The sequence below is a fragment of the Mauremys reevesii genome, linkage group 24 (genome assembly GCF_016161935.1).
Source record: "Mauremys reevesii isolate NIE-2019 linkage group 24, ASM1616193v1, whole genome shotgun sequence".
Lineage (NCBI taxonomy): Eukaryota > Metazoa > Chordata > Testudines > Geoemydidae > Mauremys > Mauremys reevesii.
The window spans coordinates 19,202,481-19,343,226 of record NC_052646.1 but is presented as its reverse complement, the minus strand read 5'-3'; the positions used below and the strand labels follow the sequence as shown (position 1 = coordinate 19,343,226).

Genomic DNA, 140,746 nt, shown 5'->3' with positions numbered 1-140,746 from the left:
CATTTTGTTGCCCAGTCACCCAGTTTTGTGAGGTCCCTTTGTAACTCTTCGCAGTCAGCTTTGGACTTAACTATCTTGAGTAGTTTTGTATCATCTGAAAATATTGCCCCTGCCCACTGTTTACCCCCTTTTCCAGATCATTTATGAACATGTTGATCAGCACTGGTCCAAGTACAGACCCCTGGGAGTCACCACTATTTACCTGTCTACATTCTGTAAACTGACCGTTTATTCCTACCCTTTGTTTCCTACCTTTTAACCAATTTCTGATCCATGGGAGGACCTTCCTGCTTATCTCGGGACAGTTTGCTTTGCTTAAGAGCCTTTGGTGAGGGACCTTGTCAAAGAGTTGCTGAAAATCTAAGTATGCTATATTGTCTAGATCACTCTTGTCCATGTGCTTGTTGACCCCCTCAAAGAATTCTAGTAGCTTAGTGAGGCATGATTTCCCTCTACAAAAAACATGTTGACTCTTTCCAAACCAATCACGTTCTTCTATGGGTCTGACAATTTTGTTCTTTACTATAGTTTCAACCAGTTTGCTTGGTACTGAAGTCAGGCTTACCACCCTGTAACTTCCAGGACCACCAGTGGATCCTTTTTTAAAAATGGGCGTCACATTAGCTATCCTCCAGTCATTTGGTACAGAAGCTTGTTGAAATGATAGGTTATATACGACAGTTAGTAGTTCTACAATTTCACATTTGAGTTACTTCAGAACTCTTGGGTGAATCCCATCTGGTCCTGCTCACTTATTACTGCTGAGTTTATTAATTTGTCCAAAACCCTCCTCTAATGACACCCCCATCTGGGACAGTTCCTCGGACAGTTCCTTTCACCTAAAAAGATTGGCTCAGCTCTGGGAATCTCCCTCATATGCTGAGCCATGAAGACTGATGCAAAAATTCTTTTGGTTTCTCCGCAATGGCCTTATAGTTCTTGAGTAATCCTTGAACATTTTGAATGTCCAGTGGCCCCTCTGGTTTTTTAGCAGGCTTTCTGCATCTGATGTACTTAATTTTTTGCTATTCCTTTTTCAGTCTTTGGTAGCTGTTCTTCAAATTCTTTTTTAGCCTTCCTAATTATATTTTAACTTACCAGAGTTTATGCTCCTTTCTATTTTCCTCAATAATATTTAACTTCCAGGTTTTAAAAGATGCCTTTTTGCCTCTCAAAGCTACTTTTACTTTGTTTAGCCACGGTGGCACTTGTTTGGTTTTCTTACTGTGTTTTTTGAATTTGGGGGTATACATTTGACCTTCTATTATGGTATCCTTAAAAAGTTTCAGTGCAGCTTACAGGGAATTCACGTATGGCACCTTAGCTTTTAACTTTCTGAAATTAAATGCTACCGTGGTGGGCTGCTGAGGTGTTTTCCCTGACAGAGAGATGTTAAATTTAATTATATTATGGTCACTATTACCAAGCGGTTCAGTTATGTTCACCTCCTGAACCAGATCCTGTGCTCTACTTAGCACCAACTCAGGAATTGCCTCTCCTCGTGTCAGTTCCAGGGCTGTCTCCTCCAGGAAGCTTTCGTTTCAGGTGTCAAACTTTATCTCTGCATCCTCTCCTGAAGTGACATATACCCAGTCAATATGGGGGTAGTTGAAATCCCCCACTATTATTGAGTTTTTTTATTTTTAGGTGCTTAACTCTTATTGACTTTCAATGGGAATTTGGCATCTTAGCCAAATTTAAAAACCAAAACCTAGTTCTGTATATTTATTGCCAATTCCATGCCTTCATACCTCACGAGCCGCCCCTTAAAACATCATGAGATTATTCTGAACAGAAAGACATTTGGGTTCATCTGTTTTGCCTCCTGATTTTTTTGGGGGGGCAATTTCAAGCTTTTCTATGCAACAACGGAGGCCAGAAACCTGCTTAAAAATATAAAATAAAACAGAAAGAAAAGCTGAAATTCCCACCTAATCATATGAGTACAGGGTCTGGGACTTGGAGGAAAATGAGAAGCATGGCAAATGCCGCAACCAAATTGAAAGGGTTGGTGACAGTACAAAACTTTGCCGAAAGTTTCAGAAAACCAGAACTATCCAGCTCTGTTTTGGAAGCCAATGGAGTGAGGAGCTGTTTAAAATATTGGGGACTTTAAAATAAAGTGTGTGTCTCTGTCACTGTGTACCTCAAAACAGCACCCTGGAACCACCATATTCATGACTGATATAAATATGAACAAAATCTGCCTTGTGAGGTATCATTAAAAAAAACTTGATCTGTTGATTATTAATATCCTGTTGAATTGTATGTGCTGTCATTGTATGGGGAGTTAGGAAGTTTTGCTATGTGTGTGTTATTGAAATAAGTTGTGATGTTGAGAACACCCACAACCAGCCTTTCAGGTACAATAACGGAGGAGCCAGACAGTGTTAATGGCTCATCAGCAACTATCCACTATCTCAGGCACTGTATAAAATGGAGACTGTTTGACCCACATCATAACAAAATATATTCCCAGGAAGTTGGAAGAAACTACAAAAGAGAGGAAGTGACATCACCATTTGGCCTCCCCGCACCCCAACTCAACACCTAGAAACATGTCTAGAGGACAAAGATTTTGAACTGTGGAAGTTTGGTACCTGGCTGGAAGACAAGTCCAGCCTGTGTATTGAGGATCTGTCACCTGCTTGTACCATCTGGCAGGGTGAGACCCAGCTTGATTCAAATCCTATCTAGTTTATAGAACTCAGACTGTGAATATACTTTTATTCTTAGGTAACCAAGTTTGATCTCTGTGCTCACTGCTTATAATCACTTAAAATCCATCTATCTGTAGTTAATAAACCTGTTTTTATATTCTACGGAAAACTGTGTTTGGTTGAAGTGCTTGGGACATCTCCACTCAGTTTACATAAGCTGGAGCATGTCCTCTCCACATTGAGGGAGGGGTGGACTGGGTAACGAACTTACAATGGCCAGGCTTCTGACCAATGCAGGAATGTACATTTCTGGGCTGCAAGGCCAGGGAGCTGATAGTTCATGAGTGGCTGGGAGAAGCATTCATGGAACTCAGGTGGGTGTGTCCGTACCAGGGGATGTCTGTGTAAGTGCAGGTCCTGCCAGAGATGTGTAGCTTGACACAGTATCACAGTGTGAGAGGAACATCCCAGGTTGGTGGAACAGAGGGCTCAGTGGTCCCACAGTCCGGCTTGCATTCCAGGAATCCCGTCACAGTGGCTTTTTAAAACCAATGTCTCAATGAATCCTGATATTCCCTGCCAAAATTCACTCAACTTTCGCCCTTCGCTACATCGCTGGCCATTCTCCAGCGTCAAACCAATCCAGTAGCCAGTCGTGGAGCAGACACTATGTCGTGTGGCTTACAGCCAACGAACTGAGAGATTCATGATCCACTTGACACCTGGCAATGTCTCTCCAGGACTTCTGAGGGTTGACCAGGGGTAAAGGGTGGCAGGACCTACCCACTAATCACTCCGACCCAGCATCACTTCAGGGGCCCAAGCTTGGTCTGGTGGGTCTCCAGATGTAAATGGGCTGAATTTTTGCAATGATGCAGCTGCCGCTCAGCTCCTGCTCTCGGGCTGTGGCTGCCCCGGATGTGGGCGACCGTCTCTGCAGATGGGATCTCAGAATCTTCATCACAATTGGCCCCAGACCGGATCCGAGTTGTTTGAGGCTTGCGCGGAGCTGGCTGCCTCGGAGGCTTTGCAGACTCAGCTTTGTGAGCATCTCCCAACCCAACTGAGCCGTCCACCACCCGTGGTCCCCTCCCCCACCCCCGAGAAGAGAGCTTCCTGCCCTCAGACAGAGTCTATGCAGGTGTGGGGTGGGAGCTGTGAGTATTGCAGGAGTCAATTCTGAGACGCCATGTGCGATTCCCTCAGGACATAGGTAAGAAAGTGAATGCTAGGGTGAAATCCACAATGCCCCCCTGCAGAGCAGTCTCTGCCCCCCATCCCCTGCCCCAGTTTCCTCCCTACCCCCCCACAGCAGCCCCCCAGATCCCATCCCACTCCCCATAGCAGACTCCCCACATCTCTCCCTTCCCCTCCGCACCATCTTGCTTAAAGTGGTTCCCATCATATGCAGGGTTTACAGTTTGATTCAGTAGCTCTCAGCACCCCCACTATACAAATTGTGACCCCACACCACTCCCCACAGCAGCCCCCCTGAATTCCTCCATCACTTGGATAAGCAGCCCCCATGTCCCACCCCAGTGGTGGCCACATCTCAGTGGGAAAAGACTCTGTAGACCAGTGGCTTTCAATCTTTCCAGATGACTGTACCCCTTTCAGGAGTCTCATTTGTCTTGTGTACCCCCAAGTTTCTCCTCCCTTAAAAACTACTTCTGTACAAAATCAGACACAAATATACCAGCGTCACAGCACACTAGTACTGAAGGATCGTTTACTTTCTCATTTTATCATATAATTATAAAATAAATAAACTGGGATAAAAATATCGTACTTACATATATAGAGCAGTAGAAAGAAGTCATTGCTTTTTAAGTACCCTGTTGTAAAACAAGTCAAATATTTAGATGAGCTGATGATGTACCCCTTGGAAGATCTCTGCGTACCCCCGGTGGTTCATGTACCCCTAGTTGAGAACCACTGCTATAGACTGTTATCCAAAGGCTTAGGGATGACTATGGAAGTGAAACCACCTGGCCAGTAGATGGCAGCACACACTGGACATTAGGACACACCCACACACACATCCACACACACACACTCCTATCCATCTCTGACTATACATGCAAATCAGTTGCTTGTCAGAAACTGGCAATCAAGTCACCCCGTCACCTTCCCTTTCGCTAGCAACTGATGATGTTATAACTACATCGCTCGGTGATGTGGAAAATCCACCGCCCTGGGTGACGCTGTTATACTGACATAACGCCTGCTGTACACATTGCTTCTCTGGTCAACAACACAGCTACCGCCTCTCAGGGGAGGTGAGGGGTGGATTAACTACGCCAATGGGAGAAGCTCTCGCTTCAGCCTAGACAGCGTCTTCACTGAGCCACTACAGCGACACAGCTGCTCCTGTGCACCCTTCCCGGTGTAGACGTGTCCTTTGATAAACTCAGCTGATTGAGCTCCTGGAGTCTCTCTCTGCCAAGCCTGGGGTCCAGTCCGTTAATCCTTCCCTTGGCTCGACTCTGATCCCTCTCCAGCTTCTCAACATCCTTCTGGAAGGGTGGGCGCTAGAACCAGACACAGGATCCCAACTGTGGTCGCACCAGGGCCAGATCCATAGGGAAAATTACCTCCCTGCTCATAATCAAGATTCCCTGTTGATGCATCCCAGGACGGCCGGTGCCCTGTTGGCTGTGGGAGCTCATGTTGAGCTGAAAAATGTCCCCACACCTGAGGCCTCCAGGCAAATGACAAGAGACAAAGGCAGGTTGCAGGCCGGGCTGTGGTTTGTGTGGTCTCCAGCACAGAGCGAGGGTTTCCTTAGCGTTGCCTGGCCTGTAACGTGACTGGGTCGAGGGGTGAGTTCCCTGCAGCAAAGGCAGCGCTGAGAATCTCATGCATCCATCTCTCAGAGGGACTCTGTTTGCTTTCCATAGCCAGAAGGGGCTGGAGGGGAAAGTCTCAGCCGGTGTCTCAGATCCTGGGACCTCACCCGGTGGAGTCAGCTTGATGTGCCTGTCTCAGCCCCTGCTCTTCACTGGGGGCCCTGCCCACCTGCCGCTGGATGTGGACAGCCAAATGCAGACACCTTGCTAGGGCCCAGCGAGGTGAGGGGAGCTTGTGGTTTGTGTGATGTCTGCATATAGCTGTGGTTGACAAAGACCTTGGAGGCTTTGCAGAAATGATCGGACCCAGCCACGTCCTGTGATCTCCCCACATTGTCGTCCTCCCCCCGCCAGATATACCCCGACATGAACGGCTTCCTGCTCTGGACTGAGCCACTCTGGGCGAGCTGCAGGCATTGCACTGCAGAACCTGGGATGGTGGTCGACTCTGAAACGGTGCGTTCCCCCCAAGACACAGGTAAGGAAATGAGGTAAACCCTCCAGCTGCCCCACTGGATCTGATTCTCCTCCCCCCATCACTGCCCCCTGGATCTCCTCTCTTCCAGCTGCCCCCATCCCCTCCCCTCATCCACTCCAGATAGAGCTGGTTGAATTTTTTTGTGGGTCCTCTTGTCAGAGGTCAGGTGTCCCCATCACACTGGGTGTTGCACAGACCGTGACCGAGCTCGAGGGTCCCATCGTGCCAGGCGCTGCACAGACCCATGGGGAGAAACAGGCCTGGCCACAGCGAACTCACATTTAAACAGAGAACCGTTTGGAGTGGAAACTGAGTCATGGGGCGATGACGTGAGTTATCCAATCTCCCCATATAATTCAGTGGCAGAGTCTGGGATGCAGCCCAGGAGTCCTGACTCCATGTCTGTCCACTAAAATAGACTCTTGCAAAATCCTCCCTTAAAAAAAAAAAACTTTTGGCTTGTTACTGGTCTCTTCTTCCTCTGGTGTTTTGTTGGCTTTTTTGTTGTCGTCGTCATTTCAGTCTTACTTTTCTCCTCCTGGGGAGTTGCTTTCCATTACCAGACGTTTCCATAGGATGGAATCTTTGGGTGGGGATTTTGCCTAATCCACTAACTCACCTCCCAAAATGGCCCAAACCAAACAAAAACTCCACTTCAAAATGAAGGCCGGTGGGAGAAGAATCACTTTCAAAATTTCCATTATTTTAAAAATGTGTGTGTGTGTGTGTGTGGCGGGGGCGGGGTGACAAGCATTCATTAACTTTTTTTTTTTAACAAAGATGGGAATAACCAGCTCATTTTGGGAAACTAAAAGCAAGAAGATTATTTGGGAATTTTAGTTAGATTATGGGGTGTCTCCCTCTCTGTGTCTGCATCCAGGACACCCCACTGTCCACTGTCCACTTCCCCTTGCCTAGAAATCTAACCTTTCAGCAAGAAGCAAATGTGGGTTTTTTAAATATTTGATTTAGTAAAAACAACTGATATTATGTAAAAACAAAAAAAATGTTTGGGCAGAGAATAGACACAACAAATCCTGTATCTTGAACATCAGAACGGCCATACTGGGTCAGACCAAAGGTCCATCCAGAGCAGTCTTCTGTCTGCCAACAGTGGCCAATGCCAGGTGCCCTAGAGGGAATGAACTTGATCAAGTGATCTCTCTCCTGCCATCCATCGCCACCCTCTGACAAACAGAGGCTAGGGACACTATTCCTTACCCAGCCTGGCTAATAGCCATTAATGGACTTAACCTCCATGAATTTATCCAGTTCTCTTTTAAACCCTGTTATAGTCCTAGCCTTCACAACCTCCTCAGGCAAGGAGTTCCACAGGTTGACTGTGCGCTGCATGAAAAAGAGCTTCCTTTTATTCGTTTTAAACCTGCTGCCCATTAATTTCATTTGGTGGCCCCTAGTTCTTGTATTATGGTAACAAGTAAATAACTTTTCCTTATTCACTTTCTCCACACCAATCATGATTTTATACACCTCTATCATATCCCCCCTTAGGGCAGGTCTACACTAAGGGCGGGGGTCGAACTAGGGTACGCAAGTTCAGCTACGTGAATAGCATAGCTGAACTCGAAGTACCCTAGTTCGAACTACTTACCCGTCCAGACGCCGCAGGATCGAAGTCCGCGGCTCCAAGGTCGACTCCGCCACCGCCTTTTGCAGTGGTGGAGTACCAGAGTCGACCGGAGCGCGCGGGGAGTTCGAACTATCGCGTCTAGATTAGACACGATAGTTCAAACTCCGAAAAGTTGAACTCACCGCGTCGACCCTGCAGGTAAGTGTCGACTAGCCCTTAGTCTCCTCTTTTCCAAGCTGAAGAGTCCTAGCCTCTTTAATCTCTCCTCATATGGGACCCAGTCCAAACCCCTAATTATTTTAGTTGCCCTTTACTGAACCTTTTCTAATGCCAGTATATCTTTTTTGAGATGAGGAGACCACAGCTGTATGCAGTATTTGAGATGTGGGCGCACCATGGATTTATATAAGGGCAATAAGATATTCTCCATCTTATTCTCTATCCCTTTTTTAATGATTCCTAATATCCTCTTTGCTTTTTTGACTGCTGCTGCACACTGCGTGGACATCTTCAGAGAACTATCCATGATGACTCCAAGATCTTTTTCCTGACTCGTTGTAGCTAAATTAGCCCCCACCATATTGTATGTATAGTTGGGGTTATTTTTTCCAATGTGCATTACTTTACATTTATCTACATTAAATTTCATTTGCCATTTTGTTGCCCAATCACTTAGTTTTGTGAGATCTTTTTGAAGTTTGGCACAGTCTGCTTTGGTCTTAACTATCTTGAGCAGTTTAGTATCATCGGCAAACTTTGCCACCTCACTTTTTACTCCTTTCTCCAGATCATTTATGAACAAGTTGAATAGGTTGGTCCGAGGACTGACCCTTGGGAAACACCACTAGTTACCCCTCTCCATTCTGAGAATTTATTCTTTATTCCTACCCTTTGTTCCCTGTCTTTTAACCAGTTCTCAATCCATGAAAGGACCTTCCCTCTTATCCCATGACAACTTAATTTACGTAAGAGCCTTTGGTGAGGGACCTTGTCAAAGGCTTTCTGGAAATCTAAGTACACTATGTCCACTGGATCCCCCTTGTCCACATGTTTGTTGACCCTTTCAAAGAACTTTAATAGATTAGTAAGACACTATTTCCCTTTACAGAAACCATGTTGACTTTTGCCCAACAATTTATGTTCTTCTATGTGTCTGGCAATTTTATTCTTTACTATTGTTTCAACTAATTTGCCCAGTACTGACATTAGACTTACCGGTCTGTAATTGCTGGGATCACCTCTAGAGCTCTTTTTAAATATTGGTGTTACATTAGCTATCTTCCAGTCATTGGGCACCGAAGCCAGTTTAAAGGACAGTTTACAAACCATTGTTAATAGTTCTGCAACTTCACATTTGAGTTCTTTCAGATCTCTTGGGTGAATGCCATCCGGTCCCGATGACTTGTTAATGTGAAGTTTATCAATTAATTCCAAAACCTTCTCTAGTGACACTTCAGTCTGTGACAGTTCCTTAGATTTGTCACCTACAAAGGACGACAGGTTTGGGAATCTCCCTCACATCCTCAGCCATGAAGACTGAAGCAAAGAATCCATTTAGTTTCTCCACGAAGACTTTATCATCTTTAAGCACTCCTTTTGTATTTCGATCATCAAGGGGCCCCACTGGTTGTTTAGCAGGCTTCCTGCTTCTGATGTACTTAAAAAACATTTTGTTATTACCTTTGGAGTTTTTGGCTAGCCGTTCTTCAAACTCCTCTTTGACTTTACTTATTACACTCTTGCACTTCATTTGGCAGTGTTTATGCTCCTTTCTATTTACCTCACTAGGATTTGACTTCCACTTTTTAAAGGAAGTCTTTTTATCTCTCACTGCTTCTTTTACATGGTTGTTAAGCCACGGCGGCTCTTTTTTAGTCCTTTTACTGTGTTTTTTAATTTGAGGTATACATTTAAATTGGGCGTCTCTTATGATGTCTTTGAAAAGTTTCCATGCAGCTTGCGGAGATTTCACTCTAGTCACTGTATTTTTTAATTTCTGTTTAACTAACCTCTTCATTTTTGCATAGTTCCCCTTTCTGAAATTAAATGCCACAGTGTTGGGCTGTTAAAGAGTTCTTCCCACCACAGGAATGTTAAATGTTATTATATTATGGTCACTAATTCCAAGCGGTCCTGTTATAGTTACCTCATGGACCAGCTCCTGCGCTTCACTCAGGACTAAATCAATAATTGCCTCTCCCCTTGTGGGTTCCCGTACCAGCTGCTCCATGAAGCAGTCATTTAAAGTATTGAGAAATTTTTGTCTATGCATTTCGTCCTGAGGTGATATGTACCCAGTCAATATGGGATAAATGAAATCCCCCAGCTCATTATTTTGATAGCCTTTCTCCCTTAGTATTTCATCGTCACTATCACTGTCCTGGTTAGGTGGTCGATAATAGATCCCTACTGTTATATTCTTCTTAGACTATGGAATTACTATACATAGAGATTCTATGGAACGTGGATTTATTTAAGATTTTTACTTCATTTGATTTTACATTTTCTTTCACATATAGTACCACTCCCCTCTCCCCCTGCATCACCTGTTCTATCCCATCGATATATTTTGTACCATTGATTGTGTCCCATTGATTGTCCTCACTCCACCAGGTTTTTGTGATGCCTATAAGGTGGGTGCATAACTGGCTCGATAACCGTACTCAGAGAGTAGTTGTTAATGGTTCCCAATCCTGCTGGAAAGGTGTAACTGACATATTTCAGCAGCTGCCTCAACCCCATCTTCTACCTCACCATGGAGGAAGAGTTTCTGAAGTACCAGCAATGTACACGCAACCCCCAAACCACCAACAACTTGGGGCCAGAGCTGGATGAATAGGGGAACAGATGGAATTGTCGATATTTGCATGGAGAAGGAATTCTGTTCACTGGATCTGTAACTTCCCCCTAATCTCAAAATTGTCTTTTTTAGCGAGCCATGAGAATGATTAAAAGTTAAAAAACCTGCCTTGGAGTGAGAGACACAAGGATCGCAATCTATTTAGCTTATCAAAGAGAAGGTGAAGAGGTGACTTGATTACAGTCTGTAAGTACCTATGTGGGGAACATATATTTAATAACAGGCTCTTCAGTCTAGCAGAGGAAGGTCTAACATGATCCAGTGAACACTAGTTGAATCTAGTTCAGACTGGAAATGAGGTATAGATTTTCAACGGTCAGAGTAACTGACCATTGGAGCAATTTCCTAAGGGTCATGGTGGATCCTCCATGAGTGGCAATTTTAAATCAAGCTGGGATATTTGTTTAAAAGCTCTGCTCTAGGAACTGTTTTGGGGGTAGTTCTCTGGCCCGTGTGATCCGGGAGGTCAGAGGAGATGATCACACTGGTCCCTTCCCGTCCTGAAATCTATGAATCTGTCATTATAAAGAAATATATGGATTCTTAAGGTTTTTTTTCATTTTTAGATTATTTTGGGGCATTTCATGCTTTATGGTCTGTCCTTTTCTGTGTCTTCATGTCATTGTTTTTGTCATCATGTCATCCTTGCATCTGGTGGAGCTCCAGCACTTCTTCTGTCCGGTGGTTCCTGAAAATCAATGGGTCTATGAAACATAGGGTAACATTTTCAAAAGTGTCTAAGTCCTATTTTTAAAAGTGTTTTGGCCTGTAGGAACCTTGCTGAGAGTCAATGAGAACATAACATAAGAATGGCCATACTGAGTCAGAGCAAAGGTCAATCTAGCCCAGTATCTTGTCTTCTGACAGTGGCCAGTGCCAGGTGCCCCAGAGGGAATGAACAGTACAGGGAATCATCAAGTGATCCATCCACTGTCGCCCATTCCCAGCTTCTGGCAAACAAAGGCTATGGACACCATCTCTGGCTAATACCCATTGATGGACTTATCCTCCATGAATTTGTTTAGTTCTTTTTTAAACCATTATAGTCTTGCCCTTCACAACATCCTCTGGGTTCACTGTGGATTGCGTGAAGCAATACTTCCTTTTTTTTTCTTTTAATCCAGCTATCTATTAATTTCATTGGGTGACTCCTAGTTCTTGTGTTATGAGAAGGAATAAATAACACTTCCTTATTTACTTGTTCCACACCAGTCAGGATTTTATAGACTTCTATGGTATCCCCCCTTAGTCATCTTGTTTCCAAACTGAAAAGTCCAAGTTTTATTAATCTCTTCTCATATGGAAGCTGTTCCATACCCCTAATAATTGTTGTAGCCCTTTTCTGTACCTTTTCCAATTCCAATATATCTTTTTTGAAATAGGGCAACCACATCTGCATGCAATATTCAAGATGTGGGTGTACTGTGGATTTATATAGAGACAATATGATATTTTCAGTCTTATTATCTGTCCCTTTCTTAAAGATTCCCAACATTCTGTTTGCTTTTTTGACTGCCGCTGAACATTGAGTGGATGTTTTTCACAATGACTCCAAGATCTCTTTCTTGAGTGGTAACAGCTAATTTAGACTCCACCATTTTTTATATATAGTTGGGATTATGGTTTCCAATGTGCATTACTTTGCATTTATCAACATTGAATTTAATCTGCCTTTTTGTTGCCCAGTCACCCAGTTTTGTGAGATCCCTTTGTAGCTCTTCGCAGTCAGCTTTGAACTTAACTATCTTGAGTAGTTTTGTATCATCTGCAAATTTTGCCACCTCTGTTTACCCTTTTTTCCAGATAATTTATTAATATGTTGACCAGCTCTCGTCCCAGTACAGACACCTGGTAGACATCGCTATTTACCTGTATCCATTCTGAAAACTGAGCATTTATTCCTTTCTTTCCTATCTTTTAACCAGTTATTGATCCATGTGAGGACCTTCCCTCTTATCTCACGACAGTTTACTTTGCCTTTGAGGAATCTTGTCAAAGGGTTTCTGAAATGTCAAGTACACTATATCCACTGGATCACCCTTGTCCATATCCTTTTTGACCCCCACAAAGAATTCTAATAGATTGTGGAGGCATAATTTCTCTTTACAAAAACCATGAGGACTCTTCCCAAACAAATTATGTGTGTGATAATTCTGTTCTTCGCTATAGTTTCAATCAGTTTTCTGATTACTGGGGTCAGATTTACTGGCCTGTAATTGCCGGGATCACCTCTGGAGCCCTTTTTAAAAATTGGTGTCACATTATCTATCCTCCAGTCATTTGGTACAGAAGCTAATTTAAATGATAGGTTGCATACCACAGCTAGTAGTTCTGCAATTTCACATTTGAGTTCCTTCAGAACTCTTAGCTGAATACCATCTGGTCCTGGTGACTTGTTACTGTTTATTTTATCAACTTGTTCTAAAACCTCCTCTATTGACACCTCAATCTGGGACAGTTTCTCAGATTTGTCACCTAAAAAGAATGGTTCAGGTTTGGGAATCTCCCTCACATGCTCAGCCATGAAGACCGATGCAAACAATTCATTTTGTTTCTCTGCAATGGCCTTATCAGCACTGAGTGCTCCTTTAGCATCTCGATCGTCCAGTGGCCCCTCTCGTTGCAGGCTTCCTATTACTTTTTCACTCTTTGGCTACCTGTTCTTCACATTCTCTTTTGGCTGTCTAATGATATGTTCACTTGCCAGAGTTTACGCTCCTTTCTATTTTCCTCAATAGGATTTAACTTTGACTTTTTAAAGGATGCCTTTTTGCCTCTCAGAGTCTCTTTGACTTTGTTGTTTAACCAGGTTTTCTTACTATATATTTTTTTAAAATTGGGATATATATTTGACCCTCTATTATAATGTCTTTAAAAAGTTTCCATGCAGCTTTCAGGGATATCACATTTGGTGTTGTGCCCTTTAATATCTGTTTAACTAACTTCCTCATTTTTGTGTTGTTCCCCTTTCCGAAAATAAATGCTACCATGGTGGGCTGCTGTAGTGTTTTCCCCGACACAGGGATGTTAACTTTATTTATATTATGGTCACTATTACCAAGCGGTTCCATTATATTCCCCTCTTAGACCAGATCCTGCGCGCCACTTAAGACTAAATCAAGAATTGCCTCTCCTCTTGTGGGTTCCAGGACTAGCTGCTCCAAGAAAGTCATTTATATTGTCCAGAAACTTTATTTTTGTGTCCTGTCCTGAATTGACGTGTACCCAGTGAATTTGGGGACAGTTGAAGTCCCCCATAATTATTGAGTTTTTTACTTTTATTGCCTCTCTAATCTCCCTGAGCATTTCACAGTCGCTATCACCGTGCGGGTCAGGTGGTTGATAGTATATCCCTACTGCTATATTCTTATTGTTTGGGTATAGAATTACTATCCAGAAAGATTCTATGGTACAGTTTGGTTCATTTAAGATTTTTACTTCATTTGACTCTATGCTTTCTTTCACATATAGTGCCAAGCCCCCACCAGCAGGACCTGTTCTGTCCTACCGATATATTTGATATATTATGTAACCTGGTATTACTGTGTCCCATTGATTATCCTCATGCCACCAACTTTCTGTGATGTCTGTTGTATCAATATCTTCATTTAATACGAGGCACTCTAGTTCACCCATCTTATTATTTAGACTTCTAGCATTTGTATATAAGAACTTAAATGTTACTTTTTCGCTGTCTGCCATTACGTGATGTAATTGAATAGACTTAAACTTCTATGGGTGAGATTTTAAAAAGCACATATAAGAGTTAAGTGCTTCATTCGTAATTTCAATGGCAAATTGGCACCTAACTCCCTTAGCCACTTTTAAAAATCTAGTCCTGTCTCTTCATTGCCAAGCCTGAGCCTTCAAACCTCATGAGGCATCCCCTAAAACATCATGAGATTGGTTTGAAAAGAAAGACATTTGGGTTCTTGTTTTTTGCCTTATGATTTTTTTTTCCGGCCATTTCAAGCTTTTATCTGCAACAACAAAGGCTAGAAACTTACCTAAAAAAAAAAAGAAAAGAAAGCTAAATTTTCCAGCTAACAATATCATTCCAGGATCTGGGACTAGGAGGAAAATGACAAGCATGGTGAATGCTGCAACCAAATTGTCATAATATTATGATATGTTCTATACAAAATCTGCCTTGTGAGGTGGGAGTCTTGATCTGTTGAACATTAATATCCCATTGGATTGTATGTGCTGTCGTTGTATGTGAGGTTGTGAAGTTTTGCTATATGTGTGTTACTGAAGTAAGTTTTGATGTTGGGGAACACACACAGCCAGCCTCTCAGGTATGACAATGGAGGAGCCAGACAGCGTTACTGGCTCATCAGCACCCATCCAAGAATCCACTATCTCAGGAACTTCATAAAATGCAGATTTCTGAGAGAGAGCATGTAGACAATGGAGACTGTTTGACCCACATCAGAGCAAAAGATCTTTCCTGAAGCTGGAAGAAACTATAAAAGAGGGGAAGTGACGTCACCACTTGGCCTCACTTCCCCCACAACTCAACACCTGGAAACACGTCTGGAGGACAAAGACTTTGAAATGGGGATGGGGACCGAGGCTGGAGGTGAGTCCCAGCCTGCTTACTGAGGATGTGTCACCTGCTTGTACCATCTATCAGGGTGAAACACGGCTTGATTCAAAGGCTGTTTAGTTTGTAGAACTCAGATTGGGAAATACATTTATTTCTTGGGTAACCAACTGTGATCTCTCTGCTCGATGCTTATAACCACTTTAAATCTCTCTGTCTGCAGTTAATAAACCTGTTTTATATTCTACCAAAAACTGTGTGTTTGGTTAAAGTCCTGGGAAATCTCAGCTCAGTTTACAAAGGCTGGTGCGTGTCCTCTCCACATCAGAGGAGGCACTGACTGGGTAAGGAACTTCAAGGTTGCCCAGAGGATTCAAGGGGCCTGGGGTTTTCCCACCGCCAAATTGCCGCCGAAGCCCTGGAGCGGAAGAAGCTCCGGGGGCCCGTGCCCCACGAGAGTTTTCCAGGCCCCCCCAGAGCGAGTGAAGGACCCTGCTCCAGGGCCCCTGAAAAAGTCTTGTGGGGGCCCCTATGTGACCTGGGGCAAATTGCCCCACTTGCCCCCCCTTGGCGGCCCTGAGGAACTAACACTGGCCGGGCTTCTGTCCAAGGCAGGACAGTACATTTCTGGGCTGCAAAGCCAGGGAGCTGGGGGGAATGGACTGGAGCCTCCCTATTCATGGTTCGTGAGTGGCTGGAAGGTCATTTATGGAACTCAGCGGGGTGTGTACCTGCCTGGGGATGGCTGTGTAAGTGCAGGACCTGCCAGAGGTTTGCACCTCGACACAGCATCACAGTGTGAGAGGGATGTCCCAATCCCAGAGTGTTGGGACAGAGAGCTCAGCGGTCCCATAGTCCAGGTTGCAGGCCGGGAACCCCGTCACAGTGGCTTTTTAAACTAATGTCTGAATGAATCTTGATATTCCTGGCCCAAATTCACACAGCTTTACGTTGCTGGCAGTTCTCCAGCGTCCAACGAATCCACCAGCCAGTCGTGGAGCAGACAGAATGTCTTGTGGCTCACAGCCAACAAGGCGAGAGATTCACGATCCATTCGTCACCTGGCAAGGTCTCTCCATGATGTTCGAGGGGTGACTGGGGGTGAAGGGCGGCAGCGCTCATGCATGAATCACTCCCGAACCAGCAGCACTTCAAGGGCCCAAGCTGGATCTGGTGCATTTCCAGTTGTGAATGGGCTGAATTTTTGCATTGATGCGGCTGCAGCTCAGCTCCTGCTCTTGGGTTGTGGCTGCCGCGGATGTGGGCGACCGTCTCTGCAAATGGGACCTCAGACCTCAGACCCTTCAACACGAGAGGCCCCAGAGGTGAGTTGAGCTGTTTGAGGCTTGCATGGAGCTGGCCTCCTCGGAGGTTTTGCAGACTCAGCTTTGTGAGCATCTCCCAACTCGACTGAGCAAACCCCCCTCCTTGTGTGCCCCCCCAAGAGGACAGCTTCCTGATCCCAGACAATGTCAGTGGGGGGGGGGTGAGCGGGGAGCTGCAGGTGGTGTGTGTGTTTGGGGGGAATCACTTCTAAGATGCCGTGTCTGAATCCTCCAGGACATAGGTCAGAAAGTGAGATTAAATCTTCCAGCTTCAATGCTAGGGTGAAATCCACAATGGTCCTCACTGCAGATATGTCTCTGCCCCCTTGACCGCCTACCCCAGGTTCCTCCCTGCCCCCACCCCACCCCCCAAAGCAGGCCCCCATTTCCCTACCTGCTCCCCATAGCAGCCTCCCCAGATCCCTCTGCCCCACGACTCCATTCCCTAAAGCAGCCTCCCCAGATCTCTCCCTGCCCCACCCATTGGTGCGACACCCCCAGAATTGAAGTGATTCCCATCGTATACAGGGTTTAAAGTCTGATTGAGTGGCTCTGAGCACCCCCATTGTACAAATTATTCCAGGAACTCTGACTCCACCTCACTCCCCGCAGCAGACCCCCGACATACACATTCCTCCCTGTCTTTTGTATAAACAGCCCCCATCCCCTACCCCAGGGGTGGCCACATCTCAGTGGGAAAAGGCCCTATAAACCAGGGGCTCTCAAGCTTTCCAGACTGCTGTACCCCTTCCAGGATTCTCATTTGTCTTGTGTACCCCCAGGTTTCACCTCACTTAAAACTGACTTGTTTACAAAATCAGACACAAAAATAAAAATGTCACAGTGCACTAGTACTTATCAATAGTTTACTTTCTCATTTTAGCATATAATTATACAATAAATCAACTGGAATATAAATATTCTACTTACATTTCAGTGGGCAGTATATAGAGCAGTAGAAAGAAGTCATTGTAGTTTGTACTGACTACGCTCGTGCTTTTTATGTAGCCTGTTGTAAAATTAGACAAATATTTAGATGAGCTGATGTACCCCCAGAAGACCTCTGCATACTCCCAGTGGTACACATACCCCTGGTTGGAAACCACTGCTGTAGACTTTTATGCAAAGGCTCAGGGCTGACGATGGCAGTAAAACCACCTAGCCAGTAGATGGCAGCACATGTGAAATTCAATTGTTTGTGAGAATCTGGCAATCAAGTCAAGCCGTCACCTTCCCTTTCCCTTGGTCGACACTAGCAAGTGATGTTGGTAGAACTACGTCGCTCGCGGGTGTGGAAAACCCACCCCCCTGTGTGACGCTGTTATACCGACCTAACGCCCGGTGTAGACAATGCTTCTCCCGTCAACAACACAGCTACCGCCTCTCGGGGGATGGGGGGTAGATTGACTACATCGATGGGAGAAGCTCTCACGTCAGCATAGACATCATCTTCACTGAGACGCTACAGCGACATAACTGCATCAGTGAAGCCTTCCCAGTGTAGACGTGTCCTTTGATAAACTGAACTGACTGAGCTCCTGGAGTCTCTGTCTGCCAAGCCTGGGGTCCAGTCCATTAATCCTTCTCATGGCTCTTCTCTGACCCCCTCCAGTTCATAGAATCACAGAATATCAGGGTTGGAAGGGACCTCAGGAGGTATCTAGTCCAACCCCCTGCTCAAAGCAAGACCAATCCCCAACTAAATCACCCCAGCCAGGGCTTTGTCAAGCCTGACCTTAAAAACCTCTAAGGAAGGAGATTCCACCATCTCCCTAGGGAACCCATTCCAGTGCTTCACCACCCTCCTAGTGAAATAGTGTTTCCTAATATCCAACCTAAACCTCCCCCACTGCAACTTGAGACCAATACCAGTTCCTCAACATCCTTCTTGAAGGGTGGACGCCAGAACTGGACACAGGATCCCAGCAGTGGTTGTACCAGGGCCGGATCCAAAGGGAAAATATCCTTCCTGCTCCTAATCGAGACTCCCCTATTTATGCACCCCAGGACGGCCTGAGCTCTGTTGGCCCCGGGAGCTCACGTTGAGCTCAAAAGTGTCCACACGCCTGAGGCCTCCAGGCAAATGACAAGAGACGAAGGCAGGTTGCAGGCCGGGCTGTGGTTTGTGTGGTCTCCAGCACAGAGCGAGGGTTTCCTTAACGTTGGTGGTCCTGTAACGTGCCCTGGGCTGATTGGTGGGTTCCCTGCAGCAAAGGCAGGGCTGAGAATCTAACATGTCCAACTCCCAGTGGGGCTCTTTTCCCTTTCCTCAGCCAGGATGAGCTGGAGGGCAAAGTCCCAGCTGGCGTCTCTGCTTCTGGGACTTCGCCTGGTGGACATGGCTATTTCAGCCCCTCCTCTACGATGGGGGCCCCGCCAGCCTGCCCCAGGATGTAGGCAGCTGAATGCAGACACCTTGTTTGGGTCCAGCTGGGGGGGCGGGCAGGAGCTTGTGGTTCACGTGATGTCTGCATGTAGCAGTGGGTGCCGAAGACCTATCAGGCTTTGCAGACATGATTGGACCCAGCCACGTCTTGTGTCCCCCCTCCCCCACCGATATACCCCCACATGATCAGCTTCCTGCTCTGAGCTGAGCCAGTCTGGGCGAGCTGCAGGTGTTGCACTGGGGACCTGGGACAGGAGTCGACTCTGAGACGCTGCGTCCCCCCAAGACACGGGTAAGGAAATGAGGTAAATCCCCCAGCTGCCCCACTGGGATTCATTCTGCCACTCCCATCACTTCCCCCTGGATCTCCCCGCTTCCAGCTGTTCCCATCCCCTACCCTCATCCACTCCGGATTGAACTGGTTGAAATTATTTGTGGGTCCTGTTGTCAGAAGTCAGGGGCCCCCCGTCATGATGGGTGTTGCACAGACCCTGACTGAGCTCGGGGGCCCCATCGTGTCAGGCACTGCACAGACCCACAGGGAGAAACAGGCCTGTCTACAGGGAGCTCACATTTAAACAGAGAAATGTTTGTAGGGGAAACTGAGGCACGGGGCCATGACGTGACTTTTCCAGGCTATCCAAACATTTCAGTGACAGAGTCAGAGATGGAACCTAGGAGTCCAGACTCCCTGTCTACCCACTTGTTAGTGGCCTCTTCTTCCCCTGTTTTTTTTGCAGGATGGCTTTTTTGTCATCGTCTTTTCAATTTTACTTTTCTCCTCTTGGGAAGTTGCACTCCGTTTCTGGCAGTTTACATGGTGGGTGGGTTTCAGTGGGGATTTTGCTCACTCGGCTCCACTAACTCCACTCCAGATAGGCCCCTCCACCCCAAATGGCCAAAACCGCACAAAAACTCATCTTCAAAATGAAGGAGGTGGGAGAAGAATCACTTAAAAAAATGCCATTAATTAAAAAAAAAAGGAGTGTGGGAATGATCATTCTTTTTTTTTCTAAATCAACATATGGGAATAACCAACTCCTTTGGGAAACTAACAGCAAGACGATTATTTGGGAATTTTAGTGAGGGCAGGGCGTCTCTCATATCTCTGTCTCTGCATCCTGGAGACACCTATTGTCCACCTCCACTTCCCTAGAAATCCAACTGTTCAGCAAGAAGCAAAGGGGTGTGTTTTTTAAACATTTAGTTTAGTAGAAACCAAACTCTGTCCTGGTCCTGTCCTGGAGCCTGTTTCATTACTCTTCCTTCCTTTGCTCAGCACAGCGTCTGCGCTGCCCCAGCCGAGGCCTGAGGTGAAGGAGGGGATATTGTGACTGCAACTCTTCCAAGAATGGTGGTCCTAATTCTCTTCCTGGTGCTGTGTGGCGTGGCCTTCCTCGCCGGGGTGCCATTGAACTGCTACGTCCTCTTTGTTGCCATCTGCCGTGTGGAGAGGACGGCCAGCGCCGTGTGGTTTTGGAGCCGGGCTGTGGCCGATTTCATCTTCATCGTCTTTCTGCCCCTCAGATTCACCTCAATCTTCATCAAGGAATTAGACACGGCCAAGGTGCTGAGCAGCACCATCACCTCCTTCCACATGTTCTTCAGCGCCTTCCTCCTCACGGTCCTCAGTGTCGATCGCTGCATCCTCGTGGCGCGCCCTGAGTGGGCCCAGAACCACCGCACGCCCCTTCTGGCTTTCAAGATTGTTATGGGCATGTGGGCCCTGTCTGTTGGTTTCAGCTTGCGGTACAGCTATCTCTGGGAATCCCTGCACTCATCTGCCAGCACCAGCATGAATGTCGGACTGGATGAAGGGAGGGTGAAGGCTGCTGTTGTGATTGAGTTCCTGGTTGGGTTTCTGATCCCATTAGCCTTGATCTTGATCCCAACCTTGTACATTGTTCTAGCTGCCAAGCTGAGAAGGAACAGACTTATCCAGTCCACCAAGCCACTCAAGATCCTTCTTGGCTTGATCCCGACCTTTTTCCTCTCCTGGCTACCATATCACATCTTCTCCTTCCTGCAGATCTCAGCTATGCACACTGGGTCTATTTGGAACACAGGAAGCGCTTTTGCTTGTGTCCTGACATATTTTAGTAGCTGCCTCAACCCCATCTTCTACCTCACCGTGGAGGAAGAGTTTCAGAGGTACCGGCAACGTGCACGCAACCTCCAAACCACCGACAACTTGGGGCCAGAGCCAGATGAGTAGGGGAACAGATGGAATTGTCAATATTTGCATGGAGAAAGAATTATGTTTGCTGGACCCATAACTTCCTCTTGATTTCAAAATTGTTTTTTTTAGCAAGTGAATTTTTGTCCTTAATCAAAGAAGAAACACGAGAATGATTACAGGGTTAGAAAACCTGCCTGCCTTAGAGTGAGAGTCACAAGGATCGCAATCTATTTAGCTTAACAAATGAAGGGGAAGACTTGCCTTGATCACAGTCTGTAAGTACCTGTGTGGGGAACAAATATTTAATAACGGGCTCTTCATTCTAGCAGAGGAAGGTCTAACACGATCCAGGGAACAGAAGTTGAACCTAGACAAATTCAGACGGGAAATGAGGTGTAAATTTTTAAGGGTCAGAGTAACTGACCATTGGAGCCATTTCCCAAGAGTTGTGGTGGATCCTTCATCACAGGCAACTTTAAATCCAGCTGGGATGTTTTTCTGAAAGCTCTTCTCTAGCAATTATTTGGGGTCAGTTCTCTGGCCTGTGTGCTCTGGCAGGTGAGGTGAGATGATCACACCCATCCCTTCCAGCCTTGGAATCTATGCATCATTTTAATGAAATATATTAGAGTTTTGGTTTTGTTCATTTTTAGATTATTTTGGAGTGGTTGGTTCTTTATGGTCTGTCCTTTTCTTCATCTTCGTTTCATTATTCTTCTCATCATCCCAGCGGAGCTTTCTTTCCTGTGTTTGTTGAAGATCAACTAGTCTATGAAATAAGGGTAACATAAGTCCTATTTTAAAAAATATTTATGCCCATAGGTGTGAAACCCTTTTGTAGCGCCTCGCAGATAGTAGTTCTGCAATTTCACATTTGAGATCCTTCAGAACTCTTGAGTGAATCCCATCTGGTCCTGTTGACTTATTAGTCTTTAGTTTATCAAAACTTCCTCTAATGACACCATGATCTGGGACAGTTCCTCAGATTTGTCACCTAAAAAGAATGGCTCAGGTTTGGGAATCTCCCTCACGTGCTCAGTTGTGAAGACCGATGCAAAGAATTTATTTTGTTTCTCCTCAATGGCCTTATCATCCTTGAGTGCTCCTTTAGCATCTCGATTGTCCAGTGGCCCCACTGGTTGTTTAGCAGGTTTCGTGCTTTTGATCTACTTAAATTTTTTTTTGCTATTACTTTTGGAGTCTTTGGCCAGCTGTTCTTTAAATTCTTTTTTTGGCTTTCTAATTATATTTTTTACACTTCATTTGCCAGAGTTTATTCTCCTTCCTATTTTCCTCACTAGGATTTAATTTTCACTTTTTAAAGGATGCCTTTTTGCCTCTCAAACCTTCTTTACTTAGTGGTTTACCCATGGTGGCACTTTTTTGGTTCTCTTACTATGTTTTTTAATTTGGGGTGTACATTTAAATTGATCCTCTATTATGGTGTCTTTAAAACATTTCCAGGAATTTGCAGGGATTTCACTTTTGTCGCTGTACCTTTTAATTTCTGTTTAACTAACTCCCTAATTTTTGTGTTGTTCCCCTTTCTGAAATTAAATGCTACCGTGGTGGGCTACTGTGGAGTTTTCCCTGTCACAGGGATGTTAAATTAATTATATTATGATCACTATTACCAAGCAGTTCAGTTATATTCACCCCTTGGACCAGATCCTGTGCTGTACTTAGGACTAAATCAAGAATTGCCTCTTCTCTGGTGGGTTCCAGGAGTAGCTGTTCCAAGAGGCAGATATTTAAGGTGTCAACAAACTTTATCTCTGCATCTTGTCCTGAAGTGACATCTATCTACTCAATATGGGGATAGTTGGTAATCCCACATTATTATAGAGTTGTTTTTATTTTAAGAGCCTCTCTAATCTTCCAGAACATTTCACCGTCGCTATCACCATCCTGCTCAGGTGGTCGGTAATATATCCCTACTGCTATATTCTTATTATTGGAGCATAGAATTCTATCCATCGAGATTCTATGGTACAGTTTCGTTCATTTAAGATTTTTACTTCATTTGACAGTATGCTTTCTTTCACATCTAGTGCCCAAACCCCACCAGCATGCCCTGCTCTGTCTTTCCGATATATTACTGGTATTACCGTGTTTCATTGATTATCCTCATTCCACAAAGTTACTGTGATGCCTGTTAAATCAATATCCTCATTTAACATGTGGCACTTTAGTTCACCCATCTTATTATTTAGATTTCTAGGATTTGTATATAAGAACTTTTGAGCTGTCTGCCATTACGTGATGTAATTGAATTGACTTAGGCTTCTACGGGTGAGATTTTCAAAAGCACCTGTGTGAATTAGGTGCTCAATGGCTAACGTCAATGGGATTTTTTCACCTAAATCCCTCAGCCACTTTTATAAGTCTAGTCCTGTATCTTCAGTGCCAAGCCAAAGCCTTCAGTCCTCACAGGCCACCTCCAAAACATCATGGATTGGTTTGAAAAGAAAAACATTTGGGTCCTTCTTTTTTGCCTTATGATTTTTTTCCAGCCATTTCAAGCTTTTCTCTGTGACTTACCTAAAAAAAAAAAAGAAAGGAAAGCTGAAATTCACACGTAACCATCTGATACTGGTATCTGAGGCATGGAGGAAAACGAGAAGCATGGTGAACGTCGCAACGAAATTGTAAGAGTTTGTAACCCTAATTTTGTGACCAAACATTTTGGAAAACCAGAAATATCCAGCTCTGTTTTGAAAGCCAATGGAGTTCAGGATGTGTTTAAAATATTGGAGACTTTAAATAAAATGTGGGTGGCCGTGGCACTCTGTACTTCAAAAAAGTACCCTGGAACCCCTATATTCACCACTGTCATATCAATATGAACAAAGTCTGCCTTGTGAGGTATCATTAAAATAGGCTTGATCTGTTGATTATTAATATCCTCTTGAATTGTATGTGCTGTCATTGTATGAGGAGTTAGGAAGTTTTGCTATGTGTGTGTTACTGCAATAAGTTGTGATGTTGGGAACACCCAGAATCACCCTTTCAGGTATGACAATGGAGGAGCCAGACAGCATTACTGGCTCATCAGCACCCATCCAAGAATTCACTATCTCAGGAACTGTATAAAATGCAGATTTCTCAGAGACAGCACGTAGACAATGGAGACTGTTTGACCCACATCATAGCAAAATATATTTCCATCAAGCTGGAAGAAACTACAAAAGAGGGGAAGTGACATCACCACTTGGCCTCACACCCCCCACCACTCAACACCTGGAAAAACGTCTGGAGGACAAAGACTTTGGCCTGGATAAGTTTGGTATCAGGCTGGAAGACAAGCCCAGCCTATGTATTGAGGAACTGTCACCTGCTTGTACCATCTGCCAAGGTGAAACCCGGCTTGATCCAAATTCTGTTTAGTTTGGAGAACTTACACTGCAAATTTACTTTTATTTCTGAGGTATCCAACTTTGATCTCTGTGCTCACTGCTTATAATCACTTAAAATCCAGCTGTCTGTAGTTAATAAACCTGGTTTATATTCTACCTGAAACAGTGTATTTGGTTGAAGTACTTGGAAACTCTGAGCTCAGTTTACAAAAGCTGGTGCGTGTCCTCTCCACATTGAGGGAGGCGTCAATAGAGTAATGAACTTACGCTGGCCAGGCTTCTGACCAAGGCAGGACGGTACATTTCTGCAAGGCCAGGGAGCCGGGGGAAAGTGACTGGAGCCTCCCTATTCATGGTTCATGAATGGCTCAGACAAACATTCATGGAGCTCAGCTGGGTGTGTCGCTGCCTGGGGATGGCTGTGTAAGTGCAGGGCCTGCTAGAGGTTTGCAGCTTGACACAGTATCACAGTGTGAGCGGGATACCTCAGGTTGGTAGGACAGAGGACTCAGCAGGTCCCACAGTCCGGGTTGCAGGCCGGGAACCCCATCACAGTGGCTTTTGAAACTAATGTCTCAATGAATCCTGATATTCTCAGCCAAAATCCATGCAGCTTTCACTACGTCACTGGCTGTTCTCCAGCATTCAAGCAATCAACCAGCCAGTCGTGGAGCAGACATAATGTTGTGTGGCTCACAGCCAACAAACCAAGTGATTTACAAACAACCCGCCACCTGGAAAGGTCTCTCCAGGATATTCGAGGAGTGACTGCGGGTGAAGGGCAGAAGGGCCCACCCAATCCAGCCCACCCGATCCAGCAGCATTTCAGGGGCCCAAGCTGGGTCTGGTGTGTCTTCAGATGTGAATGGGCTGAATTTTTGCAACGATGCGGCTACAGCTCAGCTCCTGCTCTCGGGCTGTGGCTGCTCCGGATGTGGGCGACCATCGCTGCAGACGGGATCTCAGAATCTTCGTCACGAGAGGCCCCAGAGCTGAGCTGAGCTGTTTGAGGCTTGCACGGAGTTGGCCAACTCAGAGGTTTTGCAGACTCAGCTTTGTGAACATCTTCCACACCCCGCTGAGCCACCCCCTTTCTCCCACTCCCTGAGAGGACAGATTCCTGCCCCCAGACGGAGTCCATGGGGGGTGGGAGCTGCAGGTGGTGTGTGTGTGTTGGGGGAATCAGTTCTGAGATGCCGTGTCTGATTCCCCCAGGACATAGGTAAGAAATGCTAGGGTGAAATCCACAATCCCCCACCTCCCGCAGACCTGTCTCTAGCCTCCCCCCCCATTACCCCAGGTTCCTCCCTGTCCCTATTCTCCCCCCACAGCAGCCCCCCATTTCCCTACCTGCTCTTGATAGCAGCCTCCACAGATCCCTCTGTCCCCCTGACCCCGATCCCCAAATCAGCCTCCCCAGATCTCTCCATCGGTTCCGCTCCCCCAGAAGTGAAGTGGTTCCCATCATCCAGAGTTTACATTTTGATTCAGTGACTCTCAACACCCCCCACTATACAAATTTTTCCAGGAACCCTGACTCCACCCCACTCCCCGCAGCAGCCCCTGCCCAAATTCTTCCCTGTCACCTGTATAAACAGCCCCCACGCCCCACCCCAGAGGTGGCCACATCTCAGTGGGAAAAGATCCTTTAGACCAGTGGCTCTCAAGCTTTCCAGACTATTGTACCCCTTCCAGGAGTCTCATTTGTCTTGGGTACCCCCGAGTTTCTCCTCACTTAAAAACTACAAGTGTCACAGCACACTAGTACTGATCAATAGTTTACTTTCTCCTTTTACCATATAATTATACAATAAATCAATCAGATTATAAATATTCTACTTCCATTTCAGTGGACAGTATATAAAGCAGTAGAAAGAAGTCATTGTATGAAATTGGAGTTTGTACTGACTAGGCTAGTGCTTTTTATGTAGCCTGTTGTAAAATTAGGCAAATATCTAGATGAGTTGATGTACCCCCTGGAAGATCTCTGCATACCCCCAGTGGTACACGTACCCCAGTTGGAAACCACTGCTATAGACTGTTATGCAAAGGCTCAGAGCTGACGATGGCAGTAAAACCACCTGGCCAGTAGATGGCAGCATACGTGAAATTCAGTTTTTTGTCAGAAAGTTGCAACCAAGTCATCCCGTCACCTGCCCTTTTGCTTGGTCAACACTAGCAACTAATGTTGGTATAACTACGTTACTCGTGGGTGTGGACCCCCCCGCCCCCCGGGTGACGCTGTTATACCGACCTAACACCCAGTGTAGACAATGCTTCCCTGGTCAACACAGCTACCGACTCTCGGGGGCGGGGGTGGATTAACGTCATCGATGGGAGAAGCTCTACCATCAGCATAGACCATGTCTTCACTGAGCCGCTTCAGCGGCGCGGCTGCACCCGTGCAGCCTTCCTGGTGTAGACGTGTCCTTTGATAAACTGAACTGACTGAGCTCCTGGAGTCTCTGTCTGCCAAGCCTGGGGTCCAATCCATTAATCCTTCTCATACCTCTTCTCTGACCCCCTCCAGTTGCTCAACATCCTTCTTGAAGGGTGGGTGCCAGAACCGGACACAGGATCCCAGCTGTGATCGCACCAGAGCCGGATCCAGAGGGAAAATCACCTCCTTGCTCCTAGTCGAGATTCCCCTGTTGATGCATCCCAGGACGGCCAGTGCCCTGTTGGACCTGGGAGCTCATGTTGAGCTGAAAAGTGCCCCACGCCTGAGGCCTCCAGGCAAATGACAAGAGATAAGGCAGGTTGCAGGCCGGGCTGTGGTTTATGTGGTTTCCTGCACACAGCAAGGGTTTCCTTAGCATTGGCAGGGTTGTAACATGCTCCGGACGAGAGTAGGTTCCCTGCAGCAAAGGCAGGGCTGAGAATCTCACGCGGCCGATTACCCGCAGGGCTCTGTTCACTTTCCCCAGCCAGGAGGGGCTGGAGGGCAGAGTCCCAGCTGGAGTCTCTGGTCCAGGGATCTCACCCGGGGGAGTCAGCTGGAAGTGGCTGTCTCAGCCCCGGCTCCCCACTGAGGCCCCCGCCCACCTGCCCACGGATGTGGACAGACGAATGCAGATGCCTGAAGAGGGCCCAGCGAGGGGGAGCTTGTGGTTTGCATAACATCTGCATGTAGCTATGGGTGCTGGAGCCCTTCCTGACCTTGCAGACGTATTTGGACCCAGCCACGTCCTGTGATCTCCACCCATTATTTCCCCCCCCTCCACCCCTCCCGCTCCCGATATACCACCACATGAACGGCTTCCTGCTCTGGGCTGAGCCAGTCTGGGCGAGCTGCAGACATTGGGTCGGAGACCTGGGACGGAGGTCGACTTTGTGATGCTGCGTCCCCCCAAGTCACAGGTAAGGAAATGAGGTAAATCCTCCAGCTGCCTCCACTGGATCTCATTTTGTCCCACTCCCCACACTGCTTCACTCTCTATCTTCCAGCTCCCACGTCCTCTCCCATCATCCACTCTGGTTAGAACCAGCTGAAATTATTTGTGTGTCCTCTTGTTGGTGGTCAGGGGCCCCCATCACGCTGGAGGCTGCAAAGGCTTTGACCAAGATCAGGGCCCACATCGTGCCAGGTGCTGCACAGACCCACAGGGAGAAACAGGCCTGGCCACAGCGAGCTCACTCTCTGAACAGAGAAATGTTTGGAGGGGAAACTGAGGCATGGGGCCATGACGTGACTTGTCCAGGCTCCCCAAGCAGTTCATTGGCAGAGTCTGGGATGGAACCCAGGAGTCTGGACTCCCTTTCTATCCACTAAAATAGACTCTTGCAATATCTTTCCTTTAAAAAAAAAAGTTTTTTACCTTGTAACTGGTCTCTTCTTCCTCTGGTGTTTTGTCGGCTTTTTCATTGTCGTCGTTGTTTTAATCCTACTTTTCTCCTCCTGGGGAGTTGCTCTCCATCACCGGAGGTTTTCACAGGAGGGTTCCTTCAGTGGGGATTGTGCCTGCTTCACTAACTGACCCCCTCTCCCCCAATTGGCGCAAACCACCCAAAAACTCCACTTCTATATGAAGGGGGGTTGGAGAAGACTCACTTTCAAAAATTCCATTATTTCAAAAAAAGCGGGGGAGTGGGGGAAACCAATCATCCATCAACTTTTTTGTTTAACCAAGAGGGGAATAACCAGCTCCTTTGAGAAACTAAAAGCAAGAAAGTTATTTGGGAATTTTGGTGAGGCTGCCGAGGGAGGGCGAGTTTCTCCTATATTTGTCTCTGCATCTTGGACCACCCTCCTCATCGCGAAACTTCCGTTGTCTATAAATCCAACTGTTCAGTAATAAGTATATGTGGGGTTATTTTTAATATTTGATTTAGTCGAAAAAATGATATTATGTAAAAACAAAAAAGTTTGGGCAGAGCATCAACATAGCACTCTGACATAGAATAGACAAAGCACTTTGAATCATTGGGGTATTGGCCTACAAGGGTTTGATCCTATCTGAGTTCAGCCCAGAATCTGGGGAGTTTGTAAACTCTGAGGATATTATAAATTCAGCGGCTGCCTGTCTCTGTCTGTGTCCTCTCCTGGAGCCCTTTTCATTGCTCTTCCTTCCTTTGCTAGGTACAACGTCTGTGCTGCCTCCGCTGAGCCCTGAGGAGGAGGAGGGGATATTGTGACTGCAACTCCTCTGAGAATGGTGATCCTCCCAATTCTCTTCCTGGTGCTGTGTGGCGTGGCCTTCCTTGCTGGGGTGCCATTGAACTGCTACGTCCTCTTCGTCGCCGGCTGCCGTGTGGAGAGGACGGCCAGCGCCATGTGGTTCTGGAACCGGGCCATGGCCGATTTAATCTTTATCATCGTCCTACCTCTCAGAATCACCTCCATATTCTTCCTGGACTTAGACTGGGCCAAGAGGCTGAGCAGCACCATCACCTCCCTACACATGTTCTCCAGCGCCTTCCTCCTCACGGCCCTCGGTGTCGATCGCTGCATCCTCGTGGCGCGCCCTGAGTGGGCCCAGAACCACCGCACGCCCCGCTTGGCTTTCATGATTGGTTTGGTCATATGGGCCCTGTCTGTTGGGTTCAGCTTGCGGTACAGTGATCTGTGGGAATCCCTCCTCTCACCTGTCAGCATGCGCGTGAATTTCACACTGGACGAAGGGAGGGTGAAGGCCGCCGTTGCGATCCAGTTCCTGGTCGGGTTTCTGATCCCATTAGCCTTGATCTTGATCCCAACCTTCTACATCGTTCTAGCTGCCAATCTGAGGAGGAACAGGCTGATCCAGTCCACCAAGCCACTCAAGATCCTTCTTGGCTTGATCCCGGCCTTTTTCCTCTGCTGGCTGCCGTATCACGTCATCTTCTTCCTGCAGATCTCAGCTAAATACCCTCTGCCTTTCCTGGTCATAGAAAGCACTTTTGCTTGTGTCCTGGAGTATTTCAACAGCTGCCTTAACCCGATCTTCTACCTCACCATGGAGGAAGAGTTTCTGAGGTACCGTCAACGTGCACGCAACTCCCAAACCACCGACAACTCAGGGCCGGAGCCGGCCTAATAGGGGAATGGATGGAATTGTCGATATGTGCATGAAGAAAGAATTCATTTTACTGGACCATAGGGTCCTCTTGACCCCAAAATTGTATTTTTTAGCAAGTGAATTATTTGACCTTTTTCAGAGAACAGCCACAAGAATGATTACAGGATTCGAAAACCTGCCTTAGAGTGAGAGAATCATGAAGTCCTATCTATTTAGCTTAACAAAGAGAAGGTGAAGGGGTGACTTGATCACCGTCTGTAAGTACCTACGTGGGGAATAAATATTTAATAATGGGCTCTTCAGTCCAATGGAGGAAGGTCTAACATGATCCGGTAAACAGAAGTTGAACCTAGACAAATTCAGACTGGAAATGAGGTGTAAATTTGTAACAATCAGAGTAACTGACAATTGGAGCAATGTCCCAAGGGTCATGGTGGATCCTCCATCACTGGAATTTTAAATCAAGCTGGGATGCATTTAAAAAAAAAAAACCCTCTACTCTAGAAATGGTTTGGGGGCAGTTTTCTGGCTGGTGTGACCTGGGATGTCAGATGAGATGATCACACTGGTCCCTTCCAGCCTTGGAATGTATGAATCTGTCATTTTAACAAAATATATAGATTTTTGCTTTTGTTCATTTTTAGATTATTTGGGGGCATTTGTTCTTTATGGTCTGTACTTTTCTACGTCTTTGTTTCATTGTTTTTGTCATCCTGTCATCTTTGCACCTGGTGGAGCTCCAGCTCTTTTTCTGTCCGGTGGTTCCTAAGATCAATGGGTCTATGAAACAAAGGACGACATTTTCAAAAGGGTCTAAGTCTTATTTTTAAAAGTGTTTTGGCCAGTAGGATCCTTGCTGAGAATCAATGAGAACATAAGGTAAGAACATAAGAACATCCATACTGAGTCAGAGCAAAGGTCCATCTAGCCCAGTGTCCTGTCTTCCGACAGTGGCCAGTGCCAGGTTCTCCAGAGGGAATTAACAGAACAGGGAATTATCACCCCCTGTCATCCATTCCCAGCTTTTGGCGAACAGAGGCTAGGGACACCATCCCTGCTCCTATTTCTTATGTTATGAGAAGGAGTAAATAACACTTCCCTATTTACTTGCTCAACACCAGTCAGGATTTTATAGATTTCTATCATATCCCCCCTTAGTCATCTCTTTTCCAAGCTGAACCGTCCCAGTTCTCCTGATACAGAACCTGTCCCATACCCCTAATCATTTTTGTAGCCCTTTTCCAATTCCAATATATCTTTTTTGAGATAGGGTAACCACATCTGCACGCAGTATTCAAGGTGTGAGCGTACCATGGATTTATATAGAAGAAATATGATATTTTCAGTCTTAATATCTATCTCTTTCTTAAAGATTCCCAACATTCTGTTCGCTTTTTTTGACGGCCGCTGCACATTGAGTGGATGTTTTCAGAGAACTATCCACAGTGGCTCCAAGATCTCTTTCTTGAATGGAAACTGCTAATTTATATATGTGTAGTTGGGATTATGTTTTCCAATGTGCATTACTTTGCATTTAGTAACACTGAATTTCATCTGCCATTTTGTTGCCCAGTCACCCAGTTTTGTGAAATATCTTTATAACTCCTCACAATCTGCTTTGAACTTAACTATAGTGAGTAGTTTGGGATCATCTGAAATTTTTGCCACCTCACTGTTTATCCCTTTTTCCAGATGATTTATGAATATGTTAAACAGCACTGGTCCCATTACAGACCCCTGGGGGACACCTCTATGTACGTGTTTCCATTCTGAAAACTGAGCATTTATTCCTACCCTTTGTTTCCTATCTTTTAACCAGTTACAGAAGCATGTGAGGACCTTCCCTCATCTCATGACAGCTTATTTTGCTTAAGAGTCTTTGGTGAGGGATCTTGCCACAGGCTTTCTGAAACTCCAAGTACACTATATCCACTGGGTCACCCTTGTCCATATACTTTTTGACCCCAAAAAAGAATTCTATTAGATTGCTGAGGCATGATTTCCCTTTACAAACATGTTGACTCTTCCCTAACAAATTATGTTCATATACCGGTATGTGTGTGATAATTCAATTCTTTACTATAGTTTCAACCAGGTTAGCCTCTTTGTTGCTTTTCCCAAAATTATTGCGTGTTTTATTTTTATAGCCTTTCTAATCTTCCAGAACATTTCACAGTCACTATCACCATCCTGGCCAGGTGGTTGGTAATATATCCCTACTGCTGTATTGTTATTATTCAAGCATGGAATTACTATCCAGAGAGATTCTATGGTACAGTTTGGTTCATTTAAGATTTTTACTTCATTTGATTCTACGCTTTCTTTCACACATTGTGCCACTCCCTCACCAGCACGGCCTGTTCTGTCCTTCCGATATATTTTGTAACCGGGTATTACTGTGATTATCCTCATTCCACCAAGTTTCTGTGGTGCCTGTTACATCAATATCCTCATTTCATACAACGCACTCGAGTTCACCCACCTTAGACTTGTAGTTTTTGTGTATAACAACTTAAATGTCACTTTTTAGCTGTCTGCCATTACGTGATGTAATTGAATTGACTTAGGCTTCTACTGGTGAGATTTTTCAAAAGCACCTGTGTGAATTAGGTGCTTAATGGCTAATGTCAATGGGATTTTTTCACCTAAATCCCTCAGCCACTTTTAAAAGTCTAGTCCTGTATCTTCAGTGCCAAGCCAAAGCCTTCAGTCCTCACAAGCCACCTCCAAAACATCATGGATTGGTTTGAAAAGAAAAACATTTGGGTCCTTCTTTTTTATCTTATGATTTTTTTTCCCAGCCATTTCAAGCTTTTCTCTGGGACTCACCTAAAAAAAAAAAAAAAAAAAAAAGAAAGCAAAGCTGAAATTCACACTTAAGCATCTGATTCAAGTATCTGTGGCTTGGAGGAAAATGAGAAGCATGGTGAACGTCGCAACGAAATTGTAAGAGTTTGTGACCCTACAAAACTCTGCCAAACATTCTGGAAAACCAGAAATATCCAGCTCTGTTTTGGAAGCCAATGGAGTTGAGGAGGTGTTTAAAATATTGGGGACTTTAAATAAAATATGTGGCTGTGTTACTCTGTACCTCAAAACAGCACCCTCAACCCCCATATTCACCACTGTCATATACATATGAACAAAGTCTGCCTTCTGAGGTATCATTTTAAAAATATTGATCTATTGAACATTAATATCCTGGTGGATTATACGTGCTGTCGTCGTATGTGAGGTTGTGAAGTTTTGCTATGTGTGTGTTATTGAAATAAGTTGTGATGTTCAGAATAACCAAAACCAGCCTTTCAGTGGAGGAGCCCATCCCAGAATCCACTATCTCTCAGGAACTGTATAAAATGGAGATTTCTCAGAGAGAACATGTAGACAATGGAGACTGTTTGACCCACATCATAGCAAAATATAGTGCCAGCAAATTGGACGAAACTACAAAAGAGGGGACGTGACATCACCACTTGGCCTCACGCCCCACACTACTCAACACCTGGAAACACGTCGGGAGGACAAAGACTTTGAAGTGGGGAGGGAGTCTCAGGCTGGAGGAGAGTCCCAGCCAGTTCACTGAGGATGTGTCACCTGCATGTACCATCTATCAGGGTGAAACACGGCTTGATTCAAACTCTGTTTAGTTTGTAGAACTCAGACTGCGAATTTCCTTTTATTTCTTGGGTAACCAACTGTGATCTCTACGCTCGCTGCTTATAATCACTTTACATCTGTCTGTGGTTAATAAACCTGTTTTATATTCTAGCTAAAACTGTGTGTTTGGTTGAAGTGCTGGGAAATCTCAGCTCAGTTTACAAAAGCCAGTAAGTGTCATCTCCACACCATGGAAGGGGTGGACTGGGCAATGAACCGGCCAGGCTTCTAACCAAGGTAGGATTGGTTAGATTCTGGGGTGCAAAGCTGGGGAGCTGGGAGAAATTGGCTGGAGCCTCCCTATTGATGGTTCATGAGTGGCTGGGAGAAGCATTCATGGAACTCAGCTGGGTGTGACCCTGCCTGGGGATGGCTGTGTCAGTGCAGAGCCTTCCAGAGGTTTGTCGCTTGATACACCATTGCAGTGTGAGAAGGACACCCAAGGTTGGTGGGACAGAGGGCTCAGAGGTCCCACAGCCCAGCTTGCACACTGGGTACCCCCTCACAGTGGCTTTTTAAACTAATCACTTAATGAATCCTGATATTCCCGGCCAAAATTTATGCAGCCTTCGCCCTTTGCAACGTCGCTGGCCATTCTCCAGCGTCCAACCAATCCACCAGCCAGTCGTGGAGCAGACACTATGGTGTGTGGCTCACAGCCAATGAAGCGAGAGATTCACGATCCACTCGCCACCTGGCAGGGTCTCTCCTGGATGTTCGAGGGGTGACCGGGACACACCCACGAATCATTCCTGACCCAGCGGCACTTCAGGGGCCCAAGCTGGGTCTGGTGCGTCTCCAGGTGTTATCGGGCTGAATTTTGGCAATGACGCGGTCGCTCCTGCTCTGGGGCTGGAGCTGCCCCGGATGTGGGCGATCATCTCTGCACACAGCGTCTCAGACCCTTCGTCACGAGAGGCCCCAGAGCTGAGCTGAGCTGTTTGAGGCTTGCACGGAGCTGGCCTCCTCGGAGGTTTTGAAGACTCAGCTTTGTGAGCATCTTCCACCCCTGCTGAGCCACCCCCTGTGCTCTCTCCCCCGAGGAGACAGTTTCCTGTCACCAGACAGAGTCCATGGGCAGGGCAGGGGGAGCCGCACGTGGTGTGTTTGTGTTGTGGGAATCAATTCTGAGGTGCCGTGTCTGATTCCCCCAGGACATAGGTAAGAAAGTGAGATTAAACCTTCCAGCATCAATGCTCGGGTGAAATCCACAATGGCCTCCCCAGATCTGTCTATTCCCCGAACCCAAGTTTGCTTCCTGCCCCCACCCCACCACCCACAGCAGTCCCCCCGATCTGTCCCTGCCTCCCAGCCTACTCCCCAAAGCAGCCTCTCCAGATCTCTCCCTGTCCCCACCACAGGTGCTGCACCCCCTGGCTTGAAGTGGTTTCCATCATATACAGGGTTTACAGTTTGGTTCAGTGGCTCTCAGCATCCTCACTGTACAAATTGTTCCAGCACCCCTGAACCCACCCTACGCCCCACAGCACATGTATAAACAGCCCCCATGCCCCACCCCAGAGGTGGCCACATCTCAGTGGGAAAAGACCCTACAGACCAGTGCTTCTCAACCTTTCCAGACTACTGTACCCCTTTCTGGATTCTCATTTGTCTTGTGTACCCCCAAGTTTCTTAAAAATGCCTTGTTTACAAAAGCAGACATAAAAAGACAAGTGTCACAGCACACTAGCACTGACAGACGGTTACTGCCTCATTTTGCCATGTAATTATAAAATAAATCGACTGGAATGTAAATGTTGTACTTTCATTTCAGTGTATAGGACATAGCAGTGCTTTTCAAACTTTTTTTCTGGGGACCTAGTTGAAGAACATTGTTGATGCCCACAACTCAGTGGAGCTGGGAATGAGGGGGTTGGGGTGTGGGAGGGGCTCAGGGCTGGGGGAGAGGGTTGGGGTGCAGGGGTGAGGGCTGCAGGGTGAGGCTGGGAATGGGGGGTTGGGGTGCGAGAGGGGGGTTAGGGTTCTGTGCTGCGGTGCAGGCTCTGGGGTGGGCCTAGGGATGAGGGGTTTGGAGTGCAGGATGGGGCTCCGGGTTTGGGGGGGGCTCAGGGCTGGAACAGGGAATTGGGGTGTGGGGTTGGGGGCGTGAGCTTCCCACAGGCAGCTCCCAGTCAGCAATGCAGCAGGGATGCTAAGGCAGGCTTCCTGCCTCTCCTGGCACCGTGGACTACGCTGCACCCTGGAAGCAGCCAGGAGCAGGCCTGGCTCCTAGGCGGAGGTGCGCAAGTGGCTCTGCGCGGCTCTTGCTGGCAAGCACCGCCCCACAGATCCCATTGGTCCTTTTCCAGCCAATGGGAGCGCGGAGCTGGTACTTGGGGCGAGGACAGAATGCAGAGCCCGTGGTTCCCTCGCCTAGAAGCTGGACCTGCTGGTGGCCGCTTCTGGGGCACAGCGCAGTGTCAGAACAGGTAGGGACCAGCCTGCCTTAGCCGGGACTTTTAACAGCCTGGTCGGTGCTGCTGACCAGAGCCGCCACGACCCAGTGCCTTCCATTCCGCAACCCAGAAATGGGTCGCAACCCACAGTTTGAAACCCACTGGCATATAGAGCAGATTAAACAAGTCACGGCCTGTTTTAAATTAGAGTTTCCACTGACTTTTCTCGTGCTTTTTATGTAGCCAGTTGTAAATCTTGGCAAATATCTAGATGGATTGAGGTACCCACAGGAAGACCTCTGGGTACCCCCAGTGGTACATGGACCTCTGGTTGAGACCCACTGCTATAGACTGTTGTCCAAAGGCCCAGGGCTGACGATGGCAGTAAAACCATCTGGCCAGTAGATGGCAGCATCCCTGCAATTCAGGTGCTGGTCCTACACCTGGTGTAACAGCTGGGTGGGCTGGTCCCAGACTGTACATCATTCCACTGACATTTACAGTGTAAGGGGCTATGGACGCAGGGCTGGGCTCGCAGGGGGCTGTGGGTCAGGAGTGAAAGGCACCGACAGAGCTGGGGGGAGCCCAGGGCTGGATTAGCACCTGAAGGGTGGAAATCAGGTTGAACAAAGGGGGCAGCTGAAGGTCATGCGGCGAGGAAGTGTCTGGAGCGTTTTCTGGTCGTGTGGCTTTAAAGCCGGCCACGGAGATGCTAAGACAACGACCTTTACCTGTTCAGTGCCTGTAACCCAACACCCGGCCGGCACCGACGGCGCTGAATGACTGAAACCCAGCTGGTCTCTGGCACCTGCAGATAGCAACAACCTGTTAATTTCTCACCGTCTGTCCTCGGTGCCCCAGGCTGGCTCAGGGGGGCAGGGAATGGGGCATGGGGCCGTTCCCCTCTAGGGAGCATTAGCTCCCACCAGGCCCCAGGGCGGGGACTGGCTGGCTCAGGGGGGCAGGGAATGGGGCATGGGGCCGTTCCCCGCTAGGGAGCATTAGCTCTCATCCAGCCCCAGGGCAGGGACTGGCTTGCTCGGGGGGGGGGGCAGGGAATGGGGCATGGGGCCGTTCCCCGCTAGGGAGCATTAGCTCTCATCCAGCCCCAGGGCAGGGACTGGCTGGCTTGGAGGGCGGACAGGGAATGGGGCATGGGGCCGTTCCCCTCTAGGGGGCACTGGCTCCCACCAGGCTCCAGGCCAGGGACTGGCTGGCTCACAATGGGAGTAATGGGACACGGGGTCTGTCCCCTCTAGCGGGCACTGGCTCTGATCCAGTCCCAGGGGTGGGGGCTGGATGGCTCAAGGGGGTGGTGAATGGGGCACAGGGCCTTGCCCCTCTAGGGGGCACAAGCTCTGATCTAACCCCGAGGCAAGGGACTGGCTGATATCAACATTGGTCCATTGGACTTAATGGGACCAGATCCCCACCTGGGGTCAATCGGCTGTATCTCCATTGGTGTCAATGGGCCAGATTCAGGTCAATGGAACTGGCCTGATTTGGTCTACCTGGGTCATGTAGCTTTGCGTGCCCTGTGCCACCAGCCATAACCCCTTCAGATGTTTACCACCTGCCCTTTAGCCCAACAAAACATTGGCAAAAAGTTGAGTCTGAGATTTCACTTGCAGACAAAACCACGTCTGTCACAAGTGGCTACTTATAATTCTTTTCCTGAGAGATTGTCTACTCTTTACAAGATCCAGCTACGTGAAGAAACCAGATCTCATATTTCATCTGAAATCCCCAGTTGCTGGAGGCATGTGACTGGGGAAAATCTCAGCCCTCACTACCACAAACAAACAGTTTCTAGCCCTCATACTTTGAGGCGAGGAGCTGTAAAACATGAATCCAAAAGAACTAGAAATTCAATAAAAGGACCTCAAACTGATCATCATTATTCAAACCTCATGATTTTTAAGGCAATTTTGTGATTTTTCCAGGGGGGGCTGAGCTCATGATTTTTCATCCTTTTGGGTTGGCAACAGGAGCTGGTTGGAATTTGTGTCCCATGGGAAATTCTGATGTCCGAGACAAATGCAGGTTCGAGTAAATATTTAATTGAGAGAGGAAAATCAAAACATGACAGATTGAAATTTCAAACCACGTGGCCGTTTATTAACAAGGGATAAGTTACAACTTGGGCTGGGGGGAGGTAATTTATCAACTAGAAATACTATCAAGATAAACCACACACAACTTGAAAACAGTCTATTTGCATCTAACAACAAGAACTAAATGACCTATGATTAGCCGCTTACTAAAATCCAAAATAGACACACAAACTGAGTAAACCGTGCACGCATTAACCGAATGTTGTGAAATACACCAACTAACACAACAGTAATCAATACAACAATTTGATTCTCCTATACTGTATACACAACTTTGCACCAAATAAGGGAGAAAGAAGAGAAGAAAAAAAAAAGGAAGAGGCTAAGCAAACAAAGTGTTTACAGAAATTAAAATGCACATACACACAGCTGACCAGCAGTATAGACACAGAGTGCATGACGAATTGAGGGGAAGTAATCCTAACACAACACGAGCAGCACCCCACGTAAAAGGGCACCGGGTCCAGGGAGGGACATGGGGGACAGAGGACAGGCAGATCACCGGCCTGGAGAGGGCGCTCCGGAGCTGAAATCGAGCTAATTCCCAGAAGTCACCAGCAGGAGGCGCTGCAGGGGTGAGTCTGCTCCTCTACAGTGCCCAAGAAACTCTGTCTCTCTGCTCCCTTTCTGGATCTCACACAGATCTCCTGTTCCACACTTCCTGCCTCCCATGCACATGGTCTGCAGCCACTCTCTTCACCACCGTGTTCACAACCAGGGAATAACCCACACAGCCCAGCTCTGACCGGACACATGCCTTGGATGGTAGCTTCTGTTATACCAATATAATAAAAACCAGCAGGATCTTATTAAGAGGGATAAGGCAAAGATGCCACATTTATTGTAAATACCATAATAAAACAAAAGATAACAGTAAACAACGTTGTTTTACTATTTTTTCTGTCACTACTTATTCCTTATACACACACCCATATATATTTATTCATTCACACAATCATTCATTCAGGTTCTGTATAGATGTTATAGTTACCAGCCTAGATGTTGCTCATGCCAAGTTACTGGCCAGGTATCTTGGTCATGAGGTTGGAGCCGAGTCTGTGTCAGATGCATCTGATGCTCCTGGAGGCTGGCAGCAGAACCATAGACTCAAAGTCCTCAGTCTTCAGAGTCCAGTTTTATAGGAATTTATTCCTATGTCAGTCCATGAGAGTTGCTTCATTCTGCTGTTGCTAAATCAATCAGCAGGTGGCTGGCTCCATATTATCAGATGTTTGTTTTTTCTTCCTTTGAGGTGTGGTGGGTGGATTCCAGTTTGCCCTTTGGGGGGTCATCTGGTTGATCCCACTTGACACCTTCTTCAGCCACACTGAATTCTTCAGGCTGGTAACTCCCTAACCATTCATTTATTATTTAAATAGGCACTCATTCACATACATTCTCTATCTTAATCACATCCGTTTCACTGTCTCTTTACCTTTCGGGGTGTTACCAATTTAGAGAACAGGCACTTAGAGTCAATTGATGCCAATTAACCAATTAACAGCTTACAGCTGCCGTTACAAAGTAAAGTAGTGACTACAAAGTTACACTTAGAGAACAGGCACTTAAAGTCAATTGACTTTTAACAAGTTTTATACAAGGTATCTCTTTGAGCAGGCTTCACACAGACACAACTGGTGGCTTGCAGGTTAGAGACTAAATGTCGGGAATCACAAGTTTACTTCTAACATAAACCTTCACTTATAAAGTATCAATTAACAATAAATCATTTCTAACAATAAATCATTTTTATATAAACCATGTCTAATATAAACTTTCTTTAATATCCCTACACTTCCGCTGTCTGTATCTCTCTCTACTCCATAAACTGTCTTCATTTCTCCTTCCACTGAGCCTGAAGCAGAGTGCTTAGGACACCCATTGGCTTTAATGCAACTTCTGACTGTCTCACACACACTCCCAACTCCACAGTAAGCCATTCTGAAATAATCTGTAGATCTGAGCAGGTATTTCCTGGCCTGCAACATTTTTGGGGGAGATTTTGAAAAATTTGCCAGTGTGAAATGGGGAGGAAACATTAAAAAAAATCTCAAAAATTTTCACAAACATGAAAATCGTTGGGGGTGGGGGATTTCAATTTGGGTTGATGAAAATATTTTGGTTTGATCATTTCAACATTTCATTTTAAATTTTGACCATCTGAAAACTTTTTAAAAACACAAGTGAACCTAAATTTAAAAAAAAAAAGGGGGGGGGAAGCATTTGGGGCCGGAAAGGTGGAATTTTCATTATGGACATTTCAAAACGTGAGCTGTTGACAGCTTTGAAAGTTTTCTTCCAAAACTTTTTTGAGTCAAGAAACTCCACAAAACTGAGCCATTCACACAAAGACCAACAGTTTTGATGAATCTGTCTCCTAATCCCTAACACAGACAGACCCCAAACGAAATCAAAGCCCTCCGTTGTGCCGGGCATTGCACAGAACCACAGTGAGTGACAGTCCATGCCCCATTGTGTTTACAGTCTAAATAGACAACGGAAGGATTACTACTCCTATCTTACAGATGAAGAAATTGAAGCAGAAGGCGAGAGACAGATTCAGAGATTGGTCTTAGCTCACACACATAACAAAATAACGGGAGACCTGAACAATAGAATCCAGGAGTCCTGACTCCTCGTTCACCCTGCCCTAACCCACTAGACTCTGTTCCCTTCCCAGAGCTGGGGATAGACCCCAGAAGTCCCAAGTCCTCCACTCTCAGCTAGTCCGTCTGGTGCTCTGTGACGCCTCCCTCCCACCCGATCCCTCCTCTTCCTCAGCCAGGGCCCTGCGGAAGATGCCCAGGAAGGAGCCCCTCCGGCGCCCTTTGCTCCGGATGAACCCCACCAGCCCATACAGCACGGGGTTGAGACAGCTATGGAGGTAGGCCAAGGCATTGGCCAGCTTGAGCGCCACACCCCAGATCTCTTTGTCCACCTGGTTCGTACTGAGCAGCACCAGGATGTGATGGGGTAACCAGCAAACAAAGAAGAGAGCCACCACGGCCAGCACCAAGGCGGAGGTCCGCTGGGAACCCACCCAGCTTCTTCTCCTCAGCTTCCAGATCAAGACCACGTAGGATGTGGCGATGATGGCAAAAGGGACCAGAAACCCACCCAGGAACCGGCTCAACCTCAGGGGCATCTCGACGAAATGCCGCAGGTCTTTCCGGTAGACGCAGAAGGACTCCCCCTGTTTGGTCTCCACATCCCTGACCACCAGGTAGGGGATGCTGAAGCAGATGGCCAGGATCCAGGCCCCAGCGATCAGCCAATACCCAAGCCGGGGCCTGTGGTGGTTCCGGACCCAGACGGGCTGAGCCACCAGCAGGCAACGGTGGAGGCTGATGAGGGTGAGCACGAAGACGCCGGCGAAGACGACCAAGTAGCGAGCGAAGGAGTGAAGCTTGCAGAGGGCTCGGCCGAAGGGCCAGCGGGACCTCAAGGCCTCCTGGACGATGGCGGGGATGCGCCCGGTGGAGAAGAGCAGGTCGGCCACAGCCAGGTGGAGGTAGCAGGCTGAGGGGAAGGTGAGCGGCCCGGTCCGGCCGGCCGTGGTGATCCAGACCACCAGTCCGTTGCCGACCAGGCCCAGGCCCAAAACCAGGGCATTGGTGCTGATGGCGATGAGCCGCATGGCGTCCTCCACAGCCCCCGTGGCGTTGTGGGGGGCCCGGGAGCCGTTCATGGCTAGGAGGTGAGGGAGGCTGCTGGGGGTGTGCGAAGGAGTCTCAATGAGACATTGGCCACAGGACCCGCCTCGTTCCCTCAAACTGCCACCTCTCCTGTGGCCCCAGCCTCCTCACACCTCCACCCATCCCCCACCTCCCCCAAATCCCCCCTTTCCCTGGACTCCCAGTCCCTCCTCCCAACCCCCCCACTGCTCCATGCCCCCGACCCCTCATTCCCCAGCTCCCCAAACTCCTGGCCCCCTCATTCCCCCATCATGCTGCTCCTCCCCCGCAAACTCTATCCCCATCCCCCAGCCTCCCCGTCCCGGAAAAAGTGTTGGGAAACCACACGGCTCTGTGATCTGAAAGTCACCACCACAACTTCCCTTCTTTTGGGCCTAGATTACCAGATTCCGACCCCAAGGGCACTGAGCCCACCCCTGCCCCCACCCCTCACAAGCAGGGGGAGGGACCACCACCCAGCTGTGCAAAGTGCACCTGCGCTCTTACGAAACCTGGGAACTGCCAGTTATGCAGGTGCTCTAACCACTAGGCTGGCCTCCCTCCCCTTCCCTCCCAGAGCTTGGGAGAGATCCCAGGGGTCCTGGCTCCAGCCAGCCCCTGCTCTAATCATTAGATCCCATTCCCCTCCCAGAGCCAGGGATAGAACCCAGGCGTTCAGACTCCCAGCTGCCTCCCCCATGCTCTAACCACTAGATACCACTTCCCTCCCTTCCCAGAGCCAGGGGTCCTGACTCGTAGCCCTCTTTTGCTCAAAGGGAATCCAAGCTTACCTCGCTATGTATTGGGTGGGCGTCAGGGGAAAGGCGCGACCTGTTCCCCTACCACCGCCGGAGCAGTCGAGGGCCCGGGGCAGCTCAGCTCCCTCATGGAGTTGGGTCCCACATCTGAAGGGTTCCTCTGAGCAACAGGCACTTCCCTTCCAGAGCTTGGCGGAAGGACCCAGGTCACATCTTGGTCCCACCACAGCAGTTTCCCAACCTGCGCTGCACAGGGCAGACGGCCTCTGCAGATCCCTGACCTGGCCTTGCCCTGCGCAGATCCCAGCTCCCCCTCGGCAGATCCCTCACCTAGTTTTACTCTTCACAGCTCCCAGCTTGTCCCTGAGCTGGATCCCAGCTCCTCTTCCCCTCACCCCATGCAGATCCCAGCACCCCCCCCCACCTCAGCAGACCCCAGTGGCTGATGTGGAACCAGCCCATTTCTGGAGCCCAGCGAGCAGGTGGCCAGCAGCTCCCCTTGCACATGGCTCTGCCTGCAGTGGGGAGGGGGTGGGGGAAAGTGTTCGGACACCTGCTTGCAAAAGAGACTTCCGGGCTCATCACACCGCTGCAGGGTGTTGCACAAAGACAGTGTTACAGGGAAGGGGGTGGGGGTGTTGTAGCAGAGGCTGCAAAGAATCCTGTGGCACCTTATAGACTAACAGACGTTTTGTAGCATGAGCTTTCGTGGGTGAACACCCACTTCTTCAGATGCAAGCAGTGGAAATTTCCAGGGGCAGGTGTGTATATATAAGCAAGCAAGAAGCAAGCTATAGATAACGAGGTTAGATCAATCAGGGAGGATGGGGCCCTGTTCCAGCAGCTGAGGTGTGAAAACCAAGGGAGGAGAAACTGGTTCTGTAATTGGCAAGCCATTCACAGTCTTTGTTTAGTCCTAAACTGATGGTGTTAAATTTGCAGATGAACTGGAGCTCAGCAGTTTCTCTCTGGAGTCTGGTCCTAAAGTTTTTTGCTGGAGGATGGCCACCTTAAAATCTGCTATTGTGTGGCCAGGGAGGTTGAAGTGTTCTCCTACAGGTTTTTGTATATTGCCATTCCTAATGTCTGATTTGTGTCCATTTATCCTTTTCCTTAGAGACTGTCCAGTTTGGCCGATGTACATAGCAGAGGGGCATTGCTGGTATATGATGGCATATATTACATTGGTGGACGTGCAGGTGAATGAACCGGTGATGGTGTGGCTGATCTGGTTAGGTCCTGTGATGGTGTTGCTGGTGTAGATATGTGGGCAGAGTTGGCATCGAGGTTTGTTGCATGGGTTGGTTCCTGAGCTAGAGTTACTATGGTGCGGTGTGCAGTTGCTGGTGAGAATATGCTTCAGGTTGGCAGGTTGTCTGTGGGCGAGGACTGGCCTGCCACCCAAGGCCTGTGAAAGTGTGGGATCATTCTCCAGGATGGGTTGTAGATCCCTGATGATGCGTTGGAGGGGTTTGAGCTGGGGACTGTATGTGATGGCCAGTGGAGTCCTGTTGGTTTCTTTCTTGGGCTTGTCTTGCAGTAGGAGGCTTCTGGGTACACATCTGGCTCTGTTGATCTGTTTCCTTATTTCCTCATGTGGGTACTGTAGTCTTGAGAATGCTTGGTGGAGATTTTCTAAGTGTTGGTCTCTGTCTGCGGGGTTAGAGCAGATACGGTTGTACCTCAGTGCTTGGCTGTAGACAATGGATCTTGTGGTGTGTCCAGGATGGAAGCTGGAGGCATGAAGGTAGGCATAGCGGTCGGTAGGTTTTCGGTATAGGGTGGTGTTAATGTGACCACCACTTATTTGCACCGTGGTGTCTAGGAAGTGGACCTCCCGTGTAGATAGGTCCAGGCTGAGGTTGATGGAGGGGTGGAAGCTGTTGAAATCATGGTGGAATTTTTCCAGAGTCTCCTTCCCATGGGACCAGATGATGAAGATGTCATCAATGTAGCATAGGTAGAGAAGGGGCGTGAGTGGACGGGAGCTGAGGAAGCGTTGTTCCAGGTCAGCCATAAAAATATTGGCATATTGTGGGGCCATGCGGGTGCCCATAGCGGTGCCACTGATCTGGAGATATATATTGTCATTAAATTTGAAATAGTTGTGTGTGAGGATAAAGGCACAGAGCTCAGCAATCGGTTGTGCTGTGGCATCATCAGGGATACTGTTCCTGACAGCTTGTATTCCATCAGTGTGTGGGATGTTTGTGTAGAGAGCCTCTACATCCATGGTGGCTAGGATGGTGTTCTCTGGAAGGTCACCAATGCATTGTAGTTTCCTCAGGAAATCAGTGGTGTCACGGAGATAGCTGGGTGTGCTGGTAACATAGGGTCTGAGTAGAGAGTCCACATATCCAGACAGTCCAGGGCAGAGGCTGGCCCTCAGTGTGTTGCTGAGAGCAATGAGCTGGAGAGGTCAAAGCATGGAATACATCACTCCCGTCTCAGAGCCAAAGATAGAACCCAGGAGTCCTGGCTCCCAGCCCCCCTTGCTCTAACCACTAGACCCTACAACCCTGCCAAAGCTGGGCAGGACCCAGGAGTCCTGGCTCCCAGCCCCCCTGCTCTAACCCACTAGACCCTATGACCCTCCCAAAGCTGGGGATGAAACCCAGGAGTCCTGCACCCCATCTCTGCCCCCAACCACTAAACCCCTCTCCCCTCACAGAGCTGGGAAAAGAATCCATGAGTTCTGAACTGAGGATAATTGAGCTATACTGATTTATATCAACACAAGATCTGGCTTGTTCACTCCATGCTCCCACTGGATTTCGGGATCAATTTTCCAAACTAGTGATTTTCAGTGTCTCCATGGTTGGGGGTGGGGTGTCCATCTTGACACCACTTACAGGGGCCAGGTTTTCAGAGAACAACGACTCAGCTCTTTCTGAAAAGGAGGGCTCTCTGAAGGAGTTGCATGTCAGGAACCTCCAGAATTTACGGGCAAGCAAAATGATGGACCACTTTAGAAAGCGGAGGTCTGTAGCCCTTGGTGTTTTTGTAAGAATCTCCTGTAATGAAGCCACAAAACTTGGACGTCTGAAAAAACACAGCTCTAGAAGGAGAGATCATTGGTCCATGCACTTCATCAGCAAAATGGAGAGTTTTCTCTATTTTAGATACAGCAGCAGGAGGGGGTTTCTTTTAATTAGATCACTGTTCTGGATATTTAAAACCATTGATAGACCTAGAACCATGAGGTTATACAACCAGACAGGAGCCTAGAACCCCACCATTACACCAGTTTTGCTATATTGACTGGCTTTAGAACTGATGACATTCTAGAACAAATGGTATCTGATCAGGTTTTAATATTTTGAGAGTACAGAAGTTTCTAGAAACAGACAGGATTCTGGAACCCACAAGACACCAGGGAGTTTTAAATCATTCCAAAATCATGATTTTAGTACTAGTCAGAAACCTAGAGCCCACAGACCCTACATGGCTTTGGCACATTGAGAGATCTGGAACTCATGGGATATTATGCTGTGCAAAACTATTTGGACATATAAAAAACTACAAAGGTTGTAGCGCCAGCCTGGACTCTAAAACCCATGGGAGCCTATCGAATTTTAAACCATTTGTAGACATGGCACCTCCTGGGTTCTAGAACCAAAGAGGGACCTGGAACCTTCTGGACCCTACTGGGTTTTTAAAACAAACACACATGATTATGAGGCTAGCTAGGAATCTAGAACCCAAGGGACTCTATTCAGTTTTAAAACATTGAGACACCTGGAACTCATGTCCAGAATATCCAAGTCTCTAGAACCCACAAGATTCCAAGTGTTTCTCCATTGCCATGGTGTCAGTTTCTAGCCCATATCTCCTACTATGAGGGATAGCTCAGTTGTTTGAGCATTGGCCTGCTAAACCCAGGGTTGTGAGTTCAATCCTTGAGGAGGCCACTTAGGGATCTGGGGCAAAAATTGGTCCTGCTAGTGAAGGCAGGGGGCTGGACTCGATGACCTTTCAAGGTCCCTTCCAGCTCTAGGAGAGTGGTATATCTCCAATTATTAACTTATCAGGGGGTTGGACTAGATAACCTCCTGAGGTCCCTTCCAACCCTGAGATTCTATGATTCTACTAGATTCTGGTCCAGACCCATCACTACTGAGATCCTCATCAAAAGGATGCTTTGACCAGAGCAAACAGAGACATCCTTGCTACCTGCTGGAACATCCCCCCTACAAAAAGTTAGAGGACTGGGGTGAAACACGTTGAAGCAGAACATGATGATGAAAATGACCTGTCACTGACTGCAGCACATTTCTGTAGAACATCAAGCCATAGTAGAGGTGGTAAGGCAGCCAGCAGAGGAAGAAGGACACCCCTGCAGTCACTGTCACTTTGAAGGGCTTCCCACTCTGAGCCAGGCCCTTCACCTTCATCTCCAGCCCCACGCAGATGTAGCAGCCCACGATGGTGCAAAACGGCAGCAGGAAGCCCAGCAGGAACCGGACTGTGAAGACGGCCAGGTGGACCTGTCTGCCCAGGTCCTGCGTTTCGGCTCCATTCCAGTCTCTGGAGACAGTGTAATTATTGATGCAGGTGATCCTGCCCGCATCCACATGGGTGTCCCGGAAAGCCAGGTAGGGAGTGCTGAGAGCAAAGGAGGCCAGCCACACACCTGTTGCTAGTTTCCGTGCCTGGGCCAGAGTGTGGTGATGCCGAGACCAGATGGGGTGGCAGATGAGCAATCCAGATTGATGAGCATGAGAAGGAAGACAGAGGAGAACATGTCCAGAGAGATGCAGGCATTCCGGAGCTTGCACACGGCCATGCCGAAGACCCAGTGGAAATCCAGGAAGAGGTAGACGGCGAAGAAGGGGATCAGCAAGGTGAAGAAAAGGTAGCAGGAAACCAGATGGAGGAAGAAGAGGATGGTCACCGTCCTCCTCATCTTCAGCCCGAGCACCCACAGGTACAGCCCGTTCCCCACCACACCCACTGGCAAAGTGGTGAAGAGCAGCCTGGCCGCAGGGGTCTGTCTGGAATTTGTCCCAGTGGTTGGTTGGAGAGTCATGTTGCCCTGGTCCATGGTGCCCTGGGGAGAGACAGAAGAGGGGCTGGAAGGGATGACAGAGGAGGGGGGAAGGAGGAGGGGGGGAGAAATAAGAGGAGGTTAGGAAGGCACCATTGGAGTGGGCCTCTCTGGGTACCCTCTGGTCCGCCAGAATATCCAGACTCGGTATTCTCAGCAACTGGGCCATGGCTGGTGGAACTCACTGCTACAAGATAGAGCTATGGGAGGTGGCTGGGGGAACAGAGTGATAGTGAAAATGGGAGGAGAGGAAGGAGTGGGGGAAGGGAAATAGTCTATGGGCTGAAACCCACAGCTACACAGACAATGCTTCGTGTCTTTGATCTGGGGGGACTGGCTGGCTCAGGAGCGTGGGGCACGTGTTCTCACTTACCATGTAGTCTGGAGGTTGTTTTCCCCAGAAAGTTGGGCTCCCCTCAGGTGGTTCGGGGTTCCAGGGCTGAGTAATGAAACTCTGAGGAGGGCTGAGCATTGCACCTAGAACAGGAAGTGGAAGCATTTCACCTAGGGATGCACCCACAACCTGTTGATAACACACAGGAGCCCTCGATTCTCTTTTCCTGGCTCCCAGCCCCCCACTGCTCTCATCCTGTAGACCCCACTTCCCTCATAGAGCTAGGGAAAGCACCCCGGAGTCCTGGCTCCCAGCCTCCCCCCCATTCCGCTCTAACCACTAGACCCCACTCCCCTCCTTGGGCAGGAGTTTTGTCCTGGTAATTCAGCCTTTGGTGAGAGTTTCTCTCAGTGCTCTTCTGTTCCCTTGGGAAAGGATTTTCTGGAATCATGGGCCCTTTCTCTTCATACAGGCATGTCTCAGAAGATGAGCTCCTGGCCAAGAATCTAGTGGTTAGAGCAGAGAAAGCTGGGAGGCAGGACTCCTGGGTTCTATCCTCAGCTCTGGGAAGGCACTGGGAGTTAGTGGTTAGAACAGGAGAGGCCGGGGGTCTGGAATCCTGGATTCTATTCCCAGCTGTGCAATCTCCCCCATAGTCCCTGTGGCACTCTCCCATCATCCAAGAGGTTGCCAGCCTCCATGTGGTTTTCGGAGCAGTCTGAAAAAATACAGAGAAGCACTTTGGGGTGGGGGCGAGGGAAGCTGTATTAAAGGGCCTCTTGACCAAATGGTCCCAGACGGTCCTAGCGTGCTGTCCCCCCAGTGCCGATGAGGCAATGCACGTTTCAAGACAATCCAACTGCACCCTTGGATTCAAGAGGCCTTTGAAACATCAGATCTTCGAGCAACCCTTTGTCCTTAGGAGAGGAGGAGTTTGCAGAGCAAAACCTGCCAGGGGCAGGACTCAAAAACTCACAGATCTGGGGCATTTCCGGGGTTTGAGGATGGTCGCAATTGCTCAGGGGATACAGCTGGGGCCCTGCATAATTATGCACTCCTCCCCTCCAGTTCAAAGACCCAGGCTCTGCTAAGCTGCAACCTCAGCCTGTTTTTTAAGCAGCTAAACTTTCTGCTGTGGGTTTTGCTGCTAAGACAGAGTCAGAGCTGTGGCTTCCATTTGTGGTTGGCGTTGTCCGGATCCAATATAGCAACTGGGGGCAGGTGTGTGGGTGTGTGCAAACAAGATCCAACCATAACAAAGTGTGTCCTGACCACACAGATGTGCGCTGGAGGGGACCACGGCTTTTCTTATAATAGCTGGTTGGCAGCAGTTGTTGCTGTGGTGTCAGAACAAAACGAAAAGTAAGAAAAGAGAACAAGCAAGAACTTGCCAACGAAAGTCTCCTGCAACGTCAGCGTGCGAGAAAATGGTGTTCCCGACTCTAATGGGTCTGTCGTGGGTCACATGATCCGTATTGTTTTCCTTAAAGCCCCAGCTCCTGGCATCAATGGATCTGTGACGATTTCAGCCTTCCCTCTTTAAAAAAAAAAAAAAAGGAAGTTTCTAACCCTCATGGCGGTGGAGAAAGCTTCCAAATGTGCCCCCAGTGCCCCCTAAAGGCTAAAAAAGCAGAAGGTAAATAAGTAAACCCCAAATCGAGTATGGTTATGTGATCTTGTGAGTTTTTGGGGTGCCCGACTCAGGATTTTTGGACATTTGGGGATGGCACTACGGAGAGAACCGGAGAAAGTGGAAGCCGTGATTTGAGCGGAGCAGTGTTCAGGCAAAGAGATGAGCGGCTGCAAACAGCTTGGTTTCCCCAGGTGGCAGGCGGGAGAGGAAATTGAACAGGTTTCAATTTGATAATGCGACAGAGAAAAATATACAAGGAATGAGTGGTGGCGCTGTGCAGGGGGGAGAAGCGTTCCCGGCCGAAAGGCAGGAATTTTGCCCTGGAAGCCAGCCAGGCTGGGAAAGTATTAATCAGTCCGACATCTGTCTACAACTGGCAGCGTGATCTTGTGACTGTGGAGACATGTGGGACTCCCGCATTAAGAACCGGGTGTGGCGTGGTGTGAGACTCGGCATGAGCTAGGGCGGTGACAGAGACTAACTGAACCCCTTGAACGTGCCGGGGGCCGCTGAAACCACGGCAAGGCACTTGAAAAGGCCCGGTGAGCCAGAAAACCACATGCGTAGGTTGCAATGTAAATCTGCCTTCCGTAAGCACCCACTCCTGCGGTCACAGGCTGGAGGGTGTCCTGATGCTCATAAAAGCCTGCCATCAAGAGCCATGAAAACAAGAGAAGCCAGAGGCAAGGAAGGGTTGTTATAAATGCCGTCGAAGCCAAATGGAACCATCCTGCGTGTGGGCACGAATGCCCAGGGTGTGGCAAACGCAATCATTTTGCCAGTGTGCAACTCCAGAAAGAAAAAGTCACAGGGCAAATAGATGTTTTTCTTCATGAAAGCAGATGCCCAATCACAAAATCTGTTCCTCAGTGTGGCTAACCCACAGGATCCCCCTGCCACTGGACACGATCAGGGTTAACCCACGGGACCTCCCACCACTGGACACAAGTGGCATTAACCCACGGGATCCCCCTGCCACTGGACACGATCAGGGTTAACCCACGGGACCCCCCACCAAAGGACACCAGTGGCATTTACCCGTGGGTCTCTGGTGCCTGCTACACGAGTGCCCCCTTGTGGCCAGAGGTGACTCTGCAGCACCCTGCCTCACTGCTGGAACTCACTGCTACAAGACGGGATGGCAGGTGGAGAGGGGAAAGGAGGACAGTGCGAGTGGGAGGAGCGGAGAAGGGGGAAATACTCTACAGGGTCAAACACAGAACCAAGCAGTGAACACGATGTGGCTCTGATCTGGCTGCTTGGCTGACTCAGGGAGGTGGGGAAAAGGACATGGAGTCTTTCCACTCGAGGGGGAGCTGGATCCAGCAGAACCGCAGCAAACACCGATATACAATAGGAGGAGAACAGGGGGCTGATAGCCAGGTAGAGGAACCACTGGCTGGTCACTGCTCCTCATCTTCAGGCCCAGCCCCTGCAGGTCCAGCCCCCCATGGCAGGATGATGGCAAAGAAGAAAACTCGCAGCTGTGAACTGATTTCCCCTCCCACTCACATGGGGGTGGCCAGAGATGGCTCCTGCACTGGCGTGAGGGTCGATAGCAGTGTCAGGGCAGGGGAGATCCTTGGCATAGGAGGGAGGGACCGAAAGAGATTGGAGAAAGGGGGGCAGACAGTGATACAGGGACTCTCGTGCCACAGCAGTGGAAGAACCGTATCTCCTTCACCACCCAGCCAAAGACAGTCCATCTTATCAACAGAATAGAACCCAGGAGATCGGGCTACCGGCCCCTCCCCCATGTTCTAACCACTAGACCCCACTCCTCTCCCAGAGCCAGGGAAAAACTGGGAGTCCTGACCCCTGAACCCTCTGCTCGGATCTAGACCACTAGGCCTGCTAGACCCCTGCTAGCATCCTGTTTCTCGTTCTGGTACCCACAGACCCAGGGGGATGGTGACCAATCAGGGAGGGGTCAGAGAAGAGCCAAGAGAAGGAAAACCTTGGAAAACCTCCCTGACACACTTACAGGAGCACATAGAGAGCGGACAGAAGAGGGGTTGGAGGGACAACGGAGGTGGGGAAGAGGGAGACTGGAAGAGGAGGAAGGGCAAATTAACAGAGGGGGTTAGGAAGTCACTATGGGATCAGACCTCTCTGGGCACCCTCTGGTCCTCCACAATGTCCAGGCTGGGTATTCTCAGCAATGGGCCATGGCCAGAGGAACTCACTGCTACAGGACAGAGCTATGGGCAGCAGGACAGGGAAAGAGGGATAGCAGATGTGCGGCAAGTGGGGAAGAGGACAGGAGGGATGTTTGGCTCAACGGGGCAGGGAATGTGACATGGGGCCTTTCCCCACTAGGAGGCACTGACTCCAAACTGGCTTCAGTGCCTAGGACTGGCTGGCTAAGGGAGGTGGGATCGGTGCTGTTGGCTCCTAGCATGCTGCAGCTGATGCCTGTGGAACTCACTGCTACAAGGTAGAAAAAGCCACCCCACCCCACCCACCTTGTCTTGACAGGCCTTCCTGCCTGTCACAGGAATTGCTGCTACACCCTGACTCGAGAGAGTTTGCAGGTTCCTTATCACCTCATTGTAACACAGGAAGCCTCAATCTACAGAGCTGCTTCTCTACCCCACAGCCTTGCTGCAGCTCTGCACGAGGGACCGCTGGGCTATTGCCTCTGTCACAGAATGCGCCCCTCGCAGGCTTGTAAACTGGTGACCTCTATATGCTGCAGAATGGCCTAATGGTTAGAGAAGGGGGTGGGGGAGCCAGAACTCCTGGGTTTTATCGCCAGTTCTGGGATTGGGGAGGGATTGAGAAGGGATGGGAGGTCAGAACTCCTGGGCTGTGGGAGGGACGTGGGGTCCTGTGGCTTAGAGATTCGTAAATGGGGAACACCTCATCTGATGAACATGAAACAAGGGAGAAAAATTCACCCAGGGCACAGATCCAACCAATTAACTCTGTCTATTGAGTCCTCATGTTAACCCCACTAATACCCAGTGGCAGGGAGTCCCACAGGCTAATCCCACTAATACCCAGTGGCACGGAGTCCCACTGGTTTGCCTTGGTAATAGCAAATGTCTGTGGCTTCTAGGTAGGTTTAGCAAACAAATTCCGCGTCAGACCCAAGGAGGGGGCCTCTGCCCATTGTCTCGACTCACCTGGGCAGCGCAGAACCCAGCACAGAGAGAGACTCGGCTGGTGTGTGTTTGCCTAGCAGAGTGTCTGTGAGTCTGTGCTGCCCTGTGCGTTGAGGACTCTCCCCTTAACTCTGTGTCTTCTACACGCTCCGCCTCCACCTGCTCTATGAGCTGAAGAAGCTGCAAACCATAAATGGAAATGATCATTCAGATGCTGTCTTAGCAAAGAAACCACCTAAGAAACAGCCACTGCTTTAAAACTAGCCCCCACTCCCCTCCCAGAGCCAGGGATAGAACTCAGGAGCTCTGGTTCCCAGCCCCCCACTTTCTCTAACCCACTTGACCCCACTCTCCTCCCACATCTGGGTCTAGAACCCAGCTGCCCTGAGTCACTCTCCCCTGCTCTAACCACTAACCCTGAGCCCTTCAGTCCCAGGGCTGCAGCGGGGGTCTGGGCACTGGGGCTTTCCCCACACCGCCAGGCACTTCTGCCAGGGAGTGGTGTTGGGGCACAGGAGTTTCCCCCACCTTGCCCACCCAGGGCTTCTGCCAGTGATTTCCGCTGGGGTGGGGCGTCTGTTTTTTCTGGGGGCCCCTAATTGTCCAGAGCCCCTGGGCACAGACCCCGTCAGTCCAACAGATTATCCACTACTGCCCAGCCGGGCTCCTTAGACCAGTCAGGCATGGAGGGTCAGGGATGCATGGAAATGTGGGGTCCAGCGTTACCCCCTGTCCAAATATCAACTCCACCCATCACCCCTCGGAGGCAGTCGCATGTGTAAGGGGGCTGGAGCTTTGATGGGGCTCTCAAAGAGGCATGTGCCCCAGAGACACGGTCACAGTGGCTGGCATAAGTGTGGCCGGGCTGATGTCCCGGGGTTGGACGTGAGTGTGCAGAGAGGAAAGGGCCGTTGGATTCAGGGGGCTGCTTGCAACCAGGTGCTGCAGACGCTGAGCTCAGAACTGCCCAAGAACTGGGAGCCTGAGCCCTCCCGCAGCAGATCTGCTAAGGGCGCCCCTGCAGCCGGGTATACGGAGAAACCTCTTCCTGTTGGAACTGACAAGTCAAAGTTCTTTGAAATCCACGCGCCCACTCGGCTTGGCTTGAAATTGGCCATCTCTGAGCAAGGCTGGGGGCAGAATGAGTGGGTCAGGTACAGAGGCCTTTGATCCGGGGTCCTCAGTTAAAGCCGCATGAAAAGGAGCCGCTCTTAATTTTTTCACACCGCTCTGAAAAACACTTGCAGACTCTCATGGACTTGGAAAATGGCACCAAACCGCAGGGGCTCTGCTGGAGTCTGCGAGAGCAAAGGGCGGTCGTTTGATGGGGGATGTGAGGAGATGCAGCCCTCTGAAGATGAACTGCTGTTAATATCCACACATTGCACCGACGCCCCCATGCAGAGGACAACTGCCTTGAAAACCAGCACTGAGGAATGGAGGCGGGGGTGGGGTTTGTGAAGCAAGTTTGGGGTCATTTGGTCCAGGGGTTCCCACGATACTGGTCCCTCCCCACACGTGCTGTTTGAACGTTTTCGGATGGTTATCATTTTTTTTTGTTTGGAGACACTGCAATGCCAGTTCGATGCATGGAGTGGATAGAGCAAGCTCCTATTCCATCTCCCTGTTTCAAAAATCAATTTAATATCCAGTCTTCAAATTAAGAACCTATAGATATTAAACTGATAACAACAGATATAACAATGTTTTTACTTCAAGTTCCAAGAGACACAGACAAGGTTTTCATCTCGAGGCTGTCGGAGAAAAACTCAGTTCTCGCTTTTTGTTTGGGTGCAGCAAAATCAAATACTTTATTATTTCTCCAGTAATTACAATGGAGGGAGAGAGTGCCATAGGACACAGGGTCACCCCAGTCCCGGACAGGTCTCTCAACTGCTAAACAATTACAGCAAGCTTTATACCTTTGTTACAGACAATTTCTAGCAATAATACAGATGGTAAAAAGCAACAAATACATTTTGTTTATACATAAGCCTTTCTGCTATCTTATTTGTCTCACTCCTAAGAAAAGCAAGCCTGCATATTTGGTTAGACTGTTGCAAGGTCGTAATAACTTTTCACACAGTTCACTCTGTCTCACATTATCTTGCTTCTACAAATCTCACGTCATTAGGGTCACAGCTAGCCTAACTCATGCTAAGTAACTGACATTCATTAAGATCCCTTCAAATCCTTGTTAATTATTTCCTGGCCTCCACAAGGCCAAAAGACCAAAAACATCAAGACATTTGATCATGGCCTTTGACAAGCCATGAGACTACTTACACTTCACCTGAGCTCCGAGCAGAGTAAGGGGGAAAAGAAAAGAGGTCGAACTTTCGGAAACGTAGAGCCTGGTTGGTCCCTGAGTTCAGCTACGCCATGGTTCAGAGGACCGTTGTGGCCATATTGCAAAAGTGAGTCCGCTCCTCAAGCTGTTCGCACCTGTGCTAAATAGCAGTTCACACCTCTGCGAGGTACAGCTTCCACCAGAAATTGAGGGTGAGTAACACCCATGTTGAGCTGACACGTGGGGGATTAGAGACACAGCCACTGCCCTTTTGATCTAAACATGGAGATGTTTGAGTTCTCGACCCTATTATCATCTTTGACCTGGTGTCTTCAGCCACAAGGGGGCTGAATTGGGACCACAGATGGCATGTAAGTCTTGTGCCAATAACCAATCCTTTGCGTCTCTGGTTGCTCTGAACAATCGAGGGTAGTGGGGGTTGGACTCCTGGACTGACTTGGAACCCAGGAGTTTCTAGAACTAGCCACAAATCTAGAATTCACAGGACACTATTGTTTTTTCTCACATATAGATGCTTGGATCCCTTGAAGTACTAGACGATGTCAGATCTGATTGGGTTTCAAGACATCGTCACACCTAGAACTCAAGAGGTTCAAGAACTAGCCAAATATCTAGAACCAAGGTGTAAGGCTAAAATGTTGTCATAGATATTTTTAGTAAAAGTCATGGAGAGGCAACGGGCAATAAACAAAATATCATGGAAGCTGTGACCTGTCCCTGACTTTTACTAAAAACATCCCTGACAAAGTGGGGAGGGAGGAGGGTCCAGCACCGTGCCCCACCTCCTGCAGTGGCTGGAACCTGCAGGAGCCCCATTGCCCAGTAGCTGGGAGGGATCCCCCTGCGGGGCTGGAGCCGTAGGGATCCCTCCCACCCACAGCCACTGAGCAGCTCCAGGGTCCCTCTGCCACCGGTGTTGGCAGCTGGGAGCAGCAGGGGGCTCTGGTTGCTCACGGCAGCTGAGCCACTACTGGGGGGAACTTTGCAAGCAGTGGTGGCTCAACAGCTCAGGGGTCACTGCCGTCAGTTGCTGGAGGGTCCCCTGCCACCAGTGGAAGCTGGACTGCTGCAAAGTCCACCGCTTCTGGCAGTGGCAGGTCAGCTGCAAGGCTGCCAATGTCATGAAGGTCACTGAGTTACGGTTTCTGTGATTTCTGCCACCTCTGTGACATAATCTTAGCATTACACATGCAGTACTATTGTGTGTGTGTGTGCGTGTATTTTATGCACACACATACACACCCACACACACAAACATTTAAAAACCCATTAGAACACCATGAGGTCTAGACATTTGAGTGGTTCTTGAACCTCTTGGGTTCTAGGTCTGTCAAAGTTTTTGTAAACCCAAACTAGTCCTATGTCGTCTACGATATCATATATGATGTTGGAAACTAGAATGTCCTAGACCACATAGGATCGGTTTGGATTTTTATACTTTGGCAGACCTAGAACCCAAGCTGTTCAAGAATCAGCCGTATGTCTAGAATACATAGGACTCTATTGGCTTTTGAAACATACAGTGGCTTGGAAAACATGATGCTCTAAATCTAGCCCACATCAGATCAGTTCAAATTCAAAACACTGACAGACCTGAGACCCCAGGTGTTAAGAACTGGCCCAGGATTCCTAGAATCCATGAGAGCCTATTGAATTTTGAATCAGCAAGAGGTGCTATCTGTCATGCTTGGCAGTCTTGTTTCATCTGAGCAGCTGGAATGGAAAAAAGATTGTTGAAATAGAGGAGTTAAGCACATGTCTAACTTACCTCCAGCCTCCAGCCGGGGTTGGTGGCCAACATAGGTCCGGCTTCCTCAGATATCCCAGTGGGTCCAGGTGAGGTTCAGCTCCCTGACAACATCTGCCTGACCTCTGGATAAAATCAGAGATTCCAAGGACTGAAGGAGCATGGTGGTCCCCTAGTCTGACCTGCTGCAGAACGTCACTGAATTAGTCCCTGGTTGAATTAGAGCAAACCTCTTGGAAATATCTCTTCACCACCCTGAATGTTCATGGCAGGTGGTTTCTCTGGAGCCGCTCCTTGCCCTGCCGGCTTGTTTTACTTACCAGTTGCTCTTAAAATAAGCCAGAGCCTCCCCACATGAAATATCCCAGTGAGTGGGTCATGTGGTGTTTGTAAATTATATCAGAGCCACCCCACAAAACATACAGAATCTATATAGTTAAAGGAATGCCCAGGAAGGTTTATTTATTATAATTTTTTATTTCGGTAGCACTGGGAGCCCGAATCCTGACCAAAAAGACAGTCCCTGTCTCAGAGAGCTCACAATCTAAGGGGACTCATGGACAGAGACCTGGGCTGGGACACAGCTGACATGGGTTTGTTCCCGGTTCTGCCACTGGATGGACCAAAGGTTCTACTGGGTGACCTTGGCCTAGTCACTTCCCTAGTCTGTGTCCCAGTTTCCCCATTTGTAAAAACTGGAAGACTGCTACTAACCTCCTTGTAAAGTTCTTTAAGATCTACTTGTAACAAGCACTAGAGAACAGCTATATATCGCTATTATAATGCAGACTCTTCTACATCTAATGGATTTAAAAACATTTGGAAATCTAGAACCATGATGAAACTTTCAGCAAACAATCTGGTACCTGTTGGATTCTATGTGGTTTGAAAACACTCTAGAACCCAGTGATGTCCTAGATCCAGATGGGAATCGAGAACCCATAGACTTGAGTTTGAACACATTGAGAGACTTACAATAAATGAGATTCCAGAGCCACCTAGTGATGCAGAAGCCAAGAGAGTCAACTGGGTTAGAACACATTGAGAGATCAAAAACAAACAAGATTCTGGAGCTTGCTACTAATCTGGTGCCATTGATGACCCACTGAGTTTGAAAAAATTGAGTGACCTAGAATGCATTGAATTCTGGAGAGAGCATGGAATCTAGAATCCAGGGACACTACAGGTTTTATGAACAGTAAGATACCTGAAAACCATTTGGATTTAGAACCATCAGGAATCTAGAACAAATGAGATGGCAAGTTTTCAACTCTCCCTAAGTCTGGGAACCTTCAGGCCATCAACTGTATTGTGTTCTCGACTTCTGACCCATGTCTTCCACTAGACTCGGAGGCACTGCTGCTGAGATCGTCGACAAAAGCTGCTTTGACCAGAGTGACAAGAGATGTCCTGAAGACCTGCCAGAACTTCTCCCCCACAAAGAGGTAGAGGATGGGGGTGAAGCAGGCATTGAAGCAGGTCATGAAGGTGTAAATGACCAAGAGAGCACCCATCACTGACTCTGGCACCTCCTTTTTGGAGAGCTTCAAGCCGTGGTAGAGGTGGTAGGGCAGCCAGCCCAGGAAGAAGGAAACCATCGTGGCCACCATGACTTTGAAAGGCTTTCCAGACCACACCAGCTTCTTCTCCTTCATCTTCAGCCCCACGCGAACATAGCATACCACGATGGTGCAGAAAGGAAGTAGGAAGCCCAGCAGGAACCGGACAATGAAGACAGCCAGGTGGACCCGTCTTCCCAGGTCCTGCGGCTCGGCTCCATTCCAGTCTCTGGAGAGGGCGTAATTGTTGATGCAGATGATTCTGCCCCCATCTACCACCCGGGTCTCCCGGAAAGCCAGATAGGGAGCACTGAGACCAAAGGAGGCCAGCCACATGCCCACGACCAGATTCCCAGCCCGGGGGAGGGTGCGGTTACGCCGGGACCAGATGGGACAGTGAGTGAGGATGTAGCGGTCCAGGCTGATGAGGGTGAGAAGGAAGACAGAGGTGAACATGGCCACAGAGATGCAGGTGTTGAGAAGTTTGCACATGGCCATGCCGAAGACCCAGTGGAAATCCATGAGGAGAGAGACGATGAAGAAGGGGATCAGCAGGGTGAAGAGAAGGTAGCAGGAGACCAGGTGAAGGAACCAAAGTGTGGTCACTGTCCTCCTCATCTTCAGTCCCAGCACCCACAGGTACAGCCCGTTCCCCACCACACCCACCAGGAAGGTGATGAAGAGCAACACTGCAGAGGCCAGGTGAGCGGCACTCTCAGCTGCAGGGGTCTGGCTAGAATTCACCCCAGTGGTTGGTGGGAGGGTTGTGTTGCCTCGGTCCATGGTGCCCTGGGGAGAGACAGAAGAGGGGTTGGAAGGGACAACAGAGGAGAGGAAAAGGGTGAGGGGAAGAGGAGGAATGAAGAAATAACAGAGGGATATACTATTGGACAGGACCTAACTAGGCATCCTCTGGTCCTCCACAATATCCGGGCTGGGTATGCTCAGGAAGTGGGCTATAGGGGTGGAACTCGCTGCTACAAGGTAGAGCTATGGGCAGCAGAGGAGGATATGAGGGACAGGAGACATGGGAGCAGTGGGGAAGGGGACAGTCTGGTAGGTCAAATACAGAGCTCTGCTGAGAATACCACGTCCCAGTGATCTGGACAATGGGCTGGCTCAGAAGGGGTGGGGGAATGGGACACAGGGTGTTTCCCCCTAGCAGACGCTAGGTCCAATCTGTCTGCAGGACAGGGACAGGCCAGCTCAGGGATGTGGGGAATCAAGCTCTTGACTTCCAGTATTCAGGTGCTGGTGATGGTGGAGCTCAGTGCTAGAAGCTGGAAAAAGCTGCCCCAACCCCTGAGCTCATCTGCCTGCCACAGGAATTGCTGCTACACCCTGACTCTTGAGAAAGGGCAGGTCCTTCTCACTCTCATTGTAACACAGGAAGTCTCAATCCACTGACCTACTGTTTCTTAGAGATTTGTAAAATGTGAAAAAGAGAGAAAAAATCACCCATGTCACAGATCTCACTTCCTACTTCGGTGTATTGAGTGCTCCAGCTTAATCCAGTGCTACCCAGTTTCACGCGCTTACCCCACTCATACCCAGTGGCAGGGAGTCTCACAGCCTAACCCTACTAATACCCAGTGGCTGGGAGTCCCACTGGTTTGCCTTGAATATGGCAAATTTCTGTGGCTTCTAGGGGGCCTTAGAAAGGAAATTCCCCTTTAGACCCAATATGGGGCCGTCTGTCCATTGTCTTGACTCACCTGGGCAGGTCAGAACCCAGCACAGAGAGAGATTTGGATGGCGTGTGTTTTCCCAGCAAAGTGTCCGTGAGACTGTACCCAGCACGCAAGAGCCCTCCCCTGTGCATTTAGTTCACTCCCCTTAACTCTGTGTCTTCTACATGCTCCACCCCCACCGGCTCTCTGAGACCCACACGCTGCAAACCATGAACGGAAATGATCATTGGACACTGCCTTAGCAGAGAAACCACCTAAGCAACAACAATTGCTTTAAAACTGGGCCCCACTTCCTCCCTGAGCCTGGAAATAGAATCCAGGAGTCCTGGCTCCCAGCTATCCACTCTAATGCACTAGATGCTTGGCCAGCAGCTCATCTATTGAGTCATGCCCCCGTGAAGAGGAAGGGCCTGTATTTTGCATAAGTTCTTTCCTGACAGGGGCTGCACCCAGAGATAACCCATCCCCGTTAGCTCACAACAAAGGCTGAGTCACAAATGATGCAACTCCCAGCCAAGGAGTGGGGGTCTTATGGGTTAGAGCAGGGGAAGGGGGCACTGGGAGCCAGGGCTCCTGGGTTCTGTCCTCAGCTCTGGGAGGGGGGTGGGGTCTAGGGGTTGGAGCAGGTCAATAGCCGTTAGGGGGCCTGTGTTATCTACATGTTGTGGGTGCATCCCTGCGTGAGACAACTCATGTGACATCCTGCCCCTTCCTGTTCTAGATAAAATCTCAGCCCTGCCCAGAGTGTTCATTACATAGGCCCCATCCTCAGAGCTGGGACCCTGAGATCCCTGACGGGAACCCAGTGCTACTGGGAAAACAGCCCCCAGTGGCATGGTACACTAGACCAAGGTTGAAATCTGAGAGGAGTGGGGGGTCTAGTGGTTAGAGCGGTGTACTAGGAGCCAGGACTCCTGGGTTCTGTCCCCGGTTCTGTGTGGAGAGTGGGGTCTAGTGAGTTGGAGCGGGGAGAGTGGGGTGGGAGTCAGGACTCCGGGGTTCTTTCCATGGCTCAAGGAGGGGATGGGGTCCAGTGAGATAGATCAGGGGCATGGGTGTTGGGAGCCAGGACTCCTGGTTTTCCCTGTATCGGGCTGGGGAACTTGCCGGGTTGTGCAGGGAGGAGAATGAAATGCAGGGATTGGCAGTGCTAGGGCTCCACACTTCTGTCTCTCTCTCCAATCCCTTTAGTGTTCTTCCCACACCCCCATAGGGCCTCATGGCCCCTTCACCTTCCCAGACACCCCAGCCCCTCACTGCCCCTCCGCCTTGCCCACCAGCCCAGCAGCCAATGGGAGCAACCCCCAGCTGGACGGGAAAGGAAGTCAAGTGGCAGCCGTGCGTGGCACCCCCTGCTGGCGGTGGCTGGCGGTGGCTCTGCCTGTGGGTTCTGGGGCTGAGGATGAGGATGATGGTGACCTGCCTCTTGTCCTTCCATCTGGTGCTCACCTACCTACTCACATCCTGCTTTATAACTCTGTTCGCCTATATCTACATCTGCCTGGGTTTCTGCTGTAAGATAGCATTGGAAAGGTTATAATTTACTGAATGTGATTATCTAGTTTGTATGCATGTATCATTTCTGTATCTAAAGTAAGGAATATGGACTATGTAACCATTACAACTAGGTGTGTATTGAGAAGACACCGACCAGATGACAGGCCATCAAATTTGACGAGCCAGAGGAAGGAACCACAAAACTATGAAGATACTAATCTCTCTCCCTTCTGGGAGGTGTCCAGGGAAGTAACTGTGACACCACTAGCCAGGTGGTCTTGTCATCTGATACTAAACATTACCTGGGACTTCCTGTAACTTTCCACTGGAAAGGAAGAGGGATCAAGTTTGGGAAACAAAGGATTCCTGCCTTGTGTAAATCTTATTTAAGGGTGGGGAGGAAGGGAAACAGGACTCCTCCTATCTGCGGCCTGTCTGCCCAAGAAGAAAGACTGCTATAGTCACCTGAAGAGAAGGCAGTGGGGGAGTCCACACTGAGACAGGGATCCAGTCTGAAAAGAAATACCTGGAACTGCGAACCACAGAAACTTTGCAACCAGCCTAAAATAACATTTAGGATAAGCAATTATATGTTGTAACACGTTTCTTATGTATATTGAGCTTAGCTTGCGTACTTTGTTTTATTTGCTCAGTAATCTGCTTTCTTCTGTCTGTTATCTCTTATATTCACTTGAAATTCACCTTTTGTAGCTAATAAACTTATTTCTTGTTTATAATGTAACCCTGTGTGTAAGTTTCATAATAAAAGTGTGGGGGGGGGCGGGGGAGAGGCTGTGCATACCTTGCTCCGCATTGAGGGAGAAGGCGGATTTCGTAATATACGTTTGGGTCTTCGCTCCAAGGGAGGTGGACATCTGAGTGCTGGGGCAAGTCTCCTAGGTTGAGCCTTCCCCGAACTGATCTCAGTGTCTGTTTTGTTCTGCACTTTGGTGTGGCTCCTCCTGTGTGTATCCTGAAGGAAGCTTAATAGCTTGGCTCAGCAAGACAGGTAAAAAGGGTGCCCAGGTTGGCATAACAGGCAGGCTCAGTGGTATCTCAGCACATCTGGTGGCATCCTAATGGGGGCCACTCGTCACACTGTGCATCTCGGGAAGGTCCCAGCTCTGGAAGGAGTGTTCCTCGGAGGTTTATGGCACAAGACTCTTGTGCAAAGGGCCAAGGGCTGGGGATCTGAGTTTCCCAAAGTGGCTGGTCATGCTTGGAGCTTCAAGGTTTTGGGTGCCTCCAACTTGAGTGGTCTGATGTTCAGAAAGTGTCGAGCACCCTCCCTATGGAAAAATCAGGTCTCTTTAAGGGTGTTCATCTGGGAAACATCCCAAAGCCTAGAAGCACAAAAAATTGCCACATTTTTGGAAGACTAAGCCTGAAAATCAATTGGCAATGGAGTGAACAGGCAAGATTCTCAGCTGGTGTAAATCGGTGTATGTCTGTTGACTTCATTTCAGAACTCTTGAGTACCTCTGGCTGGGGTCTGGTGTGATAGAGCAGTGTGGGTTGGGACCCTTTACTCCTGGGTTCTATCCCTAGCTCTGGGAGGGGAGTGGGATCTAGTCGTTAGAGCAGGGGATGCTGGGAATCAGGACTGCTGGGGTCTATCCCTGGCTCTGTCAGGGAAGTGGGGTCCAGTGGTTAGGGTAGATTAAGAACAAAACCAAGGATTCCTGCATTCTCTACATTTTGCCGGTGCATCGAATTGTGAACAGATTCCTGTGAAAGGCTGCATCCTCCTGCTCTAGCTAAAAGGCCCTGGTAATTGCCAGCCAGCTGGGACATCTCACAAATGGCAGGTTGGATGTGCTAAGATGGGGGAGGAAAACATTAGACTCCTCATCTTTAGGTGCAAAGACTAAGAACGGTCCCCATGGTCCACCCCCCGCCAGCACACAGCTCAGCGCCTGTGTTTCTCACTGCAGATTTCCTGCACAAGCTACAGCCTGCAGAGGTGTGAACTGCCCATGAGCCAAAGTACAAACACTTTAGTGGTGGAACAACTTTTGAAATATTTCTGTACCAGTCCCTGCCCTCATTCAGTAGCCGAGTTCAGGGGCTGTCCATGCTCCGCATTTCACGAAGGTCCGGGCCTTTGGTTTTTCCCTGGCTCTGCACCAACAACATCCTCACACTCTGAAAATGAGAAATCAGCTCATATTTTGGGGAGAGGGGCTGAATCCTGGGAGCTCGTTGACCCAACGATCCCAAATTTCCCACACAAACCCCACCCAGCCTGCATTGCAGAGTGCTGCCTTACACACAGGGGTTTCGGTTCAATTTGGATATTATCAGCACCTCACATTCAGGAGGCTGCATCTCATGAACTTCCCAACCTAACGGTCACCCATTTCCCCGGCAGACTCCAGCACAGCCCCGGTGGCAGCGTGCCAGTTTGCAAGCCAGTCTGAGTCTGCAACTGGTTTTGAGAGCAGTTTGAAAATAGGATGCGAGGGAGATTCCCCACACGGGCTATTCTTTTTAGGTGATGAATGTGAGGAACTGTACCAGACTGAAGGTGTCATTAGGAATGTGCCATTGAGATGACCTCTCTGGGCCCCCTCTGGTCCTCCACAATGTCCAAGCTGGGTATTCTCAGCAGGTGGGCAATGGCCAGTGGAACTCACTGCTACAAGATAGAGCTATGGGCACTTGGGAAGGAGAAGAGGAACAGGAGATTGGGAGAAGTCAGGAAGTGGAAAAATCTAGTAAATCAAATACAAATCTATGCAGAGACCACCACATGGCTGTGACCTGGAGGGCCTGTTCACTCAGGGGGTCAGGGAATGGCACATGAGACTTCCCCACTAGGAGGTTCTGGCCCTGATCTGGCTTCAGGGCCTGGGACTAGCTGGTTCAGGGCGGTGGGGATCGGGGGTGTTGACTCCTAGCATGCAGGAGCTGGGGGCCAGGGGAACTCTGCTACAAGTTGGAAAAAACCATCCCTCCCCCACCTCGTCTCTTGTACTCATCTGCCTGTCACAGGAACTGCTGCTACACCCTGACTCGAGAGCATGCAGGGTCCTTCTCACCTCACTGTAACACAGGAAGCCTCCATCCACCAGCCTGCTTCTCTGACCCTCAGCCATGCTGCAGCTCTGCACCAGAGACCTATGGGCTGTTGTCTCTGTCAGGGACTGCACCCCCCCACCCCCCGACCTTGCTAGCATGGTGTCCTCTGTGCTCTGCAGACTGGCCTAATGGTTACAGCGGGGAGACAGGACTCCTGGGTTCCATTCCTGGCTGTGGCAGGATTAGTGAGTCAGAGCTGCAGCGGGTGGGAGGCAGGACTTCTGCACTGTGGGAGGGATGGGGGGGTCCTGCGGCTTAGAGCTTCGTAAATGGGGAACACCTCATCTGATTAACATGAAACAAGGGAGAAAAAAAATTCACCCAGGTCACAGATCTAGCCTACTAACTATCTATTGAGTCCTCATATTAATACCCAGTGGCAGGGAATCCCACAGGCTAATCCCACTAATTCCCAGTGGCAGGGAGTCCCTCTGTTTGGCTTGGTAATAGCAAGTGTCTGTAGCTTCTAGGTAGGATTAGCAAAGAAATTCCCCTTCAGACCCAACGAGGGGTCCCCGCCCATCGTCTCCACTCACCTGCATAGTGCGGGACCCAGCGCAGAGAGAGACTCGGCTGGTGTGTGTTTGCCCAGGAAAACGTCCGTGAGTCTGTACTGCCCTGTGTGTTGAGGTGTCGCCCCTTAACTGTGTCTGCTACACGCTCCACCTCCCCCTGATCTCTGAGATGGAGAAGCTGCAAACCATAAATGGAAATGATCATTTGGACACTATCTTAGCAGGGAAACCACCTAAGAAACTAGGGTGACCAGATGTCCCAATAAAATCAGGACTGTCCCGATATCAAGCAGTTTGTCCCGCATCCCGACCGAAGTACAGTCATGATGCCATTTGTCCCAATATTTTGTTTTGGGAGCCTTCCCCCCCCCCACCTTGTTGCTTAGGCGGCGGTGACCAGCAGGGGGAGTGCCTTTTCAATTGTTACACTCACCCGGCACGTCCGGGTCTTCGGCGGCACTTCAGCGGCGGGTACTTCCTTCTTTCACGGCAAGGTTTATTACCCACCACTGAAATGCTACCGAAGACCATCAGCGGCTGAAGGACCCTCCGCCGAAGTGCCGCCGAAGACTCCAACAGGTCAGTGTAAGAATTGAAAAGGCACTCACCCTGCGGTGGTCCCGATACTTTAGAATTCTTATCTGGTCACCCTATAAGAAACAGCCATTGCTTTAAAATTAGCCCCCACTCCCCTGCCAGAGCCAGGGCTAGAACCCAGATGTCCTGAATCACCCCACCCCTGCTCTAACCACTAAACCTGAGGCCTGGGCAGGGAAGCAAAAACCCTGCAGTCCCAGAGCTGCAGTTGGGGGTCCAGGCATTGGGGCTTCCCAGAGCTGGGACCCATATCCAGCTTCTCATCTGCTGTAATCCCCAGGTTCTTTTCTGCAGAACTGCTGCTTAGCCAGTTGGTCCTCAGCTTGTAGAAGTGCATGGGATTCTTCTGCCTGAAGTGCAGGACTCTGCACTTGTTGAACCTCATCAGAGAACTGGAGAAGAAGAAGCCGTGATTTGAGCGGGGCAGTGTGCAGACAAAGAGACGAGCGGCTGCAAACAGCTTGGTTTCCCCAGGTGGCAGGCGGGAGAGGAAATTGAACAGGTTTCAATTTGATAATGTGACAGAGAAAAATATACAAGTCTTAAGGAATGAGTGGTGGCGCTGTGCAGGTGGGAGAAGTGTTCCCGTCCAAAAGGCAGGAATTTTGCACTGGAAGTCAGCCAGACGGGGAAAGTATATATCAGTCCAACATCTGTCTACAACTGGCAGCGTGATCTTGTGACTGTGGAGACGTGTGGGACTCCTGCATTAAGGACCGTGTGTGGCATGGTGTGAGACTCAGCAATGACAGAGACTAACTGAACCTCTCAAATATCCTGGGGGCCATTTGGCAGGCAGCTGAAACCATGGCAAGACAATCGAAAAGGCCGGGTGAGACAGAAAACCACATGCGTACGTTGCAGAGTAAATCCACCTTTCGTAAGCGCCCAGACCTGCAGTCACGGGCTGGAGGGGGTCCTGCTGCTCATAAAAGCCTGCCATCAAGAGCCGTGAAAACAAGAGAAGCCAGAGGCAAGCAAGGGTTGTTATAAATGCCATAGTAGCCAAATGGAACCATCCAGCGAGTGGGCACGAATGCCCAGGGTGTGGCAAACACAATCCTTTTGCCAGTGTGCAACTCCAGAAAGAAAAAGTCCCAGGGCAGATGATGTTTTTCCTCATTGAAACAGATGAGAAATCGCAAGATCTGTTCCTCAGTGTGGCTAACCAACAGGACCCCCCTGCCACTGGACACGATCAGGGTTAAGCCACAGGACCCCCCCCTCCCACCACTGGAAACGAGTGGCATTTACCCGTGGGTCTCTGTAACATGGTGCCTGCTACACGAGTGCCCCCTTGTGGCCAGAGGTCACTCTGCAGCACCCTTCCTCACTGCTGGAACTCACTGCCACAAGACAGGATGGTAGGTGGAGAGGGGAAAGGAGGATAGTGCAAGTGGGAGGAGCAGAGAAGGGGGAAATAGTCTACAGGGTCAAACACAGAACCAAGCAGAGAACACGACGTGGCTCTGATCTGGATGTTTGGCTGACTCAGGGAGGTGGGGAAAGGGAAAAGGGGTCTTTCCCCTCTAGGAGGCGCTGGATACAATAGGAGGAGAACAGGGAGCTGAGAACCAGGTAGAGGAACCACTGGGTGGTCATTGTGCTCCTCTTCTTCAGCCCCAGCACCTGGAGGTCCAGCCCCCCCATGGCAGGATAATGGAAAAGAAGAAAACTCACAGCTGTTTGTATCTGCAGCTCTGTCCCTGGACTCCCTCTTCAATCCATCACAGCCCCTGGTTCAAACTGGCTCCCAGCCCCTTCTGGGCTCTCTCAAATTGCCCCTGCTCTGGTATGAAGCAGTGCCCCAGGGCTCCCTCCCTGGAGGTGATGTCCCCTCTCTGGCCTTTCTGGCCCTGGCTCTCCTGCTGGGCCTCTAAAAGTTCAGTTCCCCCTTCTCGGGTGACCAAAAGCCCCGGCCAGTTTCCCAGTGGCTAGTGGGATACAGGCCCACTCATGACTCCAGATCCCAGCCTAGGGACCTCATAGATCTCAGCCATCTGCCTTTTCCCTTTAAATAAACTGTATCACTGCTACAATTCCCTGGGTCACTTCCCCAGAGCCGCAGCACATTCTTCACCCACACCTCAGGGTCATGTCCTGGTTGAGTCCCAGCAGCCACCCCAGAGCTCCTTCTTGCTCCTCCGGGTCTCTGCCAGCACTGCTCTGTCCAAGAGCCTGTAGCTCAGCCAGGCCATCCACACTCCTCCAGCTCCAGCAAAGAGCTGCACTCAGTACCTTTTATATGGGCCTGCTGGAGCTGGATTGGCTGCTCCCTGCAGCCTCTCTGATTGGCTGTGTCCCAAACAGCCACTCTAGGCAGCTTGGAGGACCCTCTCCACTGCCCTTTTCTGGGTTTGGATGTGGCAGGGCCATGAGGCCTCCAGCAGGGGCCTCAGGGCCTCATCCATCTCGCCACAGGCCTAATAAATTGGCTCCCAGAAGGGGAGTGTTTTAATTCCCTTTGGACTGAGAGGTGGAGTTCTATACCCTGCCCCCAGTGTGGACAGTCTTAGACTGAGAGACTCCAGGAGTCCATCTCTATAGCTTAATAAAGAGAAAGTTAAGCAGGGACCTGATACCCATCTGTCAGTACTTCCATGCGGCGCAAATATTTGACCGTGGGCTCATCAATCTAGCTGAGGAAGGTCTAACATGACCCAGTAACTTGAGGCTGATGTTAGACAAATTCAGGCAGGAAATAAGGTGCTTATCTTTAACAGTGAGGGGAATTTACCATTGGGGCCATTGACCGAGGTTTGCGGTGGATTCGCCATCACTGGCTATTTATAATCAAGGTTGGGCATTTTTCTGAAAGATCTGCTGTAGGAATTAGTTTGGGGAAGTTCTCTGGCCTCTGTTATACAGCAGTCAGTCTTCTTATATGGTCACAATGGTCAATTCTGACCTTAGAATCTCTGAATATAAGAAGCCACCGAAATCTGATATCCTTAGGGTTAACCTGTGGAGCTCCCTGCCACTGGATATGAGTGGAGTTAACCTGTAGGACTCCCTGCCACCAAACACAAGCGGCATCGACTTAGGAGACTCCATGGCACTGAATACGAGTCTATCAGATAAGCCATTCCTAATTTATGGTGCTTTAACCCACCAGACCCTACTCACCTCCCAGAGCTGGGGATAGAACTCAGGAGTCCTGAAATAAGCTCAACTGACCTATGCTGGTTTACATGAGATCACAATCTGACCCATTTTCTCCATGCCCCAAAGTAACTAGTGATTTTTGGTTATTCCATTTGGGAAGGGGTGATTACTCCACCATGAAATCGGTTTTAACACCAGGTGCTTCCGGTGAACAAGATTCTAGAAGAGACTGGTTTGTAAGTTTGAGAGTGGTCAAACCCAGGAGGTTCTAGAATGCTAGGATTCTAGAACCTGTGAAATACCACTGGGTATAAAAACCATACCCCAAGTGCAAGATTCTGGAACTACCCAGGAATCTAGAGCCCAAGGGACCCTACCAGGCTTTAAGAAACTTGGAATCCATGAGGATCTACCAACAGCAATCGATTTAGAATGCATGGACTTTTATTCAGTTGAAAAGCATTTTGACATCTAAAACCACACACAGTTCCAGAGTCAGCCTAGTATAAAATTCATGGGATCATATGGAGTTTTACATTATTTATACCCATGACAGCTATAGAGTTCTAGAACCAAACAGGAATCTAGAACCCTCTGGACCCTAGGGGGTTATAATTAAGGCTACGTTTTAGTCATGGGTATTTTTAGTAAAAGTCATGGACAGGTCACAGACAGTAAACAAATATTCATGGCCTATGACCTATCCATGACTTTTACTATATACCCCTAACTAAAGCTTGGGCAGGGGGCCACAGGTGCTCTTGCAGGGGTGTTCTGGTGGTGCTGCAGGTGCTGGGTGAGGTGGCCTGCATCCTGCTGGTGCCGGCGGTGGGGCGGGCTGCAGCACGTGGCCCGAGACCCCTGATTGTGCTGGGGGTGCTGCAGCACCTAGGTGGAGGAGGGTTAGGGGCTCTGCACGCTGCTCCCACCACAATCATGGCTCCGCAGCTCCCATTGGCCAGGATCCACAGCCAGTGGGAGTTCCAGGGGTGGAGTCTGCAGGTGCAGGCAGTGCGCAGAGCCCCCTGGCCTCTCCTCTGACTAGGAGCAGCAGGGCCACGCCAGTGGGAGCCAGGAAGGCCCCATCCCAAAGGAAGTACCTCCCCTCCCACACACCCTACTTCTTCCCCTAGTCCTGAGCCCCATCCCACACATCCAAACTGCTACTGCTGGCCCTGGGGATGCCCGGCTCAGGCAGCCCCAGAGCCAGCACCAGCGGCTGCAGAAGTCATGGAGGTCACAGAGAGTCACAGAATCCATGACCTCTGTGACAGACTTGGAGCCTTAATTATAACATGCCAAGAGACATAGAACACATGAGAATCTAGAGCCAGCTGTGAATCTAGACCCAAAGAAACTCTATTCAGTAAGGACACATTGAGATACCTAGAACCAATCCGTTTTAAAGTAACAGGTATCTAGATTTTGCAGGAGTTCAAGTTTTAACTCTACTTCCATGCAGTTAGTTTCTCGCCTGTTCTCCCTCTAGAATCTGGTCCAGACACATCACTACTTAGATCCTCATGAAAAGCCGCTTTGACCTGAACGAAGAGGGACGTCCTGAGCACCTGATGGAACGCCTGCCCCACAAAGAGGTAGAGGACTGGAGTGAAGCAGCCGTTGAAGCAGAACGTGATGATGCTCATGAGCAGGAAGGCATCAGTCAATGACTGTGGCACATCTCTGATGAGTGTCAAGCTCTGGTAGAGGTGGTAGGGCAGCCAGCCAAAGAAGAATGACACCACCGCAGCCACCATGACTTTGAAGGGCTTGCTGCTCCGTGCCAGCCCTTTCTCCTTCATCTCCAGCCCCATCCGGCTGTAGCACACCGCGATGATGCAGAAGGGCAGCAAGAAGCCCAGCAGGAACCGGATCACGAACAGCACAACGTACGCGTGTATCCTCCAGGCCTGCACCTCAGCTCTGCCCTGGTCTCTGGAGAGGATGTAATAACTGGTGCAAATGACCCTGTCTCCCTCCACCTCCCAGGTCTCCTGGAAAAACAGGTAGGGAGCACTAAGGGTGAAGGAGGCCAGCCACACACCCATGACCAGCTTCCTGACCCAGGACATGGTGCGGTGACGCCGGGACCAGACGGGACAGCAGGTCAGAGTGTAGCGGTCCAGGCTGATGAGGGCAAGGAGGAAGACAGAGGAGAACATGCCCAGGTAGGTGCAGGAACTGAGGATCTTGCACATGGCTGTTCCGAAGACCCAGTGGAAACCAAGGAGAATGTGGACAGTGAAGAAAGGGAGCATCAGGGTAAAGAGGAGAGAACAGGAGACCAGGTGGAGGAACCAGAGGGTGGTCACCGTCCTCCTCATCTTCAGCCCCAGCACCCACAGGAAAAGCCCATTCCCCACCACACCCACTAGGAAGATGGCAAAGAGCAACACAGCAATGGCCAGGTTAGCGCTCTTCATGGATGCTGGAGGCTGGCTGGAGTTTGTCCAGTTTATGGGCAAGAGCGTCGTGTTGCCTTGGTCCATGGTGCCCTGGGGAAGAGACAGAAGAGGGGTTGAAGGTACAACGGAGAAGAGGAAAAGGGAGAGTGGAAGAGGAGGAAGGAAAAATAACAGAAGGGACCTCTCTGGTCTTCCACAATATCCAGGATGGGTATTATCAGCAAAGGGCCATGACAAGAGGAACTCACTGCTACAAGATACAGCTATGGGCAGCAGGGGACGGAAAGCGGGAGAGTAGACGTGTGGCAAGTGGGGAAGGGGACAGTTGTCTAATAGAGCAAATTATAGCTATGCAGAGAACATCACATTGGCTGTGACCTGGAGGGACGGCTGAGTCAACGGGGCAGGGAATGGGACACGGGGCCTTTCCCCACTAGGAGGCACCGACTCTGATCTGGCTTCAGTGCCTAGGACTGGCTGGCTAAGGGAGGTGGGGAATCGGTGCTGTTGGCTCCTAGCACGCTGGAGCTGATGCCTGTGGAACTCACTGCTACAAGGTAGAAAAAGCCACCCCACCCCCACCCACCTTGTGCTCATCTACAGGAATTGCTGCTCATGCGAGTGTGCAGGGTTCTTCTCACCTCATTGTAACACAGGAAGCCACAATCCACTGAGCTGCTTCTCTACCCCACAGCCTTGCTGCAGCTCTGCACGAGGTACCTCTGGGCTATTGCCTCTGTCACAGAACGCACCCCTCCCAGACTTGTAAACTGGTGACCTCTATACGCTGCAGAATGGCCTAATGGTTAGAGAAGGGGGTGGGGGAGCCAGGACCCCTGGGTTTTATCCCCAGTTCTGGGACTGGGGAGGGGCTGAGCAGGGGTGGGAGGTCAGAACTCCTGCGCTGTGGGAGGGATGTGGGGTCCTGTGGCTTAGAGATTCATAAATGGGGAACACCTCATCTGATGAACATGAAACAAGGGAGAAAAATTCACCCAGGTCACAGATCCAACCAATTAACTCTGTCTATTGAGTCCTTGTGTTAACCCCACTAATACCCAGTGGCAGGGAGTCTCACTGGTTTGCCTTGCTAATAGCAAGTGTCTGTGGCTTCTAGGTACGATTAGCAAAGAAATTCCCCTTCAGACCCAACGAGGGGTCCCTGCCCATCGTCTCCACTCACCTGCGTAGTGCGGGACCCAGGGCAGAGAGAGACTCGGCTGGTGTGTGTTTGCCCAGGAAAACGTCCGTGAGTCTGTACTGCCCTGTGTGTTGAGGTCACTTCCCTTAACTCTGTGTCTTCTACATGCTCCTCCTCCACTTGGTCTGTGAGCTGGAGAAGCTGCAAACCATAAATGGAAATGATCATTCGGACGCTGTCTTAGCAAAGAAACCATGTAAGACACAGCCATTGCTTTAAAACTAGCCTCCTCGCCCCCGCCAGAGCCCGGGATAGAGCCCAGGAACGCTGGTTCCCAGCCCCCCAGCTTCTCTAAACCACTAGACCCCACTCCCCTCCCACATCTGGGGCTAGAACCCAGCTGTCCCGAGTCACCTCTCCCCTGCTCTGACCACTAACCCTGAGGCTTTGGCAGGGGGCAAGAGTCCTCCAGTCCAAAGCTTGCAGCGAGGGTCTGGACGTTGGTGCTTTCACCACCCCATCCAGTGCTTCTGCTGGGTCTCTGGGATTTCCGCTGGGGTGGGACATCCATTTGTCAAGGGGTCCCCAATTGGCCTGAGCCCTGCGGCACAGGTCCCCTTGGTTCATTGGATAATGCACGACTGCCCAGATGGGCTCCTTAGACTGGCTGGGTATGCGGGGACAGGGATGAACTGAAATGTGGAGTCCAGCAGTACCCACTGGGCTAATATCAACGCCACCCGCTGCCCATTGGAGGGGGGGTCATGTGTCCAAAGGGACTAGAGCTTCAACGGGGCTCCCAAAGACGCACATGCCCCAGAGGTGCGGCCACGGTGCCTGGCATGAGTGTGGCTGGGCTGTTGCACCGGAGTTGGATGTGAGTGTGCGGAGAGAGGAAAGGGCTGTTGGATTCAGGGGGCCGCTTGCAACCAGGTGCTGCAGACCCTGAGCTCAGAACAGTTAGAAATACCATGCAGCCCTGCGTTAGAAAATTGCCGGTGATGGAGAAACCGGGTTGGTCTTTTTAAGTCATTATCTGCTGGCTCCCAACCTTGGCCAAGGTTTTGTAAATTAGCTGGAGCTTGCAAGTGAGATCTTCACAGTTACTGGACCTGGGACCAGAGGTTAACCCCTGGGAACCCCGCACCACTGCACACAATCAGGGTTAACCCACTGGACCCCCCCACACACACACCATCACTGGACACAAGTGGCATTTACCCATGGGTCTCTAACACGGTGCCTGCTACACGAGTGCTCCCTTGTGGCCAGAGGTCACTCTGCAGCACTCTGCCTCACTGCTGGAACTCACTGCCACAAGACAGGATGGCAGGTGGAGAGGGGAAAGGAGGGCAGTGCGAGTGGGAGGAGCGGAGAAGGGGAAAAATAGTCTACAGGGTCAAACACAAAACCAAGCAGAGAACACGATGTGGCTCTGATCTGGATGTTTGGCTGACTCAGGGGAGTGGGGAAAGGGACATGGGGCTGTCGGAGAAAAACCAGAGTTCTCACTCTCAGGATGGGTGCAGCAAGTCAGATACACTTTATTTTCTCTAGCAATAGCATCGGGGGAGAGAGCAAAACAGGTCTCCCCCAGGTAAACGATTACAGCAAGCATTTACACCTTTGTTACATACAATAATGAGCAACAGTTGCGTTTTGTTTATACATAGGTCATCCTGATATCTTCTTGTGCTCACTTCTATTTAGACTCTAGTCTACATTCCATATCTAACACAAGGTCGCAACAACTTTTCGCACAGTTCTTTTCCACTCACCTCACACAATCCTCGCTTCTACAACTCTCGCGTTATTAGGGTTACAGCTAGCCTAACTCTTGCTCACATAAGGAGACTGGGTGGATTTGAAATCCCCTTCAAATTCCTGTCAGTTTTCTCTACTTCCACAGGGAACCTTCCTCTCTAGGGGGCACTGGATCCAGCAGAACCGCAGCAAACACCGGTATACAATAGGAGGAGAACAGGGAGCTGAGAACCAGGTAGAGGAACCACCGGCCAGTCATTGTGCTCCACATCTTCAGCCCCAGCACCTGCAGGTCCAGCCCCCCATGGCAGGATGATGGCAAAGAAGAAAACTTGCAGCTGTGAACTGATTTCCCCTCCCACCCACATGGGGGTGGCCAGAGATGGCTCCTGCACTGGCACGGTGGTCGATAGCAGTGTCAGAGCAGGGGAGATCCTTGGCATAGGAGGGAGGGACCGAAAGAGGTTGGAGAATCATAGAATCATAGAATTCAAGATCAGAAGGGACCATTATGATCATCTAGTCTGACCTCCTGCAAGATGCAGGCCACATAAGCCGATCCACCCACTCCTTTAGCAAGCGACCCCTGCTCCATGCTTCGGAGGAAGGCGAAAAACCTCCAGGGCCACTGCCAATCTTCCCTGGAGGAAAATTCCTTCCCGACCCCAAATATGGCGGTCAGCTGAACCCCGAGCATGCGGGCAAGACTCTCCAGCCATACCCTCTGGAAAAAGGTTATATCATATCATTGACCCATTGTACTATTTACCAGTGTGGCACTTAATTGACCTATTGATTAAGCCCGTTATCCTATCATACCATCTCCTCCATAAACTTATCTAGCTTAATCTTAAAATCATGGAGGTCCTTCGCCCCCACTGTTTCAAGAAAGGGGGGCAGACAGAGATATAGGGACTCTCGTGCCTCAGCAGTGGAAGAACTGTATCTCCTTCACCATCCAGCCAAAGAGAGTCCACCTTATAAACAGACTAGAACCCAGGAGATCAGGCTACCACCCCCTCCCCCCTGCTCTAACCACTAGACCCCACTTCCCTCCCAGAGCCAGGTAAAGAACCCAGGACTCCTGACTTCAGAACCCCTGGGGTTGCCAACTAGATCCCACCCCTCACAGTTCACCCTTGTTGTCTCATACCATCTGTTTTCCCAGGAGTGTTGGGTTCCCATCAGGGGTCTCTGGGTCCCAGCTCCATGGCCAGGGTCTATGTAACAGACACACTGAGGAGAGCTTCGAGTTACTGAGGGTTTTAAGCTAGAAAAGGAAGTGGCAGCGTTTCCATGAATTCCTTCACCAAGGGACTTACCAAGAACGTCAGTGAAACAGGAACCCTCACTTCTCTTTTCTTGACACCCAGCCACCCCGCCGCTCAAACCTCCCAGAGCTGGGGATACAACCCAGGAGTCCTGACCCACAGACTCCACTCTAAGAGCACTTAGGGTAGGGACATTCCTGGACAGCTGGACTAGCATCCATGTGGACTGTGAGGCCCAGCATAGGTTAATAAGGACATCCCGGATTTTTCAGGTACATACCCAATGCAGCTCTCTGCACTTGCATGAGGTGTTCTCCAAGCCTCACTTTAGCAGCACAGTGTCCCGCTGCCGGAGTCATTCATTGCTTCCTAGAGGACTGATGCGTCAGACCTTCTTATAAGGTGGCACTGGCCTATCTTCAGCACCTCCTCATGACAGAGCCTTGTGGTGAGTCCTCAGCAACTGAGTCCTCCAGACAAGTCACACACAGACTGTATGTGAAATACAAACCAAATTGTGTCCAGGGTACAAGTCCAACAGGGGCCTGTCTCAGTGCCCTCTGGCATGTCAATCTGCAGCTCGGTCCTTGGACTCCTGCCTCAATCCATCACAGCCCCTGGTTCAAATTGGCTCTCAGCCCCTTCTGGGCTCTCTCAAATTGTCCCTGCTCTGGTATGGAGCAGTGCCCCAGGGCTCCCTCCCAGGAGGTGATGTCTTCACCCTCTCTGGGCCTTTCTGGCCCTGGCTCTCCTGCTGCACCACTAAAAGAGTTCAGTTCCCCCTTCTGGGGTGCAACAAAAGTCCAGGCCAATTTCCCAGTGGCTAGTGAGATCCAGGCCTACTCACTACGCTGGATCATCGCCTAGGTACCCTATAGATATCAGCCATCTGCCTTTTCCCTTTAAATAAACTGTGTCACTGCTACAATTCCCTGGGCCACTTCCCCAGAGCCCCAGCACATTCTTCACCCACACCTCAGGGTCATGTCCTGGTTGAGTCCCAGCAACCACCCTGGAGCTCCTTCTTGCTCCCCTGGGTTTCTGCCAGCACTGCTCTGTCCAAGAGCCTGTAGCTCAGCCAGGCCATCCACACTCCTCCAGCTCCAGCAAAGAGCTGCACTCAGTACCTTTTATATGGGCCTGTTGGACCTGGATTGGCTGCTCCCTGCAGCCTCTCTGATTGGCTCTGTCCCAAACAGCCACTCTAGGCAGCTTGGAGGACCCTGTCCACTGCCCTTTTCTGGGTCAGGATGTGGCAGGGCCACGAGGCCTCCAGCAGGGGGCCTCAGAGCCTCGTCCACCCCTCCACAGGCCTAATAAATTGGCTCCCAGAAGGGGAGTGTTTTAATTCCCTTTGGACTGAGATGTGGAGTTCTATACCCTGCCCGCAGTGTGGACAGTCTTAGACTGAGAGACTCCGGGAGTCCATCTCAGTAGCTTAACAAAGAGAAAGTTAAGCAGGGACCCGATACCCATCTGTCAGTGCTCCATGTGGAGCAAATATTTGACCATGGGCTCATCAATCTAACTGAGGAAGGTCTAACATGACCCAGTAACTTGAGGCTGATGTTAGGCAAATTCAGGCAGGAAATAAGGTGCTTATCTTTAACAGTGAGGGGAATTTACCATTGGGGCCATTGACTGAGGTTTGCGGTGGATTCGCCATCACTGGCTATTTATAATCAAGGTTGGGCATTTTTCTGAAAGATCTGCTGTAGGAATTAGTTTGGGGAAGTTCTCTGGCCTGTGTTATATGGAAGTCAGTTTTCCTATATGGTCACAATGGTCCCTTCTTACCTCTGAATCTCTGAATATGAGAAGCCACAGAAATTTGAGATAATTATGGTTAACCTGTGGGACTCCCTGCCACTGCATATGAGTAGGGTTAACCGGTGGGACTCCCTGCCAGCAAACACAAGTGTAATCAACCCAAGGTTCTCCCTGCTACTGAAAAAGAATGGTGTCAATCCAGAGGATGCTCTAACAGGGTGCCTGCCTCCTGAGCACCTCCTTGAGGTCAGATGTTGTGCTACAGTACCTGGCCTTAGTTCCCCTTGTATTAATATCAAAAGGGGAAAAAAACCACATTCCTCTTCTGGGGTCCACTTTATTTCTTCCAGACACACATTGGCCTTCTGGGCCCTGAGCCTCGTTCAATGTTTCTATCTCCATAGGTGGGGAATCCCCAGCGCTCCCTCCTGGAGATGGATCACAATTCAAGGTCTCTCTCTCCCCTCAGGTGGACTAAAGCCCATTTCCCCATAAGGGACAGCCACCCTGTTATAGACCATACTCGGTGCTATTGGGATTAACTTGTGGGACTCCTTGCCACTGGGTATTATTAGGCTTAACCCATGGGACTCCATGCCACTGGGGATTAGTGGGATTAGCCCATGGGACTCTCTGACACTGGGGATTAGTGCAGTAATCCAAGTGTGACCGTTTTTGGGGTACCAAGGACTGTGAGTCATCTTACCCTCCGTCCCCTGCAAGCGTGCCCACACCTGTTGGTATGGTTCAACTCAACATCACGGTGCTGAGATGTGTTTATAGTGAAAACACATACATACGTTTGTAATCCAAGGGGCGTAATGGAAGAGCCGGTAATGGGAACAAAAGGGTCATAGAGAAAGCAAAATCACAACTCTCTTCCTAGAGATTTCACCTACAAGGCTGCGATCCCACCTAAGAAAGTTTCTCTTACCCGTAACGTTCGCAGCCTTTCAGCCAACCCCAGTTGAGATCCCTGGTTGATGTCCTGATGCAGAATAAAATGGTGTCTCCTTGCCTTCTGCCTTTATCCCCTCCGTCTTTACATACGGCCGGTATTTTTTTTTATGGGTTCTCCTTTCCATGTAGATGGCCCTCCCGTTGTGTTGGCTCGTGATGCCTAGTCTACATGGCCAGCTGAAAGCCCAGTGAATAAATCTCTTTTGTGTGGCAGGAAGCCCATCTCTCTACCTCTGCTGCACTACAGAAGAACCATACGTAACTCCTGCCACTAATACCCAGTGCCAGGGAGTCCCACTGGTTTGCCTTAGTAATAGCAAATGTCCGTGGTATCTTGGTAGGATTAGCAAAGAAATTCCCCTTCAGACACAATGAGGGGTCCCTGCCCATCATCTCGACTCACCTGGGCAGTGCAGGACCCAGTGCAGAGAGAAACTTGGATGGTTTGTGTTTGTCCAGCAAAGCGTCCGTGAATCTGTGCTGTCCTGTGTGTTGAGTTGACTCCCCTTAACTCTGCGTCTTCTACACGCGCTGCCTCCACCTGCTCTGTGAGCTGGAGAAGCTGCAAACCATAAATGGAAATGATCATTCGGACGCTGTCTTAGCAAAGAGACCACCTAAGACACAGCCATTGCTTTAAATCTACCCCCACTCCCCTGCCAGAGCTGGGGATAGAATCCAGACTCCTGGCTCCCAAACCTCCAGCTTTTCTAATCCACTAGGCCCCACTCCCCTCCCACATCTGGGGCTAGAACCCAGCTGTCCTGAGTCACCCCTCCCCTGCTCTAACCACTAACCCTGAGGCCTCGGCAGGAAGCAAGAGCCCTCCAGTCCCAGGGCTGCAGTGAGTGTCCGGGCGTTGGGGCTCCTCCACCCACCTGGTGCTTCTGCCTGGGAGTGGTGTCGGGGCGTGGGGGTTTCCCCAGCCTAGCCCACCCAGTGCTTCTGTCAAGGCTCCAGGATTTCTGCTGAGGTGGGGGTGTCCATTTTACGGGGCCCCCAAATTGGTCAGAGTCCCTGGGCACAGACTCCATCAGTCCACTGGATAATCCACTACTGCCCAGCCGGACTCCTTACGCCGGTCGGGCGTGTAGGGCAAGGGAGCACAGAACTGTGGGGTCCAGCCGTACCCCCTGGACAAATATCAACACCACCCACTGCCCATTGGAGGGAGTCGTGTCCAAAGGGACTAGAGCTTCGACGGGGCTCTCAAAGAGGCACGTGCCACGGTGGCTGGCATGAGTGTGGCTGGGCTTATGCCCTGAGGTTGGACGTGAGTGTGCCAAGAGGAAAGGGCTGTTGGATTTAAGGGGCCGCTTGCAACCAGGTGCTGCAGACACTGAGCTTAGAACTGCCCAAGAACTGGGAGCCCGAGTCCTCCCAGAGCAGATCTGCTAAGGGCGCCCAGGCAGCCGGGTCTGCAGAGAAACTTTTTCCTGTCAGAACCAATCAGTCAAAGTTCTCTGAAATCCACGTGCCCGCTCGGCTTGGCTTTAAACCGGCCGTCTCTGAGCAAGGCCGGGGGCAGAGTGAGTGGGGCAGGTTCAGAGGCTTGTGATCCAGGGCCCTCAGTTAAAGCCGCATGAAAAGGAGCCGCTCTTAATTTTTTCACACCGCTCTGAAAACCTGTTGCAGACTCACATCGACTTGGAAAGTGGCACCAAGCCGCAGGGGCTCTGCTGGAGTCTGCGAGAGCAAAGGGCGGTCGTTTGATTGGGGATGTTGGGAGATGCAGCCCCCTGAAGATGAGCAGCTGTTAATATTCACACCTTGCACTGACGCCCCCGTGCAGGGGGCAACTGCCTTGAGAACCAGCACTGAGGAATGGAGGCGGAGGTTGGGTTTGTGAAGCAAATTTGGGGTCATTTGGTCCAGGGATTCCCACAGTACTGGCCCCTCCCCACACGTGCTGTTGAACATTTTCAGATGGTTATAATGTTCGTGGTGCAGAGTGAGGGGAAAAAGGAAAGAGGTCTGTAAACGTGCGTGCCGGGGCTCGACCCTTCCGAGGGCAGAGGGGAGCCACACCGACTCACTACGCGCCGTCTGCTCCGGGCCGGTCCCCAGTGTTCCTGGGGACAAAATCGCCAAGCGCGGGCCCTCTGTCTCAGGGCTGCACAACAGTACAAATTAAAGGTGGGGGGGGGCCAGCCCTAGGTTCAGGCGGGGCACCAGACCCAGAGTCACAGTGCTCAGACCCCTTTTGTGGCCCAGGGTTGAGCTGACAGTCAGTGACCCCAAAGTTCAGGGAGCTCAGGCCCTCTGGTGCAGGGGCTGAGCGACAGTACAAAGTTCGGGGAGCTCAGGCCCTCTGGTTCAGGGGCTGAGCAACAATACAAAGTTCAGGGCTCGGACCCTTAGGCAGGGGCTGAGCAAACAAATGGTTCAGTGACTTGGCCCAGGCCCTGGATCAGGGCGGGGCAACAAACAGTCAGGGCTCAGGCCCTGGGGCAGGGGCTGAGCAGACAAACAGTTTAGTACCTAGGCCCAGGTCCTTACGCCTGAGCGTGGGGTGAGGGGGAGCCGCCACCCGCGAGTGGGGTGGCAGGGGGGACACAGACCCACCCACTCCACTGCGTCCCAGCCCGGGGCCCTAGCAGCGGCTGTCACCGCTGACGGTCAGTGGGGATCCTGACCACAACACACTGACATCGGTACCTCTGCATCCGCAGCCTGACTGGGGTCGGCTTCCCCCGGGCTACCTCCAGTTCCCCCCTCAGGGCCTACCTGGTCCGTGGCATCGGTCCCAGGCCAGTCCACCAGCATGGGCTCCTCGCGGCCAGGGCTTGGTGGCAGGTCCGGCAGCTCCTCGGGGAAGTCCGGCCAGGCGTGCTCGGGCGGCTCCTCCTGGTAGCAGCAGGGGCGGGGAGCGTCCAGCGGCTCCTCTGGGTAGAAGGCACGGGGAAGCTCCGGCCAATCTGGGTGGCTGCCCCGGGTCCTGGAGGTTTCCCAGTCTCGAGCTCCTGGCGGCACTTCTGCTCCCTGGGGTGGCCGGGGCCTGACTGAGCTCTGGAGGCAGGTTTTTATACTTCCTGTCCCGCCCCTTGACTTCTGGGGGGCGGGAACAGGCGGCGGTGGCTCCGCCCACTTAGGTGTCTGTATGGGCGCTCCCTCTGCTGGGCAGGAGGGGAGCCACACCAACTCACTACAAGGTCGAACTGTGGGAAACGTTGAGCCTGGTTGGACCCTCAGTTCAGCTACGCCACGGGACAGAGGACAGGTGTGGCTGTACTGCAAAAGTGAGTCAGCAAAAAAGTGAGTCACCAGAAATTGAGGGTGAGTAACACCCAGGCTGAGCTGACACGTGGGGGCTTAGAGACACAGCCACTGCTCTTTTGATCTAAACATGGAGATGTTTGAGTTCTTGTCCCTATTATTAACGTTGACCTGGTGTCTTCAGTTGCAACACGGCTGAAATGGGACCACAGAAGGCATGTGAGTCCTGTGCCAATAACCACACTGTCAGGTCTCTAGTTGCTCTGAACAACTGGGAGTAGTGGAGGTTTGAGTCCTGGAGTGACTTGGAACCCAGGAGTTTCTAGAACTAGCCACACATCTAGAATTCACAGGACATTATTGTTTTTTCAAACACATAGATGTTTGGATCCCTTGAAGTGCTAGACCATGTCAGATCTGATTGGGTTTCAAGACATTGTCACACCAAGAACTTAAAAGGTTCTAGAACTAGCCAGCTATCTAGAACAAGGCGTAAGGCTACAATGTTGTCATAGATATTTTTAGAAAAAGTCATGGACAGGCCACAGGCAATAAACAAAATATCATGGAAGCTGTGACCTGTCATTGACTTTTGATAAAAACATCACTGACATAATGTCGAGGCAAGAGGGTCCAGCACCGTGCCCCCACCCCTCACAGTGGCTAAGAGCTGCAGGAACCCCATTTCCCAGGGGTTGGGAGGGATCCCCCTGCCACCCTGCAGGGCTGGAGCTGTGGGGTTCCCCCACGCCCACAGCCAATGAGCAGCTCTGGGGTTCCTCTGATGCAAGTGGTGGCTGCTGGGAGCTGCGGGGGGTCCTGGTTGCCCGCAGGAGATGAGCCATTGCAGGGTGGAACTTTGCCAGGGGTGGCGGCTGGGGAGCTCAGGGGTCACTGCTGCTTGCAGCAGCTGGATGTGCTGCTGCTGGCAATGGCAGGTCAACTGCGAGGCCCACAATGTCATGGAGGTTGCTGAGTTATGGTTTCCGTGACTTCTGCTACCTCTGTGACATAACCTTAGCGTTACTCATAAGATACTATGGTGTGTGTGTATGTGTCTATTTTATACACAGACAGAGACACACACACATACACACATTTAAAATCCTAGTAGTACATAATGAGGTCTAGAGATCTGAGTGGTTCTTAAATCTCATGGGTTTTTTTAAAACTCAAACTGGTCCTATGAGGTCTAGGACATCATATATGAGGTTGGAAAATGGGATGTTCTAGGCCACATAGGAGTTGTTTGGATTTTAAAGCTTTAGTAGACCTAGAACCCAAGCGGTTCAAGAACCAGCCACATATCTATCATGAATAGGACCCTATTCGCTTTTGAAACATACAGTCGCGTGGAAAACATGATGCTCTAAATCTGGCACACATCAGTTCACATTCAAAACACGGACAGACCTGAGATCCAAGATGTTAAGAACTGGCCAGGATTCCTAGAATCCATGAGATCCTATTGAATTTTGAATCAGCGAGAGGTGTTGTCTGTCACAGTTGGCAGTCTTGTTTCATCTGATCAGTATGAATGGAAAAAGATTTTTGAAATAGATGATTTAAGCACATGTCTAATTTACCTACAACCTTCACCCATAGCTAGTGGCCCACACAGGCCTGGCTTCCTCAGCTACCCCAGTGGGTCCAGGTGACAACTGATTCAGCTCCCCGACAATGTTTGCCTGACATCTGGATAGAATCAGAGATTCCAAGGACTGAAGGAACATGGAGGTCCCCTAGTCTGACCTGCAGCAGAATGTCCCTGAATTAGTCCCTGGTTGAACTGGAGCAGACCTGTTAAAAATACCATCCATCCCTGTGTTAAAAATTGTTGGTGATGGAGAAACCATCAGGATGAGTCCTTTTTACTCTTTATAATCGTTTGGATCTGCTGGCCCCCAGCCTTGGCCAAGGTTTTGTAACTTGGCTGGAGCTGGCAAGTGAGATCTTCACAGTTACTGGGACCTGGGACCAGAGGTGCAGAGGGCAGCCCACACTGAAAATGCCAAGGTCAGGGCAGGCTGCATTAAGGAGAGCAGTTTATCCCAAAACTGGTGGCTAATACAGTAGTTAGATTCACCAACCAGTCACAAGCTGTGCTCCTGATCCCCCACGCAGGTTATCAAGAAGCCAAGAAAAAAAGAAAGAAATCACACAGCCCACTTTATTGCATTCCAATCTAGGCTCCCAATCAGCAGATTGGTCCAGTAAAGTGAGAAGTTACTTAAAACTCTATTCACTGTACAAAATGTTCTTCTAGATCCCCAAAGGGCCAGACATGTTTCCAGATCAACATTGGTTTGGATTTTACCCAAAAAATTCCACATTGCCAGCCAATCCTTTAGCATCTAAACCCAAAGGTTTTCTTTAAAGAAAAAGAAAAGAAGAAGCAGATAGTTGTTAAATGGTCGAAGCAATCAGATACACACAGAGACTTCAGAGTCCATTTATCAGCAGTGAGTTTCCTTGCTTGTGAAGTCCCTCTGGAACACACCCAAAGCTTGGATGGGTCATTCAGTCCTTTGTTCAGAGGTGCAGTTTGTAGAGAAGTTACTCCAGAGTCGAAAGCAGGATCGAAGACAAAATGGAGAAGATGTAGCTGCCGTCTTATATCCTGTGTACATCCTCTGTCCCAAACACAAGTTCCCAGCATGCAGGTATGGAAAAGCTCTTGGAGTCTCCTGTCCACAGGAATGTCCCTACAAGTCCTGCTGACTCGGAGGCGCTTCCCCCGGCTTCTCTCAATGGGTTTATTGTACAGCAGATTGCCCTTGATGGGTGATCCAACAGTCTAGGCAGTGCTAATGCCAATCTGTCTGGGGGTTTCACCCAGATACACAGCACACTATCAATATACCACACACATTTATAACTCATAATACATATATGACGCATACATATAAACAAACTTACCATATTTAGCAAAACATACATTACCACTAATACCTTACATGGCATAACTGGTACGATTCATGAAATTTCATAATATTGGTATCCATAATATTATGAATAGTCATCCACATTCCATAGAGCATCACAGTTACTAGCTTGGTCGTTACCGCTTCACCACCCTGAATGTGCACAGGCAGGTGGTTTCTCTGGAGCTGCTCTTCGTTCTTCTGGCTTCTTTTCCTTACTGGTCACTCTTAAACTAAGGCAGAGACTCTCCACACTAAATATCCCAATGAGTGGGTCACACAGTGTTTGTAAATTATGTCAGAGCCACACCAGAAAACTTACAGAATCAAGGTCATTCAAGGAATGCCCGGGAATTATTTATTATCTTTTATTTCGATAGCACTGGGAACCCCAGTCCTGGCTCAGGACCTCACAAAACACAGAGGAAAAATACAGTCCCTGTCCCAGAGAGCTCACAATCTAAGGGGATCCATGGACAGAGACCTGGGCAGAGATGCAGGAGACCTGGGTTTGTTCCCAGTTCTGCCACTGGATGGACTGAAGGTTCTACTGGGTGGCCTTGGCAAAGTCACTTCCCCACTCTGTGCCTCAGTTTCCCCATTTGTAAAAACTGGAAAACTGTTACTGACCTTGTTAAAGTTATTTGAGATCTACTCATGACAAGCACTAGAGAAGATCTAGATATCACTATAGGAATACACAGACCCTTCTATAATATACCACACCTAATGGATTTTAAATCATTTGGAAATCTAGAACCCCATTGAGACTTTCAGCAAACAATCTGGAACCTGTTGGATTCTATGTAGTTTGAAAGCACTCTAGAATCCAGTGATGTCCTAGATCCAGTCGAGAATCTAGAACCCACAGACTTGAGTTTGAACACATTAAGAGGCTTACAATAAAAGAGATTCCAGAGCCAGCTAGTGATGCAGAATCCAAAAGAGTCAATTAGCTGAGAACACATTGAGAGATCTAAAACAAACAAGATTCCGAGGCTGGCTATTGATCTGGTGCCATTGATGACACATTGAGTTTGAAAAAAATTGAGTGACCTAGAATGCATGGAATTCTAGGGAGAGAAGGGAATCTAGAATCCAGGGACATTGCAGGGTTTATGAACAGTTAGATAATTGGAACCCATTTGGATTTAGAACCATCAGGAATCTAGGGACAAAGAGGATGTCAAGTTTTCAGCTATCCCAAAGTCTGACAACCTTTAAGCCATCTCTTGTTTTGTGTTCTCAGCTTCTGACCCCGGTCTTCCACTAGACTCGGGGCCACTGCTGGCAAGATCGTCAGCAAAAGCCGCCTTGACCAGAGTGACAAGAGACGTCCTGAAGACCTGCCAGAACTTCTCCCCCATAAAGAGGTAGAGGATGGGGCTGATGCAGCTGTTGAAGCTGCATGAGAAGGTGTAAATGACCAAAAGGGGGCCTCTGAGTACCTCTGTCTCCTCCTTTTTGTAGAGCTTCAAGCCATAGTAGAGGTGGTAGGGGAGCCAGCCAAGGAAGAAGGAAACTACTGTGGTCACCATGACTTTGAAGGGCTTCCCTGCCCATGCCAGCTTCTTCTCTTTCATCTTCAGCACAACGCTGACATAGCATCCCACGATGGTGCAGAAGGGCAGCAGGAAGCCCAGCAGGAACTCAACCATGAAGAAAGCCTGGTGGACCCGTCTGCCCAGTTCCTCCATCTCGGCTCCATTCCAGTCTCTGGAGAGGGTGTAATTACTGATGCAGATGATCCTGCCCCCATCCACAGTCTGGGTCTCCCGGAAAGCCAGGTAGGGAGTGCTGAGACCGAAGGAGGCCAGCAATACACCCACAACCAGCTTCCTAGCCCGTGGCACGGTGCGGTGATTCCGGGACCAGATGGGATGGTGAGTGAGGGTGTAGCGGTCCAGGCTGATGAGGGTGATAAGGAAGGCAGAGATGAACATGACAATGGAGATGAAGGTGTAGAGGAGCTTGCACATGGCTGGCCCGAAGACCCAGTGTAAACCCATGAGGAGGTAGACGATGAAGAAGGGGGTCATCAGGGTGAAGAGGAGGTAGCAGGAGACCAGGGAGAGGAACCAGACTGTGGTCACCGTCCTCCTCATCTTCAGACCCAGCACCCACACGTACAGCCCATTTCCCACCACACCCACCAGGAAGGTGGGGAAGAGCAACACGGCTGCGGTGAGGTGCGCAGCACTCACAGCTGCTGGGGGCTGACTGGAATTCACCCAAGTGGTTGATGGGAGAGTCGTGTTCCCGTGGTCCATGGTGCCCTGGGGAGAGACAGAAGAGGGGTTGGAAGGGATGACCCGTGGAGGGGAAAGGGGAGAGTGGAAGAGGAGGAATGAAGCAATAACAGAGGGGGTTAGGAACACACTATTGGACAGGACCTAGCTGGGCACCCCTGGTCCTCCAGAATATCCAGGCTGGGTATTCTCAGTAACTGGACTATAGCCGGTGGAACTCCCTGCTACAAGGTAGGACTATGGGCAGCAGAGGAGGAAAAGGGGGGTAACAAATGTGGGAGGAGTGGGGAAGGGGACAGTCTAGTAGGTCAAATACACAGCTGTAATCTGGGTGATGGGCCGGCTCGGGGTGGGGAGGCGAATGGGACATGGGGCCTTTTCCTCTAGCAGATGCCAGCTCCAATCGGTCTCCGGGGCAAGGACTGGCTGGCTCAGAGAGGTGGGGATTGGTGTTGTTGACTCCAATCATACAGCAGTTGGTGATGGTGGAAGTCATTGCTACAAACTGGACAAAGCCAACCTCCCCACACCCCCAACCTGTCTTCTGAGCTCATCTGCCTGCCACAGGAATTGCTGCTACACCCTGACTTGTGAGAATGGGCAGGGTCCTTCTCACCCTCATTGTAACACAGGAAGCCTCAATCCACTAACCTACTTCCCTGCCCCGCAGCCGTGCTGCCAGCCCTGCACAATGTGTTCTGTCCTAATTGATTCTCTTGGATTCTGCATCACTAGCTGGCTGTGGAATTTCATTTCTCGTAAGCCTCTCAGTGTGTTCAAACTCAAAGTCTACGTATTCTAGATTCCCGACTGGATCTAGGACCTCTGGGTTCTTACCTCTGCCTGGGACTGTGCCCCCCATGGCCTTTTTAGTTTGGAGTTCTTTCTGCTCTGTAGAATGGCCTAATGGTTAGAAAAGGGGGAGTGGCAGCCAGGACTCCTGGGATCTATCCTCAGCTCTTGGAATGGGGTGCAGGGAGCGTCTAGTAGTGATTTTCTTCTATAGTATAGAAGAATCCCTCTACCCATCGTCTCGCCTCACCTGGGCAGCGCAGGACCCAGCACAGAGAGAGACTTGGATGGTGTGTGTTTGCTCAAGAAAGCATCCGTGAGTCTGTCCTCAGAACCCCTGAGTCCTCCTCTGTGTGTTGAGTTCACTCCCCTTTACTCTGTGTCTTCTACATGCTGCGCCCCCACTGGCTCTCTGAGATCCACAAGCTGCAAACTATGAGCAGAAATGATCATTGGACACCATCTTAGCAGATAAATCACCTAACAACCATTTTTTTAAAACTCGCCCTTATTCCCCTCCCAGAGCCTGGCATAGAACCCAGGAGTCCTAGCTCCCACCCCCCACTGCACTAGATGTTTGGCCAGGCCAGCAGCTCATCTAGTGAGCCGTGCCCCTGTGAAAAGGAAGGGCCTGTATTTTGCACAAGTCCTTTACTGACAGGGGCTGCACCCAGAGATAACCCAGCCCCGTTAGCTCACAACAAAGGCTGAGTCACAAATGATGCAAGTCCCAGCTGAAGGGGGGGCTAGAGTTTTGAAGCTTGGGAAAAGGGGTCACTGGGAGCCAGGACTCCTGGGTTCTGTCCCCAGCTCTGAGAGGGGGTGGGGTCTAGTGATTGGAGCAGGTCAATAGCCGTTAGGGGTCCTGTGTTATCTACATGTTGTGGGTGCATCCCTGCATGAGACAACTCTTGTGAAATGCTGCCCCTTCCTGTTCTAGATAAAATCTCAGTCACACCCAGCCCTCCCCAGAGTGTTCGTTACACAGGCCCCATCCTCGTAGCTCCCTGACAGGAACCCAGCGCTACTGGGAAAACAACCCCCAACAGCATAGTGCACGAGACCAAGGTTGAATTCTGAGGAGAGTGGTGCCTAGTGGTTAGAGTGGGAGGGGGAAGAGGCTGGGAGCCAGAACTCCTGGCTACTATCCCTGGCTAGGGGAGGGGAGTAAGTCTAATGGTTAGAGCAGGGTACTGGGAGCTCGGACTCCTAGGCTCTGTCAATATCTCGGGGAGAGGAGCAGGCTCCCATGGTCAAGGCAGGGCTGCAAGCCAGGACTCCTGGGTTCTATCCCAAATTCTTTGTGGAGAGTGGGGTCCAGTGAGATAGATCAGAGGCATGAGTGTTGGGAGCCAGGACTCCTGGTTTTCCCTGTATCGGGCTGGGGGACTTGCGGGTTGTGCAGGGAGGAGAATGAAATGCAGGGATGGGCAGTGCTGGTGCTCCATACTTCTGTCGCTCTCTCCCTCTTCTCCAATCCCCTTTGTGTTCTTCCCACACGTCCTTAGGGGCTCACAGCCCCTCTGCTTTCCCAACCATCCCTGCCCCTCATGGCCCCTCCGCGTTCCCGACCAGCCTGATCCCTCATGGCCCCTCTGCCTTCCCCACTGGCCCGGCCCCTCTGCCTTTCCAGCCAGCCTAGCCCCTCACGGCACCTCTGCCTTTCCAGCCGGCCTGGCCCCCCACCCCTAGCTTTTCTCTGGTGCTTTTCCTCAGTAGATCTAAACATATTTTACCAAGGAGGTCAGTAGAAGTCTCCTGGCTATTACAAATGGGGGAAACTGAGGAACAGAGTGTGACAGTGACTTGGCCAAGGTCACCCAGACGGCCAGTGGCAGAGTCAGGAATAGCGCCAAGGCCTTGTGAAACCCAGTCCTGGTCTCTCTCTATCCTGCCTTCCTAGACAGTGAGCTCTCTTGTGCCGGAACTCACTTTCAGCTCTGTGCTTGTACAGCGCCTGGCACAGCAGGGCCCTGGGCCAGGACTGGGGCTCCCAGAACTACCTGAAATAAAATATAACAAGTAAGAATCAATCCCGGGTGTTACTTGAACTACATAGATCCAAGGTTTGTGTGGTGGCTCTGAAATACTTTACAACCACGCGTGACCCGCTCACTGGGATATTTAGTGTGGGGAGGCTCTGGCTTAGTTTGAGAGCAGCTGATAAGGAAAACAAGCTGGCAGAATAAAGAGAGAATCCAGAGAAACCACCTGCGGCCAATTCAATCAAGGCAGAAGTGACCTATTCCCAACAGTTGACAAGAAGGTGTGAATATCAACACAGGGAACATTACTTTTTGCAGTGACTATCCACTCCCAGTCTTTATTCAGGCCTAATTTGATGGTGTCCAGTTTGCAAACTGATTCCAGTTCTGCAATTTCTCGTTGAAGTCTGTTTTTGTTGTTGAAGAATTGCCACTTTTAAGGCTGTTATTGAGTGTACTGGAAGATTGAATGGTTCTCCAACTGGTTTTTGAGTGTTACAATTCTTGACGTCTGATTTGTGTCCATTTATTCTTTTGCGTAGAGACTGTCCGGTTTGGCCAATGTACATGGCAGAGGGGCATTGGCATGTGACGGCACTACAAAAAGTAATTTTCCTTCTGTTGATACTCACGCCTTCTTGTCAACTGTTGGGAATGGGCGAAATCCACCTTGATTCAATTGGCCTTGCTAGCAGTACAAAAAGTAATTTTCCCTCTGTTGATATTCACACCTTCTTGTCAACTGTTGAGAATAGGCCACTTCCACCTTGATTGAATTGGCCTCATTAGCACTGATCACCCCCACACTTGGTAAGGCAACTCCCATCTTTTCCTGTGCAGTAATATATACACTGTTTATTGTATTTTTCACTCCATGCATCTGATGAAGTGGGTTTTAGCCCCAAAAGAGCTTATGCCTACATAAATTGGATAGTCACTACGGTGCCACAAGGACTCCTTGTTGTTTTTCCTGATACAGACTAACACGGCTACCTGGTCTCACTAGTAGGTCAGGTGGTCCTAGCACCTGATACTAAACATTACCTGGGACTTCTTGTAACTTTCCCACTGGAAGGGAAGGGAGGTCAAGTTTGGGAAACAAAGGATTCCTGCCTTCTGTAAATCTTATTTAAGGGTGGGGAGGAAGGGAAACGGGATCCTCCTCTCCACGGCCTGTCTGCCCAAGAAGAAAGACTGCTAAAGTCAACTGAAGAGAAGGCAGTGGGGGGAGTCCACACTGAGACAGGGATCCAGTCTGAAGAGAAATATAACTGGAACTCTGAACCACAGAAACTTTGCAACCGGCCTAAAATAACATTTAGGATAAGAAATTACATGTTGTAACGTGTTTCTTAAGTATATTGAGCGTAGCTTGCATACTTTGTTTTATTTGCTCAGTAATCTGCTTTCTTCTGTCTGTTGTCTCTTATACTCACTTAAAATTCACCTTTTCTAGTAATAAACTTATTTCTTCTTTATAATATAACCCTGTGTGTACAATTCATAATTGAAATGTGTATGTTGGGGTGGGGGGGGGGAGGCTGTGCATACCTTCCTCCACATTGAGGGAGGAGGCTGATATAATATACCTTTGGGTCTGCACTCCAAGGGAGGTGGACACCTGAGTGCTGGGTAAGTCCCTTATGTTCTTATAAGCTGAACCTTCCCAGAACTGATCTCAGTGTCTGTTTCGTTCTGCAGTTTGCTGTGGCCCTGCCTGTGTGTGCTGGAGGAAGCTTACTAGCTTGGCTCAGCAAGACAGGTAAAAAGGGTCCCCAGGTTGGCATAACAGGCAGGCTCAGAGGTATCTGAGCACATTTGGTGGCATCCTAAGGAGGGCAGCCCATCATACTGTGGATCTCGGGAAGGTCCCAGCTCTGGAAGGACGGTTACTTGGAGATTTATGAAACAAGTTTCTTATGCAAAGGGCCACGGGCTGGAGATCTAAGTTTTCCAAAGTGGCTGGTCATGCTTGGAGCTTCAAAATTTTGGGTGTCTCCGATGTGAGTGGTGTGATGTTCAGAAACTATTGAGCACCCTCTCTGAGGAAAATCCGGTCTCTTTAAGGGTGTTCCTCTGGGAAATAGCCAAAAAACTAAAAGCACAAAAAATTGCCAACATTTTTGGGAAACTAAGCTTGAAAGTCAATAGGGCAATGGAGTGAACAGGCCAGATCCTCAGCTGGTGTAAATCAGTGGATGTCTGTTGTCTTCACTTCAGAACTCTTGAGTAATTCTACTGCCTCTGAGTGGGGGGTGGGGAGTGAGGTCTGGTGGGTTAGAGAAGTGGGGGCTGGGAGCCAGGACTTCTGGGGTCTATCCCCAGCTCTGGGTAGGGAGTGGGATCTACTGGTTAGAACAGGGGATGCTGGGAATCTGGACTCCTGGGGTCTATCCCTGGCTCTGGCAGGGAAGTGGGGTCCAGCGGTTAGGGTAAGTGAAGACCAAAACAAGGATTCCTACATTCTCTACATTTTGCCGGTGCATCAAATCGTTAACTGAATCCTGAGAAGGGCTGCCTCCTCCTGTTCTAGCTAAATGCCTGGGTAATCAGGGGCGGCTCTAGGGATTTTGCCGCCCCAGGCACGGCAGGCAGGCTGCCTCCGGCGGTTTGCCTGCAGAGGGTCCGCTGGTCCCGTGGCTTCGGTGGACCTCCCACAGGCACGCCGCGGAAGGCAGCCTGCCTGCCGCCCTCACAGCGCCGGCAGAGTGCCCCCCGCGGCTTGCCGCCCCAAGCATGCGCTTGGCGTGCTGAGTCCTGGAGCCACCCCTGCCGGTAATGCCCAGCCCCGCTGGGACACCTCACAGACAGCAGGTTGGATGTGCAAAGATGGATCAGGACAACATCAGACTCCTCATCTCCAGGTGCAAAGGCAAAGAATGGTGCCTGGGGTCCACCCTCCACCAGCACACAGTTCAGGGCATATATTTCTTACTGCAGATTTCCTGCGCACGCTACAGCCTGCAGAGGTATGAACTGCCCATGAGCCAAAGTACAAACACTTTAGTAGTGGAACAACTTTTGAAATATTTCTATACCAGTCCCTGCCCTCATTTAATAGCCAAGTTCAGGGACTGTCCCTGCTCTGCATTTCATGACGGTCTGAGCCTTCAGTTTTTCCCTGGCTCTGCAACAAGAACATCCTGACAATCTGAAAATGAGATATCGGCTCAATTTTTTTGGAGAGCGGCTGAATCCTGGGAGCTCCTTGACCCAACACTCTCAAATTTGCCACAGAAACCCCACCGCATCCTCCGTTGCAGAGTGCAGTTTTTCAACGCAGTTGGGGGTGTCCGTGCAATGTGGATATTATGAGCGGCTCACATTCGGGGGGCTGCATTTCATGAACTCCCCAACCAAACGGTCACCCTTTTCCCCAGCAGACTCCAGCACAGCAGATGAGACCTTTCCCCACTAGGAGGCTCTGGCTCTGATCTGGCTTCAGGGCCTGGGACTAGGTGGTTCAGGGAGGTGGGGATTGGGGATGTTGACTCCTAGCATGCAGGAGCTGGAGCCAGTGGAACTCTCTGCTACAAGGTGGAAATAAACCATCCCTCCTCCACCCTATCTCTTGTACTCATCTGCCTGTCACAGGAACTGTTGCAACACTCTGACTCGTGAGAGCGAGCAGGGTCCTTCTCATCCTCATTGTAACACAGGAAGGCCCCAATCCACCAAACTGCTCCTCTGCCCCTCTGCCGTGCTGCAGCTCTGAACCAGGGATCTCTGGGCTATTGTCTCTGTCCAGGACTGCCTCCCCCACGGCCTTGTTAACATGGTGTCCTCTCTGCCCTGCAGACTGGCCTAATGATTATGGCAGGGGAGACTGGGAGACAGGACTCTGGGGTTCTAATCCTGGCTCTGGCAGGTGAGACAGGTTTAGTGGGTCAGAGATGCAGAGGCTGGGGGGCAGGACTCCTGCGCTGGGGGAGGGACGGGGGGTCCTGTGTCTTAGAGCTTGGTAATGGGGAACACCTCATCTGATTAACCTGAAACAAAAGAGAAAAATTCACCATGTCACAGACCCCACCTACTACCTCTGTCTATTGAGTCTCCATGTTAACCCCATTAATACCCAGTGGCAGGGAGTCCCACAGGTTTGCCTTCATAATAGCTAATGTCTGTGGCATCTAGGTAGGTCTAAGAAAGAAATTCCCTGTCAGACCCAACGAGGGGCACTGCCCATTGTCTCGACTCACCTGGGCAGCGCAGGACCCAGTGCAGAGAGAGACTCGGGTGGTGGGTGTTTGCCCAGCAAAGCGTCCGTTAGTCGGTGCTGCCCTGTGTGATGAGGACACTCTCCTTATCTCTCTGTCTTCTACACGCTCCGCCTCCACCTGCTCTGTGAGCTGGAGAAGCTGCAAACCATAAATGGAAATGATCATTCAGACGCTGTCTTAGCAAAGAAACCACCTAAGAAACAGCCATTGCTTTAAAACTAGCCCCACTCCCCTGCCAGAGCTGGGCATGGAGCCCTGCAGCTCTGGCTCCCAGCCCCCCACTAGACCCCACTCCCCTCCCACATCTGGGACTAGAACCCAGATGTCCTGCGTCACCCCTCTGCTGCTCTAACCACTAACCCTGAGGCCTCAGCAGGGAGCAAAAGCCCTTCAGTCCCAGGGCTGCAGTGGGGGTCCAGGTGCTGGGGCTTCTCCCACCCAACCCAGCGCTTCTGCGGGGGAGTGGTGTCGGAAGCAGTGTCAGGAGGCGAGGATTTTCCCTCCCTTGCTAACCCAGTGCTTCTGCCAGGGCTCTGGGATTTCCTCTGGGGTGGGGTGCCCATTTTTCCAGGGGCCCCCAATTGGCCACAGCCCCTAGGCACAGGCCCTGTGGGTCCATTGGATAATCTACTACTGCCCAGACAAGCTCCTTAGACTGGTCAGGTGCGCAGGGCCAGGGTTGTACAGAAATGTGGGGTCCATCGGCACCCCTCAGAAAATATCAACGCCGCCTGCCACCCATTGCAGGGGGTCGTGTGTCCAAAGGGACTAGAGCTTCAACGGGGCTCCCAAAGACGCACATGCCCCAGTGGTGCGGCCACGGTGCCTGGCATGATTGTGGCTGGGCTGTTGCTCCGGAGTTGGATGTGAGTGTGCAGAGAGGAAAAGGCTGTTGGATTCGGGGGGGGGGGGTGCGGGGGAGGGGCGCTTGCAACCAGGTGCCGCAGACCCTGAGCTCAGAACTGCCCTAGAACCATCAGAAATACCATGCAGCCCTGCGTTAAAAATTGTCGGTGATGGAGAAACCGGGTTGGTCTTTTTTAGTCATTATCATCTTTTGGATCTGCTGGCCCACAGCCTTGGCCAAGGTTTTGTAACTTGGCTGGAGCTGGCAAGTGAGATCTTCACAGTGACTGGGACCTGGGACCAGAGGTGCAGAGGGCAGCCCACACTGAAAATGCCAAGGCCAGGGCAGGCTGCATTAAGGAGCGCAGTTTATCCCAAAACTGGTGGCTAATACAGTAGTTAGATTCACCAACCAGTCACAAGCTGTGCTCCTGATCCCCCACGTGGGTTATCAATAAACCAAGAAAAAAGAAAGAAATCACACAGCCCCCTTTACTGCATTCCAATCTAGGCTTCCAATCAACAAATTGTTCCAGTAAAGTGAGAAGTTACTTAAAACTCTATTCATTGTACAAAATGTTCTTCTGAACCCCCAAAGGGCCAGACACATTTCAAGATCAATATTGGTTTGGATTTTACGCAAAATACCATGATGTCAGCCAATCCCTTAGCATCTAAAATCAAAGGTTTTACTGCAAACAAAAAGAAAAGAAGAAGCAGAGAGTTGTTAAATGATCGAAGCAATCAGATACACACAGAGACTTCAAAATCCATTTATCAGTGGTGAGTTTGCTGGCTTGTAAAGTCCCTCTGGAACACACCCAAAGCGTGGATTGGTCATTCAGTCCTTTGTTCAGAGCTGCATTTTGTAGAGAAGTTACTGCAGAGGTCGGAAGCAGGATCGAAGACAAAATGGAGAAGATGCAGCTGCCATCTTATATCCTGGGTACATCCTCTGTCCCAAACACAAGTTCCCAGCATGGGTATGGAAAAGCTCTTGGTGTCTCCTGTCCACAGGCATGTTCCTACAAGTCTTGCTGACTCAGAGGCATAGTCCCTGGCTTCTCTCAATGGGTTTACTGTACAACTGATTACCCTGGATGGGCCATAGATCAGACTATGCAGTGCTAATGCCAATCTCCCTGGGGGTGTCAGCCATATACACAGCACAAATTGGAGATATCAATATACCACACGTATTTATAACTCACAATGCAAAGCTGACACATAAACAAGCTTACCATATGTAGGAAATCATACCTTTCCCATTGATACCTTACCTAACTGGTATGATTCATGCAATTTCTTAACATTGGTATCCATAATGTTATGAATGCTCACCCAGATTCCATACAGTGCCACAATTACTAGCTTGGACGTTACTAGCTTTACCACCCTGAATGTTCTTGGGAACGTGATTTCTCTGGAGCCACTCTTCTTTCTGCTGACTTGCTTTCCTTACCGCTTGCTCTTAAACTAAGCCAGAGCTTGCTCACAGGAAATATCCCAGTGAGAATGTCACACGGAGTTTTTAAATTATGTCTGAGATGCCCCACAACATTTACAGAATCTATGTAGTTCAAGGAATGCACGGGAATGACTATGTATTATTAATTTTTATTTTTGTAGTGCTGTGAGCCCCAGTCGTGGCCCAGGACCCCACTGTGCTAGGTGCTGTACAAAGAGAACTCACAATATAAGGTGATGCATGGATGGAGACCTGGGCTGGAACACAGTAGACAATGGGTTTCTTCCCGGTTGTGCCAGTGGATGGACCAAAGGTTCTACTGGGTGACCTTGGCCAAGACACTTCCCCACTCTGTATCTCAGTAAAAATTGGAAGACTGCTAATGGTCTCCTTGATAAAGTTGCTTGAGATCTACTGACTAGAAGTATGGAGAAGAACTAGATATCGCCATTATAATATACAGACTCTTCTATAATATACCACACTTCATTGATTTTAAACCATTTGGAAATCTAGAACCCAAATGAGACTTTTAGCAAACAATCTGGAACCTCTTGGGTTCTATGTGTTTTGAAAACACTCTAGAACACAGTGATGTCCTAGATACAATCAGTAATCTAGAACCAATAAACTCTGAGTTTGAACACATTGAGAGGCTTACAAGAAATGAGATTCCAGAGCCAGTGAGTGATGCATAATCCAAGAGGGTCAATTAGGTGTGAATACATTGATAGATATAAAACAAACAAGATCCTGGAGCTGGCTACTGATCTAGTGCCATTGATGACCCATTGAGTTTGAAAAAATTGAGTGACCTAGAACAAATGGCATTCTGGAGAGAGCAGGGAATCTAGAATCCAGGGACACTGCAGGGTGTTTGAACAGTTAGATACCTGGAACCCATTAGGATTTAGAACCATCAGGATCTAGAAACAAATGGGATGCCAAGTTTTCAACTCTCTCTAAGTCTGGGCATCTTCAGGCCATCACCTATTTTGTGTTCTCTTGTCTTCCACTAGACTCGTGGGCACTGCTGTCAAGATCATCGACAAAAGCCACTTTGACCAGAGTGAGAAGAGACGTCCTGAAGACCTGCCTGAATTTCTCCCCCACAAAGAGGTAGAGGATGGGGGTGAAGCAGGCGTTGAAGCAGGATAACAAGATGTAAATGACAAAGAGGGCACTCATGATCGACTCTGGCACCTCCTTCTCGTAAAGCTTCAAGCCATGGTAGAGGTGGTAGGGCAGCCAGCCAAGGAAGAAGGAAACCACCATGGTCACCATGACTTTGAAGGGCTTCCCAGCCCACGCCAGTTTCTTCTTCTTCATCTTCAGCCCAATGCAGACACAGCATCCGGCAATGGTGCAGAAAGGCAGCAGGAAGCCCAGCAGGAACCGGACAATGAAGATGGCCAGGTGGACTCGTCTCCCCAGGTCCTTTGTCTCGGCTCCATTCCAGACTCCAGAGAGGGTGTAATTGTTGATGCAGATGATCCTGTCCCCGTCCACCACCTGGGTCTCCCGGAAAGCCAGGTAGGGAGTGCTGAGAATGAAGGAGGCCAGCCACATGCACACAACCAGCTTCCCAGCCCGTGGCACGGTGCGGTGATTCCGGGACCAAATGGGATGGTGAGTGAGGATGTAGCGGTCCAGGCCGATGAGGGTGAGATGGAAGACAGCAGAGAACATGGCCACGGAGATGCAGGTGTTGAGGATCTTGCACATGGCTGTGCCAAATACCCAGTGTAAACCCATGAGGAGGGAGACCATGAAGAACGGGGTCAGCAGGGTGAAGAGGAAGTAGCAGGAGACCAGGGACAGGAACCAGAGCGTGGTCACCGTCCTCCTCATCTTCAGTCCCAGCACCCACAAGTACAACCCATTCCCCAGAACACCCACAAGGAAAGTGGGGAAGAGCAACACGGCTGCAGTGAGGTGCGCAGCGCTCACAGCTGCTGGGGGCTGACTGGAATTCACCCAAGTGGTTGGTGGGAGAGTCGTGTTCCCTTTGTTCATGGTGCCCTGAGGAGAGACAGAAGATGGTTTGGGAGGGATGACAGTGGAGGGGAACGGGGAGAGTGGAAGAGGAGGAATGAAGCAATAACAGAAGGGGTTAGGAACACACAATTGGACAGGATGTACCTCAGCACGCTCTGGTCCTCCAGAATATCCAGGCTGGATATTCTCAGCAACTGGGCTATAGCTGGTGGAACTCACAGCTACAAGGTAGAACTATCAGCAGCAGAGGAGGAAAAGAGTGATAGCAGACTTGGGAGGAGTGGGGAAAGGGGCCAGTCCGGTAGATGAAACACACAGCTATGCTGAGAGTACCATGTCACTGTGGTCTTGATGACGGGCTGGCTCAGCGGAGGGAATGGGAGACGGGGCCTTTCCTCTCTAGGAGACGCCAGCTCCAATCAGCCTCCAGGGCAGGGACTGGCTGGCTCAGGGAAGTGGGAATCGGTGCTGTTGACTCCAGTCATGCAGGAGCTGGTGATGGTGGAAGTCACTACTAAAAGCTGGAAAAAACTGCCCCACCCCCAGCCTGTCTTCTGTGCTCATCTGCCTGTTGCAGGAATTCCTGCCACACCCTGACTTGTGAGAATGGGCAGGGTCCTTCTCACCCTCATTGCAACACAGGAAGCCTCAATCCACTGACCTACTTCTCTGCCCCACAGCCACGCTGCCAGCCCTGCACAATGTGTTCTAACCTCATTGACTCTCTTGGGTTCTGCATCACTAGCTGGCTCTGGAATCTCATTTCTTGTAAGCCTCTCAGTGTGTTCAAACTCAAAGTCTATGGGTTCTAGATTCCCAGCTGGATCTAGGACCTCTGGGTTCTTACCTCTGCCTGGGACTGCACCTCCCCATGGCCTTGTTAGATTGGAGTTCTTTCTGCTCTGCAGAATGGCCTAATGGTTAGAGAAGCCAGGGGGAGCTGGGACTTCTGGGTTCTACCCTTGGGTCTGGGAGTGAGGTGCAGGTCTGGGGGTCAGAAGTTCTGGGCTGTGGGAGGGACACGGGGTCTTTTGTCTTAGAGCTTTGCAAGTGGGAAACACCTCATCTGATAAAATGTGAAAAAGAGAAAAATTCACCCATGTCGGAGATCTCACCTCCTATTTCTGTCTATTGAGTGCTCCAGCTTAACCCTGTGCTACCCAGTGGCAAGGAGTTTCTTGGGCAGGGCCGGTGCAACCATTTAGGCGACCTAGGCGGTCGCCTAGGGTGCTGGGATTTGGGGAGGGCGCCATTTTCTTCAGCAGCGACTGCAGCGGCTGGATCTTCGGCCGCCCTGGTCACCACCGGCATTTAGGCGGAGGGAGCTGGGGCAGGGGAGCGCGGGGAGGGCCACCTGCAGCAAGGAAGGGGGGGCAGCATGCAGGGGAACACCCCGCCCCAGCTCACCCCTGCCCTGCCTCCACCCTGAGCACGCCGTGGCTGCTTCACTTCTCTCGCCTCCCAGGCTTGCGGCTGCTTCACTTCTACCGCCTCCCAGGCTTGCTGTGCCTAAGATGATTGGCGCCGCAAGCCTGGGAGGCGGGAGAAGTGAAGCAGCCACGGCGTGCTCATGGCGCTCGTGTTCGTGCACGGAGCAGGGGTGAGCTGGGGCAGGGGGGGTGCCTCAGGGCGGAGGGTGGGGGGTGGGGAGCTGCCGTGGGGAGGTGGTGGTGGGGCGCAAGGTGGAAGTTTCGCCTAGGGCGTGAAACATCCTTGCTCCAGCCCTGTTCTTGGCCAACCCCACTGATACCCAGTGGCAGGGAGTCTCACAGCCTAACTCTACTAATACCCAGTGGCAGGGAGTCCCACTGGTTTGCCTTGACCATGGCAAACTTCTGTGGCGTCTAGGTGGCCTTAAAATGGAAATTCCCCTTCAGAGAGAATGAGGGGTCTCTGCCCATCGTCTCGACTCACCTGGGCAGTGCAGGATCCAGCGCAGAGAGAGACTTGGATAGCGTGTGTTTGCTGAGCAAAGCGTCTGTGAGTCTGTCCCCAGAACGCCTGAGCCCTCCCATGTGTGTTGCATTTACCCCCCTTTACTTTGTCTTCCACATGTTCCACCCCCACCGGCTCTCTGAGATCCACACGCTGCAAACCATGAACGGAAATGGTCACCCGATACTCTCTTAGCAGTGAAATCACCTAGAGAACAATCATTGTTTTGAAACTAGCCCCACTCCCTCCCAGAGCCTGGCATAGAACCCAGGAGTCCTGGCTCCCAGCCCCCCTGCTATAATACACTAGAAGCTTAGCCAGCAGCTCATCTTTGGAGGTATGCCCCCGTGAAGAGGAAGGGCCTGTATTTTGCACAAGTCCTTTACTGACACGGACTGCACTATTACCCAGAGATAAACCAGCCCTGTTAGCTGACAAGAAAGGCTGAGTCACAAATGATGCAACTCCCAGCCAAGGAGTGGGGGGTCTTGTGGGTTAGAGCAGGGGGAGAAGGCACTGGGATCCAGGGCTCCTGGGCTCTGTCCCTAGCTCTGGGGGGGGGAGTGGGGTCTAGTGGTTAGAGCAGGTCAATAGCCATTAGGGGGCCTGCGTTATCTACATGTTGTGGGTACATCCCTGGGTGAGACAACTCATGTGACATCCTGCCCCTTCCTGTTCTAGATAAAATCTCAGTCACACCCAGCCCTCCCCAGAGTGTTCGTTACACAGGCCCATCCTCAGAGCTCCCTGACAGGAACCCAGCGCTACTGGGAAGACATCCCCCAACAGCATGGTGCACGAGATCAAGGTTGAATTCTGGGGAGAGTGGGGTCTAGTGGTTACAGCCGGGGACTGGGAGCCTGGGTTCTGTCCCCGGTTCTGTGTGGAGAGTGGGGTCTAGTGAGTTGGAGCAGGGAGAGTGGGGTGGGAGTCAGGACTCCGGGGTTCTATCCATGGCTCAAGGAGGGGATGGGGTCCAGTGAGATAGATCAGGGGCCTGGGTGTTGGGAGCCAGGACTCTTGGTTTTCCCTGTTTCGGGCTGGGGGACTTGCCGGGTTGTGCAGGGAGGAGAATGAAATGCAGGGATTGGCAGTGCAGGGGCTCCACACTTCTGTCTCTCTCTCTCCCTCTTCTCCAATCCGCTTTGTGTTCTTCCTACACCCCCTTAGGGGCTCATGGCCCCTCCGCTTTTCCAACCATCCCTGCCCCTCTCAGCACCTCCACCTTCCCGGCCAGCCTGACCACTCATGGCCACTCCAATTCCCAGCCATCCCAGCTCCTCACGGCCCCTCCAGTTCCCAGCTGGACCGGCCCCTCCACTGCCCAGCCCCTGACTGCCCCTCTGCCTTCCCAGCCAGCCCTGCCCCTCACAGCTCCTCCACCTTCCCAGCTGGCCTGGCTCCTCCACCTTCCTGGCCAGCCCAGCACCTCAAGGCCTCTCCACCTTCCTGGCCAGCCCACCTGTGACGTTGCAGTCTATATGATTTTATAAAAATTTAATAAGTGAATATAATGTAACTGGAATATGCTTCATGCAAAAGGTCTCTTGTAAGGGATCATTACAAAGCTTATAATCTACTGTGCATGGTCGTCCTGTTTGTATAAATGTATCACTCTTGTATCTGAAACTAGAAATATGAAATATAACTCTGAGGGCCTATTGTCATTATGCAAAGTGTGGGCCATTAATGATGGTTTGGAATCTTTGTGACTCCCATTAACCAGGACAATTGTCTGCAGATGGATGTGTTTTACCTGTAAGTCTTCCTGTACACGTGTGTGCTGGCAAGTGGGCAATGAAGTCTTGCAGTGACATGTGATCATGTCACCTGAACTGGAATCCATCTTTAACCTGGTGCTTTTCCATTGAGAAGGAGGGGGTGGGAACCCAGAGGGACAAAGGATTCCCACCTTATGCAAAAGAGATATAAGGGGGTGGAACAGAACAAAGGGGGAGGAGCCATCATGAGGAATCTCCTAGCTACCACCTGAGCTGGAGCAAGAGCTGTACCGGCAGAAAGGATTGTGGCCAGGCCTGGAAGGGGTCCAGTCTGAGGAAAAAACGTACTGAAGCATCTCTGAGGGTGAGATTATCTGTATTCAGTTTGATTAGACATAGATTTGCGTGTTTTATTTTATTTTGCTTGGTGATCTGTCTGTTCTGTTACTTTGTTCTGTCTGTTACTACTTGGAACCACTTAAATCCTACTTTCTGTGTTTAATAAAATCACTTTTCACTTATTAATTAACCCAGAGTACGTGTTAATACCCAGGGGCACAAACAGCTATGCATCTCTCTCTATCAGTGCTATAGAGGGCAAACAATTTATGAGTTTACCCTGTATACGCTTTATACAGGGTAAAACGGATTTATTTGGGGTTTAGACCCCATTGGGACTTGGGCATCTGAGTGTTAGAGACAGGAACCCTTCTGCGAGCTGTTTTCAGGTAAACCTGCAGCTTTGGGGCAAGTAATTCAGATCCTGGGTCTGTGTTGGAGCAGACGGGAGTGTCTGGCTCAGCAGGACAGGGTGCTGGGGTCCCGAGCTGGCAGGGAAAACAGGAGCAGATGTAGTCTTGGCACGTCAGTTGGCAGCTCCCAAGGGGGTTTCTGTGATCCAACTTGTCACAGTACCCTTCATGGCCTCTCAACCTTCCCAGCCAGCCTGACCCCTCACAGCCCCTACATCTTCCCAGCCAGCCCAGCAGCGAAAGGGGAGAACCATCAGCTGGGTTTGAAGGGAAGTCAAGTGGCAGCTTCATGTGGCATCCCCGGCTGGGGTGGGTGGCTGTGGGCTCAGCCTGTGGGTTCTGGGGCTGAATATGATGGGGATGGTGACCTCCCTCTTGTCCGTCCATGTGGTCCTCACCTACCTGCTCACCTCCTGCTTTATAACTCTGTTCGTGTCTACATCTGCCTCGGTTTCCGCTGGGTCTTCCGGATGGCCATGTGTAAGCTCCTAAAATGAGTGCCTCTCCTTGGGCATGTTCTATGCCAGCACCCTCCTCACCCTCACCAGCCTGGACTGCTGCACTCTCCCCTGACACCCTGTCTGGTCCCGGCATCACCCTACTGTGGCTCGGGCGAGGAAGCTGTTCACGGTCGTATATTTTCTCTTCACTCTCAGCACTCTCTAACTGGGTTTCTGGGAGCTCCTGGAGATGGAGGGGGCAGGGTTGCCTGAACCAATAGTTACATCTTCTACAAAGATGGGGATGGAGCCAAGATGCAGGCCTGGAGGACACATCTCCATCCGGTCCTGTTCGGGATGCAGTTCCTGCTGGGCTCCCTGCTGCCCCTCGGCACCAGCGTGGGATGCCAAGGCTGGATGGGGCTGGAATTGAAGAAGAGGAGACTGGTGTGGTGTGGGAAGCCTTTCAAAGTCATGGTGACTGCAGTGGTGTCGTTCTTCGTCTGCTGGATGCCCTATTGCCTCTATCATGGCCTGCTGCTCTACAAGAATGCAGTGCCGGTGTCGGTCACAAGCGCCTTCCTGCTTCTTTACATCCTCTTGACTTTTTTAAACACTTGCTGCACCCTTGTCCTCTACATCTTTGTGGGGGGAGAGGTTCCAGTGGGTGCTCAGGATGTGCCTCATCACTCTGGTCAAGGCAGCTTTCGCTGATGATCTCGGCAGCGAAGCACTTGAGCCCAGTGGAAAAAAAGGGACAGAAGTTGAAGGACCAGAACTGGAGATGGCCTGAAAGTGCCTAGAGTAAGAGAGCATTGGAAACTTGTCATTCCACCTGTCCCTTCATCCCTGATTGAACTAAAACATGATGGGTTCCTGGTATCTCAATGTTTATAAACCGAGCAGTGTCCTTGGGATTCCCGATTCCTTGTAATCTGCAGAATCTCATTTGTTCTAGATCTCTCAATCTTTTCAAAATCAATAGGTCTTTAATGATTCTAGATCATTATCTGGCTCTAGAACCTAATTTCTTCTTGGTCTTTCAATGTTATGAAACTCAGTGGGTGTTCAAGGGTTCCAGATCACTAGCTGACTCCAGAATTTCAATGTGTTCTAACCTAACTGATTCTCATGGGTTCTGTGTCACTGGCTGGCTCTGGAATCTTCATTTTAAGTCTTTCAATGTGTTCACACTCAGTAGGGTCCATGAGTTCCAGATTCCTGACTAGTGCTAGGACCCCAGTGGATGCTAGAGTGTTTTTAAACCATATAGAATCCAAACAGGTTCCAGATTTTTTGTTGGATCTCAAAATCTTATGGGGGTTCTAAATTTCCAAATGGTTTAAAATCCATTTGGCATAGCGTATTATAGAAGAATCTGTGTATTATAACAGCAATATCTAACTCTTCTCTAGTGCTTGTCCTCAGAAGATCTCAAGGTTTTTTTTTACCAAGGAGGTAAATAGCAATCTCCTGGTTATTACAAATGGGCAAACTGAGGCACTGAGTGCAGAAGTGACTTGGCCAAGGTCACCCAGATGGACAGTGGCAGAGCCAGGAATAGTGCCAAGGCCTCCTGAGACCCAGTCCAGTTGTCTATCTATCCTGCCTCCCTAGACAGTGAGATCTCTTGTGCAAGGACTCTTTTTTTTGCTCTGTATTCATACGGTGCCCTGCATAGCGGGGCCCTGGGCCAGGACTCGGGCTCCCAGCACTACCTGAAATAAACTGAGTAAACTGGGTAAACTGAGGCACACAGTGGGGAAATGACTTGGCCAAGGTCACCCAGTAGAACCTTCAGTCCCTCCAGTAGAAGAACCGGGAACAAACCCACGTCTCCTCCATCCCAGCCCAGGTCTCCATCCATTGCATCCTCTTAGATTGTGAGCTGTCTGGGACCTGGACTGTTTTTTTACTCTGTTTGTACAGCACCTAGCACAGCGGGGTGCTGGGTCAGGACTGGGGCTCCCAGAACTACCTGAAATAAATTATAATATATAATAATCATTCCCTGGTGTTCCTTGAATGACATAGATTCCATAAAGTTTGTCTGGTGGCTCTGAAATACTTTACAACCACTGTGTGACTCGATCACTGGGATATTTAGTATGTGGAGGCTCTGATTTAGTTTAAGAGTGGCCAATAAGGAAAACAAGCCGGCAGAACAAAGAGCGGCTCCAGAGAAACCACCTTCCTGTGAACACTTCAGGGTGGTGAAGAGGAAACATCAAAATAACTATGAAGATCCCACCTGTCAGCTCCAGACAAGTTACAAAAATTTGGCCAAGGCTGGGGGCCAGCAGATCCAATGGACGATAAAGACTTGAAAAGATCCTCTCTGGTGGAATCTCTATCACCGACAATTTTTAAGGCAGGACTGAGTGGTTTTCTAAGAGATCTACTCTAGTTCAACCAGGGACAAATTCAGGGACGTTCTGCATGAGATCAGAATAGAGGCCCGCCCTGTTCCTTCTGGCCTTGAAATTTCAATCTATCCAGAGGTCAGGCAGTCATTGTTGGGGTGCTCCACCAGTTGTCACCTAGGGCCCACTCAGACGTCTGAGGAAGCCAGGCCTGCATAGGCTACCAGGGAGGGTGGAAGGCTGTAGCAGAGTTAGACATGAGTGTAGCCCCTCTGTTATTTTAAAACCTTGTTTCTCTAAATGTTTCATTGCTCATGTTCAGATGGAAACAAGACTTTGGTTGAAGCTGGCTTCCCATTGTTCAGACTCTGGAAGTCAGACCTGTAGTGTAAGCGGCTTGATCCACAGGGTGCTGTGAGCCAGGGCTCAGATTAAGTGTGGGAGAACTGCCAGAGACCATTTGGGAAAGGTTAAAAGCACAAAGGCTGCACTCTCGGGACAGAGGTGCAGTTAATCTTGCAAGCATGACATACACTACCTCTCAATGTTTCAATATTCAATAGGATCTCATGGGTTCTAGGAATTCTGGGTGGTTGCGAATCTCTTAAATTCTAGGTCTGTCAATGTTTTGGAATATTATCAAATATTATGTTGTCTAGAACCTCATGGTTTCCAACCCCCTATATGTTAAAAACCAAAGAGGTTCCCATGCGTACTAGTTATACTAACGATTTTAGAACCTCTTGGGTTCTAGGCCCATCAATGTTTTGAAACAGCATCAGATATGATGTGGGCTAGAACATCATTGTTTCCACCCTCTATATGTTTTAAAACCCAATAGGGTCCCATGAATTATCGCTGTATGATTGGTTCTGGAACCTATTGGGTTCTAGGTCTGCCAATGTCTAAAACCTCATTCAGATCCTGTGTGGTTTAGAATCTCATTGTTTCTAACCCTCTGTACATTTGAAAACCCAATAGGATCCCACAAGTTCTAGTATATGCCTGGTTTTTCAGTGTTTTTAAATGTGATCAGTACCACTGTGGTCTACAAGCTCATGGTTTCCAAGCTCCTGTATGTTTGAAAAGCCAGTAGCATCCCATGGGTTCTAGGTATCCAACTGGTTCCAGAATCTCCAGAGTTCTTGGTCAATCATGTTTTTTAGAAATACAGCCCAGAGCCCAAACCCCCTCTTGCAGGCATTGCAGAAAGTGAGAAGATTCTCCATCCTGACGGTGACGGGCATGGAAACAAGATCTTCTAGAACTGTGTGTGACATTGCACTCCATATTCTTTATGGAAATAGGCTTATGATATGGATATGACATAACTGAGATCTACTTTATGCAAGATGGGTCTTGTAAGATATCATTGTAAAGGTTATAATTTACTGAATGTGATTATCCAATTTGTATGCATGTATCATTTTTGTCAAGTTTGGGAAAGAAAGGATTTCCACCTTATGTAAATCCTATTTAAGGGTTTGGAGGAAGACAAACGTGACTCCTCCTCTAAACTGCCTGTCTGCCCAAGAAGAGATACTGCTAAAGACACCTGAAGGGAAGGCGGGGGAAAGGAGGGAGGGGGGTGGAATGTGTCCAGATAGAGGTCCAGTCTGAAAAGAAATATAACTGAAACTCTGAACCACAGAAACTTTGCAACCGGCCTAAAATAACATTTAGGATAAGAAATTACATTTTGTAACCTGTTTCTTAAGTATATTGAGTGTAGCTTGCTTACTTTGTTTCATTTGCTCAGTAATCTGCTTTGTTCTGTCTGTTGTCTCTTATATTCACTTGAAATTCATCGTTTGTAGTTAATAAACTTATTTCTTGTTTATAATATAACCCTGTGTGTACAATTCATAACTGAAATGTGTGTGTTGGGGGAGGGGAGAGGCTGTGCGTATCTTCCTCCACATTGAGGGAGGAGGCTGATATCACAATATACCGTTGGGTCTGCACTCCAAGGGATGTGGACACCTGAGTGCTGGGGCAAGTCCCTTAAGATGAACCTTCCCAGAACTGATCTCAGTGTCTGTTTTGCTCTGCAGCTTGGTGTGGCCCTGCCTGTGTGTGTGCTGGAGGAAGCTTAAACTTGGCTCAGTAAGACAGGTAAAAAGGGTGCCCAGGCTGGAATAACAGGCAGGCTCAGTGGTATCTCAGCACATCTGGTGGCATCCTAAAGGGGGCCACTTGTCACACTGTGCATCTCGGGAAGGTCCCAGCTCTGGAAGGAGGGTTCCTTGGCGATTAATGGCACAAGACTCTTGTGCAAAGGGCCAAGGGCTGAAGATCTAAGTTTTCCAAAGTGGCTGGTCATGCTTGGAGCTTCAAGGTTTTGGGTGTCTCCAACGTGAATGGTCTGATGTTCAGAAAGTGTTGAGCACCCTCTCTGGGGAAAATCAGGTCTCTTTACGGGTGCTCAGCTGGGAAACATCCCAAAAACTAGAAGCAAAGAATTGCCATTTTTTAAAAGAAACTAAGCCTGAATGTCAATAGGGCAATGGAGTGAACAGGCCAGATCCTCAGCTGGTGTAAATCAGTGTAGGTCTGTTGACTTCCCTTCAGAAGTCTTGAGTAATTCTACTGCCTCTGGGAGGGAAGGGGAAGGGAGAGGGAGTCTGGTAGTTTAGAGCGGGGGGGCTGGGACACAGCTCTGGATAGGGAGTGGGATCTAGTGGTTAGAGCAGGAGATGCTGGGAATAAGGACTCCTGGGTTCTATAACTGGCTCTGGCAGGGAAGTGGGGTCCAGTCATTAGGGTAGGTGGAGACCAAAACAAGGATTCCTGCATTTGCTACATTTTGCCAGTGCATCAAATTGTGAACGGAATCCCGTGAAAGGCTGCATCCTCCTGGTCTAGCTAAACCCCCTGGTAATGCCCAGCCCTGCTGGGACACCTCACAAATGGCAGGTTGGATGTGCTAAGATGGATGAGAACAACTGGGTGCAGAGAGTAGGAACAGTGCCTGTGGTCCGGCCCCCATCAGCAGACAGCTCAAGGCCTGTGTTCCTCACTGCAGATTTCCTGCGCAAGCTACAGCCTGCAGAGGTGTGAACTGTCCGTGAGCCAAAGTACAAACACTTCAGTAGTGGAACAACTTTTGAAATATTTCTGTACCAGTCCCTGTCCTCATTTAATAGCCGAGTTCAGGGGCTGTACATGCTCACCCTCATTGTAACAAATGAAGGCCTCAGTCCACCAAGCTGCTCCTCTTCCCCTCAGCTGTGCTGCAGCTCTGAACCAGGGACCTCTGGGCTATTGTCTCTGTCCGGGACTGCCTCCCCCATGGCATTGGTAGCATGGTGTCCTCTCTGCCCTGCAGACTGGCCTAATGGTTACATCAGGGGAGACTGTGAGACAGGACTCCGGGGTTCTAATCCTGGCTCTGGCAGGTGAGACAGGTTTAGTGGGTCAGAGATGCAGAGGCTGGGGGGCAGGACTCCTGCGCTGGGGGAGGGACGGGGGGTCCTGTGTCTTAGAGCTTGGTAATGGGGAACACCTCATCTGATTAACCTGAAACAAAAGAGGAAAATTCACCATGTCACAGACCCCACCTACTACCTCTGTCTATTGAGTCTCCATGTTAACCCCATTAATACCCAGTGGCAGGGAGTCCCACAGGTTTGCCTTCATAACAGCAAATGTCTGTGGCTTCTAGGTAGGACTAACAAAGCAATTCCCCTTCAGACCCAACGAGGGGCAGCTGCCCATTGTCTCGACTCACCTGGGCAGTGCAGGACCCAGCGCAGAGAGACACTCGGATGGTGTGTGTTTGCCCAGCAAAGCGTCCGTGAGTCTGTGATGCCCTGTGTGATGAGGTCACTCCCCTTAACTCTGTGTCTTCTACACGCTCCGCCTCCACCTGCTCTGTGAGCTGGAGAAGCTGCAAACCATAAATGGAAACGATCATTCGGACGCTGTCTTAGCAAAGAAACCACCTAAGAAACAGCCACTGCTTTAAAACTAGCCCCACTCCCCTGCCAGAGCCAGGGATAGAGCCCAGAGCCCTGACTCCCAGCCCCTCAGCTTCTCTAACCCACTAGACCCCACTCGCCTCCCACATCTGGGGCTAGAACCCAGATGTCCTGAGTCACCCCTCCCGTGCTCTGACCACTAACCCTGAGGCCTCAGTAGGAAGCAAGAGCCCTTCAGTCCCAGGGCTGCAGCAGGGGTCTGGGCCCTGGCGCTTTCCCCACCCTGCCAGGCATTTATGCCCGGGAGTGGTGGTGGTGGGGCACAGGGGTTTCCCCCACCTAGCCCACCCAGTGCTTCTGCCAGTGATTTCCGCTGGGGTGGGGCATCTATTTTTCTGGGGCCCCCCAACTGTCCAGAGCTCCTGGGCACAGACCCCATCAGTCCAACGGATTATCCACTACTGCCCAGCCGGGCTCCTTAGACCAGTCAGGCATGGAGGGTCAGGGAAGCATGGAAATGTGGGGTCCAGCATTACCCCCTGTCCAAATATCAACTCCACCCATCGCCCCTCGGAGGCAGTCACATGTGTAAAGGGGCTGGAGCTTCGACGGGGCTCTCGAAGAGGCACGTGCCCCAGAGACACGGTCACAGTGGCTGGCATGAGTGCGGCCGGGCTGATGTCCTGGGGTTGGACATGAGTGTGCAGAGAGGAAAGGGCCGTTGGATTCAGGGGGCCGCTTGCCACCAGGTGCTGCAGACGCTGAGCTCAGAACTGCCCAAGAACTGGGAGCCCGAGTCCTGCCCCGGCAGGTCTGCTAAGGGCGCCCCTGCAGCCGGGCATACGGAGAAACCTCTTCCTGTCGGAACCAACGAGTCAAAGTGCTGTGAAATCCATGCGCCTGCTTGGCTTGGCTTGAAACTGGCCGTCTCTGAGCAAGGCCGGGGGCAGAGTGAGTGGGGCAGATTCAGAGGATTGTCAACCGGGGCCCTCAGTTAAAGCCGCATGAAAAGGAGCCGCTCTTAATTTTTTTTACACCACTCTGAAAACCACTTGCAGACTTCAATTGAATTGGAACGTGGCATGAAGCCGGAGGGGCTGTGCTGGAGTCTGCGGCAGCCAAGGGTGGTCGTCTGATCCGGGACTTCATGAGATGCAGCCCCCTGTTGATGAGCTGCTGTTAATATTCACACATTGCACCGATGCCCCATGTGGGAGGCAAGTCTCTTGAAAACCGGCAATAGAGGCAGGGGTGGGGTTTGTGATGCAAATTTGGGGTCATTTGGTCCAGAGGTTTCCGCAATACAGGCCCCCCTCGCACATGCACACGCACACACACACACGTGCTGATTGAACATTTTCAGATGGTTATAATGTTCTTGCTGCAGAGTGAGGGGAAATAGGAAAGAGGCCGAACTTTGGGAAACGTTGAGCCTGGATGGCCCCTGAGCTCAGCTACACAACGGGACCGAGGGACGGTGCAGCCGGACTGCAAAAGTGAGTCCGCTCCTCAAGCTGTTCACACCTGTGTTTAATTGCAGTTCACACCTCTGCAAGGTTCGGCTTCCACCGGAAATTGAGGGTGAGTAACATCCACGCTGAGCTGACACAAGGGGGCTTAGAGATACAGCCACTGCTCTTTTGATCTAAACATGGAGATGTTTGAGTTCTCGTCCCTATTATCACCTTTGACCTGGTGTCTTCAGCCACAATGGGACTGAATTGGGAGCACAGACGGCATGTCAGTCCTGTGCCAATAACCGATTCTTTTGGTCGCTGGTTGTTCTGAACAACCAAGGTGGCAGGGGGGACTCATTTGGAATGAGTCCAAATTATTATTATTAGCTGTTTGTGTGTGAGGGTGAGGGTGGGGGTGGAGATTGTTTCAGTCAAAACATTTTTTTCCCTGAGCTTGTTTTTTTTTACGCATTTTAAATGACTAAAAAAATTAAAGAATTTCAAGAAAAGTTGTTTCAAATAAGAAAATGGAAATATTTTCTATTGAAATTTTCAACTTTTTGGTGGTTGAGCAAAACAATTTAGCAAATTTGAAACTAATTCATTAAAAGTTTTGGTGTCACTAAGAACTGCTAAACACCATTTCCTCACAGAGGTGCAGTTTGAACCCAGGAGTCCTGGCTCCTAACCCCCTCCCCCACCACTAACCTGTTAGACCTCACTCATCTCCCAGCAGCAAGAGAAGAGCCCAAGAACTCTGAAGTGACGTCAACAGATCTACACTGATTTACACTGGCTGAGGGTCTGGCCTGTTCGCTCCATGCCCTACTGCCTTACAGGCTTAATATTCCAAAATAATTGGTGATTATTTTTTATGCTTCTATTTTAGGGGGTTTCCCAGATGAACACCGTTAAAGAGGCCTGATTTTCCAGAAGAAGGAGCTGAACCTTTTGTGAACATCAGGCGTCTTGGAAAGTGTCTCAAGTCAGTACATGATTCCACGTGCTTGGAACCCTTCAGGTACTAGACCATGTCAGATCTGATTGGGTTTCAAGACATTGCCATACCTTAAACCTCTTGTGTTCTAGAACTAGCCAAATATGTAGAACTAATGTGGTACTATTGTGTGTGTGTGTGTGTGTGTATATATTTTACACACACATTTTAAAACACCATAGTACCCCACGAGTTCTAGACATTTGAGTGATTCTTGAACTTTTTGGGTTCTTGCTCTGACAAAAAATTTAAAAACCCAAACTGGTCATATGTGGTCTAGGATGTCATATATGAGATTGGAAACTAGGATGCGCCAGACCACATAGGATCTCTCTGGGTTTTAAAATCTTGGCAGACCTAGAATCCAAGAGGTTCAAGAACCAGCCTGTAGTGGGGTGGTTACTCCGCTCCTGGCCTGAAGGGCTTAAAACAGCCCTGGGAGAGGGCTGTGGCAGGGAAAGCAGCTAATAGACTGATTGGGGAAGCAGCCACAGCTGGGCCACGCCCCAATCAGGCCTCAGCTGGCCCTATACTGTCTGTTACAGCTGTCCCCCCTGCAGCATTCCTTTTTTCCCCTCTCCTTTCTGTTGTTCTGTGTGGCCGCCCCTCCCTTTGACCTGCTAACTGAAGTCAAAGCCTGGCCCTGCTCATGGAAATGGCTTGTGCAGACTAACTGAAGCCATTGCTCTGCTCAGGGAAGGGGGGGCTTTTGGCTCCTTTGTTCAGACCTGGGCTCGGTGTAGAGGTGCTCTGCCCAGGTATGCAAGACCTAAAGTGGCCACATAGCTGAGTGTATGAGTAATGCCTGTGGCTTAGAGCTTGCCCACACATGTTCTATGCCTACCTGCAGTTTTTCCCTGTGTCTCCTCCCCTGTGACAGAAGGATCCTATCAAAGTTACTGGCGGGAAACTGCCTAAGTTTGCCTTTATAACCAGACATTTTCTGATCAGACCTCGGAGAAGGTCTTTGCTTTGCCACCTGGTCTGATCAGCTAGGGGTCTTTGGGGGGCCCTCTCCCTGCTCTCATTTGTTTTTGAGCGTACCCCCATTTTTAAACTCCCCTCCCACGAACAACAAATTTTGCCTGGAGATCTCCTGATTATTGTGAGCGAATCGAGTCCTCTCTGCGTCCTCTGATGCTGAAACTGCTCTTCCTGCTGCTGCTGCTTTGGGGATTGGTAAGAACTCCCTCTTGCAAACTCCCCCTGTCCTGGCTGCTGGCTCTGTTTCCCTAGCAGACAGACCTAAGCTAACTCCGTGGTCTGTGCTGCTAAAAATAAGCCTGTGCCGCTGCTAAGCTGTAACTCCCTGAACTCTATCCTGGGCACACACCACTCTGCCCTCTGGAACTACCCCTAGTATAAGGTGCACCCATTAAGTTAGGTTTAGCCTTTAGTCTAGATAAATTGTAATTTCATTTTGCATAGCTGTGGTTAGGTTAGGTTTCGCATTGTACTCTGTAAGTTAGGCTAAGAGAATTGTTGCATTGTGTTTTGTTACTTGCTAATGTGTGTAGTCTTGGTTAAGTTAGATCATAGATAAGATATTGCTGTGTTCTGTATAATTGTGATTAAGTCTGTCTTCCCACTGTCAGCCCACCCCGCCCCCCCGGGCTCCGGGCTTCCCCAGTCACTTGCAGCTTGTCTGCCCTCTGTGTCTCACTGAGTTTAAATCTCCCTCCGCAGCGCCTCTGATGCTGAAACTCCTGCTCCTACTGCTGCCAAACCTCAATTGTATTGCTAAAGTTTAGCATAAAACCCCATTGGTTACCCTTTTCCTCTCTGACACACCTCACATTATACATTTACACCACTGGGACACATTTTTACATAAAATTGTTTGCTATTTAACATATTTTATCCATAACTGTTAGTTGGTTATATGCTGCTGTGACACCCCCTTTACACAGAAATTGTTAGCTACCTGTTGCATTTATACTTCAGTGTTAATTGGTTACCCACTGTATTGTATCCTACTGTATTGTACCCCACTATTGAAACCCCCTTACTGTTCACCAAAAGAAACCCCTCCCCAATTGTCTACCTTAATACCCCATACCCCCCACTATTGAATTTTCTCTGTTTTTGAATTTGCTTAATAACGTTTATTTTACACCCCACCAGTGCAGTAATTGTCCCCCAAGATCCCCTACCTGCAGCAGGGACATATACGAGATGCTGGGAGCCAGGAGCTCAGTATTTTCTCTCTAGCTGTAGAGGGAGAAGGGCCTGGCTGCAAGGAGCTGGACACAGGGTACCTGAGAGGAGCAGGGCTGCGGAAAGGCAGAGGAACTGGGGAGCTCCAGCCTGGAAAGCCCCAGGCTGCGGCCTAGCAGAGGGCAGCCCATGGGTAGGCAGAGGCAGCAGATCCAAACCCAACCTGGCCTATGATGAGTGGCAGATACTGCAGTCGCCCCAGTGATCAGGGGCTAGTTGGTGACTGGCAGTAGCCCACGACTGAGGCAAGGTGGGGATTAGAGGGTTGGGGGCTCCCCAGAGAGGGGACGCCCTGAGAGAAAGGGGTCCTGCCAGGGGATAGCACCCCAGATAACGGGGCACCAAGTCTGGGAGGGACACGGGGGCCAAGCAGTAGTGGGACACATGCCTGCAGAGGGTGCTCCGGCAGCTGTAGAGTTAATTCCCTGAGACGACCAGCAGGAGGTGCCACAGGGGTGAGTCTGCATCGCTACACAGCCAAATATCTCGAATGCATAGGATCCGATTAGCTTTTGAAACATAAAGTGGCTTGGAAAACATGATGTCTAAATCTAGCCCGTGTCAGATCAGATCGCATTCAAAACACTGACAGACCTGGGACCCAAGAGGTTAAGAACTATACAGGATTCCTAGAATCCATGAGATCCTATTGAATTCTGAATCAAGGAGAGGTGGTATCTGTCAGGTTTGGCAGTCTTGTTTCGTCTGAACAGTAGCAGTGGAAAAAGCCCCTCTGTTTTAAAATCTAGGTGCATGTCTAACTTACCTACAACCCTCCACCCGGGGGTGGTGGCCCACACAGGCCTGGCTTCCTCAAATACTCCAGTGGGTCCAAGTGACAACTGGTACAGCACCCCAACAACATCTCCGTGACCTCTGGATGGAATCAGAGATTCCAAGGCCAAAGGCAGCATGGTGGTCCCCTAGTCTGATCTGCTGCAGAACATCTCTGAATTAGTCGCTAGTTGAACTAGAGCAGACCTGGTAGAAAAACCATCCAGCCCTGCTTTAAAAATTGCCAGTAATGGAGAATCGACCAGGGAGGATCTTTCTAACACTTTATCATCTTTTGGATGTGCTGGACCCCAGCCGTGGCCAAGGTTTTGTAACTTAGCTGGAGCTGGCAGGTGAGATCTTCACAGTTACTTTGACCTGTGACCAGAGGTGCAAAGATCAGGGTGGGCTGCAAAAAGGAGAGCAACCAGTCAGAAGCTGTGCTCCAGATCCACCAAACTGGTCATCAAGAAGCCAAAAATGAAAAAGAACCCCCATAGCCCCCTTTATTGAAATCCCAGTCAGCAAATAGGCCCAGTAAAGTGAGAAGTCACTTAAAATTCTATTCACTACACAAAATGTTCTTATCATGAAAGGGCCAGTCACATTCCCAGATCAATACTGGGTTGGATATTACCCAAAATACAACACTGCCTGCCAATTCTTAACAGGCCTTCCAACAGGCTGGATAGTGCTGATGCAATGTATCTGGAGGTGTCACCCAGATACTCAGCACAGGTTTGATATATCAATGTACCACACATTTACAACTCATGATACAAAGAGGATGCATACACATATATTTATCAAATGATAGCTTTCCACTGATAGCTTACATGGTATATCTGGTATGTTTCATTGCAATTTCGTATCCATAATATTATGAATGATCACCCATATTTCCTATAGCATCACTCTTATTAGCTTGGACGTTCCCTCTTCACCACCCTGAAGAATTCATGGGTAGGTGGTTTCTCTGGAGCATCTCTTTATTTTACTAGCTTGTTTTCCTTACCGGACACTCTTAAACTAAGCCATAGCCTCCCCACATGAAATATCCCAGTGATTGGATCTCACGGTGTTTGTAAATTATGTCAGAACTGTCACACAAACCTTACAGAAACTACATAGTTCAAGGAAAACCTGGAAATTATTATTACCTCAGCTGGGATGTAGGAGACCTGCATTTGTTCCAGTTCTACCACTAGCCTGCTGGGTGACCTTGGCCAAATCACTTCCCCACTCTGTGCCTCAATTTCCCCATTTGTATAAAAATGGAAGACTGCTACTGACCTCCTTGGTAAAGCTCTTTGAGATCTACTGATGACAATCACTAGAGAAGAGGTAGATATCGCTATTATAATACACAGATTCCTCTATAATATACTGTAACTTATTTTAAACCATTTGGAAATCTAGACTCAAGATGAAAGTTTTAGCAAACAATCTGGAACCTGTTGGACTTTATGTGTTTTGAAAACACTCTAGAACCCAGTGATGTCCTAGATCCAGTTACGAACCTAGATTCAATAGACTTAGAATTTGACCACACAGAGGCTTACAGTAAATGAGATTCCAGAGCCAGCTAGAGAATCCAAAAGAGTCAATTAGGTTAAAACATATATATAGAGACCTAAAAGAAACAAGATTTTGGCGCTGGCTATCAGTGTGGTGACATTGATGACCATTCAGATTCAAAAAATTGAGAGACCTAGAATGTATGGGATTCTGGAGACAGCAGGGAACCTAGAACCCAGGGACACTGTGGGGTTTATAAACACTGAGATACCTGGAACCCATTAGGTTTCAGAACCAAGAGGAATCTAGGAAGAAAGGGGATGCCAAGTGTTCAACTTTCCCAAAGTCTGGGTACTTTCAGACGATCTCTTCTTTTGTGTTCTTGACTTCTGACCCATGTCTTCCATTAGACTGGGGACACTGATGTCAAGATCATCAGCAAAAGCTGTTTTGACCAGAGTGAGGAGAGACGTCCTGAAGACCTGCCAGAACTTCTCCCCCACAAAAAGGTAAAGGATGGGAGAAAAGGCAGCATTAAAGCAGGAAGTGAAGGTGTAAATGACCAAAAGGGCACCTGTCACTGACTCTGGCATCTCCTTCTTGTAGAGCTTCAAGCCGTGGTAGAGGTGGTAGGGCAGCCAGCCCAGGAAGAAGGAAACCATCGCGGCCACCATGACTTTGAAGGGCTTCCCAGCCCACACCAGCTTCTTCTCCTTCATCTTCAGCCCCACACGGATATAGCATCCTGTGATGGTGCAGAACGGCAACAGGAAACCCAGCAGGAACCGGACAATGAAGATGGCCAGGTGGACCCGTCTGCCCAGGTCCTGCGTCTTGGTTCCATTCCAGTCTCCAGAGATGTTGTAATTATTGATGCAGGCAATCCTGCCCCCGTCCACCTCACGGGTCTCCCGGAAAGCCAAGTAGGGAGTGCTGAGACCGAAGGAGGCCAGCCACACACCCACGACCAGCTTCCCAGCCTGTGGCAGGGTGCGGTGATTCCGGGACCAGATGGGATGGTGAGTGAGGGTGTAGCGGTCCAGACTGATGCATGTGAGAAGGAAAACAGAGGAGAACATGCCCATGGAACCGAAGGCATTGAGAAGCTTGCAAGTGGCCATGCCGAAGACCCAGTGGAAATCCAGGAGGACATAGACAGCGAAGAAGGGAATCAGCAGGGTGAAGAGCAGGTAGCAGAAGACCAGGTGGAGGAACCAGAGTGTGGTCACCGTCCTCTTCATCTTCAGTCCCAACACCCACAGATACAGCCCATTCCCTACCACACCCACCAGGAAGGTGATAAAAAGCAACACAGCAGAGGTCAGGTGAGGGATATTCATGGTCTCTGGGGTCTTCCTGGAATTTGCCACTGTGGTTGGTGGGAGTGCCGTGTTATATTGTTCCACTGTGCCCTGGGAAGAGACATTAGAGGGGTTGGAAAGGATGGTAGTGGCGGCGAAAAGGGACAGTGGAAGAGAAGAAGGGAGAAATACCAGAGTGGGTTAGGGAGGTAATGTTGGAGGGGACCTTGCTGGGCACCCTCTGGTCCTCCAGAATATCCTGGCTGGATATTCTCAGAAACTGGGCTATAGCCGGTGGAACTCACTGCTACAGGATAGAGCTGTGAGCATTAGGGGAGGACAAGGGGGATAGCAGACATGGGAGGAGTGGGGAAGGGGACACTCTAGTAGATCAAATATACAGCTGTGCAGAGAATACCACGTAGCTGTGATCTGCACGTCTGGCTGGTCAGGGGAGCAGGGAATGGGCCCTGGGCCCTTTCCCCTCTAGGGTGGCCAGCTCCAATCTGGCTCAGGGCAGGGAATCAGGCCTACTCAGTTAGGTGAGGATCGGTGCTGTTGCCTCTTAGCATGCAGGAGCTGGTGCTGGTGGAACTCACTGCTACAAGGAAGACAAAACCGCCCCTCCCCCACCCTCTCTCTTTTGCTCATCTGCCAGTCACAGGAATTGGTGCTACACCCTGACATGTGCGAGCGTGCAGGGTCCTTCTCACCCTCATTGTAACACAGGAAGCCACAATCCTCCGAGCTGCTTCTCTGCCCCCGCCCCCTTCTGTGCTGCCTGCTCTGCACCAGGGACCTTTGGTATTTTGCCTTTCTCCAGGATTTCCCCCTGCCCAGCCTTATTAGCTCTGTAGAAAGGCCTAATGGTTAGAGAATGGTGGAGGGGCTGGGAGGCAAGACTCTTGGGCACTGGGAGGGACATGGAATCCTGTTTCTTAGACTCTTCAAGTGGGGAACCCCTCAACTGATTAACATGAACCAAGAGCGAAAATTCACCCACCAGCTACCTCTGTCTACTGCGTCCCCCATGTTAACCCCAGTGCTACCCAGTGGCAGGGAGTTTCACAGGCCAACCCCACAGATGCCCCGTGGCAGGGAGTTTCACAGGCCAACCCCACTGATGCCCCGTGGCAGAGAGTCCAACTAGTTTGCCTTTTCAATAGCAAATTGCTGTGGTTTCTAGGTGGCCTTAACAGGGAAATTCCCCTTCAAACCCAACGAGGTCAGACTCACCTGGGCAGCAAGTGGTGGCAACAAACCCAGTGCAGAGACTCAGATGATGTGTGTTTACCCAGCAAAGTGTCTGTTTGTCTGTCCCCGCCGCTGTGCTGCCCTGTGTGTTGAGTTCACTCCCCTTAACTCTGTGTCTGCTACATTCTCCGCCCCCACTTGCTCTCTAAATAGAAAAGCTGCAAACCATAAATGGAAATGAGCATTCGGACACACTCTTAGCAGAGCCACCACCTAAGAAACAGATGTTCCTTTCAAACTAGCCCCCACTCTGCTGCCAGAGCCAGGGCTTGAACCTAGTGGGAGGTCGAGTCATGGCCACTAGCCCCACCTTTTTAGGCACTGTATAAAGACAGAGGAAAAAGACATTACATGCACGAGAGAGCTTACTGACTAAGGAGTCTGGGTCGATAGAGACCTGGACCAGGTCTCCTGGTCCAGTCCAGGAGACTGCTACTGACCTCCTTGGCAAAGTTCTTTGAGATCTACTGAGATAACTGGCTCTGTGGGTATGGAGAAAGTGGTGGACATGATATATCGTGATATAGGAAAGCTTTTGGTACGGTCTCCCGCCATATTCTTGCCAGAAAGTTAAAGAAGTATGGGCTGGATGAATGGACTATAAGGTGGATAGAAAGCTGGCTAGGACGGAAGAATCCCATCCACCACTACAGGCTGGGGACCGACTGGATAAGCGGCAGTTCTGCAGAAAAGGACCTGAGATTACAGCAATGTGAGTCAGCAGTGTGCCCTTGTTGTGAAGAAGACTAATGGCATATTAGGCTGTATTAGTAGAAGCATTGCCAGCAGATTGAGAGAAGTGCTTATTCCCTTCTATTTGCCACTGGTGAGTATTGCGTACAGTTTCCTACAGAAAGGATGTGGACACATTGGAGAGAGTCCAGCGGAGGGCAACAAAAATGATTAGGGTGCTCGGGCACATGACTTATGAGGAGAGGCTGAGGGAACTGGGATTGTTTAGTCTGCAGAAGAGAAGAGTGAGGGGGGATTTGATAGCAGCCATCAACTATGTGAAGTGGGGGTTCCAAAGAGGATGGAGCTCGGCTGTTCTCAGTGGTGGCAGATGACAGAACCAGGAGCAATGGTCTCAAGTTGCAGTGAGGGAGGTCTAGGTTGGATATTAGGAAACACTATTTCACTAGGAGGGTGGTGAAGCACTGCAGTGGGTTACCTAGGGAGGTGGTGGAATCTCCTTCCTTAGAGGTTTTTAAGGTCAGGCTTGACAAAGCCCTGGCTGGGGTGATTTAGTTGGTGTTTGTCCTGCTTTGAGCAGGGGACTGAACTAGATAAATTCCTGAGGTCTCTTCCAAACCTAATATTCCATGATTCTATGACACCAAGAATCCGTATATTTTGTTAAGATGACAGATTCATGCATTCCAAGGCTCAGCCATCAGATATGGGCTGGATGGAGGAATCCCTGGTTCTTTGGCCTGGGCTATGCAGGAGGTCAGATGGGATGATCAGAACAAGAATAGAACCCAGGAATCTGGACTCCCAGCTTCACTCCCACCCCCCATCAAATCCATGACCCAAGCAGGAAGGGCCCGGGGGCGTGATTGAAATGTGGCAAATCTAGAACAAATGTAGAACAAATCATGTGAACCAGAACAAATCATGTCAAACAAATCTGATAGCTTTCTTTGATAGGATGATGAGTCTTGTGGATAAGGGAGAAGTGGTGGATGTGGTATATCTAGACTTTAGTAAGGCATTTGATATGGTCTCGCATTATATTCTTATCAATAAACTAGGCAAATACAACTTAGATGGGGCTACTATAAGGTGGGTGCATAACTGGCTGGATAACCATACTCAGAGTAGTTATTAATGGTTCCCAATCCCGCTGGAAAGGTATAATGAGTGGGGTTCCGCAGGGGTCTGTTTTGGGACCGGCTCTGTTCGATATCTTCATCAATTACCTAGATATTGGCATAGAGAGTACGCTTATTAAGTTTGCAGGCGATACCAAACTGGGAGGGATTGCAACTGCTTTGGAGGACAGGGTCATAATTCAAAATGATCTGGACAAATTGGAGAAATGGTCAGAGGTAAACAGGATGAAGTTTAACAAAGACAATGCAAAGTGCTCCATTTAGGAAGGAACAATCAGTTTCACACATACAGAATGGGAAGAGACTATCTAGGAAGGAGTATGGCAGAAAGGGATCTAGGAGTTATAGTGGACCACAAGCAAAATATGAGTCAACAGTGTGATGCTGTTGCAAAAAAAGCAAACGTGATTCTGGGCTGCATTAACAGGTGTGTTGTGAGCAAGACACGAGAAGTCATTCTTCTGCTCTACTCTGTGCTGGTCAGGCCTCAGCTGAGCTCTGCATTTCAAGAAAGATGTGGAGAAATTGGAGAGGGTCCAGAGAAGAGCAACAGGAATGATTAAAGGTTGTGAATCATAGAATATCCAGGTTGGAAAGGACCACAGGTCATCTAGTCTAACCCCCTGCTCAAAGTAGGACCAATCCCCAGACAGATTTTTAACCCAGTTCCCTAAATGACCCTCTCAAGGATTAAACTCACGACCCTCGGTTTAGCAGGCCAATGCTCAAACCACTGAACTATCCCTCCCCCCAACCAACATGACCTATGAAGGAAGGCTGAAAGAATTGAGTTTGTTTACTTTGGAAAAGAGAAGACGGGGGACATGATAGTAGTTTTCAGGTATCTAAAAGGGTGTCATCAGTAGGAGGGAGAAAACTTGTTCACCTTAGCCTCTAAGGATAGAACAAGAAGCAATGGGCTTAAACTGCAGCAAGGGAGGTTTAGGTTGGACATTAGGAAAAAGTTCCTAACTGTCAGGGTGGTTAAACACTGGAATAAATTGCCTAGGGAGGTTGTGGAATCTCCATCTCTGGAGATATTTAAAACTAGGTTAGATAAATGTCTGTCTGGGATGGTCTAGACAGTATTTGGTCCTGCCATGAGGGCAGGGGACGGGACTCGATGAACTCTCGAGGTCCCTTCCAGTCCTAGATTCTATGAATCTATGAAATCTGACACCAGTCAATTCCAATTTTGAGACTATCAACCTCTGGAACACCTTGCCACTGGACGCTGCCATGGCCAATTGCTCAGCCAAAGGAGAGGATGTTGGGTCAGATGACAGGGAATGCCTGGAATTAAAGCGGTGGCCTGGGGGACTCAGGGCCACAGGAAACTCACTGCCAATCACAGCACAGAAGAAAGCAAGAGGTGGTCCTATGAGTAAGGCTGCGTGGCTGTCACAGAGGTCAGGGAAGTCACAGAGTCCATGACTTTCCATGACCTCCAACACTTCTACAGCCACCGGTGCAGGCTCAGGGGCCAGCAGCAGTAGTTTGGGTGGGGGCTCAGGGCTGGGGCAGGCAGTTGGGGCGCAGGGCGGTGCTTACCTGGGGGTGGGCTCCCCACCTCCCACTGGCATGTCCCTGCAGCTCCTAGGTGGAGGGGTCAGGGGGCTAAGTGTGCTGCCCGCAGGCGCTGGCCTCGCAGCTCCCATTGGCTGCGGTTCCCAGCCAATGGAAGCTGCAGAATCGGCGCTTGTGGTGGGAACAGAATGTGGAGCCCTCCGGCCACCCCACCCACTAGGGGCTGCAGGGACATGCTGGTCAGAGCCAAGTAGGGACCCTGCAAGCCCTGCCAATCCTCCAGTCCTTGTGGGGGTCCTGGGCTGTATGCCGCTGCCCTCACCCGACCAGCACCAGTGGTGGTCCTGGGCCATTTCCTGAGCACCCATGGAACCCCCAGCCCCCACCCGAGCACCCCAGGCTCCCTGGCCCAAGTTTTAGTTAAGGGTATATAGCAAAAGTCAGGGACAGGTCACAGGACCTGAATTTTTGTTTACTGCCCGTGACCTGTCCAACCCCTAGGCATAAGGGGCTAGCAGAGAATTTCCTCCACAGCGAGATTATTCCTTTCTCATCCACTAGGGGGTGTCTCGTGCCTTCCTCGGAAGCAGCTGGGCTTTGCTAGAGACAGGACGCCGGGGTAGATGGACCCGTTGAGCAGTTTCTCTCTCCTTGGGTGTTCCAGCTTTAGCCACTAGACCCCATCCCCTGAGGCAGAAATAGAACACAGCTACCCTGATTCCCAGCCCCCACTGCTCTAACCACTAGACCGCACCCCTGAAGGCAGGAACAGAAACCAGACATCCTGCGTCTCAGCCCTTAAAAATGCCCGAGGCTGCCAGGTGGAAAGCCCCGTCCAGGCACAGAAGCTCGGCACTTTCTCCTGCTGGCTTAGGCGTGTGCATTTGTGAAACCACTTCAGCTTTTGAGGTTTTCTGCATCAGCCAGAAGGCAGTTCCCCTTCCCGTTGCCTGCCCCCAGCCTGCCGAGCCTCACGTGTGCCGGTGATGCTCAGGTCTGTGCCAGGGAACTGGCTGGCCAGATGTCAAATGTATTTATCCCCAGTGAGAAGGGAAGCCAGTGGAGGGAGCTCTGACGTAAGGGCAAAGTTGTTCTGAATTCTCAGCCTCCTGCCGCTGCTAATTCATAAATCCATCCATCTGGAACCCAGACAGGCCCCTACATCATTCCAGCCTCGTCTCTGGCACAGCCCAGGTGAGGGGCTCTCAATTAATCCCCCTGTACTGAGCCCAATCCTTTGTGTTTGCCAAGAGCATCTTCCGGAAAAGCCACCAGGTGTTTGTCCAGCTGTTCTTAAAACCCTCCAGTGGTGGGGATCCCAAAACCACCCCTGGAAGCCAGTTCCAGAGCTTCCCCCCTTAAGAGTTAGAAAGTTTTTCCTAACATCTGACCTAAAATGTACAAACTTTTAAATTTGGGGAGTAAAAGTGTTGAGTTTGCAGTTTAAAAAGAATCTGGATTTTTTAAAATGGAAAAATTACTCTTTTTTCTCTGAAAACCAGTTTGGAAAAATCGAAGCTTGTGCTAAAAGCTGTTTTCTTAAAACTCAAGACTTTTACCAAGCCTCTGAATGGTTTTCATCAAAGCTGACGGTTTTGAATCAAACCCCACAGACAGTTATTGAAATCTGATTGGGTTTTTTTCCCTTACTGAAAATCAGTTTTCAAAACCCAAGCATTTGGGCATAAAACAGCTTATAAAAACTGAACATTTGACTCAAGCCTCACGTTTTTTCTTACCAAACCTGCCATTTTTTAATCCATCCCCCAAAACATTTACTCAAACTGCCAATTTTTTTTTACCCCAGTCAGTTTCGAAAACCTGAAACAAATCCAGTTTCTACTTCTTTCATTAAAAACAAAAAATTGCATTAAATTTTTGAAAAGGAACCAGATCTGGTTTGAAATTCCTGGTGATAAACCACTGACGTATCCATCTGGTTCCATCCATTTCTCTATTACTCCAGAGTCCTTGCTCTCACTTAAGAAGGAAGGTGTCATACAAGGGTTCTGATGAGGATATTGCAAAAATCCTGGGCACAGAATGCTCAGATCAAGAGGTGACCCATAGCTCTGTCTTGTAGCAGTGAGTTTCACTGGCCATATCCCAGTTAATCTGAGAATACCTAGCCTGGATAGACTGGAGGACGAGAGGGTGTCCAGAGAGGTCCTCTCCAATGATGCTTTCCTGACCCTCTGGTATTTCTCCCTTCCTTGTCTTCCATTCTCTGTTTTCCCCTCCTCTGTGGTCATTTTTAACCCCTCTTCTGTCTCTGACCAGGGCAACATGGACAAAGGCAACACGACCATCCAAACAACCACTGGGGAGAATTCCAGCCAGACCCCAGCTGCTGTGAGTGTGTGTGGGTGTGGTGTGGGAACAGGCTGTACCTTTGGGTGTTGGGGCTGAAGATGAGGAGGACAGTGACCACCCTCTGGTTCCTCCACTTGGTCTCCTGCTACCTCTTCTTCACGCTGCTGATTCCCTTCTTCGCCGTCTACATTCTCCTGGGTTTCCACTGGGTCTTCAGCATGGCCATGTGCAAACCTATATGTGCATGCCTCTCTCTGGGCATGTTCACCTCCATCTTAATTCTCACCCCCATCAGTCTCGACTTAAACACCCTTATTCAAAATCCCATCTGGTTTCGGAATCACTGCTCCCTGCCCTGGGCTGGGGAGCTGGTCGTGAACATGCGGCTGGCCTCCTTTGGTCTCAGCATTCTCTACCTGGCTTTTGGGGAGACCCAGCTGGTGGACAGGGGCAGAATCATCTGCATCAACAATTATAACATCTCCAGAGACTGGAATGGAGCCAAGAGGTAGGCCCTGGGCAGACAGGTCCACCTGGCTGTCCTCATGGTCCGGTTCCTGCTGGCTTCCTGCTGCCCTTCTGCACCATCGTGGGATGCTATGTCTGCGTGGGGCTGGAGATGAAGGGGAAGGAAGTGGGCATGGGTTGGGAACCCACTGAAAGTCATGGTGACCATGGTAGTTTCCTTTTTCCTTGGCTGGCTGCCCTACCACCTCTACCATAACTTGAAACTCTACAAGAAGGAGGTGCCAGAGTTGGTAACGGGCACCCTCTTTGTCATTTTCACCTTCACATCCTGCTTCAATTCTTCCTTCTCCCCCATCCTCTACCTCTTCATAGGGGAGAAGTTCTGAGTGTTCAGGATGTCTCTTCTCACTCTGGTCAAAGCCTTTTTTGTCAATGATCATGGAAACAGTGCCCCTGGGTCTAATGGAAGGCATTGGCAGAAGTTCAGAACACAAAACAGGAGATGGCCTGAAGGTGCCCAAACTTAGGGAGAGTTGAAAACTTGGCATCTTCTTTGTTCCTAGATCCCCTATGGTTTTAAAATCTGGAGGGTTCCAGGTATATCACTGTTTATAAACCCTGCAGTGTCTCTGGATTCTAGATTCCCTGCTCTCTCTCGCAAGAATCCCATGTGTTCTAGGTCTCAATTTTTTCAAGCTCAGTGGGTCATCAATGGAACCAGATCAGTAGTCAGCTCCTGAATCTTGCTTGTTTTAGATCACTCACCTAACTGACTCTCTTGGATACTGCATCACTAGCTGGCTCTGGAATATCATTTATTGTTAGCATCTCAATGTGTTCAAAGTCAAAGTCTACGGGTTCTATATTCCTGACTGGATCTAGGACATCACTGGATTTTAGAGTGTCTTCAAACCACATGGAATCCAACAGGTTCCAGATTGTTTCCTAAAAATTTCATTATGGTCCTAGATTTCCAAATGGTTTTTAATCCATTAGGTGTAGTATATTATAGAAGAGTCAGTGTATTGTAATAGCGATATCTAGCTCTTCTCTGGTGCTTGTCATCAGTAGATCTCAAAGAACGTTACCAAGGTCAGTAGCAGTCTTCCAGTTTTTACAAATGGGTAAACTGAGACACAGAGTGGGGAAGTGACTTGGCCAAGGTCATCCAGTAGAACCTTTGGTCCATCCAGTGGCAGAACCGGGAACAAACCCAGATCTCCTGTGTCCCAGCCTGGGTCTCTATCCATTGCATCTCCCTAAATTATGAGATCTCTAGCACATGGACTGTCTTTTTGCTCTGTTTGTACAGCACCTATCACAGCCAAGTCCTGGGCCAGAACTTTACAACCACTGCATGACCCAGTCACTGGGATGTTTAGTGTGTGGAGGCTCTGGCTTAGTTTAAGAGCGGCCAGTAAGGAAAACAAGCTGGCAGGACAAAAAGTGGCTCCAGAGAAACCACCTGCCCATGAACACTGCAGGGCAGTGAAGAAGTAACATCCAAGTAACCAAGAAGATCCTAGTTGACTGTTCCAGCCAAGTTACAAAACTTTGGCCAACTCGGGGGCCAGCAGATCCAATGAACAATAAAGACTTTAAAAGACCCCTCTGATGGATTCTCCATCACTGACAATTTTAAAGGCAGGACTGGGTGTTTTTCTAAGAGATCTGCTCTAGTTCAACCAGGGACTAATTCAAGGATATTCTGCAGGAGTTCAGATAGGGCACTACCATGCTCCATCTGGCCTTGGAAGCTCTGAATCTACCCAGAGGTCGGGGTGGTGCACCAGTTGTCACCTAGGGCCCACTGCGGTGTCTGAGCAAGCCAGGCCCGTGTAGGCCACCAGACCAGGATGGAGGCTGTAGGTAAATTAGACGTGTATTTTACTGTTCAGACAAAACAAGAGTGACAGCCATGACAGATACCACCCATCTCTGATTCAAAATTCAATAGGTTCTCCAGGATTCTAGGAATCCTGGCTGATTGTTAACCTCTTGGGTCTCAGCTACATTACTGTTTCCAATCTGATCTAATGTGGGCTAGATTTAGACCATGTTTTCAACCCCCTGTATGTTTCAAAAGCCAATAAGATCCTATGAGTTCTAAATATTTGGCTGGTTCTTGAACCTTTGGGTTCTAGGTCTTCCAAGATTTTAAAACCCAAAAAGATCCTATGTGGTCTTCATTGTCCTAGTTTCCAACCTCATATATGAGATGTCCTAGCTGACATAGGACCAGTTTGGGTTTTAAAAAACTTGTCATGCCTAGATCTCAAGAGGTTCAAGAACCACTCAAATATCTAGAACTCATGAGTTTGTTTATCTATCTATACACACACTCACACTAGTACCACATGAGTTCTACATATTTGGCTATTTCTGAAACCTCTTGAGTTCTAGGTGTGACAATATTTTGAAATCCAATCAGATTTGACAGGTCTAGGACTTCAAGGGCTCCAAACACCTCCATGTTTGAAAATGCAATAGGATCCAGTGAATTCTAGATATGTGGCTAGTTCTAGAAACTCCCTTGGATTTGCCCTGAGGGTACCATTGGACCCACATTTCTGTGCATCCCTGGCCCTCCGCACCCAGCTGGTCTAAGGAGCCCGGCTGGGCAGTAGTGGATTATCCAATGGGCTGACGGGGCCTGTGCCCAGGGGCTCTGGACAATTGGGGGCCCCCAGAAAAATAGACGCCCCACCCAGCAGAAATCCTGGAGCCCTGGCAGAAGCACTTGGTGGGCAAGATGGGGGAAACCCCTTTGCCCCAACACCACTCCCTGGCAGAAGTGCCTGGCAGGGTGGGGAAAGCCCCAGCGCCCAGACCCCCGCTGCAGCATTGGACACAAGGCTAGTGGTTAGAGCAAGGGAGGGGTGACTCAGGACATCTGGGTTCTAGCCCCAGATGTGGGAGGGGAGTGGGGTCAAGTGGGGGGCTGGGAACCAGAGCTCCTGAGTTCTATCCCTGGCTCTGGGAGGGGAGTGGGGGCTAGTTTTAGAGCAGTGGCTGTTTCTTAGGTGGTCTCTTTGCTAAGACAGTGTCTGAATGATCATTTCCATCTATGGTTTGCAGCTTCTCCATCTCACACAGCAGGTGGTGGAGCGTGTAGAAGACACAGAGTTAAGGGGAGAGACCGTAGCACACAGGGCAGCACAGACTCATGGACACTTTGCTGGGCAAACACCCACCATCATTGGGTCTGTCAGGGAATTTCTTTGCTAATCCTACCTAGAAGCCACAGACATTTGCTATTAAAGTAAACAAGTGGGACTCCCTGCCCCTGGGTATCAGTATGTAGGACTCCCTAGCACGGGGTATTAATGGGATTAACATGGGGACTCAATAGACAGAGGTAGTAAGTGGGGTCTGTGATATGGGTTTATTTTTCTCTTTTTTGTTTCAGGTTAGGCAGATGAGGTGTTCCCCATTTACCAAGCTCTAAGCTGCAGGACCTGCCCCCCATCCCTCCCACAGCACAGGAGTCCTGCCTCCCAGCTGTAACCCACTAGACCTGACTCACCTCCCAGAGCCAGGAATAGAACCCAGGAGTCCTGGGTTCCAGTCTCTCTGCTGTAACCATTAGGCCAGTCTGCAGAGCACTAAGGACACTGTGCTGATAAGGCCGGGGGGGTTCAGTCCCTGACAGAAACAACAGCCCAGAGGTCCCTGCTGCAGGGACTGAGGGTCAGAGAAGCAGGTTTGTGGATTGAGGCTTCCTGTGTTACAGTGAGGGTGAGAAGAACCCTGTACGCTCTCACAAGTCAGGGCGTAGCAGGAGCTCCTGTGACAGGCAGAAGAGTCCAAGACATGGGGTGAGGGTGGGTTTTGAGGGTGAGTAACATGCACGTTGAGCTGATACGTGGGGGCTTGGAGACACAGCCACTGCTCTTTTGATTTAGAAGTGGAGATGTTTGTGTTTTCATCACTATTACCATCTTTGATCTGGTGTCTTCAGCCACAACAGGGCTGAATATGGACCAGAGAGAGCATATAAGTCCTGCGCCAATCACCAATTCTTTGGGTCTCTGGTTCTTCTGAAAAAACGAGGTTGGGAGGGGAATAATTTGGAATGATTCCAAAGTATTATTATTAGCTAATGAAAAGGGGTGTGTGGGGTGGGAACGGAGATTGTTTCTGTCCAAACAAACTGTTTTGTTTTTTTTCCCCTGTGCTTGGTTTTTGTACACATTTTAAACAAATAAAATGTTTAAAAATTTTCAAACAAAGCTGCTTTGAAGAAGAAAACCAAAATGTTTTATTTTGAAAATGTCAGCTTTTTGGTGGTTGAGCAAAACAATTTGGCAAATTTGGCACTAGTTTATTAAATGTTTTGTCATCACTAAGTCTACTGTAACTGCTAAACACCATTTCCTTACAGACCTGGGGTTTGAATCCAGGAATCCTGACTCCTAGCCCCCCATGCTAACCTGCTAGACCCCACGCATCTCCCAGTGGCAAGAGAAGAGCCCAAGAACTCTGAAGTGATGTCAACAGATCTACACTGATTTACACTGGCTGAGGATCTGGCCTATTCACTCCATGCCCTACTGCCTTAATATTCCAAAATAATTGGTGATTATTTGTTATGCTTCTATTTTGGGGAGTTTCCCAGATGAACACCGTTAAAGAGGCCTGATTTTCCAGAAGAAGGAACTGAATCCTTTGTGACCATCAGGCGTCTTGGAAAGTGTCTCAAGTCAGTATGTGATTCCATGTGCTTGGAACCCTTCAGGTACTAGACCACGTCAGATCTCATTGGGTTTCAAGACATTGTCATACCTAGAACACAAGACGTTTAACAACTAGCCAAATATCTAGAACTAATGTGGTACTAATGTGTGTGTGTGTGTCTATAGACACATAGATACACACACACACACACACACACACGTATGTATATGCATATATTTAAAACACAATAGTACCCCACCAGGTCCAGACATTTGAGTGATTCTTGAACCTCTTGGGTTCTTGCTCTGACAAAAAAAATTAAAACCCAGACTGGTCCTATGTTGGCTAGGACATCATATATGAGGTTGAGAACTAGGATGCTCTAGACTACATGGGATCTCTTTGGGTTTTAAGATCTTGGCAGACCTAGAACCCAAGAGGTTCAAGAACCAGCCAAATATTTAGAATGCATAGGATCCGATTAGCTTTTGAAACATAAAGTGGCTTGGAAAACATGATGTCTAAATCTAACCTACATCAGATCAGATTGCATTCAAAACACTGACAGACCTGGGACCCAAGAGGTTAAGAACTACACAGGATTCCTAGAATCCATGAGATCCTATTGAATTCTGAATAAGCAAGAGGTGGTATCTGTCTGGTTTGGCAGTCTTGTTTCTTCTGAACAGTAGCAATGGGAAAAGATTTTTAAACAGAGGGGCTATGTGCATGTCTAACTTACCTGCAGCCCTCCACCCTGGGGTGGTGGCCCACACAGGCCTGGCTTCCTCAGATACCCCAGTGGGTCCAGCTGATAACTGGTACAGCACCCCAACAACATCTGCCTCTGGATGGAACCAGAGATTCCAAGGCCAGAAGCAGCATGGTGGTCCTCTAGTCTGACCCACTGCAGAACATCTCTGAATTAATCCCTAGTTGAACTAGAGCAGACCTGGTAGAAATACCATCCAGTCCTGCTTTTAAAATTGCCAGTGATGGAGAATCGACCAGGGAGAATCTTTTTAACTCTTTATCATCTTTTGGATGTGGTGGACCCCAGCCTTGGCCAAGGGGTTGTAGCTTAGCTGGAGCTGGCAGGTGAGATCTTCACTGTGCCCAGAGGTGCATAGGTCAGCCCACATTGAAAATGCCAAGATCAGGACAGGCTGAAAAAAGGAGAACAGTTTATCCCAAAACTGGTGATTAACACTGTAGTTAGATTCACCCACCAGTCACAAGCTGTGCTCCTGATCCCCCACATGAGTTATCAAAAAGCCAATAATAATAATAATCAACAACAATCCCACAGCCCCCTTTATTGCATTCCAATCTTAGGCTCTGTGACAAAGTTCCTCCTCTACCTTGGTGGGTCCTGTGCTTATTGGTGGATTTGCTCACCTCACAGATTTACCCTATGGGTTGGGAAAACAGCTCAGAGACCTTCCCCTCTGGTAGAAGCCACAGGGCAGGTCAATTCCTCCTGTGTTTGATCAGGCGTTGGGAGGTTTGGGGAGAATCCAGGCCCACCCTCTACCCCAGGTTCCAGCCCAGGGTCCTGTGGACTGCAGCTGTCTAAAGTGCCTCCTGGTACAGTTGCACGACAGCTACAACTCCCTGGGCTACTTCCCCATGGCCCCCTCCCAACAGCTTCTTTGTCATCACCACCAGACCTTCCTCCTGATGTCTGGTAACACTTGTGCTTCTCAGTCCTCCAGCAGTTTGCCTACTCACTCTCAGCTTCTTGCACATCTCTTGCTCCCAGTTCCTCACACACACTTCCTCTCCTCTGGCTCCCTTTGGCCTGACTGGAGTGAGCCCTTTTATAGCATCAGAGGGGCCTTAATTAAAGTCAGGTGCTTAACAGCCTCACCGGACTCTTAGCAGGTTCATTGGAGTCAGGTGTTCTCATTAGCCTGGAGCAGCCCCTGCTCTGGTCACTCAGGGAACAGAAAACTGCTAATCCAGTGGCCAGTATATCTGCCTTCTACTACTCTGCTGTTCCCAACTGGCCGGGGTCTATCACAATAGATAAGTATGGATTTATAAGCTCAATATCAGTCTCTAGTTCAAAAAAATTTGGCTGCAATATAAGGCAAAATACTGTACGTGAATTTTTAGCAGAAGGAAAGTTCATATTATTGGAGTACTAGGATAATGTCTTCCTCCTCAGAAAAAAGGTAGTACAGTCCCCTTGCAGGCCACTACCCCCTGTGGAAAAGTAATTGTGATTATATGTGAGAGATGAAAATGAACACAGGATTGACAGAATCCTTAGATCTCATATTTTATGGTAGAGTAACAGTGACACGAACATAGTCGTCGCGAATGTCAAAGTGTAAAGGGAAAGATGTGGGACTTCAATGCTCTGCTTCTCGGAAAGCCTGGCATTTAGCCAAGCCTCAGGAACAACCCTTACTGCTGAATACAGACCCTCACCATTGCTACAGCTTCAACTAAATAAAAGTATAAATTCCAATGAATTTTACCCGTGAAAAAGTTACAGCCGCTTGAGCAGTTTGGCTGGCTTGGAAAAGAAAGCTGCTGCTTGGCAGCAGTAGCTCTGTGAAAGGGAGCATCGGTGCAGCATGAGGTGTGACAAAGTTCCTCCTCTACCTGGGTGGGTCCTGCGCATATTGGCGGATTTGCTCACCTCAGAGAGCTTCCCCTCTGGTGGGACCCACAGTCTGGGTCAACTCCTCCTGTGTCTGATCAGGAGCTGGAACCTGGGCCCACCCTCTACTCCAGGTTCCAGCCCAGGGCCCTGTGGATCGCAGCTGTCTATAGTGCCTCTTGTAACAGCTGCATGACAGCTACAACTCCCTGGGCTACTTCCCCATGGCCTCCTCCAAACACCTTCTTTATCCTCACCACAGGACCTTCCTCCTGGTGTCTGATAACGCTTGTACTCCTCAGCCCTCCAGCAGCACAGCCTCAGCTCCTTGTGCCTCTTGCTCCCAGCTCCTCACACACACCCCTCACTGACTAACTGGGAGGCTTTTAACTAGCCCTTGATTGGCTTCAGGTGTCCCAATCAATGTAGCTCTCTCCACTGCCTTCTAGAAAGATCTTAATTGGCCCCAGGTGTCTTGATTAACCTGGAGCAACTGCCATTTGGTTACCATGGTACCAGGGATTTGTTTAGCCTGGGGCTAACATACCTATTCCTCACTACTTTACTGTAGCCATCCGGCCTTGCCCCATCACAAAGGTAAAACACAGATTTAAATATTGTCTTCAGGACTAAATGGATGTGGGTTCATTTACCAGAAATAAAGCAAAACACAAGAAAGAAAGAAAGAAAGAAAGAAAGAAAGAAAGAAAGAAAGAAAGAAAGAAAGAAAGAAAGAAAGAACTACTCTGCTGTTCTCAACTGGCCTGGGTCTATCACAGCTCCCAGTCAGCAAATAGGTCCAGTAAAGTGAGAAGTTACTTAAAATTCTATTCACTACACAAAATGTTCTTCTGATCCCCAAAGGGCCAGCCACATTCCCAGATCAATACTGCGTTGGCTCTTACCCAAAATACAATGCTGGACAGTGCTGATGCGATCTTCCTGGGGGTCACCCAGATACACAGCACAGGTTTGAGATATCAATGTACCACACATATTTACAACTCATGATACAAAGAGGATGCATACACATAAACAAGGTTATCATATTTATCAAATAATAACTTTTCCACTGATAGCTTACATGGCATGTTCGGTATGTTTCATGGCAATTTCGTATCCATAATATTATGAATGATCACCCACGTTCCATATATCGTCACTCCTATTAGCATGGATGTTCCCTCTTCACCACCCTGAAGAGTTCATAGGCAGGTAGTTTCTCTGGAGCATCTTTTTATTCTACTAGCTGATTTCCTTACCGGCCGCTCTTTAACTAAGCCAGAGCCTCCCCACACAAAATATCCCAGTGATTGGGTCCCACAGGGTTTGTAATTATGTCAGAACTGTCACACAAACCTTACAGAAACTACATAGTTCAGGGAAAACCTGGGAATCATTATTATTATAATTTATTATTATTTATTTTGGTAGTTCTGGGAGCACCAGTCCTGGCCCAGAACCCTGCTGTGCTAGGCACGGTACAAACACAGAGTGAAAACACAGAACCAATCCCAGAGATCTCACTGCGTAAGAAGACGAAAATGAAAGAAACCTCAGCTGGAATGTAGGGGACCGACATTTGTTCCAGCTCTGCCACTGGCCTGCTGGGTGACCTTGGTCAAGTTACTTTCCCACTCTGTGCCTCAATTTCCCCATTTGTATAAAAATGGAAGACTGCTACTGACCTCCTTGGTAAAGATCTTTGAGATCTACTGATGACAAATACAAGAGAAGAGGTAGATATCGCTATTACAATACACACACTCTTCTGTAATATGCTACACCTAATGGATTTTAAACCCTTTGGCAATCTAGAACCATGATGAAAGTTATAGCAAACAAACAATCTGGAACCTGTTGGATTCTTTGTAGTTTGAAAACACTCTAGAACCCAGTGATGCCCTAGATACAGTCAGGGACCTAGACTCAATAGACGTTGAGTTTGAACACTTTGAAAGACTTACAATAAATGCGGTTCCAGAGCCAGCTAGAGATGTAGAATCCAAGAGAGTGAACTAGATAAGAACACATTGAGAGACCAAAAACCAACAAGATTCTGGAGCTGGCTATCATTCTGGTGCCACTGATGACCCACTGAGTTTCAAAAAATTGAGAGACCTAGAACGTGCAGGATTCTGGAGACAGCAGGGAATCTAGAATCCAGGAACACTGAGGGGTTAATAAACATTGAGATACCTGGAACCCATTAGGCTTCAGAACCAGCAGGAATCTAAGAACAAAGGAATGCCAAGTTTTCAACTCTCCCTAAGTTTGGGCACCTTCAGACCATCTCCTGTTTTGTGTTCTCGACTTCTGACCTATGTCTTCCACTAGAAGCAGGGGCACTGCTGCTGAGATCGTCAACAAAAGCCACTTTGACCAAAGTGAGAAGAGACGTCCTGAAAACCTGCCAGAATTTCTCCCCCACAAAGAGGTAGAGAATGGGGGTGAAGGAGGCATTGAAGCAGGACGTGAAGGTGTAAATGACCAAGAGGGCACCCATCACTGACTCTGGCATCTCCTCCTTGTAGAAGTTCAAGCCCTGGTAGAGGTGGTAGGGCAGCCAGCCGAGGAAGAAGGAAATCACCGCAGCCACCATGACTTTGAAGGGCTTTCCAGCCCACGCTAGCTTCTTCTCCTTCATCTTCAGCCCCACGCGGACATAGCATCCCATGATGGTGCAGAAGGGTATCAGGAAACCCAGCAGGAGCCGGACCACGAAGATGGCCAGGTGCACCCTTCTGCCCAGGTCCTCTGTCTTGGCTTCATTCCAGTCTCCTGAGATGTTGTAATTATTGATGCAGACAATCCTGCCCCCGTCCACCACCCGGGTCTCCCGGAAAGCCAGGTAGGGAGTGCTGAGACCGAAGGAGGCCAGCCACACACCCACAATCAGCTTCCAAGCCTGTGGCACGGTGCGGTGATTCCGGGACCAAATGGGATGGTGAGTGAGTGTGTAGCGGTCCAGGCTGATGAGTGTGAGAAGAAAGATGGAGGAGAACATGCCCATGGAAATGAAGGCATTGAGAAGCTTGCAGGCAGCCATACCAAAGACCCAATGGAAATCCAGGAGGATGTAGATGGCAAAGAAGGGGATCAGCAGGGTGAAGAGGAGGTAGCAGGAAACCAGGTGGAGGAACCAGAGTGTGGTCACCGTCCTCCTCATCTTCAGCCCCAGCACCCACAGGTACAGCCCGTTCCCCGCCACACCCACTAGGAAGGTGATGAAGAGCAACACAGCAGAGGCCAGGTGAGGGATCTTCATGGTCTCTGGGGTCTTGCTGAAATTTGCCACTATGGTTGGTGGGAGTGCAATCATATCTTGTTCCATGGTACCCTGGGAAGAGACAGGAGAGGGGTTGGAAGTGACAACAGTGGAGGTGAAAAGGGAGAGTGGAAAAGAAGAGGGGAGAAATACCAGAGTGCGTTAGGAAGGTAACTTTTGAGAGGACCTTGCTGGATAACGCTATTATAATACACAGACTCTTCTATAATATACTACACCTAATGGATTCTGGTCCTCCAGAATATTGAGGCTGGATATTCTCAGAAACTGGGCTATAGCCGTTGGAACTCACTGCTACAGGATAGAGCTGTGAGCATTAGGGGAGGACAAGGGGGATAGCAGACGTGGGAGGAGTGGGGAAGGGGACACTCTAGTATATCAAATATACAGCTATGCAGAGAATACCATGTAGATGTGATCTGGACTGGCTCAGGGGAGCAGAGAATGGGCCATGGGGCCTTTCCCTTCCAGGGTGGCCAGCTCCAATCTGGCCCCAGGGAAGGAGATCAGGCTACTCAGTTAGGTGAGGATCAGTGCTGTTGACCCGTAGCATACTGGTGCCAGTGGAACTCGCTGCTACAAGGAAGACAAAACCTCCCCTCCCTCACCCCATCTCTTGTGCTCATCTGCCAGTCACAGGAATTGCTGCTACACCCTGAATTGTGAGAGCGTGCAGGGTCCTTCTCACCTACATTGTAACACAGGAAGCCTCTGTCCGGGATTTCCCCCCTCACAGCCTTATTAGCTCTGTAGAAAGGCCTAATGGTTAGGGAATTGTGGAGGGGCTGGGAGGCAAGACTCTTGGGCACTGGGAGGGATGTGGGATCCTGTTTCTTAGACTCTTCAAGTGGGGAACCCCTCACCTGATTACCCTGAAACAAGAGCAAAAAATTCACCCACATTACAGATCTCACCTTCTGCCTCTGTGTATTAAGTGCCCCCAGTGCTACCCAGTGGCAGGGAGTTTCACAGGGTAACACCACTGATACCCAGTGGCAGGAAGTCCCACTGGTTTGCCTTTACAATAGCAAATTTCTGTGGTTTCTAGGTGCCCTTACAAGGAAATTCCCCTTCAGATCCAACGAGGGGGCCTCTGCCTATCACCTTGACTCACCTGGTCAGCAAGTGGTGGAAACATACCCAGTGCAGAGACTCGGATGATGTGCGTTTGCGCAGCAAAGTGTCTGTTTGTCTGTCCCTGCCTCGGTGCTCTCCTGTGTGTTGAGTTCACTCCCCTTATCTCTGTGTCTGCTACATTCTCCACCCCCACTTGCTCTCTAAATAGAAAAGCTGCAAACCATAAATGGAAATGAGCATTCAGATACTATCTGAGCAGAGCCACAACCTAAGAAACAGAACCCAGTAGTCATGTCCCTAAACCCCAGTGTGCTGTGTGCTGTATAAAGAGAGAGCTTACTGACTAAGGAGTCAGGGTCGATAGAGACCTGGACGAGGTCTCAGGAGGCCTTGATACTATTCCTGGCTCTGCCACTGGCAGACTGAGTGCCCTGGGCCAAGTCACGTCCGCACTCTGTGCCTCAGTTTCCCCATTTGTAAAATCCAGGAGACTGCTACTGACCTTCTTGGCAAAGTTCTTTGAGATCTACTGAGATAACTGGCTCTGTGGACATGAGGAAAGCTGTGGACGTGATATTTCTTGACTTTAGCAAAGATTTTGATACGTTCTCCCGCAGTATTCTTGCCAGCAAGTTAAAGAAGTATGGGCTGGGTGAATGGACTATAAGGTGGATAGAAAGCTGGCTAGGATGTTGGGCTCAAGGGAGTGATCAATGGCTCCATGTCTAGTTGGCAGCCAGTACCAAGTTGTTGCATCGCACTCGAGCAGGAACAGAGCCCAAGCAGAGAGAGAGATAGTGTGTGTGTGTATGCATATCCCTTTATTCATTTCCCAGCATGCTCTTATATACAATATGGTAGACAATCAATTGCTAATTGATTAATCAAATCAACACAGCTGCAGCTATAACCCATAGGGTAATTATCCTACACACCTGTATCCTATTTACAATTAACTGGCTAATGAGAACAAGCCCAAGGCCAGTCCTTCACACACAACTCCCAGCATAATCAGCTCAGTATCTCACATTCTAATCCCACATCTCCCCCCTCTATTCAAAATAAAGAAGAGGGAAAGGAAAAGAGGATAAAAAACATTCACAAAACATTTCCAACTTATAACAACATAACACCACAATCTATCTTAGTCTTGTCCAAGAAGTTTAAATTATCATAATAAATATTATGATGGAAAACTAAAAACCATAGTGTTTGTCCTCAGCTGGTGTAAAGTAACACCAGCTGATGATCTGCCTCAGAACCTTCAAATAAGATCACAATACACAACCACTAAGTAATCTGTTCACAAACCAAAATTAAAACTTTATAAAACCAACCTATATAACCATGCAATCATTAACATATAACCCAACAACACCAAACAAGAATAAAACACAACAAATAAATAATGCAAACTCTACAGGATTCCTCAGATGTCAGGCGATCAAACTGACACTGAGGGAGAAAATATTAACAACACAACAACAATTCTGGCCGGAAGACATCACAAGACAAAACAAAAAACACAAAACATAACTCTTAATAATAATTGCATGGTACACTAAATGCTATGCAACCAGCACAAAATAGCAGTATCTTGAGAAGCACAAATAAAGACAGTAAACAAGTTGGACATTCTGTAGTGAATGTGTCATTAAAATCAAATCTGTGAGGCAATTTCTATAAAAGACATCACATACTGATTTAAAGGCAGCTGCAAAGCAGTCTGAGTTAACTCCCAAGTCTTAAAATTTTAAAAACAAAACAAAAACCTTTCCATTTAGCAACACTATTCTCTTATTAAAACTAGGTTCTTATATATTTTAACATGCACTCAGTGGCACAGAGATAGTGTTTTCTTAAAAAGGAAAGGCAGCTGTTATTCATTTCATACTTGAAGAGAACGTTGTCTGACTTCAGAGTAAAGCACAGGATTCTGCATACAATACTGCTGAAGTTCTGCAGCTGCCTGAGAGACCTTAATCCTCTCAAACCCCGCCTTCATATTGATTTCAAAGTTCCAAACTCCTCCTTGTCTCACAGCATGGAGTCTAGAGGAATGATGATCTCCCGGACAGTCTTGAAGATCTCAACAGCCTTGCTGTGCTCAATGTCCTAGAAATCAACATCACTAACTGCCAGGACCTGATCTCATGCATATCTTCCGCTAATACAGTGGTTTTCATGGTAGCTGCCAACACTGAGCTCACACTGAACTCAGGTCACCATTTGTTGCATCGCGCTCGAGCAGGAACAGAGCCCAAGCAGAGAGAGACAGCGTGTGTGTGTATGCATATCCTTCTTTATTCATTTCCCAGCATGCTCTTATATACAAAATGGTGGCTAATCAATTGCTAATTGATTAATCAAATCAACACAGCTGCAGCTATAACCCATAGGGTAATTATCCTACACACCTGTATCCTATTTACAATTAACTGGCTAATGAGAACAAGCCCAAGGCCAGTCCTTCACACACAACTCCCAGCATAATCAGCTCAGTATCTCACATTCTAATCCCACACCAAGTGGCCCAAGGGTCGGTCCTGGGGCTGGTTTTGTTCAATATCTTCATTAATGATCTGGATGGTGGGATGAATTGCACTCTCAGCAAGCTCGCAGATGACGCTAAGCTGGCGGGAGAGGTAGATACGCTGGAGGGTAGGGAGAGGGTCCAGAGGGACCTAGACAAATTGGAGGATTGGGCCAAAAGAAACCTGATGAGGTTCATCAAGGACAAGTGCAGAGTCCAGTCCCTGGGCCAGCAGCAGCAGCAGTTTGGGTGTGGGAGGGGGCTCAGGGCTGGGGCAGGTGGTTGGGGTGTGGGGTGGTGCTTACATTGGGGGGGTGAGCTCCCCGGCTCCCACCGGCATGTCCCTGCAGCTGCTAGGCTGAGGGGCCGGGAGGCTCAGTGTGCTGCCCACGCCTGCAGGCACTGCCCCTGCAGCTCCCATTGGCTGCGGTTCCCAGCCAATGGGAGGTGCGGCATCAGCGCTTGTGGTGGGAGCAGCGTGCGGAGCCCCCCTGGACACTCCTCTCACTAGGAGCTGCACACACATGCTGGTCGGAGCGGGGACCTTGCCAACCCCACCCCCCAACACTCATGGCAGTCCTGGGCTGTGTGCCACCGCCCCGACCTTCCCAAAACCAGTGGTGGTACTGGGCCACTCCCTGAGCACCCGTGGCACTCCCAGACTGCCCCCCAGAGCACTCCATCCCCACGTTTTAGTTAGGGGTATATAGTAAAAATCATGGACAGGTCACAGGCCCAGAATTTTTGTTTACTGACCGTAACCTGTCCATAACATTTACTAAAAACACCTTTGACTAAAATGTAGCCTCGCCTATGAGTAATGAGGACAAGCGGAGCCTTTCTAGCCAGGAGTTAAAACTCAGTGCAAGATCCTTGGAAAGAGGTTAGACCCACTTGTTTAGAGCAGGAACAGGGACCCCTAGGCATAAGGGGCTAGCAGTGAATTTCCCCCACAGGGAGATTATTCCATTCTCATCCACTTAGGGGTGTCTTGTGCCTTCCTTGGAAGCAGCTGGGCTTTGCTAGAGACAGGACGCCGGGGTAGATGGGCTTGTTGAGCAGTTTTTCTGTCCTTGGGCATTTAAGCTTTAGCCACTAGAACCCATCCACTGAGGCAGAAATAGAACCCAGCTACCCTGATTCCCAGCCCCCACCGCTCTAACCACTAGACCCCCTCCCCAAGGCAGGAATAGAACCCAGGTGTCCTGAGTCCCAGCCCTTAAAAAGGCCCAAGACTGCCAGGTGGAAAGCCCCATCCAGGCAAAGAAGCTCGGCACTTTCTCCTGCTGGCTTAGGCGTGTGCATTTGTGAAACCACTTCAGCTTTTGAGGTTTTTCTGCATCAGCCAGACGGCAGTTCCCCTTCCCGTTGCCTGCCCCCAGCCTGCCAAGCCTCACATGTGCCGGTGACGCTCAGGTCTGTGCCGGGGATCTGGCTGGCCAGATGTCAAACGCATTTATCCCCAGCGAGAAGGGAACCCAGTGGAGAGGGCTCTGATGTGAGGGCAAAGTTGCTCTGAATTCTCAGACTCCTGCTGCTGCTAATTCATAAATCCGTCCATCTGGAACCCAGACGGGCCCCTAAATTGTTCCAGTCTTGTCTCTGGCACAGCCCAGGCGAGAGGCTCTCAACTAGTCTCCCCGTACTGAGCCCAATCCCTTGTGTTTGCCAAGAGCATCTTCCGGAAAAGCCACCAGGTGTTTGTCCAGCTGTTCTTAAATCCCTCCAGTGATGGGGATCCCAAAACCACCCCTGGAAGCCAATTCCAGAGCGTCTCCCCCTTGAGAGTTAGAAAGTGTTTCCTAACCTCTGACTTAAAATGTACAAACTTTTAAATTTGGGGGTAAAAGTGTTGAGTTTGCAGTTTAAAAAAAATCAGTTTTTAATAAACTTTGAACTTTTTTTTAACCAAAAAACCAGCCTGACAACTGGATTATTTAAAACTGGAAAATGAGTGTTTTTCCCCCAAAAAAACAGTTTTCAAAAATCAAAGCTTAGGCTAAAAGCTGTTTTCTGAAAACTCAAGTCTTTTACGAAGCCTCCGAATGGTTTTCATCAAAACTGACGGTTTTGAATCAAACCCCAAAGACAGTTACTGAAACCTGATTGGGTTTTTTTCCCTTACCAAAAATCCGTTTTCAAAACCTGAGCATTTGGGCTTGAAACAGTTTATAAAAACTGAACATTTGACTCAAACCCCATGTTGT

The 140,746-nt window shown here is 49.3% G+C and overlaps 8 protein-coding genes, 1 non-coding gene and 4 pseudogenes across 14 annotated transcripts; 5 read left to right on the top strand and 8 right to left on the bottom strand.

Annotated features, from left to right (window-relative positions):
- Window positions 1-20,046: 20,046 nt before the first annotated feature.
- Window positions 20,047-20,910, top strand: LOC120390599 (chemokine-like receptor 1). Its single transcript, XM_039513330.1, has one exon. It carries the CDS (start codon window positions 20,047-20,049, stop codon window positions 20,908-20,910), a length of 864 nt encoding a protein of 287 aa, XP_039369264.1.
- Window positions 20,911-27,523: 6,613 nt separating this feature from the next.
- On the top strand, window positions 27,524-29,832 carry LOC120389981 (chemokine-like receptor 1). Its single transcript, XM_039512157.1, has 2 exons — window positions 27,524-27,590; window positions 28,810-29,832. The coding sequence occupies exon 2, from the start codon at window positions 28,883-28,885 to the stop codon at window positions 29,744-29,746; it is 864 nt and encodes a 287-aa protein (XP_039368091.1). The 5' UTR covers window positions 27,524-27,590; window positions 28,810-28,882; the 3' UTR covers window positions 29,747-29,832.
- A 10,273-nt stretch (window positions 29,833-40,105) lies between these two features.
- On the bottom strand, window positions 40,106-52,655 carry LOC120390598 (annotated as a pseudogene).
- A 1,337-nt stretch (window positions 52,656-53,992) lies between these two features.
- LOC120390779 lies at window positions 53,993-54,191 on the bottom strand. Its single transcript, XR_005591142.1, has one exon. It is a non-coding gene; the product is annotated as a U2 spliceosomal RNA (small nuclear RNA).
- A 2,818-nt stretch (window positions 54,192-57,009) lies between these two features.
- On the bottom strand, window positions 57,010-71,031 carry LOC120390646 (probable G-protein coupled receptor 33). 3 transcript variants are annotated; one of them, XM_039513405.1, is made up of 3 exons: window positions 70,924-71,031; window positions 64,871-65,027; window positions 57,010-58,854 (listed from the first exon to the last, which is right to left on the bottom strand). In XM_039513405.1, exons 2-3 carry the CDS (start codon window positions 64,874-64,876, stop codon window positions 57,799-57,801), a joined length of 1,062 nt encoding a protein of 353 aa, XP_039369339.1. In that variant the 5' UTR covers window positions 64,877-65,027; window positions 70,924-71,031; the 3' UTR covers window positions 57,010-57,798. The 3 variants fall into 3 exon arrangements, with proteins under 3 accessions (XP_039369339.1, XP_039369340.1, XP_039369338.1); XM_039513406.1 differs by lacking the exon at window positions 70,924-71,031 and adding an exon at window positions 68,573-68,613; XM_039513404.1 differs by lacking the exon at window positions 70,924-71,031 and adding an exon at window positions 67,533-67,653.
- On the bottom strand, window positions 69,028-85,522 carry LOC120390647 (probable G-protein coupled receptor 33). Of its 2 annotated transcripts, XM_039513408.1 has the most exons (4): window positions 85,451-85,522; window positions 78,266-78,424; window positions 72,140-72,298; window positions 69,028-71,046 (listed from the first exon to the last, which is right to left on the bottom strand). In XM_039513408.1, exon 4 carries the CDS (start codon window positions 71,038-71,040, stop codon window positions 70,000-70,002), a length of 1,041 nt encoding a protein of 346 aa, XP_039369342.1. In that variant the 5' UTR covers window positions 71,041-71,046; window positions 72,140-72,298; window positions 78,266-78,424; window positions 85,451-85,522; the 3' UTR covers window positions 69,028-69,999. The 2 variants fall into 2 exon arrangements, with proteins under 2 accessions (XP_039369342.1, XP_039369341.1); XM_039513407.1 differs by lacking the exons at window positions 78,266-78,424; window positions 85,451-85,522 and adding an exon at window positions 76,108-76,228.
- Window positions 83,533-108,520, bottom strand: LOC120390645 (probable G-protein coupled receptor 33). Of its 2 annotated transcripts, none has more exons than XM_039513402.1 (3): window positions 108,502-108,520; window positions 93,228-93,386; window positions 83,533-86,278 (listed from the first exon to the last, which is right to left on the bottom strand). In XM_039513402.1, exon 3 carries the CDS (start codon window positions 86,270-86,272, stop codon window positions 85,223-85,225), a length of 1,050 nt encoding a protein of 349 aa, XP_039369336.1. In that variant the 5' UTR covers window positions 86,273-86,278; window positions 93,228-93,386; window positions 108,502-108,520; the 3' UTR covers window positions 83,533-85,222. The 2 variants fall into 2 exon arrangements, with proteins under 2 accessions (XP_039369336.1, XP_039369335.1); XM_039513401.1 differs by lacking the exon at window positions 108,502-108,520 and adding an exon at window positions 97,894-97,937.
- On the bottom strand, window positions 96,540-99,539 carry LOC120390648 (probable G-protein coupled receptor 33). 2 transcript variants are annotated; one of them, XM_039513409.1, is made up of 2 exons: window positions 99,475-99,539; window positions 96,540-97,584 (listed from the first exon to the last, which is right to left on the bottom strand). In XM_039513409.1, exon 2 carries the CDS (start codon window positions 97,576-97,578, stop codon window positions 96,553-96,555), a length of 1,026 nt encoding a protein of 341 aa, XP_039369343.1. In that variant the 5' UTR covers window positions 97,579-97,584; window positions 99,475-99,539; the 3' UTR covers window positions 96,540-96,552. The 2 variants fall into 2 exon arrangements, with proteins under 2 accessions (XP_039369343.1, XP_039369344.1); XM_039513410.1 differs by lacking the exon at window positions 99,475-99,539 and adding an exon at window positions 97,705-97,768.
- On the top strand, window positions 100,286-103,320 carry LOC120390597 (annotated as a pseudogene).
- Window positions 108,521-115,959: 7,439 nt separating the features above from the next.
- Window positions 115,960-116,994, bottom strand: LOC120390596 (probable G-protein coupled receptor 33). The gene has a single exon (XM_039513328.1). It carries the CDS (start codon window positions 116,992-116,994, stop codon window positions 115,960-115,962), a length of 1,035 nt encoding a protein of 344 aa, XP_039369262.1.
- Window positions 116,995-123,857: 6,863 nt separating this feature from the next.
- LOC120390595 lies at window positions 123,858-124,863 on the top strand (annotated as a pseudogene).
- Window positions 124,864-133,796: 8,933 nt separating this feature from the next.
- Window positions 133,797-136,122, bottom strand: LOC120390024 (probable G-protein coupled receptor 33). Its single transcript, XM_039512233.1, has 2 exons — window positions 136,044-136,122; window positions 133,797-134,980 (listed from the first exon to the last, which is right to left on the bottom strand). The coding sequence occupies exons 1-2, from the start codon at window positions 136,065-136,067 to the stop codon at window positions 133,925-133,927; spliced, it is 1,080 nt and encodes a 359-aa protein (XP_039368167.1). The 5' UTR covers window positions 136,068-136,122; the 3' UTR covers window positions 133,797-133,924.
- Window positions 134,766-140,746, top strand: part of LOC120390594 — a 7,996-nt pseudogene continuing 2,015 nt past the window's right edge.

Bases quoted from the DNA above. Each gene is read 5' to 3' on its own strand.
- LOC120390648 (XM_039513409.1), bottom strand. From the start codon at position 97,578: ATGAACAAAGGGAACACGACTCTCCCACCAACCACTTGGGTGAATTCC.
- LOC120390024 (XM_039512233.1), bottom strand. From the start codon at position 136,067: ATGTTTCCACCACTTGCTGACCAG. The intron at 134,981-136,043 runs GTGAGTCAAGGT...GTCTCTTCCCAG, and splicing joins TTCCACCACTTGCTGACCAG to GGTACCATGGAACAAGATAT.
- LOC120390596 (XM_039513328.1), bottom strand. From the start codon at position 116,994: ATGAATATCCCTCACCTGACCTCTGCTGTGTTGCTTTTTATCACCTTC.
- LOC120390647 (XM_039513408.1), bottom strand. From the start codon at position 71,040: ATGGACCAAGGCAACACGACGCTCTTGCCCATAAACTGGACAAACTCC.
- LOC120390599 (XM_039513330.1), top strand. From the start codon at position 20,047: ATGGTGGTCCTAATTCTCTTCCTGGTGCTGTGTGGCGTGGCCTTCCTC.
- LOC120389981 (XM_039512157.1), top strand. From the start codon at position 28,883: ATGGTGATCCTCCCAATTCTCTTCCTGGTGCTGTGTGGCGTGGCCTTC.
- LOC120390645 (XM_039513401.1), bottom strand. The intron at 86,279-93,227 runs GTGAGTCGAGAC...GTCTCTCCCCAG, and splicing joins CTGGGTCCTGCGCTGCCCAG to GGCACCATGGACCACGGGAA.